The following is a 124728-nucleotide window of genomic DNA, read 5'->3' on the forward strand; positions in this document are numbered from 1 at the left end:
TTTCGCTGAAGGCTGTAATTCCTTCCCTATTCCTGTCTGTCAGCAGCAGACCGAGTGGAAAAAGCTCCTTTTCTCCCTCCCGTACTTGGTTTCCACCCGACCAGAGGTTGTTCCCCCTTAAACGGCAAGAACTCGGCCGTTTGTGTGACTGGGCTTTTAAGCAGAGAAGTAAATGCTCTGGCATAAACAAAATATATCAGCAGAAATTCCTTTTTTTTGTGTCTGTTGCCCATGGCACAGTAGCATGTAACCATGCCCTAAATTGGGATCTTACGAAAACCCTATGAAAGGAAAACTTCAATGACCATGTTAACATGAAATACGCTTTAAGAGACAGCATATGTAGGTGGGACTGGTGTTTAACTGAATTTGTCTGATTTTTGTCATGTGCATATACTTGACTACCGTTGGGCCCCTCTTAAAAGATGCCACAAAGCTGATGGGGGTATGTCCCTATTACTAGGATGTCCCCATCTATAGGATGCAGAGTCTAAGCAGTAAGCATCGTCTGCTTTACTTGCAGCACTACTTTAAAATCCCTTTCAGAAGGAAAAAAATGCAGGTTTCTGCCCTCTTATCGGCTGTATAAACAATGTTGGAATACAGACTCCGTTGTATTCTGCTAAAAACATGCAGCTTGCTGTAATTCTGGGTATATTTAGGCATTCAGGTCTTAATGTGAAAGACTGTCGGGTACTTGGACAGTTAATGAATGGTCGTCTCCAAATATCGGAGTATGAATGTTGAGCAATTAAGAGAGGATTTTTTTTCTTTAACCAGGCTATTTATAACTTTTTGGGCTGTGTTCAGTTTGGACGTTACTAATTTGGGAAACGTGAGAAAAGGAGTTTTTTCTGAAGGACTCAGTAATTATCTTTCATTGGGATCTAGAGTGTTAAAGTTCAAATTCAACAGTTGTAAGACAACTTGGAAATCTTCTTAAAGGAAAAATATCTCAAGCTAAACCAGGAATTGCTAATATTTTTTCAAGAGAAGACCAATTAGAGAAAAAAAATTAGAGGAAAAACTTTTTGGACATTCTTTATCATAAAAGATTCCTTTTATCATAAAGGAAAAAGAAGGGCACAATCCTAAATTAAAAAGAGAATATAATACCCTTTGCAGGATTGTTTGATCTACCCCAGGATTTGGGGCAAGAGTTTGCCTTTAGTTGTTGTTATGTTTTACTGACCTAAAGCTGAAGCACAAAGCCTTAAGCAAACTAATAGAGCATTCACTTGTGCCTAAACTGCTATGTACCCTGAGTCAGTAGAGAGAATATAGATTAATTGAGCAGTGCTTTGTAATGCTATATTGCCCCATCCTGTTTTTTGTTTCCTTTGATTGCCATCAGAAGCATCGGTATTTTCCAGAAGAGGCAGCAAACAAATGGAGACAAAGAGTTAAGACAGTCATGGCTGGGGTGAAATTGATTCTTTTTATTCAAACTTATGAAGAAACTCAAATTATGAGTAATTATGGAAGACACAAATCAATTTGTTTTTGGCTGTTGAACTTTTGTTTAATATTCACATTCAGTTCTGGGTTTCTTCCCCTTCCTCCCCTTGTTTCTTCAGCACTCTGTGGGACACTGTTTCTATGCGTTGGGAATGGCACTGCATGGCTAATCTTAGATTTACCATCCTGGACTGACGTTACGTTTTGCAGTGGAGCATGGGCCGCGTGTTGAAAGAGTTGCTTGCACTTCCCTGAGACAACGTGCATGTAATAAAAATAGAATTTGAGTAATATTTTTATGTTCGTTATAACGCGTGCGTCATCTTCCATAATGTTCCTTTTGTTGTTTATTTTCTGGTGTTTAGAAACAATTCCCGGCATCAAAGTTCATGAAGGATTCTAGATGAGCAATACTGTTCTAAATGAAATTTTCATACCCAAATTCAGGCATTGGCTGTTTGGCTGGATTTAGGGTGTCCTATAACAACCCCACGCAGCGTTACAGTCTTGGGGAAAAGTGGCTGGAAAGCTGCCCGGTGGAAAAGGACCTGGGGGTGTTGGTCAACAGCCAGAGGCATATGAGCCATGAGTGTGCCCAGGTGGCCAAGAAGACCAACAGCATCCTGGCCTGTATCAGGAACAGCGTGGTCAGCAGGACTAGGGCAGTGATTGTCCCCCTGTACTGGGTATTGGTGAGGCTCCACCTCAAGTGCTGTGTCCAGTTTTGGGCCCCTCAGTACAAGAAAGACATTGAGGTGCTGGAGCAGGTCCAGACAATGGCAATGAAGCTGGTGAGGGCTCTGGAGAATAAGTCTTATGAGGAGAGGCTGAGGGAGCTGGGGCTGTTCAGCCTGGAGAAGAGGAGGCTGAGGGGAGACCTTACTGCTCTCTACAACTACCTGAAAGGAGGGTGTAGAGAGGTGGGAGTCAGTCTCTTCCCCAGGTAGCAAGTGATAGGACAAGAGGAAATGGCCTCAAGTTGCACCAGGGAAGGTTTAGGATGGATATTAGGAAAAAATTCTTCACAGAAAGGGTTATCAGGCGTTGGAACAGGCTGCCCATGGAAGCAGTTGAGTCACCATGCCTGGAGGTATTTGAAAGACATGTAGATGTGGTGCTGAGGGACATGGTTTAGTGGTGGCTTTGTCAGTGTTAGGTTGATGGTTGGACTCAATGATCTTAAAGGTCCATCCCAACCTAGATGATTCTTATTCTATGATAAAGAGTTATTATGCACGTGCATTTTAACTCCTATTGGTGTGGTCCATTGAAGACCATGTGGATAGTCAGGTAGTTAAAAGTCACTCGCGTTGAAGGAATTTCAAGTCTTACCCCACACCAAACCAAGATTTTCCCTGTCAACTATGAGTTCAACTTGGAGTTACTCAGTAGCACACTTAATCTGTATTTCAGGGGAACCAGTTGTGCAACTGCAAAGCTGAAAATATAACTGGGAGGGAGAGGGGAAGGAGGAGAATTTTTCTAGGGAAAGCAGAAGAAAATATTTAAGAGTAGGAGAGATCTTACTTCATGGTTTATGACAGCCTATTTGCATGTTTCCCTCAAAAAGTATACAGAAAAATCTGCTTTATTTATACTCGCAGCGCAGGCGCTTGACCAATTTGAACCTAGATACGGAGTAAACAGTTTGCCTGTGTGGAATTGTAACTGTAAACACTGTGTCTTTGCATCTTCTAACTGGTTGTGTATTTGCTAGCCCTTTTTTCCCCTCTCTGTTTTTGTCACGTGCAAAATCACACACTCTGTCTTTATTAAATGTACCCTTTTTTCCCCTCCCAAATTTTAGAGAGATAAAGAAAAGCTGACATGGAAGGATCGTTTTCCAGCCTATTTAACCAATTTTGTTGGCATCATCTTCATGGTAAGCATCACCCGGGAAAACCTGAAATTGATGTTACCGAGTCATTGTATGGAGCAGAAGTGATGGAAATGTGAGTGAAACCATGACAGACTGACATGGTTCACAATGGCTTTTCCCCAGTGAAAAAATTCAAGCATTTTATTGTGTAATAACTTAAAATATTTTCAAGAGCTTGAATTTCTACTTTCCCATCTCTTTCGAGTAAAGAAATAAGTGTACCTCAATAGGATAGGGGAAAAATGTGGGCATGGAAGTGGAAATTACCACCACCATTGATGAGATGAAATGTAAAATGTAGAGAGAGTCCCTTCAGAAAGTAATCAGGGAGTAGAGAATGGCCTCATTTCTCTTCCACACCTTTTTTGAAATAAATGATGTGGCCACTTGCAATCCCGATTGCAAGGATTTTAATCAATCAGTCAAATTTGGGGTTATACCATACAGCAGGAGAATTGCAAACAGAGCACTTAATTCAAGAAAAAGGTAAATTAATGATGAGAACAGCCTTTTTCCATTTGCTGATAAAGCATCAGCACTTAAAACAAATTTTGAAAGAAATAATAATAATTCAAGACATGGAATAGATTGGCAGGTGGATAAAAAAGCTTAAGCCCTTTCCAACAGTAAAATACACTAGACAAGCTCAGTTCATTTTTGGGGGGGATACAAATTCTGTTTTGGGATTGTTTTTTTTAATATTTGTGTTTTCAGAGAATGGAAATGTAGCAAATCTAATCTTCTCAGATGATGAATCGGTACCTTATAAGAATCATGTTTTAAATTCTTTCTCTATTTAAGCAATAAAAAATTGAATAAGATTTTGTGCACCTTTACATTGCCAGGAAATGCGTTGATTTAATCAGGTTTAATTTCAGTTTGGGATTATGACAGCATAGTGACCCTGAGTAGGGTATTTGAAGGCTTCTGTGCAGACTTAAGCTGAAATATTCCTCTATGCTTCAACCCTGGTTTTCTTTTATAACACAGAATCACAGAATTATCAGCAAATATCATGTATATATGCTGTTGCTGTTAGGGCTGAAAGGAAACCCACTAATACTTTTAATATAAGCAAATAGTTTGCATTTAGGTGCCTTTAAAAAAATAGCCTTTTGCATGTGATTGTGGCATCGCTGTATCAATTTTTTCATGTGACGATCACATTACTGGCAAAAGAGGATCTTTTCCCATGGTTCATCAAAGTTATTGGGACACTTAATGCAGAATTGGGTAGAACTGAGCTATGGCCTAGAGATCCCATTTTTGAGGTCATTTCCAAGTCCCCCGCAAAGTATTTACAGTTAAATCTTTCCTAAGAGGCTGCACTTCTCTTACTTGCAGGTTGGGCTGACGTTTGCCATAGTGTTTGGAGTCATCATATACAGGATCTCGACCGCAGCGGCCCTGGCAATCAGTTCAACCCCCTCGGGCCGGTCCAGCGTTCGGGTCACCGTCACTGCCACCGCAGTCATTATCAATTTGGTGGTCATCATCATCCTGGATGAAGTATACGGCTGCATCGCGAGGTGGCTGACTCAGATCGGTAGGTTTAAATCCTCAACCGGTATTTGTTAGGGAGATTTTAAAGGAGAGGACCCAAATGACTGGCTTTCATGATTAACTTCAAAGTGGTGAGCAAACCCAGGAAATTCAAATTCTACAATTCTAACCAGCTATGTACAAATATCAAAGCATACAGGGATTCAGCTTTATTTTTGAAGTTGTTCTTTCAGCAGTGGTGGTAGTAATCACTAATCCAGTTATGGGAGATGAGGATAAGGGATACAGCAGAAATTCTTCTAGCTAATTTGAACTTCACTCCTTCATGCTATTACTATTTTCATTTTCTGCCATTTTTTATTTGGTGAAATACATGTCAAGAAATACAAAAGTATGAGTGCAAAAAAAACATTTTTTCTACAAAGTTTTTGAATCCTTTCCAAAAAGCAGCAGTGACAAAAGGTCCAGAAATCTCTTCAGATACGTTCTTGTCCATCTACAAACGATTGTCACAGAGGTCAGCCAGATGTGGAATGAAAATGGAGTTGCTGTTGTAGCATATCTGAATGGTGGGATCCTCAGGAGATTGACCACTGACCTCAGCTTTAATATGCTTTAATATGTATATATTTTGCTATAAATATATACCGCTTTCTTTAAAAGGTGGCTGATGTTTTCCAAAGTCCACATTTATAAGGTCTTGAAATGTTGCAGGTAGGATAATTCCTTAACGTTTCTTATCCGTGTCACATTGGTTTCAGAGGTGCCCAAAACTGACAAGAATTTTGAAGAGCGGCTGATTTTTAAGGCTTTCCTGCTGAAATTTGTCAACGCCTACACACCCATTTTCTACGTCGCTTTCTTCAAGGGCCGGTGAGTAATGCCAAAGCCTGTCCAGGGTTTCAGCTTGATGCTTATGAGACACTTGTACACGAGGCTAAGACCTTAGTTGGATGATACAGTAAATTTCGTTTAAAAAATCCTCAGTATTGACCCCAAAACTCTGCAGCCTCATGGGATAAAGCAGACACCTGCTGTTTCAAAGTTATTAAAGCCATTTTGTTAAGATACATTCAGATACAATCCCCCATCAGGCTATTTACCATTGTCTATTTGCCACTCTTAACTTTACATCATAGCAAGTATCATGAAAGCACAAGGCTAAAATAAATAATCCCTGTGGCACATTCTGGCTAATGCAACAGAATTTAGGAGTACCTTAGAGGATTTCTGCCGAGATGTGCCTATAATATTGTAGGGAACATGACTGCAGTTTTACTGAGTTGTTTACTCAGTAAACAGGACTTACTCTTTAAAACAAAACCAAACTTAATTATTCCCATTCACTTTTTCAGTGCTAAACATTAGGTGGTCCCACTCAAAGGCATAGAGTTCGACATAAATGACTTTAGCAATCAAATATAAAAATTATAAAATACATACAAAGTTTATAATTCTAACCCTTGTGCCCTAGGTTTGTTGGACGGCCGGGAGACTACGTCTACATTTTCCATTCTTTCCGAATGGAAGAGGTAATTGCATTTTACCCTGTCTGTGCTCCTGTCACGGGGACACACCAAATGTTCTGACCGACGTTTCCTCTGTCCCCCCCTAGTGTGCTCCTGGTGGTTGCCTCATGGAGTTGTGTATCCAACTCAGCATTATCATGTTGGGCAAGCAGCTGATTCAGAACAACTTATTTGAGATTGGCATCCCGTAAGTAGCGACTTTTTATTTTTATTTTTTTTTAAACACGTGTTTTTTACGATGCGTGCAGTTCACTGTGCATCCACTGCCCCTTGACATGAACATGGTTCTTTGGCCACCTGCAAGACTTTTGCAGCATCCAGCAATGCAGATGTTAGACATTCCATTGCTTTCCTACTGCTAGCAAGAGGTGTAATATAATGACATATGATTAATAATTAATATAGATACTATTATTACTCAGGGAATGTAGTGATAGGACGAGGGATAAAATGACTCTTTTATCAGGGAATGTAGTGATAGAACGAGGTATAATGGTTTTAAATTGAAAGAGGGGAGATTAAATTAGATATTAGGAAGAAATTCTTTCCTGTGAGGGTGGTGAGACACTGGAACAGGTTGCCCAGAGAAGCTGTGGCTGCCCCATCCCTGGAGGGGTTCAAGGCCAGGCTGGATGGGGCTTGGAGCAACCTGGTCTAGTGGGAGGTGTCCCTGCCCAGGGCAGGGGGTGTGGAATTGATGATCTTTAAGGTCACTTCCAACCCAAACCATTCTATGATTCTATATGATTCTTGATAATTCAATTATAACCATGTTTCAGAACCTGTATATGCTGATCCCTGATACTTTTAGCGTATTGTGGCTCTTGCAGAGTTTTTATGAAAATAGGTATGGAAATAGCATAGTATAGGTCTGGAAATGGCTTAGTTGATGTAAAGTAACTGAAAAATGGGCACTGTGACCAGAATGGCATGCTAACTGAATCCTTTCCATCTCCCCCAGAAAAATGAAGAAATTTATACGATACATGAAATTAAAGCGTCGGCGTTCTTTAGACCATGAAGAGCACATGAAGAAAAAGCAGCGTTACGAGGTGGACTATAACCTGGAGCCTTTTGCTGGACTTACCCCTGAATATATGGAAATGAGTGAGTGAGGTGGAACGAAGGCATTTTAAACCATAATTATTCTGACTAATTTGGATGAAGAGCTGAGGTTTTTGAAATGTAGATTGGGTGGACAGTAGATATGAGGCATAAATTAATTATTAAATTGTATAGTCTCCGACTGCAGCATGTTTCAGCCACTGGCTGCTTCAGGGACAAATTGTGCTCTCTGCTGTTCATGAGCCCTTACTTTAGCACTATATTTTAGATATTTTCTTTCAAGCCACATAATGTATCACTGTCAAGTTTCAAATGCAAACGATTGAGAGGCATAAACTTGAGATTGTGAGGCTTATGTTATCATCAGTTGCACCCTACATTGGAAATAAATTACTTAATTCAGAATTGATAATTTCCACTGCGTGTTCTCACGCCAGATTGTTTCTGTTTTCTGGAATCTGGACTAAATCTTCTGAGAGGGGTACCTGTAGACCAGCTTGTGCTTGACAGATCACATACAAAATTTTTTTCAAGTAATGTATTAACTTGATTGAGGGACAAGGAAGTTAAGCACTGGATATCACTCTACATTGTTGTGGCTGTAAAACTATATTTCTTTTCCTGCTTTCAGTCTCAGAAAGGCTGAGAACTGCTCAACGTAAGGCTGTTTGCTACAGTATCAGACATTCCTGAAGGATTTCTGTTAAAAAGTAACTTTATTTAGTATTTTAAGGAATGACGAGGCAAAAACAGTGGTAAAGGATAATGAAGTATACTAATACACAAAATTGGCATGCCCAGTAAATGCAGAGGCAAATTAGAATATCTGATGACCTTGATGTTCAGAGTAATTGAAACAGATTGAAATTTAATGGTACAAACTATGAGGTCATGCTGTCAGTTCCTAAAAGCAAGAAAAGATGCAGTTAGTTACTGAGATCAGCATTTGGAAGGAACAGAGGGAGAGACAGATGGGGCTCTAACTGTACCACGATGAGTATGACATCACTGTGATGACCTCATCAAACAAAAGCAAATACAATCCCAGGTTGGATGAAGCAAGTTATTCCCAGAAACGGTGGAGAGTCAGTTATGTCCTTTTCAAAGCCCATAAGTTTCTACACTTCAGAAGGGAAAGCTTCCACTGAAATTAGTGAGGGCTAAAATCCTGGCAAATTTCTGTAGAGCAAACACAGTCGCTGCCGCAATCTCGCTGCTTCTGATCACTCCTGTGCCAGCCTCCCCCACGGCAAAACTATTTTAGGAGCTTCCTCATCCTTCTGGTTACTTTGCCTTGCCTTTTGCAGGAGGGGCAACCAGCCCTTCAGTGCCCGAATGGAGCAGCGATCAGGCAAACCATGTCTGAGGCAGAAAAATGTTGATTTAGTCATCTTAGAACCTGGGGGGACAGCACTGCTGTGGTGATGCACATGTTCGACAAATACTGACCACAGCCATCGAAATGCTTTCTTTTTTCTTTTCAGTCATCCAGTTTGGGTTTGTAACTCTGTTCGTGGCATCCTTCCCACTGGCGCCTTTGTTTGCTTTGTTGAACAACATCATTGAAATCCGTCTCGATGCAAAGAAATTCGTGACTGAGCTGAGGAGACCGGTAGCAGTCAGAGCAAAGGATATAGGTAAGTGCACGTTTGTTTGTGCAGGATATCATTATGCTGAGTTAGTTTCATTAACAGGAAGGTATTTATAGGAAAATTCAAAACATTAGGCTGTGGCTTAACTGTGAACTGTCATAACTTATCGAGCCTTTACTTCTAAAATAGAAAGACCAGCGCTTTAAATTCAGATAAATATTTTATTAAGTAAACAGTATCACTTTTCAAATCAAAACGATCAATACAATAGTGAAATATCTCTCACGGTTCTGCACGTCAACAGTTCTTCCTGGCAATGCAGTTTTCTTGCAGAAGCAAAAATTTCTGCATTTAATAACTTAGGACTGGGCTGGAGAAATACACTTGGGAATGAGAGGAGACTCCAAAGTCTATGGGTAGATGTATCCCTTCGTCCCTACTCAGCATGCACGTCAGAAGGGTGAGGTTTGAGAGCTGCAGTGGATCTAGCTGGAACCAGGCTCTGTGGTCATGTGGTGACAACACAGCAGTCTCCCCTTACCGTGGGGGGCTGACAGCTATGGGGGGATGCCATGAGGAACCTGCTTCTCCCAAATGTTGGTTACTTCACGTAAAAGGGTCATTAAAATAGTTGTTCATATTACAGAGCCAGTCAGCAGGGTCATTCTGGTATTGTGCAAGCAGAGTTCCTCCCTGGGCTCATCCTTGTGGCCCAGGATCATCCTCAAGATGAACACCACATCATGTTTTGCCATGCAAAAGGCAGTAAAGGCAGGAGCCTTTACCATGACACTGCTTTTGGGGTGTTTTGCAGCTGGTTCATTTGGTGCTGCAGGCTAAGGTCAGATGAACACCACACCATGCAAAAGGCAGTAGCCTTTACCATGACACTGCTTTTGGGGTGTTTTGCAGCTGGTTCATTTGGTTCTGCAGGCTAAGGTTGCTGGTGGAGATGTTACGGAGAGCTGTGTTGGGTTTTTTTGTTGTGTTTTGGGGTTTGGGAGTTCATTTTTGAGGGGGTGTTAATTGCAATTTATTGCAGTTCACTCCCATTCTTGTGGGTGAAAGAACCTCACTTCTTTCAGAGACGTCCCAAAGTCAGACACTGTGAGATGGCCACAGACAAATCAGATGAGGTTTTAGGGAGGCATCAGCAGAATCATGAAAGCAGAAGGTCCCACCTGCTAATGACAGTGGGTACCAGTGGCAGCAAACAGGTCTATCTCTGCTTCCACTGATGCTGTAATAGCTGTTCCTGAAGTTCACTGCTGTACTCTGCCCAGGCTTTTGTTAGTTACCAAGCAAAGGATTTGGCCAGGCTGGAGGTCTCTTCCACTTTCAGAGATGTCCCAAAGTCAGAGACTGTGAGATGGCCACAGACAAATCAGATGAGGTTTTAGGGAGGCATCAGCAGAATCATGAAAGCAGAAGGTCCCACCTGCTAATGACAGTGGGTACCAGTGGCAGCAAACAGGTCTATCTCTGCTTCCACTGATGCTGTAATAGTTGTTCCTGAAGTTCACTGCTGTACTCTGCCCAGGCTTTTGTTAGTTACCAAGCAAAGGATTTGGCCAGGCTGGAGGTCTCTTCCAGGGATGTCCCCTGCATAAAGGCCCTACATCGTCCTTCCTTTTCAGACCCAGAGTAGGAGAGTGGCTCACCAGGGCTGTAACCACGCAGTTCTGGTAGCAGCCCTGGATTTTTCCATCAAGACCTCAATTAAGGAGAAATTTCCAAGGTGTCACTAATGACCAGGAGACCATTAGAGAGGCCAGGCCAAGGGTGCACGCTCATGTACTCTAAACCAGCACTTTATGTAGACTTCAGAGAAGCCCTTCCATAGGGAATGGGATCCTGGAGATGGGGAAGGCGCAGACCTGTGGGACTTCATGCATCATCCTCAGACTAAATCCAGAGGAGTTGAACCTAAGTCACTATGGGGTGGGTTGGAATTACATTTAGTATGCACAGAGCCTGTGATGAGGAAACCCTCAGTATCTACATGGTTTCCAGATGCAAATGGAAAAATCCCACCGAGTGGCTCCACTGGAGCTTGGCTTTCTCAAAACTGAGGTAGGATAAACGGCAATAAAAAGGTGTAGAAACAGATTCAGGTCCTTAAAACTGGTAGACCAGTATGTTCTGCACCACATGTGTGGAGGTCCTACCTCCCTATATGCAGCTTTCTCTTTTCTCCTCAAGCATTTGAGAGGTTTGAATGAAATTTCATGGTTTTTTACTTTTCTACGTATGCCAGAATTCTTCTGTCTCACATTTTCCCTCCTCTTCCTCAAAGAAGCTTTTAGCTTAAAACCTCAGAAAAAAAATAGGTGGCTAAATATAGTTTTGGAAGACAGAGTTGGGCTCGCTTTGCTTTGCTTAAAGGTCATTAAATTAATCTCTTACAAGTTGTTCTTTTTTTACTTAAAATATAACTCTACTTCGGCACATTCAGAAGTACTTCTAACACTGTTAACTAAAAATGTAATTTATCTAATTTTAATGACTGAAAAAACATTTACATGTTTGTCTCCTTCCTTAGGAATCTGGTATAATATCCTCAGAGGTATTGGAAAACTTGCTGTCATAATAAATGTAAGTAATTCGGCATGAATAAAACTGTAATTCAATAGGCTGGCTTTTCCATTCTGCTCCATTAGTTTCCTTTCAGCCTTTAAAATCAAATGAAAGTATATGATTTGGAAATTTTTTGAAATATTAGAGAATTGTATGCAGTATTTAATTTAAAGCTGTGATAGTAGTAGCAATAATATAAAATAGTAAGTAGTTGTTGCAGCTTTTTTTCCCAGAATGTTTTCATAATACAGGTTTCCCTTTCAAGCAGACAAGACCACAGCTGCTTACTTTTGCTTTTTGGAAATACTATCACTAAGATGATGTATTTTTTAATTTCAGTGCCCTTTTTAAGGTCAGGTAATCATCTGGCTGAGAATTAGTTCAGCTCATTAGAGCACAGTCTCCCTCCATTGAAAAATCTGGCCTCAAACTTCGTTGCTCTCACTCAAATGGCTCTGAAAATCCCTGAAAATATTTTTTGTTTACTTCAACAGTGAAGTTAGATTTCAGCACACCTTAATATATTCGTTTATGTACTTATCTGGTATTCTCTATGAATAGACAACCAAATTGATTATCTTCATTGCACCCCACCTGGGGAAAGATGAAATAAAAAGCTGAATGACAGCCTGAAAACACACTTGCAATGTAGCAAAACAGGGGCCGTGTGGGGTTTATGGCCATGTATCCATGGGCCCTCTCATTTTTTTCACCATTATCCAGACTGGAAACCCCTTCACTTTGCCCACAGGTGTCTGTTGTGCTGTGGCCAAACCATTCTTTGGGTTATTTGATACGCTGCCCTAATTTGTCTGCACCATTTCTGCTCTTTTCCTTTGGAAATAATTTTTTTTTTCCCCTTTTCTTTGATGCAGTCTCTCTTCATCATTATCCAGTGTTATTTTTCCCTCTTGGATTTATGTGCTACCCCTCTTTATCATAAAATAAGTAAAACATTTTGTACTGTGTTTGTTCCATATGTACATAAGATTTATGCCAGTGAAAATGTTTCATAGTAAATGTTTGTTCCATATGTACCTGAGATGATTTATGCCAGTGAAAATGTTTCATAGTAACAATAAATAAGGAAGGCTAAAGTGATGAAGAACTCAGCCAAATTGGCTGTCTTGCATTTTGGGTGTGATGTTTTTAGAAAACCTTTTTAAATAACCAAATAAAATGCAATTTTTGTGACCATAAAAATAAAACTGGGCTCGGTCTGCTCATCCTTTTATCTTGATGGAGTTACAAGCCACATACAATTAATGGTCTTTTGCAATGCAAATGGCAATTTAAAGAGTCAATTCACTGTCAGAACAGAAAAGTACTTGGAAATCCACCAGTTGGATCTCATAGAACGTACCAGGGACAGGCTGTGACTGGGGCAGGGGGAAGCAGTACCGTGTTTGGCTTTCCTCTGGTGCTGGGAGGGTACAGCTGCTTCATTCCCTGGGGAATTCAAGTTGTTATCCGGGTAGAATCTCAGCAGTGGAACTTCTCCATCTAATATCTTGCAACTTGGAAGAGTAAGCAGTAAAAACTCCCTTGTTGTAGCACTGAATACTCCATTTGTAGGAGGGGCTGCAGTCTACCCCCCTCATTTTCTGAAGTTATGTGAGTTGTTTGGGCAAGACATAACTGGAGGGTATTAACTTAACCACTGCCTGAATATTGCGCTCACTCTTTACTCTTATGGCTTAGGCATTTGTGATCTCATTCACATCCGACTTCATTCCACGCCTCGTGTACCTGTACATGTACAGTGAGAATGGCACCATGCATGGCTTCGTCAACCATACACTATCCTCTTTTAATGTCAGCGATTTTCAAGCAGGAACAGCTCCAAACGACCCCATGGATCTGGGCTACGAGGTTCAGATATGCAGGTACTCTCTTGAGCGATAACTAACTTTGATTATTTTCACAGCTGACTAAGAACGGGACAAATTTTTACATTCCCCCTTGTATTTTCAATATTTTTTTAGCACCTTGGTAGCTTTTTGTATCAGATGGATCCGTTACCTTGAACGTCTTGGCTTAAATATTAAGCAACCACAACACCTGAACCTGAAGTATTGCTTATTCAGGGAAATAGAGATTAGCATTGTTACATCCATTCTTTGTCCGTGCAAAGATTTATATTTTTATGTATTCCCTTTTTCAAGAAAGGAGATAAATAACGATAAACAGCACAATGGTGCTTTAAGGGAACAAAACGATGTTATTGTGATGTCACGTTGTTGTATCATGTGCCACTTGATAGAATGACCGTGACTTCACAGTACACCTCTCTTTTTATGTCCAGTTTCTTTAGCAATTCACAGAGAATCACAGAATATTCACGGTTGGAAGGGACTTTTGAGACAATCGAGTCCAACCACAAAAAAACCCCCTCAAAACAAAACAAAAAACCAAACAAAAAAACCCCCAAAACAACAAAAAAACCCCCCAAACCACACACCCACACCACACCCATCCACAGACAGACAAAACCCAAGAATCTCAGGCACTAGAGCATGCCCTGAAGTGCTACATCTACATGTTTCTTAAAGACCTCCAGGGATGGAGACTCCACCACCTCCCTGGGCAGGCTGTTCCAGTGCCTGACCACCCTCTCAGTAAAGTTATTCTTCCTAATATCTAATCTAAACCTCCCCTCCCACAACTGCCAGATTTATTTGCTTTCTAGCCTCTTTCTTCTTCCCATCCCATCATTTCTTCCATATTCCAGAGTTCTTTAAATCATTTGAAAATATGGAGCCCTAATTCTTTCAAAATATTGACAGGATGCTGTGGTTTAAAATGTAATGTCTTTTTCTTGGTCCCATTTCTGTTGTTGATTAGCTCATAGATTTTCTGTAAAACACAGCTAAGGCAAAATTGTCACCTTCTCTGTATATGGCAAAATTTAGCTGCGAGCTTTTGCATCATGAATGAGGAGAACACCACGAAGCATAACACACTCTATGGATGTAGGATCCATATTTTTGTCTTTAAGATTAGTCTGCAAAATATATGTTGTAATTATTTTTACCAATCTGAAAAGAAAATGCATTATCTGAGCTGTGAAGTTTACTCCATCTTTAGGCATAATTGATATATTTGTACTAATCAGAGGGTATTAAGACTGAATACCATTAATTTTGAGTAAAACTTGAAGGCTGCAGGAGGCTTTCAGCTGTGTCTTGTTTCTGAGAGGTTAAGACAGCATCATGCTCTAATAGTGGTCTTGCTTTAAGATGGTTTGATTCACTGTTTGACTGTTGGGTATTAATTCCTCATGGTGCTCACAATTCTGAATGACAGCACTGATTTACTGAGTCTTCTTTTGCAGATACAAAGATTATCGAGAACCCCCTTGGTCCGAAAACAAGTACGACATTTCAAAGGATTTCTGGGCTGTCCTAGCAGCAAGATTAGCATTTGTGATAGTTTTCCAGGTAGGTTTATACCGCAGGCACTTTTTATATGAGAAAGAAAAAGAGTTATCGTATGTCTTCAGCTACGTAAGGCAAACCACCTTTGGAAATAAGTTATTAGGCCAAAGAAAATACCTCTTTCTCAGCTGTTTCACGGAAAAGCAAAAAAATGTGCCCATCCTCATTCACCCCTCTCCCTCCCACCCACCCATATCCCCAGTTTCTTTTGCAGATACAAAGATTATCGAGAACCCCCTTGGTCCGAAAACAAGTACGACATTTCAAAGGATTTCTGGGCTGTCCTAGCAGCAAGATTAGCATTTGTGATAGTTTTCCAGGTAGGTTTATACCGCAGGCACTTTTTATATGAGAAAGAAAAAGAATTATCATATTTCTTCAGCTACGTAAGGCAAGACACCTTTGGAAATAAGTTATTAGGCCAAAGACCCCAAGAATTCCCTGAACTGGTTTGATGCAGAAACAACTTAATGACCTTAGTGAGCAGTGAAGCACAAGGCTGATACTAATGAGGTCCCACCAGTTTCCCCAGTAGGACCTCAACAAGTTCACTGAAGCAGCACAAATTTCATGCAAACTCATTCCTAGGCCTAGCCAAGAAATGAATTTTCCAGAATTTTCCCAGCTAGAGTTTAACTCGCATCTGAACAAGAAGGCCAAATCTTGTAATTTTTTCCCTAAGTGACATTATTCGATCAAGAAATTTTTTCCCTAAGTGACATTATTCGATCACAACAGTGATGTTGGTTATTGTGACACAAGTGTTTTAAGCCTGCCTTATCTAAACAACTTGGTGCAAAACTTTCATACCTTTTTTTTCTGACAAAATATGTGTCTTTCTGTGAAAGACCTCCCTTTCATTGAATCAAGGTTTTAAAGTCAGAAACATTTCACTGGAACGTATTTTATCAACTCTGATCATTTTTACCTCTTGTCATTTGCTTCTGCCTTTCTGATGTAAAACTCCTAACCCTTTTATATTCAGATATCAATGACAGTATTTCCCCTGGATTTTTAAGTGACTGTGACATAAATCATAGAGATTTTTCTGCCTGCCATTTTTCTCTACTTCCAGCATGAACAAGAAGTTGAGGTGAATTTGGCTTAGTATCAGGCTTGCGACATGCCGTTGAGCCCAACTCAAATATTGTCCTTTCTTCCTAAGTACACCAAAAATAGCCCCTTCCCCTACAGTCATCCTTTCATTTGACCTTGCTGAGATTTTCTCACAATTTCATTTTCAGAACTTGGTCATGTTTATGAGTGACTTTGTTGACTGGATTATCCCAGACATTCCCAAGGACATTAGTCAGCAGATTCATAAAGAGAAAGTTCTCATGGTGGAGGTCTTCATGAGAGAAGAGCAAGGGAAGCTGCAAATGCTAGAAACCTGGAAAGACAACGACAAGAAAAAAGGTGAAAACTGTAACAATCACAGCCCCAGACTCTCCAGGAGCCGCAGTGGGAGCTTGTCCTCCTGCCATTCGTATCCTCTGGATGTATAGAAGAGGAGGGAGTTGGGTATGTCGGGGCATTCCACTGATTCACAAGCCATCGCGTAAAGGGCAGGACTCGATTAATGGGCAACCTGGTGCATGTTGAAGGATGTGCTCCCTGTTCTGCTCCCCTCTTTGTGAGAAAGGCTCTTCTTACAAATATGGAGGACCACATTCTATTTCTGATAACGTTGTTCTTTTTTTCTTTTGCACAAGCAGTAATGCAGGGAATTTTTATATTTCATTGTTAGATGACACTATTGACGTTGGCGTGCATTAATGAATGCAGGTACTTAGTACGTCTTGATAGAGAGATTCTCTGAGGATTTGACCGTAGCCTATTAATTAACTAAATAAATAAAGGTAAATTTTAAGTAATAATAATACTACTAATTTAAAATATTTTTGGAACCCCAGTCTTGAAGGTCCGTGGGGATAACGCATATGCAAAATCAGCTTTAGAGTGTGCCCTGGTATTCCTTTTGGCAGGAGAGAGACCACGTGAAGCCTACCAGGCTGACTTGCTTCCCAGGTCAGGGTTTAGCTCTGCTGGCAGATGTCTGTGTTTGAACCTTCAGGTCTGAAAGAAGCAGAGCTTCTGCTGAGCTTTAGAGTCACACTGGTGTGTGGGGCACTGGTGGCAATCTGCTGTGTACCCGAGACCTTAACCGGGGCACTGCTCTCTTCAGAAACATCAGAAAAGTCAATCTGGAAAAGTGCTCTTTTTTTTTTACCAACGAAAGACTGATGTGGATGAAGCTACCTCGGTGCCCCCAGCTGCCACGGGCTGTGTTTTTGAGCAGTCTCCCAGTGGCTCCTCACTCTGTGGCCGGGCAGCAGCAGCACAATTCTGGAGATCCTCCCAGCAGGTAGAGCATTTGGTTAAATGCCCTGAATTAACGAGCACACGTAGAGCTACAGTGACTCACACTGCCCTGCCTAGTACTCGGGACACTGTTGTTGTTGTTGTTGAGGAAATTCCCTTTTTCCCATTGTTTTAGCACATCCCGTTGGTAGCCAGGTTTTTCTCTGTAGCCCTCCATCCTCTGCAGGAGAAAGGAGTCTGCACCCCTATTTTCACAGCCAGTGGCTCCTGCAGACTTTCTGCTGCTGAATGGCATTTCCCAGAGGCTGTTCCAGAGGAATAAATCCAAACCACGTCCCACTTACTGTCCTCAATGGAAGCTTTGCCTGCACTGGGGCTACAGGACCAGACCTTTGGTTAGTTACAGGACTTTTCTTTTGTCTTAAAATACTCTATCTTTTGTACAAGGAGCTTCCTTAAAGTATAACTCTAAAATCCTTCCTTACGATGCCTAGCTGAACCCCATCAGTACAACTCTTTTTAAGCATAGTACATTTTAGTTTTGCTTTGTCAACTGATAAACTGCACTTCCAAATAATATTGGTGCAATTAACCTCATTTCTTTTATTGCTTTGTCTTGTCCGTGGCACTTGCATTGCAAATATAAAACTGAAAAATAAAATAAAAATGAAAGATTTCTTTAAAGTCTAACTACTGTATGGTTTGTTACAAAACCAAACGTCAAAAGACTGTTTTCGAGAGAAGTTAGTTATTTCTTTTTTCTTTTTCTTTTTTCTTTGCCAAACTAATTTAAAGATTTATGCTAGAACTTAAAAAAAAAATGCCATATTTAGCTTTTGATATATTTATTTGTTTTAAAGTATGTGATAAACTTGATATTTTTCTGTAGTCTGTCCGAAGAAGGTACCAGAAAAGAAATTATGTGGAAGAAAGAAAATGGTATTAACCAAATATTCTTGAAGCTTATTTAAACTATTGATCCAACCAAAGATTTTTATTAATAAAGGGCTTATATTTTGTTAACTCTTGTTTCTGTTGTATTTTGACTTGCAGGAATGTCACTATTTTTAAAATTTATATCTTATGATAGCTTACCACTGTAGGACCAAATCCTGCCTGGTTCATTCCCCCAAGAAGAGTTGTGCCTGGTAGGATCAGGCCCACTGACTGCAATAGGACTGTGAGGGGGAATAAATCAGGCAGGATTCTGTCCCTACAGCTCGGTGAAAAAGCCTTCTTCCTCTCATTCCTTGGTAGCCCAAAAGATCCAGAAGAAAACCAAACGTGAACTACCTGTTCTGAAAAGAAATCTTAGGGGAGCTTCCTTGAAGGGAATTTAATCTGTAAATACTGATCCAAAAGTATTCCCAGCTTAATACTGACATTCCTGTAAATGGTAGAACTGTATCCTGAACACATACTTATCAGAATTTTTCATTATTTGCTGAAATCATGAAATAGTAACAGTTGCTTATACTTTCTTTTGTACAGTAAATTGTTTGAAATGGATTTTTGTATATAAAAACTGTATTACTACTTAGATAACTATAAAACTCTTTCATGGAATCATTTTTTAAGAAAAGCAAATATATACTAAATCTGTTTTAGTTCCTTTTTTTTTTTTTTTTTTTTTTTTTTTTTTTTTTTTTTTTTTTTCTTTCAACACTTATTTGAAATAAACTTAAATATTGCAAGAGTTTCTCCTGTGGGACAGGTTCTGTTCCCATCCCTCCTTGTGCTCCGAGTGTCCAACTGTGAGTACTGCCAGATTTGAGAAATACAGTCATTCGTGTTGAAGTTTGCCTAAAAGAGGATCTGTGATGCCCTTTCCAGTGCTCCTCGTAGAGCAGAGGCCAGAACTGAGATTTGTTTGCAGGTATTGACTTTCTAGACATCTTCCTAACAACCTAGAAGGTAGATCTTGGGTTCTAGCAGCTCTAGATACCCACTCCACGATTAAATGAGCAGCATCTGTCTCCATGAGCACAAAGGGAGGCTTGGTTTCTAGCACAGCTGTAGACCATAGACACTGAATATTAAGTGATGGATCATATCCTGGGAGCTTGAATTTCCTTCTGACTTCAGTCAGGCATTTAGCAGAAGGTAAGGTGTAAGAGCCTTCACTAAGGCATTCGAACCGGGCTCGTAATGAGGAAGAATGCTATTTGGTTTGTTCAATTAAATTGAAAAAATGTATTAGCTATTAAGAAAAAAACGGAATGGTAAAACTAATGGAGTGAAACTCAGGGATTCCTTCGACTGTGTCTTGCTGACCGTAGCTCTGAAGGGGAGTAGCTCAGGCAGCAGAAAGGCTACACTGTGTAGATCGCATTTTTATTGCCTTCTGGGACCTGTCCAAGCCAAGCTGGGCTCAGAACCTGACTTGCCATTTCCAGTTTTAAATGCTGCTCCCATTTAGGTGTTCTGTGAGAAGGCAAAGTGTGAGGCTTCATACCAATTCTCCCTTTCCGGCCAGAAAAAATTCAATGCTCTAACTGATGAAATTTAGTCAGAAGGTGAGAATTCAGTTTCAAGGTGATGGATATGAAAACCAGAAGCAGGTAAATCACAGCCTGGTTGGTAACTGGTTTGGTTTTGTCAGTTCCTAAAGACAAAATAGTAGATATAAGCCTATTAGATATAAGATAATGCCTTCAGAAAGAGCTTGTGGTACTTCCCATGGAAGTTTTTTCTCATATTTGTAATGCAAGTAGAAACAAGTTTTGATTTTGCCAATAGCAAATTTGAGACAGGATTATGCCAATAAGGATTCACTGGAAGAGGGGGAAAAAAACCCCAAGTTAACACAGAGAAGCAGGGATCTGGAAGTGACCAAGAAATAACTGCATACACCTCAGCACATCTCACAGCTGCTGTATGGGCCAAGTTTGACAAAAAATAGCAATACTTGTATTCGTACAAATAGAGCTGGATTCTGTATTGATTTGAGAGTATCTCTATGACGTGCATTCAACCTGGTCTTGGTGTGCTCCTGCCACAAGATTCTAGGTACAAAACCCCATTTCCCAGCCCTGCTTTGATCAAAGATTTTAAAAAAAAACCAAAAGCCAAAACTCAATGTATCAATGTATATAAAGGAAAATTATTATGCTTTTTACTTTACTTAATCCAAGAGCAAATGCAGACAATAATAGGAGAGCTTACACTGCAGTGGCTGCGTGGCCCGTTTTTGAACCATTGCTAAAATACAGTGTTTGATTCTTTCTACCCAAAGTTTGTGGCAGAGACACGACTTCAGTTGGTGGATCTGAGGAGGAGGAAGTTATACCCACCCTATTGTGTCAACAGTATGAGTCTGAATTTTCTGGATTTCCATGTCATTGTGTTTCCAAGATACTGTCTTACAAATATTTTGTAGTCTTAAATAGCTTAAGGGTGAATAAGTCTCAAGTCAAGGCACAGATACATTTCTATTTTTAAACCCTCCGTGCTTTCCCGTCCTGAGCTGTTAATGATCTTTTTGGCTGTTGTGATTTCCAATAAGCAATAATAAAACAATTTACTTGTCATCGTTACCTCAGGAATATGAACTCTTCCGAAGTTTCATAGCTCACTTGAGTCCATTTATATTTTCCTATGAAGTTTTCAGAGTAAACAACTCCTTTTCCTTTTGTCCTTGAAGAATCCGTGTCTTAAAATTTATATGGATTCCATTCAAACTCTGGTTCAATTTTTTTTGCATTTGAGTACTATTTTTTCCATGACCAAACACAATATGCCATTTTTAGTACAGCAGAGAAAAACTAAAGTTCTTTTTTTAACCTCCATCTTTTTTTAGCCCAACAGGCCTTTCTGAAGAAGACTCTAACTATTAATGTGGCTTCTTTTTAATTTTAAGCTCTTCCCTTAATTTTTAATACCCTGCACGCCGCCTGATTCGAGGCCATCTGAAGCCAAAGAAAACATTTCCTTTGACTCCCTTTGGCTGCAGCGCACTTTACATGAGACTAAGCATTGCTTATTGAATGATTGCTTCCACTTAGAATAAAAATTCGTGACACTTACTGTACGGTACTTTTATAACCCAGAGCGTCAACTAAGGCCAAAATACGTTGATGCAGATGAGTTATGTGAGCAGTACAGTTCAGAAAATCAAACCAGTAGGGCTCAGAAAATCAAAGGCATGATGTGAACGTAGTTACAAAAGTTTGAAGGTTTTGAGGTCACAGCTAGCCCGTAGGGCTCAGAAAATCAAAGGTGTGATGTGAACTTAGTTACAAAAGTTTGAAGGTTTTGAGGTCACAGCTTTCATCTCGCTTACTATCACCTGCACGAGAAATTCATGCCAAAATGGGAAATGTATCCGTGCTCATGAGAAAAGGAATATAAACATTTAGCAGAGTGCTTGAGCTGGGCAAGCTTAACAGCCCAACTTCACAGAGAAAGAGTTAAATGCAGGTAGTTAAGCAATCTTAGAGCGGAAGAAAAGGTTATCCCCCATTTTGACTTCTAAATGAAAAAAAGAGTGGCCACCTTCTCTAGTTGAAATATAAGAGAAGGAGGCTAGGGAAAAGGTGCAGATAGGGAAGGGAGGAAGAAGAGGGTTTGGGTTGATGTTCTCAGATCCAAGTTAGCAGGCAGATCAGCCATAGTTGTTATTTTTCTGGAGAGAGATACACTGGCTTCCTAAGGTGGGCCCATCTTGTAGGCAGGTTATCAGGTAGCCTTTGGCCATGTTTTTGTGGCAATGTACAATCTCATCCTGCGGAGCGGTGCAATATTGTTGGTCTTGTGGTCGGGTGAAAGCTGGACGGCTTCAATCCTTTGGAAGGAAATGGATGAAAAGAGAGTAAGGAAGAGAAGACCTCTCCAAGCATCAGTGAGGGCTTTGGTGACTCTGCCTTTTCCACTGACTGCAGGTAATACCATGTTCCTAGGCGATCAAAAATAAACAGTTCCTCTAGGAACACACTTCTTTTTAACATTGATCAGAATGATTTATAAACTTTCACCCAACTTCCAACATTGAAGTCAGGCCCCAGGTGGTAGAAGCCCTTTGGTTCTGCAGCAGATGAGTTTCTCAAGCCCCAGAGGTGACGTGCCAGTAAGTGGCTGAGCCACCGGTGCTGCCTCCCAGACCACAGCATTGTGTCATCATGGCACAGTGCTCACCAGCGTGGAATTCCCCTCTGTCCTGGCAGGAGCATGTAATTATTAGATGAACAGCTCACATTTCTTAACGTATTAATCTTCAAAATACGTCTGTAGGTAAAGAAGGTATGTAACTGCAAGTAATTAACCATCAAATGGGATAGCAATAAATCTCAGCAGGCCAGACTTTACTGCACGACCTCGCAGGTCAGCACGAGACGGGGGTGCATAACGAAATGGCTCCTCAATCTGGTGTATTCTGGGCCACACTCCTGGAGTTATTTAGGTATTTTATTCTGCTCAGAGATTGTTGGGAGTGGGAGGATGTTGGGAGCAGGGAAGGAACAGTGAAAGTCCTGAAAGTAAATTAACATGATTTCAGCTATATCTTCTTCCCGGCATCAAAGAGCAAAAGAAGTCAAATCAGGAGTCAGTTCTGAAATTCTACTAAACCTCTGCACTTTTGTCTTTTTGAATTTTACACCTGAAACCAAATTTCTTTACATCTTTATGATGCTTGTCTTTTAGCTCTGACCAGAGAGAGCTGTAGAGCTAAGCTGGCAATCATCTCTGGGGGCTTCTCGTGGATAAGAAATGACAGTTAATCACTTCCAGGTTCAGGTACTTGGCAAAGATATAACACAGGCTACTTCTGCTTGAAAAAGCCTCACTCCAAAATTGGTGAATAACAGCAAAGCTGCATCTTTATATATTTGAGAGACGGGAGAGGGTGAGCTTGGGTCTGATCTTATGTAGCAAGTCAATATTGGTTGTATCTCTGAACAAGAGCTTCTCAAGAAAAAGAAAAGTGAATTTTTTAAGGGTAGGCAGATCAAAGCTGTGGTGTGTGTAACTTCCTTCCTTCTTAAGCATACAGACTGTAAGGAAAATGTATAAATGCTATAGATTGTATTATATTAATCTGTACTTATCTCAGTGAGTCACGCTCCTTCACAGACTTTCCACCCCTGATGCAAGAAGTTTCCATTATGTTTGTGTATGAAAATGAACTCCAAATTGTACCTTGAATCTGGTTCTGACTACAGCACTGTAGTCAGAGTTAAAATGTTCAAATTAAAATGTTTTGTTAGAGAGCAGAAAATAATACTTCCTCCCCCCTCCCCCTCAACAATCACAGGAGGGGGATGACAAAACCAGATTTGCTTTCTTATTTATTGTATCTAAATCCCTATGAGTAACTAACCCAGTCATATCCTGTGTCACTTAATGGTTGCATAAAACTAGTCACGTTTTAAAAGGAAATGAGGGCTGTGGATAATAACTGTACTGTGTTGGAGCAGACGAGGCACTCCCTCTCTAATCGGATCTGAAAAAAAATTACACCTTCCAACTTCAGTGACGGTGAGATAATGAGTCAGAGGGAAAGCACTGTATTGGCACATTCCTGAAGGGAAGAGCAAAAAGCCACCAGTCTTTCTTCCAGTGGGTAATTCTACTGCCAGCCACAGGTATCTAAGGTAATATTGGTTTTTAGGAAATGTATCCCCCTCCTCTTGATTTGTCATTATCTCCAGTAGGGACTCACACCACCTGAGTTTAACTCAGAAATCAAGCAAGTGTTGCTCATTTATATTTATTAAAGGGAAAATTTAGTAGCTCTGGGAGATATTTAGAGGCCAAGAGGCCATTCTGCAGGGAGAGACACGGCTGGGAAAAAGGTTACCTTTTTTACACCACTTTCATGACAATGACCAGGTTTGAAGCAGAAAAAATTAGAGCTGGAATATTCACACGTACAAAAAAATCCCCGTGCTGCTTTTCCAAAAGCAATGCTGCATAACGGGCAATTCAGTGTTGCTGTACTCAGTAAATAAAGGGGAAAAACCCCCTTTCCTTCGGTGGGAGGATGAGGTCCTGTGATACAGGACTATTCTCATATTCATAAGAAATACTTCCAACTGGTGCAAACTAGTGCAAAATCGATCCATTTTCTGCAAAATTAGTTTTAAGTTATCCTAACATTTTTTATAGCTGCTCAGAATATTGTATTTTCTAATGCAAAGAAGGAGACCAAAGAAAAACACCACCTCTTAATGGGGTAAGTATTTACCTTTTCATGTTTGTATTGGGCTTGGGAACTGGCAATACAGCAGCTCAGGGAAATAAAGAACAAATGTATGTAGTCCTCAGAAATTAATTAGTAGTAACTTTCGAGTCTGGCAATCAGAACTGCTGGACCATTTCCTTGGATGAATAGCAACTTCCAATTTGTATTTTAACTTCATTTGCTTGTTCTCCACCAGCCACAGAGCTAAAATGTTTTGTTAGAGAGCAGAAAATAATACTTCCTCCCCCCTCCCCCTCAACAATCACAGGAGGGGGATGACAAAACCAGATTTGCTTTCTTATTTATTGTATCTAAATCCCTATGAGTAACTAACCCAGTCATATCCTGTGTCACTTAATGGTTGCATAAAACTAGTCACGTTTTAAAAGGAAATGAGGGCTGTGGATAATAACTGTACTGTGTTGGAGCAGACGAGGCACTCCCTCTCTAATCGGATCTGAAAAAAAATTACACCTTCCAACTTCAGTGACGGTGAGATAATGAGTCAGAGGGAAAGCACTGTATTGGCACATTCCTGAAGGGAAGAGCAAAAAGCCACCAGTCTTTCTTCCAGTGGGTAATTCTACTGCCAGCCACAGGTATCTAAGGTAATATTGGTTTTTAGGAAATGTATCCCCCTCCTCTTGATTTGTCATTATCTCCAGTAGGGACTCACACCACCTGAGTTTAACTCAGAAGGTAATATTGTTTTTTAGGAAATGTATCCCTCCCCTTTTGATTTGTCATTATCTCCAGTCACTGTAGGGACTCACACCACCTGAGTTTAACTCAGAAATCAAGCAAGTGTTGCTCATTTATATTTATTAAAGGGAAAATTTAGTAGCTCTGGGAGATATTTAGAGGCCAAGAGGCCATTCTGCAGGGAGAGACACGGCTGGGAAAAAGGTTACCTTTTTTACACCACTTTCATGACAATGACCAGGTTTGAAGCAGAAAAAATTAGAGCTGGAATATTCACACGTACAAAAAAATCCCCGTGCTGCTTTTCCAAAAGCAATGCTGCATAACGGGCAATTCAGTGTTGCTGTACTCAGTAAATAAAGGGGAATGGCTGGGAAAAAGGTTATCTTTTTCACACCACTTTTGTGACAATGACCAGGTCCAAAGTAGAGTCTCTTAAAGCAGAAAAGATTAGAGCTGGAATATTCACAGGCACAAAAAATCCCTGTGCTGCTTTTTCAACTGCAGTCCTGCATAACGGGCAATTAAGTGTTGCTGTACTCAGTAAATAAAGGGGAAAAACCCCCTTTCCTTCGGTGGGAGGATGAGGTCCTGTGATACAGGACTATTCACATATTCATAAGAAATACTTCCAAGTGGTGCAACCTAGTGCAAAATTGATCCATTTTCTGCAAAATTAGTTTTAAGTTATCTTAACATTTTTTTATAGCTGTTCAGAATATTGTATTTTCTAATGCAAAGAAGGAGACCAAAGAAAAACACCACCTCTTAATGGGGTAAGTATTTACCTTTTCATGTTTTTATTGGGCTTGGGAACTGGCAATACAGCAGCTCAGGAAAATAAAGAACAAATGTATGTAGTCCTCAGAAATTAATTAGTAGTAACTTTCGAGTCTGGCAATCAGAACTGCTGGACCATTTCCTTGGATGAATAGCAACTTCCAATTTGTATTTTAACTTCATTTGCTTGTTCTCCACCAGCCACAGAGCCCACCACTGGGCAATGAGGCGCAGTTCCCAGTATGGGTTTGGGAGTCACTGGGTTGGAGTGAGTGTTGGACTCACAAATTGCTGAAGTCCAGTGGCTTCTCACCACCCTAAGGGAGATGTTTTGCCTATAGACCCCCACCAGTATTTCTGTGAGGTGGTGTGGAAGACAGACGTGTGGAAGACAGGCGTGTGGACGTACCTTGGCATAAGATAACATGAGATTTGGCATTTCTGTATTGTATTTTGCCATAGATTTATCCTCAGGAGGAAAATGCTCAGAATAACTGCCTCACATGGCGACTCTGAGGGAACCCTCAGAAAACAGTCACTTCCAATGCTCTACAGGTCAACTAGTCTAGTTCTAGCAGGGACTGAATAGCACAGAAATAGAAAGTGCCCAAAAAGAAATCTAATGATCATTCACTACTATTTGGGGAGGTTTTTTATTTCCTCCCTAGCTTATTTCACAATGACATTCCTGTGCAGACAACCTCGTTTTCCGTTTTTCTCTTTTTCCAAGTGCAAAATTGATGTTGCAGAGCTTGAGTCATAAATAAGGTTTAGAGGAATGAAATGTGCTGGTCTAATATATACACACAGCTTTATTGACATGTGAACTGTTTGTCTGGATGATTTCATACTTACATGGTAGGATGAAAATTCCCTACAAAAATAGGTAAAAAGTCAAGTCAGAGGTTTTTAGCTGGAGAAAATAAACAAGAGTCTACAATTTACCCTTCCCCTAAAGTTAAACTAACTTCTTCTGCCAACAATAACACAACAGAACTATATTAACAGAATTATATCAACACTTCTTCTGTTTCAATACTAAGTTCAAGCATCTGTTAACAACTTATTGCTTGTTGTTGTTGTTACTTGGCCAGATCTTTTATCTGTATACAACCTATTCATGCCGGAGTTCACTTTCTTTTCAATACTTATTTACTTTTCCCACACTCTGCTTCTAATTTTCTCTCTTTCAACACACAACAATTTGACATTTCTTATAGGCCCTTTTGTCACGGACAGTTTTCTCCTTGGATCCTAAGTCTCTTCACAAATAGTTTCTTTACTAGAGCACTTCTTTCTGTGCTAGATGTTATAGCAACAGAGAGGTAATACCTGACAAAAGAAACATGGTCAGATCAATTCATGCACAAAGGAAAATGCAGGAACTGTCTTTTTTTTACCCAAAACATGCATTTTAGGATTTTGCAAACAATGGACGAGAGGCATTGAGTAAGTATATTAAGAAATTTTATGGAAATTAGTTTATTCACCATGGGAGTAAAAAAGCAAGCAAACAAAAAAACTTGTTACTGCCCAATTCAGCTAGCAGGGAGGGAGTTGCATTTTTTTTTTTAAACTGGTGTGCATCAGCATATAGATTTCCCTTATCACAGTGGAATGGCTTGAATTTTGACACCACCTCCACTTTATGAATATCCTCTTTTCCTTTCACTTCCTAAAACCACCAAACTTTGACAATCCTACCTCCCCCTTGACAATCAGCTCAGCCAACCTAATAAACACCAGTAAGCAGCTTGTAAAGAAACAGCATTAGAGCAGCAAGTGCTCCCTGACTTGATTCCAGTTTCTGCCTCTGAAGACACCTGTTGACTGTCTCTTCATCCCACATGGCAACTACACTGTCAAGTCATAATCCTGATCCATTGAGTCTTTCACCTCTCTCTGCCCTGTGGAACCAGACAGGAGATCCTGCAGAACCACATCCTTGGCACCTTACAAACTCGGGAGCAGAGCTTCACCCTCACGCAGCAGAACCGAACTAATAGCAGTGATTTGAGCTTTAAACATATCAAAGGTAAGCAAAGTAAATACAAAGCAGCAGGCATCGTAGCTCATAACAGAAACAAAAAAAAGGAAATTTTCTATATTAACACTGGAAACTCGACCTGTGTGTGTAGCCCTCGCTGTGGGCCTCAGAAAGGAGAGAGATTTCTTTGAACACCTGCGTTACCATCTCTGATTTGAGCGTGCACATACTGGGCTGAAGCAGTGATGTTGCAACCAGCACCTGAAATGGCTAGATTAAAACCAGTCCTGGTGTGCCAACAGCAGGCTGCAAGCACACCCCTTGTTAGAGAAGAGGGGCTGGCAGAAAAGAGAAGGCAAGAGATCAAATAGCTTTCTGTAAATATTAAAGAGTAAGTTGCTCGACAGTGATTGACAGTGAAAACAATCATCAAAGGTGGATTCAGCAATTCCCGTACTTGCTAACGAGCACTAACAGCGAATCAGATTACATCAGAGGGGTTGCAGCACCTGCAGAGACTGTCAGACAGCCCCATGCTTTTTTCAGGTCATAAACCCTCCCAAGCATGCTCTCAGCAGCCCCACGTTTATTCACAAAACGTGATGGTGCAAAGACCCCACGAAGGGCAGCCACGCACTTCACCATTTCACGTCCACAGTCTCTAAATGGGTGTTTATTGCCTGAATGTCCCGGTGACAGACACCTCCCTGAAGCCTCGGCAGAAATTAATCTTTTTTTTTTTTTCTCTTTGCCCTGCCCCTACAGTGAAAACCACGAAGTCAAAAGGCTGAGTTTGAAACACTCCCAGGCTTCGAGCTCCCTCTGCAGTATTTTGCAAGGAACGGGTTTGCCTCGAGAAACCTCTTGAGTGATTGGGTTAGGAACTGGATCATTCACAGCACTTTAATTTCTGGGAAACTTCCCCTGAAATCTGAGCTGGCTAATAAATCACTTCCATTAAGTTTTATTCTGATGTGGGGCGGTTATGATCTGTTGACCTTGGCAAATACTTTCTTTGCTAAAGCCCCGTGAACTGCTTTCAAAGGAAATAACCAGAGGAAAGCGCGTTGCTCGGGTATTTCCATCTGTGAATGTGTCAAAGCAGAGTTAACGGGTCAGATTCAGACATAATAAAAGGGACTACTAAATCACTATGCCAGGCATTAGGAGGAAGTTTAAAAGCATTTAAGTGATGATTTATATCTTAATTAAATGATGGTTTGTATCTTTCACGTTTGTTCCTAATTTAGACTCCCTCAGAATTACACTGATGTATGGAATTACTTTCATGCCTCCTTGTACATCAGTGCTGAATCTGGCCACTAAGTTCTTGTGAAACTATGAAGATCTCAGTTGATGTTGCTTTTAATTGCATGTCAAGGGCTAGAGAATAAAGGTACAAATTACATTGATTTAGATTTCCTTCACATGGACTTGCCTCCGAATTCGGCCGGCTGCCATCGCCGGGCACAAGCTATGCTCCATGTGATTTGCTTCCTCCTGTTTTGTAGAGTCATCCTCCTTGGCAAAAGGATTTTATTTAACTGGATTTTATACTTCTTCTATTGTTACTAGGGCTTACATTTGCTTTCTAAAATAATCCACGTGCTGCAAATCTATTTCTCCTTGGCATCACACTACTCTTGTTATTAATCTTCTTTCCTGCTGTTTAAAGCATATTCAGGGCTGCAGAAAGAAAATGTATCTCTCAAGACAGGCACATCCCATCCCAGCTCGAGTTCTTAGTGACAATTCCTCTCACTATTCACCCTACCCTGAGACTCTGCAACAGGTTAATTCCCTCCAATTTGCAGCATTTAGGGACTACACAAAAATCTTTCTTTTAAACCTTTTTTTTTTTCTCTATTGCATCTGAGAGACTGGGAGTAACGTGTACATTAACTGGTTTTTAAGGTTTGCGTGATAAGATCCCCTGTCATCTTTCCTGGATGAGGAACATAAGGGAGGGGAAAAAAAGGAGGGTGATGGAAGACACAAATTTATTGCCAATTTTGGGATTGTCTGGTTAAAATCAAAGAAAATATTGCCTTGCTGTAGCAAAGGAATGATGTTAAGGGAATGCTTACTTGGAAGAGACGAGGCTACCCAATGTTCACATAATCTGGGAGGAAGAAAATCTTGTATTCAGTATAAAATATGAATTTTTTTGTATCATTGTGCCCACCGTTGTGGATGCACAGATGAGCTTTGTGCCTGTAGCCAGCTCTGCACACTGGCTTTCTTGATCACGTGTAAGGCTAGCTCTGTCTAACAGACTGACACAGGACACTGAAAATCTAGCAGTTCTATCTAAGGAGGGTTTGTGCCTGTGGGAGTTTTAGACATGTTTTGGGAGTAGGAGTTGTTCCTCACATCGGAATGAGAGACTGGAGAAGGAGATGCAGAAAATAGTAGAGCTTAAGCTCGTGTACTCAAGATGGCAATCATTTTGACAAGGACTGCACGTCTATTTGTGTGTTGCAACAATAATAAATTAAAGGCTGGACTGGGAACGGTGTAGTTAGGTGAATCAACAGGCCAGTGTTCAGAAAAGGAAAACCCTGAACTACCTATACGTTCCGTGAAGAAAAACCATTACATATTTTTCTGAGCTTTGAGGACGAAGAAATGATGGCATGAACTTGAACTTTCCCATTTTTGAAAAGTTCACAACCTTTCACCTTGTGTAAGAATTGCCTTCAAAATAACAGGACGTAACATTTGCCCTTTGAAAGGTCAGGAGTTACTTCATGCCACAGTTAATCTTTGTCAGCAACTAAGCCCAGGCTGCAAGCCCCGTGTTTCCAGGGAAAGGCAGGGGGGCTCAGGCCGGGAGGGAGGGAGGGAGGGCAGCGGCCACCTCCTCAGGCAGCTGCCAGGGAGGGCCATGGTATGAACAGGAGCATCTCCCTGGGAGCGGGGCTCTGATGTGGCCTTTCTTGCTCTTTGTCAAGCAAGTCCTTTCATCCTTGTACTTCCTTTTCCCTTTTTGCAAAAAAACAATAATAATAATAAAAAAAATACCAAAACCTAACCCACGTAGGTTCAGGTGCCTCACAAGAAGGTAAATAATTCTGTATTAAACACGGAAATTACAGTTTCCTCAACTTAGGGCTCAGCCAAGGCTGAGGTGGAGGGACTCGGCCCTTCTCCTCCTGCAGCAGGAATCATAGGATGGTTAGATTTGGGAGGGACTTTAAAGATCATCCAGTGCCACCCCCTGCCCTGGGCAGGGACACCTCCCACCAGACCAGGTTGCTCAAAGCCCCATCCAGCCTGGCCTTGAACCCCTCCAGGGATGGGGCAGCCACAGCTTCTCTAGGCAACCTGTTCCAGTGTCTCACCACCCTCACAGCAAAGAACTTCTTTCTGGTATCTGATCTAAGTCTCCCCTCTTTCCATTTAAAACCGTTGCCCCTTCTCCTTGTCACTACACTCCCTGACAAAGAGCCCCTCCCCAGCTCTCCTGCAGGCTCCCTTCGGCTATTGGAAGCCTGCTGTAAGGCCGAGCTCGGCTCCGACACACTTTTTGTATTCGGAATCATTAAACAAATCCGTTCCCCTCCGAGGGGCTTATTGAGCACTGCAGGGGACTTAAAAGCCCGGCGACGGCCGGCCCTGACAGGACCCTCTCAGCAGCCGCCGCCATCTTGGGGGAAGGAGGGGAAGGGGGGAACATGCCGCTGTCACGTGACTTCCGGGCACGGCGGGCGGCGCGCGGGCGGAGGGTCGGGGGACAGCGTCCCGCCATCGCGGCGGCGGCGGGGCCTGGGCCAGGGCCGGGACCGGGACCGGGACCGGGCCGGGTTGGGTCGGGTCGGGTCGGGTCGGGTCTCCCCGCGCCCTCCGGCCTCCCGGGAAGTGAGTCTGTGAAAACAGAAACGCAGTCCGCCCCCGGAAGGCGGGGACGGGACGGGCCACCGCCAGCCTTCCCGCCCCGGGGCCTGGTGGCGGTTTGAGGTGTAGGCCCTGGGCACCATGGATCCCTTCTTGGCGCTGCTGAACTCCATCTCCTCGGCCTTGTCGGGCGCTGATCTCGCTGCCATGAAGTTTCTCTGCCGGAACGACGTTCCGAAAAGGAAGCTGGAGTCTGTGCAGAGCGGTAGGGATCTCTTCGTCATCTTCCTCGAGCAGCGGCTAATTGCAAGCGACGATGTAGCGTTCCTTGAAGAGTTGCTTAAGAACATTAAAAGGGAAGACTTGGTCTTACAGCTAAAGCAGTTCGAAGAGGAAGGGGAAGTCAGCGCTCCTGATGATCAGCCAGATGCACATGACAAACGTAGGTGGATTAATTTTTCAATTTCCTCCCCTCCCTGAGGAACCCCGGTAAATTTCTAGGGTTCTGGGTATGCTGAGAGCAGACACAGAGCACGGCTGCCCTCAGCTGCCTGCTGTAGCAGAGCCCACTGCTAAAGGTGTTTCCGTTGCACTTGAAGCGTGTCGCACCCTAGAAGCATACCAGGAGGGCAGTATAGACTGCAAACAGCTTTCCGGGGTGGAAATTTCTGATTTCTTCACGTTTTTTAATCGAATGGTCACTTGGATATCCTGCTTTGTGCTGGGAATTCTGACAGTGTGCAGTGGTTTTTCAGAACATGGTGTGATTTGCAGTATTTGCGATGCGGCAAGAGTGGTAGCAATTTGCTAAAGAAAAAACCCCACCACCCTAACTTAAAAAATTTCTTGTATTTCTTAGCAAATCTATCGCTAACATCATACATTTCTGGTATTTCAGGTCTTCAGAAGGCAGCTATTGAAGTCATATGTGAGAATGTCGGGAGAGACTGGAAAATGCTGATGCGAAAACTTGAGCTTTCAGAAGTGAAACTGGACAGAATAGTGGCAGCCAATCCATGCAACTTGCGTGAACAGTTGCATCAGTCCCTCAAAGAGTGGCAGAAATGGAAGGGAAGAAACGCGAAGGCAACTGACTTAATAAAAGCTCTTCGGGACTGTAAGATGAATTTGGTGGCAGACAATGTTGAACAGAGACTCTTGGAACTGAACACTGAAACCAGGTGAAATCGATACAAAAACACCTCCCTCTCCCACAGATATGAATGGCAAAATTGAAAGTGCCTTCTACTCCTCTGTGCCTCTACTCCTACCAAAATCAATATAATTGGTTCTGTTACTTATTCGGCCATTCATTTCTGTGCATTAATAGGTTGATTTCTGGTCAGATTAAGATTAACATAAACCCGAATTCCTTTCTGGTAATGCTTTGTAGTTTGATGCTTGGTTTAAGAGATTTTAACTTAGAAGACCTAAACTCATTTTTCTAGAAATTCTCAAGCTTTTGTTCTGCCACCCACCTGAAAACAAGATTTGCTTTGCTGCAAGGACTTTTCAGATGTATCTTCTCTGGAAATACATCCACGGGACATGTCTGAGGAAACTGTAATTTAAAATTTCATGGGCGGGATTTTTTTTTTTTTTAGTGGCTTATTATAACTGTAGCATGAAGCACAGAAGCAGTAGACCTGTTAGCTGTCTACTGAGGGTTTTTTTGAGTAGCATAAGATAATATATTCTGTAATTGGTCAAATACACTTGCTCTCTGTAAAAGGATACTAAGACAACTGTAACCTCAGGCCCTAAGACTGCAGTGTAAGGGAGCTAGTAACTATGGTGGTGGCTTTTTATTGGCAGAGAATGGGCCTAGGTTGAAAATTAACCAGTTGAAATCAAATGTCTGTTTCAAAGTGCCTTCATCATCCTGAAGGAAATGTTTTCTTGAAATTATGTGTCTCAGATGTTTACAGCAGCCTCTTTTTACCGCTGTGAATGTTTTAAGGTTCTTTACTAGGAATCCTTTCATAGCCTTTATCACAGAGCCTGCTCATGTCTGCTGGAAGTTGCAGCTCACCTTGCACATAAGCTGCAGTTATCTGTGCTCTTGGGTAAAAAAATCTGTACTGTAACAAAAACCCAAGAAAACAAATTGGGTTCTTTTTAGTGGAGGGGTGTGAAAAGCTACTGAGAGCAAAAATGTAGTACTGACTTTCTTCTAGTGATACCCAGTGAAGATCAGTTGTCTTTCACCACAGTTTGTTCTCTTCAAAGATCACTCCAGATCACTCCCAGTCCTCTGCAGTTTTTTTAGTTCATTCCTGTTCCTTTACATTTTTTTTGTAAGTGGCTTCAATAGCTCTTCCCAGTCCTCTGCAGTTTTTTCAGTTCATTCCTGTTCCTTTACATTTTTTTTGTAAGTGGCTGTAAGCAACTTGCAGGGAAAAGAAGATTTATGAATAAGACCAGATTCAGTTTTATTTTGGAACGGACTTTAAAAAATGGCCTTCATGCCTAACCTAAGGCTGGAAAAATTGCACAAGCTTCAAGACGTGCAGGGCTGTAGAGGCCTCTGGGGACTCTCCCCCGTGCAAGGGGGAAAAGTTCTCCAAAATCAGTGTTGCTTGAATGAGCAGGACTGTTTGTTACTGCAAACGTCCTTCTAACTACATAAACCCTTCCAACTACTTGAAGAGGAGAGGCTTCTTTTTTGCTCCTGTGCCCTGTGACTTTTAGCTCCTTTCAGGTTGTAATTATGTGGTGCCATTACTGTGAAGGGAGTCAGCATAAAATATACCACTACTCTGCATAAATCTTGGGACATCGATGAATTTTTGAGTTTTTGTTGCAGTTGGTGCTCCTAGTTTAGAAGATAACACTTTTGAATACTTGATTATAGTTAATGGGTGGAAAGGAAAAGCCTTTTTATTAAGGCTTTTTCTTAAATGACTCTCACAAGTGTTTTTCTAATCACAGTATACTAAATATCAGGGATTAGATCCAAGCAAAGGAACAGTGGGTAATACAGAAGTTTCCGTTTCTCAGCCTTTTGGGCAGGTGCAGTTCTCCAAGTACTTGCTCCAATACCCGTCAGTGTGGATTGTGCTCCAGCTAAATGACTGTAAGTGCTTGCTCCAATCCATCCAGTGTGGATTGTGCTCCAGCTAAATGACTGCTCAAATGTTTTGGAGGGTTTTGTTTAATAGATATGCTCTTCATTCTACAGTATTTAAAGAAAATAATCCCTTCAGACTCCTTTCCTTCGTGCCTCTGAGCAATCTTTGTGAGCAGAGGGGGTAGGAGTGAAGTTACCAAGATGAGTTATGTTTGTGGTGAACCAGCTCTGCAACAGTTCCAAGTTCAGTCTGTCCAGTAACATGTTTTTCTTATCCACTGGTAATAAGTCTTCTGGTTCACATAAGAGACTTGTATCTGGAATATGAGAAGTCATACACTGCCTACTGGATATAACCAGGATATTTTAAGAATCTGTAGGAGTTACTTGTTAGTTGTAGCCAAGCGCGCATCAGCTACAAGAATTATTCTGCCTCAGAAGATAAAAGCCTCTTGTTTCTTTAAGAATTCATAGATAGTGGATGTTTTACTGCGTATGAAGGCAATGACCCAGACTGCATCAATCTGTTCAGAACCTCAGGGCCAATTTAAAACTGTTTTTATTAGAGATTACAAAGTTGATTATGTGACAACAAAATTAAGTGGAACAAAATGGAACAAAGGGAACAAAAACTTTTTATTGGGAGAAGGGTTAAGGGAACAGAGTGCAATTTGTAAGGAAATAGGTTGTGATCCAGTTTTATTTTCAAATGAAGTATTTTGGAGTCAAATATACATATTTTTATAAATTGAATTCAAGTTTTATATTGTTAATTTTGTGCACGTTTAATTAAAAATACTTCCTTAAAAACAAAAGACGTGGAACTGGTTTTTAATGCTATGGGATTGCTGTCTATGATGATCTGCCATGGGGAGCAGATAAATGTTAAGGACGGTTTTAAAGCAAGGAGTGGCACTAAATGGGCATTATGTTACCAATGTCCTTCTTGGAACATTAAAAAAAAAAAAAAAAAGGAAAAAAGCTTTGTTATTGAATTTCTCAGAAGTGCTAAAAAGACTGTAGTTTCCCTGGCAGGAACAGCATTTGAAGGCTGTCACTCAGGTAAGTGCAAGAGGAAAAAAATCTCTGCGAGCCCTCAGGATCCTAAAATTGAGTGGCAGCACATCCATGGGATGGAGGCCTTCTGTGAGTAAGTGCCTTACAGTTGTTTTCTCTGCCAGTCACGCTGTGGTGAGGATGTTGTAGTTGGTTTATAATTAATTAAAAACACAGCTTATAGCGTGTTCTACACCTGTTCAGGCTTTTTAAAGATGTGTTCAGAAGTTAAATTGATAGAGGCTGGTTTATAATTAATGAAAAACACAGCTTATAGCGTATTCTACACCTGTTCAGGCTTTTTAGAAGATGTGTTCAGAAGTTAAATTGATAGAGGTTTCAGCGTTGTGTGAAGCATATACTGGCATTGAAGTGTTGGTGCACACTTAAAGCTTTACATGCATAAGACAAGTAACTTAATTACCCATTTAATCAAATTCTCTAGCATACTCTGCAAGAGTACCTGCCTGTGAGGAATTAGTAAAACCTTTTCCTTTTGGTCTCTTGAGAGCTCGTTTCCTTACAGCCTTGAGAAAACAACACCCCAAAACATGCTGAGAATCAGAAGTGTCAGCTCAGTTTACTGAGAGAATTCTCAGTTTTGGAGGATTTTTTTTCCATGTCGCTTCAAGGTCCCTTTCAGTACTTGCAGCCATTTCCTGTGATTTTAGAAGTTATCAATTATATATTGCATATTAAGTTGGGTGGGGTTTTTAAAAACTACATTAGTTTCATTACGCAGTTAAAAGAAATTTTCTAGATTTTTGATTAAAATTCCCAATTATATATTGCATATTAAGTTGGGTGGGGGGGTTTAAAAATTACATTAGTTTCATTACGGAGTTAAGAGAAATTTTCTAGATTTTTGATTAAAATTCCTTTATACAAATCAGTTGCCATGAACATTTCAAATGTAATGCTTTGCTTTCCTTCTTCCTTCATGCCCCAAACACAGCTGTATTTCCTCCAGCCTTTGTTTCAGTCCCTACGCAATTGGCTACTTTATGAAATCTAATTGTTTCATTTAATTGTCTAAGGCAAAAAGCTTAGTAACCCACGCTGTATCTCCGAGCTCTCTCTGGCACTCAGCACGTTCTTAATTCATGCTTTTTGATTATTTTTCAATTTAATTTTATTTCTAATCACTGTTTCTTCCACAATTATGGGGGTTTGTGCTATTCTTTCTGTGTATTCTTTCTGATCTTTCTGATCTTTCATGTATCATGTATGTTCTTAAAATGTGTTCCACTGTGGAAAATGGGGGTTTTTTTAAGTTGTTTTTCCTTTTTGATTTATTACTTCTTTGATCACGTATGTCCTTAAAATGTCTTCCAGCGTGGAAAACAGGGGTTTTTAAGTTGTTTTTCCTTTTTGATTTATTACTTCTTTCTTCTGCCAATGTTTTTATTGCACTGGTAGAATTACAGAAACTAGTTCACAGTTTCAACTGTATCAAAATAGGAATTGTGGGGGTGAGATGAGGGGTAGGGGAAGGATTTTTGAGTAAAGGTTCAAGAACTTTGGAAGGATCTATCTTTGTCTTCGTAAAAAAAGTCCGTCGCTGAGGATTGCTTAACATGAAGAGGGTGTGTGGCAACGGGTTCTGGGAATGGTAGGTTTGGAGAAAACCAAGCACAGCTTTAGGCAGCTGCCAGGAAAGCACAGATTAATGCAGGCTCCTGCCTGGGAATCTGCATGGAATAAACTTCGAGGCACTCGTCATGATTAAAGAGGCATCAGTTTCATCCGCAGAGCTATTTCTGTTCCCGTTTCGATTCTTGAGAGCATTACGCATGCATTTCTTAAAGCAGACTAAAAATAAAATAATGTAGATTTATTCTCGTAAAATTTGATGTAATATATGGTATTAAAATATCTGAAGTTGATAATACTGATTGAGTTTAAATTCAGTTGAAAGCTTTGTCATCATTTTCCGAATATGCCACGTGTACAGTTGGTTTTGTGGATGGTAACGTAGCTTTCCTTTCTTTCAGCTTGGGGTTTAGTGTCTCAAAAACCAGGGTAATTCTGTGTTTCTGGCAGGTCCCAGGATTTAGGACAGCTTTCAAAGTAACCAGCCATTGTAGCTACATTAAAGTTTTTGTATCTATTCTCTAAGATTCTGAAGAGATAGGTATATAAAAAATAACATCTATAAAAGAGGTTTTGAGGATTACATTTCCAATACAATGGGTTTTTGTATCTATTCTCTAAGACACTGAAGAGATATGTATATAAAAAATAACATCTATGAAAGGTTTTGAGGATTACATTTCCAATACAATGTAGTAAGTGCCTTTGCTCAGGAAAACAGCTTCATGTCAACTTTTTATGTCTAATGTTTCAAAAAGCTATCAACCTGGCATTTTGATTCACTTCATAGTGTTCAAGACCAGGTTGTTGTGCTCTGTGAAGCTACACAGAGATAAAATTGGAGCCTTGTCATCAGAGATGTAAAAAACATCCAACTGGGATTTTCTGTGGTTGACGTTTTAATTACAGGTGAGTCTGGTTTTATATTGCTTTTTTTTTTTTACATAAAGCAATAATCTTGCAATTAAAATGTTGACAATTTTGATAACGTTCCTTTCTTTTCCTCGTCTTAATTCTGCTATTTCTATTGATGCCAGCAGGACTATTAACTTCAGAAAATAATTTTCAGAATATAACAAGTGAGAACTTCTTATTGGAGTCTAAATTCTAAAAGGGGTTTTAACAGCTATTCTGCAAGTGTATGTGCTACCTGTGGCAAAGGTTTGTCCAAAGGGATGTCTGAAGACTGCGTTTCTGTACAAAAGTTAAGAGATTTTTGTGTTCAAAGCTGGTACCAGATTTTATGTACAGTGAACATATAAACTCTGAGGTTTGGTTTAAAAATTAAGATACAAAACTTTCCTTGTCATTAATGTCTTGAGGTTTTGAGTATTTACAGGCTTTTCACTTTAGAGTTCTACTCAAAATTAGCTCTTCTTTTTAGCATTCTATTTCAGAATTTGTACTATTTGTTTTTAAAATAACATTTTATTTAAGAAATAGGTTTCCATATGTGTTAAATAAAAAAGAAGTAACTATAGGAATAATTGACCTAAATGCTTAATTTTTTTTCCCCACCAGTGAAAAGTAAATATATGAATAGTTGAGCTAAATGCTTAATTTTTTTTCCCCACCAGTGGTCTCCCTGCGAGGTGCTTCCTGTCGCTTCAAGGCATATTGCCAAATTTTGAAAAAAAAAAAAAAAAAAAAAAGTTGCAGAGAAAATGTGAATTAAAAGGGTGCAGCACCTGGCAGGTCTGGGCCCATGGTCTTTCTGATCCAAATCCTATATTATTTTTTTTTCTTTGTTATGCTCATTGTTAGCAGAATTTAGTCACAGCTTCCCGGCTGTAAAGTCCCGAACGTGGGAAACCCTGGATAGCCTGAATTACCCCCAAAGCCATTATTTCCATGGCAACTGCCACATGGACTGTGTGGCTGCAGCACGCTCCCTTCTGGCCATCCCAGCCAGCTCAATCATGATTGGAAGCTGTTACTAATTGTGAGACTAATACATGGTCTCCGGTCAGTGACCGTGTCAAAAATCCAAGCTCCAAGTGCAGGAAGGTCAAATGAAATTTCTTGACTGAATCTCCTTTTGTTCTCCCAAAAGGGGAGAGAAAGAGTGTGCAGGGCTAGAAATGAAGAAATTTAATTTCAATATTTTTCTACCCACCAGTTTAGCACACGTATCCAGCTCCAGTAAAATTCAAACTTGTGTGCCTAACTGCATGTTTGTGCATGAAGTAGCTAATATATATGCAGATGGATTAAATCTAATTAGAGCTAAAGCCAACAGAGTGTACATTTCTAGCTAAGGGCTACTTGCAGCTCTGTTCTATACCACCCGAGTAAGTCACTCGCTGGGGACCTACTCATACAATTTTCTGTAAAAAGTATTTATTTTACTTCTTACAAAAAAATAGCACTTTGATGCTAAAGAACTTCATATCTCCGTACGGTACGTATGATTGTTTAAATTGAAATGTCAAATTCCACATCTGGTCTGGGAATATTAAGGGATATCAAATGTTATGATATATCTTAGATGACTGTATTTGTAAGGCCCTTCAGTCCATGCAGTGCTTTTTTTTCCTTTTCATTTCCTGGAATTTCACATTTACCAGCACTCCAGCCCTGATTCACTGCACTGTATTCGCGAGACTAAATGTGTGAATGGGAATTTAAACCCCCTAGTTTCATGTTAGATGAATAAAATCAAACAGTAACATGAAGAAGTACCTTAATCTGAGCAAGAGGCACGCACAGACTCTGGATGTTGGATAGTAACTCCGGGGATGGGACCCTCATTCTCCATCCTGCATCCCCAAATAAAATGCTGGGGAAGGAAGGTGTCCAAACCATGTGGGTGCTGAGCCAAGATCCCAAACAGCCCTCGAGCTCCTTGGCAAATGCAACTGATGCCCCTGCTCCCTACAGCCTCCGTGGGTCACTAAATGCAGCTGCAGAATGGCACAGGATACTCCAATCATGATGTACTCCCTAGGAATATCTCCTCCTTTCTCCTCCTGGACATGTGAGTCCTTGTCAGAGTGAGAAATCCTCAGACCTAGGAATTCTGGATTCTCCAGGAATCATTTCTACCGGGTAAGATACTGAGTAAGGACCAGCTCATTTTGCAGCCTGAAAGGCAGAGACAGATTTCACCTGTCTTTACTTCTGTGAAGTAAGGTTCACCAACAGCCTCAGAGCAGACACCATTGCAAAAATGGCTGGAGTACGTAAAACCAATTTTAATATCAATCAATACCTTGGAAAATCCTGAGTTTGCTTTTGCACATAATGTAGTGCCACTGGTTGTGCCTTTCCTCGGTTGGTATTCTTACTGCTTTGTAGAGTAGTAATTATTAGAGATGATACTTGCATTCAGGTTGAATTTTTTAAGGGTGACTTTTAATAATGGGTGACTCAAGTAGGGTTGTGCCACGTCTTCTGCCAGAAGAGGCCTCACCAGGACTGAGCTGTGGGGAGCTCAATTTGTTTTGTGAGGTCTGAGAAGTTCCCGCAGGCTAATTCAGAGGAACTAGAGAAAGAATTATGGAGAAATTAGATCACAGTTTCTCTTACTTAAATGGTACCTGAAGTGCCCCATAGGCTTGCCCCGTTTTCTTCTTTAAAAGGTTACTTTCATCCCTTATCTCCCTCCTGCAAACTCATCCCCCCCACACATCACTGAATGTTGAATAATTATAACACACAAGCCCGAGGGAGGACAAACACTTGCTTTCTTGGTGGTTTGAAGAGGACTTTGACATTTCTTGAATCACCCCTGGTTATTCAGACAGCCTGTTCCTGTGGTTTTTAATGTATTCAAATAGGATATGACAACCTCAGCCAGGGAAAAATGGGCACGGGTGGGATTGCCACAGTACCTGTAAGCAGGTCAGGGAATATCCTGTTTTTGAAACGTTATCATGTCAAATGTTAGAGCAGCAGTGGCTGCTTCCTGTTTTTTCCATGCAGAGAGGAGTAATGAGGAGCTGCTGGCTGAAGAACGCTGCCAGCTTCTTTCCGTCACGCATTCTGGTACTACAAAGGTGGCATTATTAAAGGCAGACAAAAAACCCTTCTAATCACACAACCAAACTGAACCGTAGGAGCTGAAAAACCCTTCCTTACGTGCACTGTTCAACCTTGCTGAGAACTGGTCCACGTACAAAGGCTTTTCTTCAGTATTTTTGCCACAAACTGAGACATGTTGGAGATGCTGTCACTCTGAGCACTTAAAACCAGGAGTCAAGAACATTCCTCGTTGCTCCTACTGGCTATCCTGACCTTTCTGCAGAATGCACAATAAAGAAAACATCATCGATTCGGTATCTAAAACTTTAAATTGCCACTGAAGATTTTGGCTGGTTTAAAATTTGATGATTCTGTTTACACCAAAAACCTGGTTCTGTGGAACTTTTTGTTGTATCACACTGAATTTTCTCTTTTAGCTGAATATCCATGGATATGTAGCAGGTAAATACTTATGCAAGGAACATTGCTGTTTGTACATTGCTTAAATATGTGTCAAAATCAAACTTGTGCCATATTATTTTGGTGAAACTGTATAGTTTATTATGAGAAACAAAAGAAAGTGTTGGATGTGAGAATGACATGCCTCCCAAATCCTGTGTATATACACATATCTGTCTCTATGTGTATACAGCCTGTGTATACATCTGCATACATACACACACCCTTAAGTAAAGTTATTTGATATAATCTGGAAAACAAGACTTTCCTGACAGGGCTATTTCTCAATCCTGCTTCTCGAACTTACGTCTATCACTGCAAAGAAATATATCCCTATGACAATCTCCAGGAGCAGCCTTAGTTTTGCTAAGAACAGCTGTGGTGTATTCTGCTGAATATTGAGTACAAATTCAGGGCCAGCTGCTGCATCTTCAGGAGGCAGAAAAAATGTGATTTTAAGCTGTTGTTTTTACCTCTCAGATTTAAATGCAAGAGTTGGCTTAATTCCTAGTATACGTTAGAGAGGTTATTGGTTACCATAATTTTCAACGTTTTCCTTGAATCTAATATTTTGGGTCAATACAAGAGCTGTGATGCTGTTTTCTTCCTTGTTACTTCTGCAGGCAGCAGCTGTAGCACCAAAGAGGTGATTTAAGAGACACGGTGCAGTTTAGAAAGGATCTACCTGGCCAAGGCGAATGGAAGACTCCTTCCCTCTTCTTCTGCATGCACTTTCATGGTGCCCCTAAATGGTTACGGCAGAAGATAGGTGAGTCCATGTCACTTCAGTCTTTGGCTTCACAGGTAGAAACTACAAAGAATGAGTTAGTGCCAAGTTCCTCGATGGCTTTTGTGGTGAGGGCAACAGTTCACTAGACCGAAACTGCCAAATTAATCTCACCTTGGGTAGACTTAATATTACGCATTCATATATGAAGAAATGTTAATGATTCCTGGAAGTTTTAGGCATCTGCATTTAAAATTGTTTGAGGGACAAAGGGAAGTTAGAAGCTTATTTGGATTTGGGGAGGATCTGAGCTGTATTTGGAGTACTGACTGATTGATTGTATGTAACACGAAAGGAAAAAGTGACCAATATTCCTCCAGCTCTTTGCGCAAAAGCTAAAATCTATTGTAGCAGTTTAACTTACCAGCCTAAGCCAGAACCTGTTCATGAGTCAATATTTCTGTTGACTCTTGTAAATGTGAATTACAATGCAAACAGATGGTACGGTCAAAGGGTCTTTAATATGAACTGTGTTCAGGAGAACAAGGAATTTAGCTTTGAAATAAATCGCTTGCCCTCCTTGTTGTGGCACAGATGAACAATGTCAAGTCTGCTGGTTTTTCAGTTTTATATCTTACACGTGGCTTTTAGCTGTTTCCTGAATGTTTTTTTGTTATTCTCACTTTGTTTAAGGATTACCTTAAGACAACAACAAGGCTTTTTTAGCTTTTGTCCACCTTCCTAGAAATAATGGTTTCTCAACCAAGATCAGGGAGAGGACTACCTTTCATATCCTTTTTTTCTTGTTTGGTTTTTTTTTTCTCTTGCAAGCTACGTGCCATGTAATCTTACTTTCAGCAGCTAGATTGTAAATGGCTTTTTATGTAATAACTGCCAGCAGTAATTAATTGTAATTTGACAAAAGCTCTGTCAAATACCTCCACACAAAGGAACAAGGCATTCAGGCAAAGAGAAAAAGGCAAAAAGAAAACTCAAGTGACTAAGATACTATTTGGCACAACATAAGGACACATCTTTTGTTTGCAGCTAAGATGAGTCAAAAGACTGCATGTGAAGTCCTCAGTGGCAGCTGAGGACACGCTGGATCAGACCCCAGATGAAGGTAAAACACACTCCTGTAAGACGCTTGAACTCTGAGGAGCGACCCACAGGGATGGGTCAAGAAGCACAATCTGCTTCGTACCAAGTCTGGCTCCAGTTTGAGCTGGTGATATGAGCTGTGGTGGTGCTTGTGCTCATAAATGCCCATTTGAGGAGCAGGAGTCCATTTTCATGCCAATATCAAACAGGAGGTTAATATAATTACTTATGGCAGCATTAGCTTCAGTTCCCAACATAAGTACTGCTCCGTAGTAGCTCTCTGAAGCTGCATGTGTCTTGCTCTGCTCTTAACAAGAGGTATCTTTTCTAGGAGCGGATGCAGAAATTGGCCACTTCAGTTGAGCTTCAGTTGTATAATTGAGAAATTATATGCCAGGATATCTTCATAGAATCACAGAATGGTTCGTGTTGGAAGAAACCTGAAAGTTCATCCAATTCCAACACAATTCCATGGGCAGGGACACCTCCCACCAGACCAGGTTGCTCCAAGCCCCATCCAGCCTCATCTTGAACACCTCCAGAGATGGGGCTTCAACAACTTCTCTGGGCAACCTGTTCCAGTGTCTCACCACCCTCACAATCAAGAATTTCTTCCTAATATCTAATTGAAACTTCCCCTCTTTCAGTTTAAAATCATTACCCCTCATCCTGTCTTTCCACTCTGGACCTACTCCTGTGCTGAGGACTCCAGAGCTGGACACAGTAGTCTAGGTGTCTTAGCAGCACTAAAATTACAATTTCAGACAGGAACCCTGAAATTGCCGTTCTTTAAGGGAAATGTGAATCCAGCAGTGGGGATAACCCGTGCAAGCAGGGTGGTGCAGAGGCAGCTACCCATCCTGTTGACATTAGAGGATGCTGCTGGCATCCTGCCTTCTCCATCAGGCACTGCCGGTTCTCCTCCCCGCTGCACCTCTCGCCCAGGTTGTGTGCTGCACGCTCGGGGTTTATGGATTTGCAGGGAATTTTGCTCAAAGTCATGGCATTTCTTTAAAAGCTTAGCATGAGACCACTTGCAGCTCTCTTGGCTTACACACTGACAAGCACGTGCTACCTTTCCCGTTGTGTGTTCGTTGAACATCAGAGTAGTGTAGACTTTATGGCCCAGCTATACCACTGTGGGTAAGGACAGACCAACAGAGAAGCAAGTAGGGGAGGAATTTACTGAAAAAGACCCTATGATTATTTTGCAAAAGAGGAAAAGCTCCCCTTACTATATTTCCATTGTTTTTTTTCTTAATATTTGTTTCAAGTTGACTTGAGCAGTTCCCAAAGGTCTTGGTTTTTTCCTCTGGCAAAAGTAGAGCTGCTTTTTTCTCAAGTATTGTCTGTTTTCCCTGAAGGTTCTCTTCTGACTCTGATTGCTTTTAAATGTCACTCTGCTGCTTAAGGCTACTCGTAGGTGGTCTGAGCTGCATGTTTACTATTAAATGGCTTATACCTATACTTATTTTCCATGTCAGATCCTGACCTAATAACCTTCTTCTCAAAATGCCGAAGGTGAAATTTAGTTTTAGATTACTTGGTTGCCTAGACAGAATCGGAACAGGAAAATAATATTGGGAACTGAATTTCCTTTGATAGCAGTTTAATATACCGTATCTATTGGCAGACAATTTCATCTGAGCCTTAGGATCACTTTGAAACTGGGGGTGGTTTTTTGGTAAAATCCATTGCTGCCATTCCAAGTTTCATAGTTTTCAGAATTTGTATTTGTTGCAGGGTTTTTTTTATGACTTCATTTTGAGGCCGTGTTGGTTTTTATTCACCATCTCAGCCAATTCATTTTAGCAAATTAGTGTTTTTAGTAAATACTGTGAAGACAGCAGGGAGTTCTCAAATAGTAAAACTAAATTTTTAACTCGTGTACATAAACCAATGATTCACTGAAAGCATTACTTGGTTTCATTTGCCTATAAGCTGAAGCTGGTTGCACAGAAAAATCATTTTGCCTTGTTTACATCCGTAACGATTTGAGATTGATACCTTAACAAAATTATTATCTTCACATACACAGGTTAATATTTCAGTGCAGCATGCATCTGAATAATGAAGATAGTGATTGCTGCATACAACTTCATGCAGGCAATGTGCATGTAATGAAAGGTAAGTTATCCCTTGAAATCTAGTCAGTTAAGGATTAAAAATAGGCTTAAGTGCTATATGAGTTCTCTTTATTTTTAAATGCTTTTATTGCTTCACTGTAATATGAAGGTCTAATAATAGAGGATCCTGAGTACATAGAAATCATGGTCTGATTTGCTTAGTGCCTACTGCAAAGGCACTTGAAACAGTAGGAGCCTTTGCATAGCAAAGTGAAAATAAACTTTTTTTCCCTTCAAATGCCAATTTACAGGAACAGAAATGTTACTTCACATGCAAATCCTTTTTACTCTAGTCAGACTATTTATAAAGTGGATTGCATATGTTATGAAAGTAATACAATCTTTTGTATTTTTTTTCTCAAAACATTCTAAAACCTGAAGCTTCAATTTTTAAATGATCTGTATAGAAACCAGCTCCTGTTCTCTCTTGGCATCTTGCGAAATAAACACGTGAAAGGCTCAATATCTACTGAGCTCACTCTGGGATCACCGCATGTATGTACAAGGGGTTTTGGGACAAAAATAACATAATTCTTTCTTCTAGGTAATTGATTTTTCTACATATCCTGATAGGTTGCCGTGGTTCTGAAGCTCTAGGCTCCAGTCTTGCAAATAAAGTAATTTAATTCCAGACCGGTTAAAATTAACAAGACGGAGAAACCTTGGGCTTCTAAATCCAAAGCAACAAAGCCACTAACAGCACTGCTTATTTCTGTGGGCATCCACGTTCATTTTACTTGCTTTCCTACAAACAAGCTGCTCTGTTTCTCGCACGTATCCAGCATCCCAGCCCAGATTCATCTCAGGCTGGTTTAGACATCTAACTGTGGCTCCCACGGCAGGAGTCCGGCTGCCCTAGGCTGCCTCTGGAGTCAATGAGAAGAGACAAGCATCTTGAGCGGGTGATTCATGGACCACACCAAAAGATCTGAATCACTCCCATGGAGTGGCTCCCTCGCTCCACTGATTACAGAGGCAACCAAGGGTAAATGGGTTCATGATGTAGGTGGTCAGCCAGGTGGAATGTATCCAAACCTGTTCTAGTTTAGTCAGGAGCTGCATTATCACAGCTGGCTCTGAATTCTTCACTCCAGACAGTTTCTTTTTCCAATGTTATTCACAACTATGTCACATGCATCTGGCCTTTCCTGAGAGTATTCTTTTAAAAAAAACCCCACATAGCTAAATAGTGTGCAATCCTGTTGCCCTGAATTTATAACTGAATGCACTTTTAGGTAGGTAGGTATCTTTCATTATAGTTCAAAAAAAGCTATTTGAAGTTGTGCTGAAATCGGTACATTCACTTTGTTTGCATTAGATATTAGAGGTACGTTTCATTCAAGATGGAAATAAATGATACTTCGCTTTAGAGATTCTTTTTTGCTCAAGGGGATTTCTGCTGCTGTAAATCCATACAAAAAAGACAACAGCTGCAACAATTCGGAACTGCAAATTGCACAACTGAAGCTGAAACGAAGCTGAAAACCTTTTCAAGTTCAGTTGGTTTGTACTTGAGTGGGCTTATGTGGTTTTGGTTGCAGGAATAGCAGCTAAATTTGAAAAATATTTATGGTATTGACATAGCTATGATTCCCATTAAAATAAATTATGTCGGTTCGTCTGGTCTCCTAAGAGCTTTCTGCATGTCTTCGGTTTCCTGAGTGTTTTGTGGAGACTTTTCTTCCTATCAGATGCAGTACGTCCAACTCAAAGCCCTCTGAAATTTCAGAGCAGCCAATTCTGATTTGATTTACGTCTGCCTAAATCCGACACGGATCCCTGCAGACCCAGATGATATAAATAAAATGGTGATGTAAAGAAGAACTGTGTCAAGGCATGGTTTCTAGAAGTCATGGCTTCTGTTGCCGAAGGGCTGACACATTTACTAGTGCACTTATCTTTATACATGGGCATAACCATTAATTACCTCCGTCCTCTTCTTTATAGGCCACCTTCCAGCCTCTTCCCCTCTTGTTCCTTCTCCCTCAGGCAAAGCGTCTCTTCTGTCTAGCAACCTCTGGAGACGTTTGTTACGGTAACAGAAGAGTCCAGGTCATGTCTATCTACTGACAAAAGAATAATCAGCGCTGTTGGCAAAAATCCTCTTCTTTCATCTATTCATTTTGGTATGAAATGCCCGAAATGTGTTCAAAATGCATTTTGCTGATAAGTCATTAAGTCAGCTATAAAGGACCGGGAGTAAATAAGGTACCGTTGGCTCGATTCGCAAGGGGGAAAAAGAAAAAAAAAAGCGTAGGCAAACTTGGACTATTTTCAGCAGAGGTTTTGTGTGAGCGTAGGGTGGCTTTGAGGCTCACAAAGGAAATTTCAGTCCAAATGAACCATGAAGCACTCTGTGGGCAGAGAAAGCAGCGGATGCAAGCTCACGTCGCCGTGAAGCGGCCAGAGGAACCCTTTGCTCCTTCACCTTCTGGGGAGAAGCTCTTTCTCGCGGGGAGAGGGTCCCAGCAGGTGGTTGTCCTCAGAGCCCCCAGCTCGGCACAGCCTGACACCAACACCTCGCCCTGCAAAACTCGCTGGCAGGAAGAGGTTGCCGTTTTGCTGAGCTTGGATAAACATTAGGATCTAATTTATCATGTGACAGGAAAGGAAAGTCTTTTTTTTTTTTTTTTTTTTTTTTTTTTTCCCCTCCTCCCTGTTTTTAACAGCTTTTGTTTGAATTTCATCATGTGCTTTTGAGCTGCAGAGGGATATTTAACCTGGGTCTCTGAACTGATTACTTTGCTGTCAGCTGATTTAGAGTATGTGATTTAGAGTGTGGCTCTTTCTGGACATGTCTACAAGTGCTACATCTCACTAAACGACACGTCCAGGGTGCCAGACCTCTTGCTGAACTTAAAAAAGGGATATTGTACTTGTTTTTTAGTTAAAAAGACCTGAGCTGCTAGTGCTCGTGGTGTCAGACAGTATATCCCAGGTTACATGCCCAGGAGGAAGAAAAAAAGGAAAGTGTTTTCCTTGTACTACAAAGTTGATGGGAATGCTGAGAAATATTTGGGTATTTTGCAGTAAACACCTGGGAGTTCTCCTGACTTTATTATTTCATGTGTGTTATGTGCAACGCAGAGCATTATGCAAAGACCTGATTATTCAGTCACGTCTCTGGTATTTGAAGCGCTGACCCTCCATTGATCTGCTCTGGGCTAGGGTGGACTGCACCCAGGGAGAGCAATAAGGCTTCAAAATCAGGCCTTTCAGATATTTTCGAGGCGCCTCAGAAATTCTGCTGGATCCACAGTCTGGGCTTTGAGCGTAACATTCACAAAGCGAGGTGCCTAACGAAGGTATTTGCAGTATGGCAATATGTGGGAGGCATATTCCTTAACTAGGATACTCTGGATTCAAGTTCTCTCCTGGACTAAGCTATCCTTTTGGGCATGAATAAATACCCAGCTCTTTATACATGAGGAGACAGTGCCTCCCTTTTTTATAGCAGACATTTATATGCCATGGGAACGCTGTTCCCACCTGAGGCTGAAACCCATTTCTGAAGAAAGTGCCTAACCACTGCCATTTCCATCTCTCCTCTGAAACTTGTGTAGGGAGTGATATGGGATTTGAAGGTGACAAAGATAAAGGTGACAACTCCTTGAGGCTGAGGAGGGTCTGCAGTTGAAGCCTCTGAGATGGGAAGTCGAACCGCAGATGTGAGGAGCTGGGAAAGCTGAATGTGAGAGTGTCTGTGCCTTGTTAACAAACTGGTTGAAGTGAAGATTAATACGTGGAGTTCATTCATATTTATTCTCCATTTCAGAATTGTGTGGAAGGTTCTTTGCTTTCATAATGAAGCATGATTATAGCTGGTACGACTGTTTGTTTTTTATTTTAACCATTTAAGGACAAAACAAAACTTAATTTCAAAAGAAAAACAACCACATTCCAAGTAATCCCAAACAGAGAGAAAAGGTGATGACACCTTTTAGGATCTAGGTGAATACATTCACTTTTATTCTACACAACCTGGCTCAGGATCAGTTAATTTGAGTGGATGTATTGCCGTGTCCAATTTGATAGAGATTATCAACTCTGTGCCTATCACGGTGTTTAACATTTTGCACTTAAATTCACAAATTCCTATGTTAAATGCAAATCAAATCAGGCCAGATGCTTTCTACCAACATTACTAGTTTTCATTTTTTATGTGTGACGAGTTGAAGTGAAATTGTGTTTACTCATGCAGTCTCCATTTGACTTCTACGTTAAATGAAAATCAAATCAGGCCAGGTGCTTTCTACCAACATCATTAGTTTTCATTTTTTATGTGTGATGAGTTGAAGTGAAATTGTGTTTACTCATGCAGCTGTAAATTCCACTTTATTTTTCAGCCTTTTTGTGCTTTTGCTTGAATGTGTTATTTTGAAGATGCCACCTTAACAGCTCCTTAGAGTGAAGTCCACAGAAGTGGTAGAGCAAAAGTAATCAAGATAAAAGGTGAGGATTTTGCCTTTCTTAGCATGCACCCGAATTCTGACCTGGAAGGACTCCCTCGACTTGCAACATTGGGTTGGCACAGCCAGGTCAAATAGTTTCAGCACATTTGAACTCTGACTCCCAAAGGATGAGGACAAAATAATGAGCACTGTCCTATCAGTACAAATATCTTGTGACTCCATTGCCCTCACCATCACAGCTGACACACCTGAGAAACATATTCACAGGGAACAAAAATTCAGAACTCAGCTTAGGAAAGGGCAAGACACAAATTACAAGGTCTGCAGTGAAGATCTCTGCTGCTCTGCTGGAACTGTTCGTTGCTTGTCAACTAGTGGCAGGAAAAAAACCCCGAATCTTCCAAAAACTTACTGTATTTTTTAAAATGCTTTTCAGTTTTTAAATTCTCACTTTACTAGACTGGTGTCAATTTGACTTATTTATATTTTTATATTATCCTGCTGAATATTGCATTGTAAAGGAAGGAAAGAATTATCTGAAATCCTGCATGAGGTAAGGAAATACCAGCTCTCCTCTTCTGTCAATATATTTTCATCCTATGTGTTTGTGATCATGCTTAGAAAACTGGGTTTGTTTTTCACTTGCACATGAAGAGTTTAAGTATTCTTACTTAACTTTTCAAGAAGTGGGTGAAGCTGGCAGGGTATTTTTGTTTTCTTTAAAGAATCAGACAAAATCAGCACCTGTGGTGTATAAGGAATGCAGTCGTCGATGAATTGCATGTAAATTATGGGAAACAATTTTGTTGCTGCACGTAAAGATAGAGTTTGGGGCAATGAAATAGAAGCATTTACCTATAGAAATGTGCTTAGAAATAAAGAGCTGATTACGTTCAAGGTAATCCTCAGGACCTAGTTTTAAGCATTAAGTAACTGCCTTTGTTTGACCCTAGAAATACTTTGCTGTGCTTCCTAAGCATGGCCCAGACTCTGCTGGTAGTTCTATGTTAATGTGAATAATGTGAAAGAAACCCTTAGTGTGGGTTAAACCATCAGTAGCAGGTTGAAGGAGAGGGCCAGGTGAATGATGCCTTCCTTCTTCCCCTCCCATGATCATTTTAAGTAGTTAAAATGAAAGCATAGAAGTTTCTAAATATATCAAAGCTTATGAATAATAGCATTGAGCTATAATGAGACTATTTGACACCACCAGTTAATTCATAACATTGGGAGGTTTCCCCAGGAAGAGCAGAATTGATTTTCGCTGGTTTTTTTTTTTTTTTTGCTACTCTTTCTACATTGGAAAGTCAGATCTCAGTATTTATGCAATTACACTTCAATGTTGTATTACTCAGCATTAAGCCTAAACTATTTGGCAGAACTTGTGATTTGAATGTGCCTCATAATATTTAGCTTTTTCCTTAAAGTTCCAGCTCCCAGAGTCATGTGATTATGTCAGAAACTTCAAGAGGAAAAACAATAATAATCTAGACCTCATGGCTGTAGAGGAAAAGCTTAAAAATGTTATCTGAGTTCACCCTAAAGCTCAAATACCAAAGGGAAAGAGCACAATATAGTACATTTTTAATTGTAAAGATTTTTGTGTTTGGGGGAAGGAAGAGTGACTCATCAACGATCCTTTCTATCCAGTGCTAGGTGTTAATATATTGTATTCACAACTTAAATGTCATGTAACCTAGTCAGAAAGCTGCACAACCTTCAGTGCGGGGACTGCTGCTTTTTGGCATGATCTGCTTCTGCATAACTGGCCCCTAGTGCTTTTCAGAGCTTTCCACTCCGAAAAAGCAAGAATAGGGTCCAAAATGCAAATGCTCAATTCATAGTGGTAACACAAATGAAAGAGAGAAAAGAAATTTTTTATTTTTTTTTTCTGAGCTTTGCCTACAAACTCCAACCTTACCCAGGTGCATGGAAAACGCTTTAGAAAGAGGCTCATCCAGGAACAGAGTAAGAGCAAGTGGAAATCTGTTTGGAAAGAGATTACACAGGGGGTGGGGAAAAAAGGAGTTATTCTGTCAGTGTAGCCAAAGCCAGTTTCCTGTGGAGAATAAAGTAACGCCAGCGAAGTCAGCCCTCATGGGTGCTGTGCTGGGGACGTGGTGGCATTGCTTCCTCACAGGGGGAGGCAGGAGAAGCCTTCATCACCCACATGGAGCCTTCAGACAGCACACACGCCTATGAATGACGGCAGCAGCCAGCTCCTTACACCGCTTCAACGGTTCACTGTGTCCCGCAGACCCACGCAGGCGTTGGCTTGTCTTTACTCACCGCGGAGCCATTAGTTACACCGTTTGACTGGTTAAACCCATCGCCTCACAGCTCTGCAGAGCCATCAGGCCTTACCACCATGCCACTGTAGGCTGCAGGGGCGGAGGTGGAGGGCACCAGCGGTGGGCTGCGGCCAGGGGAGCAGGCCAAGGATGAGAGGGTGGGCTGAGGAGACGAGAGAGGGCTGAGGTGACAGGAGCGGGCTGAGGTGATGGGAGCAGGCTGAGGGATCGGGGCAGGGCCCAGCTCCTGCCCAGCGGGCGATGCCTGTGTGCAGGAGCGGGCAGACCCGCCTGGCAGGGCCCTGCCGTGACACGCAGGCCCCGGGAAGGACTACGATTGCCGGGTCCGCTCTGGCACAGGCAGCGCTGATGACTCCTGTCTTGCCCTGTTGCTCAGCCCTCAGCGAGCACGCCTCCTGCCCCGGGGCTCTGCTTTCGGGCGGACACCCGTGGGCGGCGAGAGTATCGCTTAGCCGGGGTAGAGAACGGGTTCACGCCGGCGCCTCCGCGGGGGAGCGGGTCTCGAACCCGCGGCCCTGAAGGAGCCTCCCCGCGCGGTGCATTCTGGGCCCCGCACTGATTTATGCAGGAGCCGCAGAGGGCGCCGGGAGAAGCGGGAGGCGGCGGCGGTCGGTGCTGGCGCGACGGGTCGGGGGGTCGGCGCGGCGATCGGGGCTCTCCCCAGCGCGCAGGGCCTTTGCCCCCTCCTCGGGCCGCGGCACCGCCGTCGCGGGACGCAGCGGCACCTAACCCGGCCTCAGCCGGCCCATCGCCGGCAACCACGGACGTGGAGGCGGCGGAGGCGGCGGGCGGAGCCGAGCCGGGCCCGGCCCGGAGGGACGCGAGTCCTCCCGCCGCGGGGGAGCCTGCCCCGCCGCTCGGTAGGGAGGGCCCTCACGGCGCTGGGGCCTCCGTGGCCGGGCTCGCTCCTCTGGGGGAACGCTGAGCCCCCGCCGGCTGTGTGCGGGCTGCGGGGCCGCGCTCCCGGCGCCGCTGGGGCCTCCGGCGGGGAGAGAGGGAGGCCCGGCCGGGCGATCCCCGTGAGGGGCGGCGGGGTGAGGGCAAGGGGGTGAGCAGAAAAGCCCCATCTCCTCCGCCAGCATCTTTGTTTGCCGGGGCCTGCCGCGGGGAAGAGGATCGGAGAGACCCGGGCGGGTGAGCTGCCGGTGCCCCCGTCTCTCTTCGGGGCCTTCCTCCCCCGCCTCTGCTTTTCGGGCGCTACCTCCGTTGTCGGCGGGGTTATTTCACCCCTTTCGGCTGGATATCACCGGTTCCCGAGCATCGTCGGTGGGATCCGGCCGAGGCAAGAGCGGGTGGAGGATTAACGCAGAGGAAACAACAGGTCTCTCCCTTCTCCTCGCCTTCCAAAGCGATACCAGCGCCTTGCTCTTGGGATTATAAATGTTTGAACTAAGACCCAGGAAACTGGAAGGGGAGCCTCCCGTTGGAATTAACAGAAGAGGAAAGAAGGGAGGCTTTTCCAAATCCTTTACGAGAAAGCTTGTGCCGTTTTCCCATGCTGTCCACGCTCTCTTTAATAATGCGATTGTGACCTGAGTGGAATTTATGAGCAATGAACTATTGAAGCTTGTTGCACCACTGCATCGGACTACACTTTTTTTTTTTTTTATATTTTGTTTCATTCTCAGCACATGATTCCCCCATCCCAGCTGTTGGAGGACCTATGGGCCAGTAATAGAGGGATGGGAAGCTGAGACAGTTTATTTTCACATTCTTCTCTTCTGGGGACTTGGCTAGTTAGCTGAAGCTGCTGCTGCTTTTTACTGGATCCGCTCTTTTCTCAGCGGGTTTACTTGTTTTCATGTGCACGGGGTGTTTCAATTAAATAGACATTGGACTAGAGCTGAATGGATGCTTTGCAATCCGAAAGGTTTTTTGGGGTAACAAAAAACTACTAAAAACAGAGAAGAACTGGTACTGCAGGAAACCTGGGGCCTGTTTTCCAAGCCTTTTTATTTTATTGAGCAAGGTAAATAATGTAGTGGTGGTGAAAATAGAGGGCTTATGGTACTCATGCATGAAAATGTTACAAATCACTTCAGGCTGTTCACAATCTTTCAAGGGATTGAGAGGTCCCACAGTAAGGCTCAGAATAAGTTTAGTTGTCCTTTAAAATGTTCAGATGTGAGTGAGAAATTTAAGGCTGAGAACATATGGTACCTGAGAGACTGAGAGAACAGTTTTTTCTGATTTGCCTTAGGTTCTTGTAGGTTTGTGATGTTCAGAGAGGCTGCCTGAAGAACTTTAGAAGTCCTAGAGGCTCAGTGAGAATGTGCAGTAATTATATTAGGTTTTTTTCCCCCTATGCTTTTTAAAAAATGTGATGCCTTAGACTCTTGTGACCTGCTAGGGTCTCTTAAAAGTCCTTCCAATTTAATGGTAGTACAGTATTTACATTTGCATTGTTAATTGTATTCATACTCTGCCTTGAATTATTTTTGCTTACCTTTGCTTTTGTTATCCACAGTGACAGCTGCTGCCACTTCATAATGAATTTTCTGCTTTTTATTTTCCTTTGCGTGTGTGTCTCCTGAATTGGACTGTGTGGATTTACCACTAATTTACATGCATCACTTTTACCATAGACACAGCCAGCATAAACTCACAGGACTCTTTTAGATACTATCTTTCTATGTTTCAAACGTTGGAAGAAGCAGATAATGATTCTCAAAATATGCAGTGTAATCACTTACTGGTGTAAGTGTATAATTTTTGGTGGCGTGCTGCATGCCTTATCTTTGTTTTTTTAAAGATCTTAGCAGCAGTTTTCTCTTAACAAAAATATAAATCTATTAAAATGAGATCACAGTTTGAAATGTAGCTGTAAAAATCTGGTTTTGCAAGAAGTCACAAGATTCTCATTATGAAGTGATGCCTTGATGAAATTGATTGTATACCTTTTCTCCTGCAGTCTTAATGAAATAGTGGCAAACACTAAGGTGTTGGCAACCTTTGCTGATGCTATCATTGGGAAAGCTGAGTTGTTATTATGGGTAGTATCCAAAGTTCCTTTGCTTATCCTGTTTAGATTTGTTTGACTTAAATTTACGGTCTTTGTTTTGTCTTATTTTGTTTCAAGATGATGTGTGAGGTGATGCCAACCATCAGTGAGGCAGAGATTCCCTCTGGGGGAAATGGAGGCCATGGTTCAGGTTCCCCGTTACAGTCAGATGCTGATTCCCATTTTGAGCAATTAATGGTGTCCATGTTGGAAGAAAGGGATCGCCTTCTGGAAACACTAAGAGAAACTCAGGAGACGCTAGCGTTGACCCAGGGCAAGCTTCATGAAGTTGGTCATGAGAGAGATTCCTTGCAGAGACAGCTCAATACTGCACTTCCACAGGTATGGATGCTTTGAAAGGATGGTACCTTTCGACAATTTTTGTATTCTTTGTGGGTTTCTGTTGGCTTCTTGCATTATTTACTTTACTGAAGAGTCAGGTAATGTTAGGGGAAGATCAATCTAGCTTAGTACTTTCGTGAAGTATCTGTTGATGTGTGCTTACTATGAGAAAGATACTAAAGCAAGGTGAGCAGGGAACATCAGCCCTTTCCCTCCAGTGTGCTTTCCCAGTGTCTGCCATTTCTTTGGCTTAGGTTGAGCGTGAAGTCTTATCTACATCCTTTTGTTTAATAGAACTTGATGGACTTTCTTCTGTCACTGGTATTTTTTTAATGTTCTTTCTAACCACCTGATTCATTCACGTGCTTAAGAATTGCTTGCAGGCCATTCTGATACTGTTATGGACTTTGGTTTAAAAATTTGAAAAGTTTAAGACTGCTACCTTGTGAGTGCTTACTGAGTTGTCATGGCAGTGTAGAAATCTTGAGTGTGGTGTTTAACTCGTATAGTTCCTTTTGGAGAGTTTGGATTTGTTTTTTGTTTAGGAGTTACTGATTATTGACTTTTGGAGTGTACCAATATACAGCTTGTAGTGCTAAACGTGTTAGGTAGGGCACTAGTGTGTCGTTAGGAAAGGTGACTGGTGTCTACAGAACTCGTTTTTTATCCGTTGTAGTTAAAAAAACTACAACTGAACTTTGAACACTTTGAAAAGCATTTGATTGTAAGGCTGCTTTAAGATGTCATTTAACTGTTGGTAGCCTTAACACTTGGCAAAGCAGAGGCTGCTTTAAGCTGTCATTTAACTGTTGGTAGCCTTAACACTTTCTAGCATGTTTGGTAGTTGTCCCAGCTATGTCATGGTGATGTTATACTTGCATACATTATTCCAAGAATGCTTACTATTTTTACAAATGTTTACATATCCTTAAATATTGTGGTTCCTGTTTATACACTTTAAAACAGTAGTTTTAAACCCTTCTGTTGCCACTGCTCTCGTTGTAACGTAATCACTGTATGACTCTTGGTATGGTAATTGGTACTGGCAATTACTCAGGGATAGAAACTAAAAAATAATACATGTTAATCTAGTTACAACAGCATGAGGGAAATCAGAAAGGGGATATTTTCAACCTTTGCTGCTCCCTGTGTTAAATCATGTGCTGTAGGCAAAAATCATTCTTTGGGTTTTTTTTTGTTGTTGTTGTAATATTTGTGGCTTCTCTTTAGCCGCTATTTCAGGTCTGCTGCATTAATGGATGCCATTAACCAATCATATCATCTGTAAACTGTTAGACTTGAATTTGTGGATAAGTAGAATCACCCAAAGCTCTAAACTATACTGTGCCACTTTTTCCTTTTCAGTTCTCAGCTTTCTTTCCTAAATCTAACAAGCCACTTACATGTAAACATTTCTTTCTAAACATTTCTAAAAGATTAATGAAGTTAAAAAAAATAATTCCCATTTTCAAAAATGTCATAATTTTATGGTTTCGTGTGAAATCTGTAGGAAAACAAGTCTCACGGTTCAGTTGAGAGAGGGATTTTACTGCAATTTTATATAAATATACAGCAGTGTAGATTTTGTAGATTGCTGTTGAAAAATGCTGTTGTCGTGGTGTGAAAACTATGCCTCTTTGGTCCTCAGTGGTGCTTAAGCTCAAATGATTGTGGAAGGTGATGATTGATGATGCTTTCAAAAGTTAAAATTATTTTGTTATTCTTGCTACAGTCAGAAATAACTCCTGTATTTGGCAAGTTTTTGTTTTGGTAAAGATTCAGTTACTTCATAGGTGTAAATTTCTGATGAGGTGAAAAGATGTGGGTTGTTTTCTTTTTTTTTTTTTTTTTTAAATTCTAATAAGTGTTCACTAGGAAAACTTTGTGGTGACTGTAATATTTGAAACTATTCAAACTCTTTTGTTAATTATTTCAAGCTGAGCATTCTTTTGAACTACGGTCTGAAATGACCCGTTGTTTAACTGTGATTTCAAGAACGGGTTGAAACAGGATAACTTTAAATTTACTGGCAACTGTGTTATATTTTTTTTTCAGGAAAGAAGGGATTTAGTGGTGTACTTTTTGTAAAGATATTTTTTATAGTAGTTATTTTCAATTTAGTCAAAAGAGATGGGAAGATCAATTTAACTGGTTGTAGAAATACTAATATAATTGCTTGAACTACTAAATCACTATGTAACCAATGTAGTATTTGTCCCTCAGAGGTGGCATGTGGCTCGTAAAATGTCTTTGTAGCTGATTTTGGAGTACTTTATCTTAAGGAGTACTGAATTGAATTGTTTGTTTGTACACTTTTCCTGTTTCATATATTTAGCTGAATCAGCCAGTTAGACTGTTCTGATGACCGAAGGAAAGTCCTTGTATAAAAGAAAGAATGCCAGATTGACTGCTTTTATACCAAAAATACTTTGTTGTTTTTACTATGAAGATGCACAATTTCTAATGGCATCCCTGTGTTTCATTCCTTACCTTCACTGAATTTCTGTATAAGGAAGAGGCTCACCCTGGTGTGTGTATATAATTACAAGATGGCAAATTGGTGCTTACGTGTTTGAAACATCTTGTAGATTATAAAAGTAAGTGCAATTTATTCTGCAGGGGTGATGTGCATTCTCTGAAGTGTTAGAGAAGTAGACTTTTGTAGTGTGCTGGTCAGTTAGTAATTTAAAGGCATCAGTTCTAGCTCACATAAACCTGAAACAGCTGTTTAGAGTAAGAAGCCTTTTGTTCTGGATGTTTAATTCACAGAGAGAAGAGCTTTCTAACCTTATATACATGTGCTTTATCTGTTACATCTACACAGAGTAAAACTGACAAGTTTTTCTTGTATGGACAGCTGGAAATGAAATACATCAACGTTGTCTTGATAAAATAACTGAATTCTTGGCAATGCTTTTTGTTTTCTGGGAGTTCCCTTCTATTACACATTACCCAAGTCAAACTGTACTCTGACCTTGGAAGATGAACTTGATGAAATCAAATTGCTGTGCAAGAGCTTAAAATTAAATTTATTCTTCCTAGAATTTTTCACGGAAAAAATGAAAATTAACTTTGTACTTTGAGAACTTAGAGAACTGTTATTTCTAATGTAAACACACTCAATTAGGATTTAATTATGGTCAGAAGAATAATTCCTCTCTGTTATTTTCCAAGCCTTTAATGTGCCTTCTAGAGTGTATTTTACAAAATTCTAGGTTAGTGTGTTCTAGGTTCTAAGTTAATCTGTGAAACAAACAGGATGCTACTGTGTTTAAAAGTTAAATTTGGAACTTAAGACAGTTGAGGTCCAAGTGTCTTGCTATGAAGGTGTTGCTGGTCAGGGATCATTTTGCTGGTAGAATTTAATGTAAAAATTTCTAAATGACAACAAGATGGCTGTTTTGGATGGAGAAGAGTAGAGTTGAATTTACAGAGACTCTGGTACGTGTCACAAATAAAAGCACAGTTGATGAATTCATGGCAACTTTTATCAGGATGACAACTTTAATATGTCTTTTAAGAGTTTTATAAGCTGATGTAGAAATACTAAGCTTCTGTGATACAGCAACACTCATTAAGATCCATCTTACTCTTGTACTTCTACTCTTTTGGTCTTAAATTTATCATCTTTTATTTTCATTTCTAGGCAAGGTAAGTAAAATAAAAGTTTTTCCTGTATTTGTGGTGGCCCTGTTCATAATTTCTGTATTTAGCAACATATACATAGGGGCAGATGAGAACTTCCTGTCAGAGGCTGTGTGTGTGTCTGAGTGTAAATAAGAGCACTTTATTGCAATGTGGAGTTAAATGTGGGAAAAAGAAGCTGCCTGTAATTTTGGTTTGGCTTCAGCTTTACTAGGTTGCCCATCATATCTTAAAGTGAGTCCCTGGCAGACCATTTTTAGTTGCTTTCTATCTATAGTAAATATTCTACCATTACTGCACACTTCAAATATAGTGTGTGATCTTTTATATTTGTATTCAGTTAAGTTCAGGTATGTCCCTGTAGAATGGTCTTTCTTAGACAATCTCAGAAATACTCTTTGATGTCTCCCACATAAGAAATATCTGAACACTTGGTTGGAAGACTTGCCCTTGTATTGTTTTATAATGAAGAACTTAAGGATCTAGTTGCCATTTTAAGAATGGTGTCACTTGGATTTCCTCCAAACAAGTTTTCAATAAGACAGGATGTCATAGATGTAGAAATGAGGTTTTTGAATTGTACGTAGTCTGAAGAACACAGTTGCAGAAAGTATATTAAGTAAAGGGCTTGCCAAGCTTTGCAGCAGCTGAGATTTCCGTAGCATTTTAAGTGCAACTCCATTTCCAGTATTCACAGCTCTTCAGCCTTGAGGTGACAGAGCTTATACTTCTTACAACTCTTAAGCCTTGAGGTGACAGAGCTTATACTTCTTACTCTGGCAAGATGTGGTACTGGCGTCTACATAAAAGACATTAATCTCAGCAGAGCACCATGTATCCAGAAATGATAAAGATCCAGAAGGATTTCAGATGTGCAAATGTCTGTCAGAGCAGACATGTCTTCTGGTTCTCATCCCGTTCTGACAGCAAAGATGAACACGACTCTTTCCATGGCATTTTGACAACTATCATTTTAGTTTTGTCTGTGTTAAGTTCCAGGTGCTAAATCTTACTTGGCTCTTGCTGTTAGTAAATTACTGGATAGATTTGTCTTTACACTGGGTTAAGTCAGATGGAGATAGGAGTTAAATGTTCAGAATTCTTCACTGACTATATCAATAAACCTCCACTTGCCTAACACATCTTTCTTTGCAAGGCATAGAAACAGACAACTTTTGTCCAAAACCTTCAGAATATCAAGTTTTCTGAAAGTACACTCTATGATTGGGCAAAAAGAGGAGAAGCTACACTTAAATAATATAATGGTGTATATTGAGGACCAAGTCTCTAGCATTTGTTCTAACTTAGTGTCTCATTTCAATACATTTGGTTGAGTTTGTTTATTGAAACATCCCATCCCTACCCAGCAGACATCTGTTTGCCTATTGTTAGCAGCTTGCTGTTTATACTGTGCTTTTAATTTAAGTTATCTCGATTATAAATAGACCTTTCAGATAGATTAGATTTAGAATGAGTTTTAGGTTTTCTTGGTATTTGAGGATGAACTTCAGTGCTGTTACGATGCCTCATCAATCTCTCTAATAAAAAGATATTATGAAGTCTGAGACTATTGCTTTTCTTTTCCTTAGCTTATTTATAGGAACGATGTTTTTGTGACAACACAGAAATGCTTCTTGATTGTTTTTAATAGTGGATGTAGCCCTGAAAGATGACCTAGTGATTATTTTGACCCACTCTTCTGTTACTGTGTACAAATGTCTGATAATGGGTTTATTCATGTTTGGTGTGCTGTAGTCTAACTTGCAGTGTAACTAACAGGCTGTGTAGAAGCTGGAGGTAAAAGAGTATAATCAAAACAAGCTGTTTTAAAAATATATGGTGTGTTTAGAACCAGGTGAACTTCACATACTTGCTCATCTGTGCTAACTTGCCTGTAGCCTCTGGTACAGCAGGTAGTGTTTATTTTGGTAGTCTGAGAATTCTTTGTCTGCAAGCCCTTCTGTTTTTCTCTGTTTTTAAAGTGTAACAAAAAGCTATATTGGAAAATATTTGTTAGCAACACTTAAAGAATCAGTGTGGCTACATAGTTGCAATTTCCATCTATGTCTTTGGGGAAAAAAAAAAGAAAAAACCTCTTGGATTTTTTTTTTTTTTAGAGATAAATGTGAATTAAAAATGCAATCCCCCCCATCTTCCTTCCAAGTTCTTAATATTTTAACATCCACTGGCCTGTGGCCTTGGTTTCTCCTCTCTGGTATTTATTTAGGAGAGGTGGATGTTGGTTTTACTCACTATAGGATTTGAAGATAGAATTAAGAGTACACGTTTGTTTATGCTTTGATATATGTAGATCTGTTATAGTTGTCAGAGTTGATGTTTTCATAGAACCTGAATTTTTAGAGAGAATGCTTAGCTATCTATTAGTAATTTTGGGTTTTGTTCTTCCTAAGTTAGCACTACATCCTGGAACTCAATTAATATAACTCAGAATAACTTAATATTGCTTTTTTTTTTTTTAGTTTTCCTGCCTTAAAGGAATATCATAGAGGTCTTCAAGTAAGCTACTTTAAGCAATTTAGGCAGCTTAAGTCACTTTAAGTCTGAAGACTGACTGGTATCTGTTGACATATATTAGAAAATACTTATCATAATCTCTTGCGCATATGGATCTCAAGCTACAAATACTGAGAAGGGATAAATTTGCATTGTGTGTGTCAGGTAATCTGGGTGTTCATAACTTTCCACGCATATTTTTTGGTAAGCCTGCCTGTGGATTCTCCAAGCGTAAACAGGGAAATGTGTGGCAACTCTTGCCAGGAAAAATGTTTTCACATTCTCCAGGCTGAAAGAAGAATTATTATTTTGCTGTTGAGTGGAGTGAGTTTTTTATTCAACTTGACTTTTTCATGGTAGTGTTTGGAAATACTGTTTCTGCATTTTGTAAACTCCAGATAATTATGTAGTGAGCTGAATACGCCAAGCTTATTTTTTGGTAAGCCTGCCTGTGGATTCTCCAAGCGTAAACAGGGAAATGTGTGGCAACTCTTGCCAGGAAAAATGTTTTCACATTCTCCAGGCTGAAAGAAGAATTATTATTTTGCTGTTGAGTGGAGTGAGTTTTTTATTCAACTTGACTTTTTCATGGTAGTGTTTGGAAATACTGTTTCTGCATTTTGTAAACTCCAGATAATTATGTAGTGAGCTGAATACATCTGTAGAGGAGATGACTCTCCTAGTTTGTATATTTGGAATTGGAGGACTCCTGTGGTTACAATACTTGTTAAAGTCAATGCTCAATTTTATCCTGATGTATTTTTCCTTTGGGTTATCTGTAAGCTGATGTGAGTAGCTGGTTAACTTGGATTTTGCCTATGACCTTTATCTATTTCAGACTTTACCTTGGGTTTTGTATAACCTCTGATGAAAATCAGCTCCTTTTCTTCTAGTTCGCATGACAAGGCTCTGGAGCCTGTTCCTACAGTGGCCAGAGCTGTAACATTTTTAAGAAGAAAAGCTTTGTTGCTTAATCTTCTCTTCTGCTATTCCACAGTGGAAGCCTTGAACTTTGCTCATGTGTTTATGTTTGTGTCTATGTTTATGTTCCTCAGGATACAGTTTTTGCAGATGGCAGTGAAAATCTTAATGGAGGTGTAATTTTGGTTGCATTTGAAATATACTATGACTTTGGGTACATATGAATAAGAAGCGTAAACATATCTTTTCCTGTAGTTCATCTGTTTTATTGTTATGTTTTCAGAAATATAAATGTTTAGAAAGAATATTTTGTTTTAGAACTTCTATGAAGTGGTCCCAGATTCCTTAATGAAAAGATCTTTACGCTACCAGTATTAGGCATAATCAGATATTGTCAGGACAGATCTTAAACAAGGACCATCACTTGTTTAAATGGCCATGTGGAAAAAAGCTTGAAAAATTTGATACGCTCATCTGTCTGGTTTTGTTGAGGAGAAAAAAGAGCTTCCACTTGGAAAATAAACAAGTGTTTTCTATTTCTTGTGGTAGGAAAATGTGCAGCCTTGATTTTTGTTTTTTATTTTTAATTTTTTTAGGTTTTTTTTCCTCCCTCCTCCCCCTCTGTAGAACACTAGTCTCTATTTGGGTATGCTCTGAGCCATGCTGTGTTGTGCTTTCCTCCTATTGCTAGTACCTGGGGGAGTTTGGTGTCTAGTTCTGTTTCACATCTAGTTGTCTAGAAATATTCTGTAGCATAGTGCTTGCTTTTTTAAATCCTACCTCCCATATAAACACATTTGGTTCAGTTTAAATTACGTGTAGGGAAACATTGTTTTTAAATGCATTTTTTGCCTTTTACAAAGAATTGCAGGGTAGATTATCTGGTAGAAATGAATAAAGAATGTAGACCATGGATTAATAAGCTTTTTACTGTTGAAAGAAGTGAGATTTTTTTCCCTACCTCAAATTTAGAGAACTGTGCACAGTATAAGTATATAATTATATAAGCACAAGTAGCTGAATAATTTATGTAGTTAAAAAAAAACAAAACAAATTAAACAAAGCCACCTTAAGATGTGCAGTTTAAACAAAGGTTTTTTTCCTGTTGACAGAGTTTAGACTGGTTTGATGTATAGGTGAAAGATCTAACTAAGAATGTTCGTGTAAAGAAACTACCTTGCAGTTGGTGAGCTTTATTAATAATTGTCTTCTCGATACTGACAATTTCCTGTAGTGAGAAATGGTGTTTGTTTTGAATTGTTTGAAAAGAAATTTTGGCTGCCCAAATCCTTGGTGTTAAAGCTAAAACTTTCTTTAATGTGGAGAGGTCTCACTCAAAGAAGATTATAAATCCCTGTTATTTAAATGGTGCTGGATTCATGATTATCTCAGTAAATAGTAACCAATTTTTTAAAATCTGTTTTAGTACTATTTCTGAATTCTTAAGCATGATCATGAAAAAAGCCACTGAAAAGGGAGAGAGATATCTGAAAGTGGAATTGCTTGTTTGTTTTATTGTGATGGTGCTGGATTTGTGATTATCTCAGTAAATAGTAACCAATTTTTTAAAATCTGTTTTAGTACTATTTCTGAATTCTTAAGCATGATCATGAAAAAAGCCACTGAAAAGTAATCTGTTTTAGTAGTATTTCTGAATTTTCAAGCATGATCATGAAAAAAGCCACTGAAAAGGGAGAGAGATATCTGAAAGTGGAATTGCTTGTTTGTTTTATTGTGTGCTTCACAGAATGCTTGATATGAATGTTCTCTCACTGTGTAAATCAAAATTGTTTTGAAAAAGCAGGATTCCCTTTTCCTTCGATGTTCTATATGCATCTAAAAGGACTTTTGTCTTCTTCAATGGCACGGTTTAAATTGTAGATTTGTGAGTTGTGGATTCTCAAATGTCTTATGTGAGCCTGTCACAAAAATAACTCAGCAATAGATAGTTTTGCCAATGGAATGTCATAGTCAAAACTCCCCTTTTCTTTGGAGTCCTATCCAAATAATGGGATATTCTGCTGGCTCAAATGGTGCTCTGTAATGTGATGGGGCCTTCTTCAGTGGCACGGTTTAAATTGTGGATTTGGGAGTTGTGGATTCTCAAATGTCTTATGTGAGCCTGTCACAAAAATAACTCAGCAATAGATAGTTTTGCCAATGGAATGTCATAGTCAAAACTCCCCTTTTCTTTGGAGTCCTATCCAAATAATGGGATATTCTGCTGGCTCAAATGGTGCTCTGTAATGTGATGGTTGATGGGTCTCCGTTAAGCTTGGTGAATGAATAATACTGCACTGAAATTCTGTTACTGGCTCTGCTTTTCACTGTAGTTTGGGCTTGAGTAAGAGTTGTGTTGTTACCAATGGGAACCTGAACTCTGTGTAATTGTATATTCTTTAGGGTTCTGTTCTGTATCGTATTTGAAGTCCTGACTGCCATCTCATGCTTGAATCTCTTGCTTCTACAAGAATTTTAAGACATGGGCTGCCTTTTGTGTTTCAGCTTGGAATACCAGAAGTAAAAGGAAAGTTTGACCCAAAGGCCATTTGAAGATTTAAATGGGATTCTGTTGTTCAGAGAGTTACCTGTAGTACTAGAAGTTCTTCAGATAATCTAATTATGGGGGTAAAGGATGATCTGAGAGGCCAAGGTTGGAACGGCAGGGCTTGTATGGAGAGCAGTCTTGGATGTATGGGTGAATCTGGTGGGGGTTTTTACATGTTTATGTGTGTCAGGTAAGCTTCTCACTTCAGAACATCTCTTCAAGGCTCTCTCTATTGCTGGATTGCATTTGGGTGAATGACTAAAAGTTTGGGTTAGATAATTTCAGGGATACCTGAGGATACCACTGTGAATCTTTTTTTTTAATTTTAGTTTTTATTCCTGAGTAATATATTTTTTCATGCAGTATTATCACCTTTTTGCAGTTCATGGAGAAAAGTCTTGAAAGGTCATAACGTTTTTTTAGCTTTGTGTTGAAGAACATGAGGCAGGTGCATCCAGTAATTCATTCCTTTTAGAACATGCAACTTGAGTTTTCAGAATGTCTTTTGAGGGTGTGGTTCAACAACATTATCTTCCAAAAGCTGAGCCTTTGTTTTAAGAAATCTGGAATTGCTTTACTTCATGTAAAGTGGAAATGAAACAAGCTTTTTAGGATTTTAGCTCTTGCTAGAATGTCCATACGGGAAAGAAGCTGTCCTTTTCCCCTCCTGTAATCTTATTTATGCAGAGATTTATATTGGTGTAACTCTGATCCCCTGTAGGAACTGTGGTCTTTAGAGACTGTGTAATGCTCTTCTGTAGTTTGTGCAATGGTTATAAAAGATTAAGTCCTAGGAGAAATGGGCCAAGCGTGTCCCTGCTCTCCACTGAGTGGGAGGCTGCAGGGTTTCCCAGTTGTGTCATCTTTCCCTTGTTTGTAGCCCAGTGTGGAATGGGAGCTTCTTCCTCTCCTCAGACCAGGTTCCCCACCAATCCATCTTTCACTTCAGCATTTGTTACTGGTTACAGAGTATTAACAGACTGTCCTCATCTCTTCCTTCTTTTTTTTTTTTTCCCCTTTGTCTGCCTTTTAGTATTGTTTGCATCCCTGGTTTTGTTCTGTGATGTTAAACGTTGGCTGGGGTCAGGTAGTTATGAAGTTTGCAACTGTTGGTTATGGATATCTTTTGTGGCAGACAAAAAAGTACTTGGAACATTAAAAGAAGCTTAAAATCCCCTTACAAAACAACTCCTTGACACTTAATACATGTTGTTGAGTTAACTTTTTCTGTGTTTAGACACCAGACTTGGCTGTTGTGAGACCTGAGACTATACTCTTTTTGCATGGGCTTTAAAGTTGCCTTTATTTGTAAAAATTGAGCAGCTTTTCCACGGAATGGTCCAGTTGTTTTTATTCCAAATATTGCAGATTTGGATATATTTAGCTTCAGTAAGCCCATTAAATGCACTTAGCATGTAAACTGGGGTTATAGAGTACAAAGAAGTAGAAAAATAAAATGTAAAGAGCCTGTGAGTTGAATTTCCTGCTGAAGGCACGTATCTGTCCTCATTGAGTATTACTTGCTTAAACAAGTTTGAAATTATAAGACTGAAGTGTTCATCGCTTGGCAAAAAAAATTAAATATATATATATACATAATAGGAGAGCACTGAGGGGGAAGTACATGTTGATGCTTGTTTAATGAGGGTGGCTTGGCCAGCCTTATTCAGATATTCCCAAGCACTCCCTTTTAACATAGTGTGAAAAAAGCACTTTACAACTACTGGCCACAGAACTAAACCTGACAACTGGAGGCCAAGATAAATGATTAGAATAGGGCAGGGCAGGGCCTCAGCTGCTGCTTACAGTTTCTGCAAGCACAAGTATCTTGTCGCTGAAATAATCCTGCATGATGGATCTTGTCCTGGGTCTATTTCTAAAAAAAATAGTGGTGTTAGTCATGTGAGGATTAATTTTTTTTTAAAACAGACTAGAATCCAGTATTTAGGATTCGATAATTTTTGATTCATGAAAGTCATAGGAATTTAATGTTAGATGTCAGCTGAACCAGAATTGTTCTGTTTCTTGCGCATGCAGTATGTTTAGAGTTGATACACAGAAAAATACATTTATTTTTTTTTCTTACCCAGGGAAACTGACAGTTCAATGTTGCTTAAAACTCATTTGCTATAGCTTTTGTAGTAGCTACTTAGCTTTCAGAATGGGGGGCTCTCAGGAAAAATAGTGAACTTGTTAAATTTTCTCAGCGTATCTTGCAGTTTTATGGTTTGGAATTTTTGAGGGCCATTGTATGCTGTGAAATCCTGCATGGGATCCCGGGAAATCCTGAGGAACCTCATGTGGAGAGGGAAAACTTCAATGAAATCTCTATGGTGTCATATTAAAGATGGAGACTGGTTTTGTCCCATACCTTGTCAAACTGGTAATGCAAGATTCTTCCTCTTTAATTAAGTACAACTGTATTCTCCTTTTGCCATAGTGGGTATGGGTGTGGGTAGGTTTCTTCACTGACATGGACTCCAAAAATGGAGATGCCTAAAGCTACAACTAAGAAGTCGTGCTGCTACTTACTGTATTAGTAACTAATCAGAATAGACTGGGCTAGGGGTGCAGGAATGTGGTAATTTATATTGTGAAACCCTTAGAACTCACCGATTTGGAGTGTAACTGAGAGACATTTGATTTTCTAACACCCCCCAGGTTTTGTAAAGTTATTTCTGTGTTAAGGTAAACTGTTTGGAATGTTGGTAGTTGGACAGTACAGTATTGGAAAGGATTATTCTGTTATTGAGCAGTCTCAACAGTGACAGTTCTACACGAAGTAGCCAGACATGTCCCAAGTTGAAAAGCTTGTTTTTCAAAGGTGACTAAAGTTTTCCCGATATGTATTTTAGCTGATCTTGTACATTTTCCAAGCTCAACAAGCTTGGTATGGTTTTGCATACTTTTGTGCCGTATCTGCCCTTTCAGGGGATGAACTCATGTACCTCCAAGAACAGCTGAGGTGGAGCATAACCACCACAATGAAAAGATTCTAGCCATGTGATGGGAGAAGATTTTTCTGCTCCCATTGCATATGAATAAATGTTCAATCTCATGGAAGTCTGAAGAATGCTCCTGTATTTCCTATGCTTGCTGCTAGGCAGCTATTACCTTACAGCTGTTGTAATGGTTCTACTTCTGGACTTCCTTACTCAGAAGATTCACAATGCTAACAAAGTAGAGACAACGTTTTAGAAGTATTTTATAAAAACAAGAGAAGAAAATAGCTTAAAACTAGAAACTAGTGTTTCTAGTTAGTGTTCAGTATGTTTGTTTCTTCTTAATCCTCTGTGCGTGCTCTTAAGCTGCAGGGTTCGACCCCCAAGTTGAGTATTTAGAGAAGGCCTTTGGGGAAAAAAATAAGTATTTTGGTATTTGGTTCACTGGATTGATATGTAATCTTTGGTACACATCCGTAGCTTTAAAAGTAGTTTAAAAGTCTATGTTAGGCTGTGGTGAAAATGGGTAGTGTCTGCTCTGGGTTATCTGAAAATGTACCCTGTGTGATAGACTGTATTTTGAACAAGTTTCAGATGCTGGAAGTGATTTACTAAGGTTGATGTAAAGATTAACAAAGTAACTGGAGAAATTATGCATTCTTAAGCTTTCAGCAATTTTAATGAAGGTCAGTTGCCCTACAGGAAGATGCTGCCCAAACTGCACGTTGTTAGACCTAAAGAGGAGTAACTGGCTGAAGTTTTCTGACTTGTTTAAACAACTTCATGTTCTCTTTCCTTAATTTCACAGACCTACAGAGAAGTTGCAGGATGCAGCTGTGGCCCTGTTTTGACACCCAGCACATTACCAGCAAAACAGTCTTGTAGCTATCATTCGTGGCATATATGACTATTGTGTTCACTGTGTTGTATGTAGGTCTAATTAATGGTGGAGCTTGGGAGGTGCTTGGAGATCGGCATGTGTACCTTGCAGTGCAAAGCACGGTATGTAATCAGGGACTGTTGGCTCTTCAGTGATGAACAAAGATACATTTTTGCATGAGGCTTTGCCCCTAGTCTTGTTTACGGAACAGCACTGTTTTGCTGGGTTTAGAGAAAATGAAATGCAAGAGTATGATTTTGTTTGGGTGGTTTGTACAGGTTGTAGTTAATGATTTGAGTGTTGGTGACTCCTGTTGGCCTGTCTGCTACCTGTGCTTTGCTCTGTGTACTTGGGTTTACAGGCTCACTTTCTGAACTCTGTGGGGTGTGTAAAGTCACAATTGGTAAGTGTGGTGAAAGGAAGACCCCTGATCCTTCAGCGAGTGAGAGGCTGGATCCAGCCATGTCTGGGTTCGGGTACTTTTACTCCCCCGCCACCAAATAGGACATGTCCATCAGAAATGTGTTAATTCAGGGAGGGAGAACACAGAGCTAATGTGTTTCTACCTCCCTTTTCCTGTTCCTCCTGCATTCCTCTTGCAAAGCTGTCAAGCACCACCCTTCTTCCTTTATGTTTTCTTGCAGTTCAACACGCGGCGCTTCCTGACAGCTCCTAGCAATGAAGTCTGGATTTAGTGCTCTGTAGTTCAGGCTCAGTGAACACCACACATAAATTTAAGCAACTCACTCAGGATGGTAACTGGGAACCCATTTATTACCATGGAGACTTGGTCTTGCTATAAGCTTTTCCATTTTGCTCTTGGGCACGTATGTTTGGTACCTTCTGGCTGTGAATTGAGAGATCTTTTGCTCATTCCTTGTCACACACCAGGCAGTTGATTCTACTTTGAGCTCCAAAGTGGACTGGAAACAGCAAGTTTCATTCCAGAGCAATAACATTATGCAACTGTAAACACTTTAAAACTTAATTGCCTGTTTAGGATTGAGCAGTGTTAATGTCAAAGCCTAGATAGGTCAATCCCAGAGGTGAGGTTGGAGAATACCGTACTAAAAAAGAGGGACAGAATGATAAAAAGTTACTGGGGTTTAGTATTAGCCACTGGCAGCTGGCCACAATATTCATTTGGGTGTTTTCATGCAGTGTTACAGTTTTTTATAGAGGGGAAAAAAAGGTGGGTTTTGTGTTTGTTTTTTTTTTTAATTGAGGAAAATGCAAACTTCTGAGAATTGACTCAAGGTAGTATTAAATGTTTTAAAATATCTCAGTGCCACTAGTTGGAAAGTGAGAACTTTTTTAATGGTAAAGATGGTGTTTTGGTCTTTGGAGTTACAAACCATCTTACGCCTAAAGAGAAATAGGAAAGGAGGCTGATACATTAATTATATTACAAGCTACAGTGTGTTCTCAGGATGGTGGGTAGTTAGCTGTAGTTGGAAAAACAGCTGCTTCCAGCATGAGAAACCTCTCAGTGCTCTGAAACACAAGAGTTTGACATAACTATATTTTAAGATTACTTTAAGTATTTTCTCACGTTCCCTTTTAAGTTGTTGGGGTTTTTTGAGAACAAAAGATGAACTTACTTCGTAGAACTGATTCTCTTAATGCTTGAAATAAGTTTCATGTTTCCAGGTTAGAAAATCCAGGCTTCTTGATACTCACTGGAGAAGTTAATTTCAGTAGGTGAAAAGCAAAATATTTTCCTTTACCCACACTAAAGCTTATTTTTCTCTTTCCCATTAGCACATGCCAGAGATATGGGAAGGTTGAAAGCGATCTGATTTATTATGCAGAACAGGCAAAGCACAACTTTGTTTCTTCTGGATTTGTTGTTGTTGAAGTGTGTGGAACTGTGTTTTCTTGGAAGGCTGGATTTAATGATTAAAACATGTCAATTCTTTTCAGTTTTAACTCTAAATACCCTTGAACTATTTCATAAATCTGACTGTTAGCTTAAAAAAAAAAAAAACCAAAACAAAACTGGTGTGACATAATAGGTACAAAAATTTGCTTGCTACGAACTTGCAAAGATACTGGGGATATTGGTCCCTGTGTGCTGCGTAAAGCCCTTGGGTTTAAAAATGAAGTGGCTATGAAATACCCTGTTAAGCTTAGATATTTAGCTTTTCTTTGATTGTTTTGTTTAAGACTGTTTATTTGGCCTTTTCATGGTGTTAGTCATGTGAGGATTAATTTTTTTTTAAAACAGACTAGAATCCAGTATTTAGGATTCGATAATTTTTGATTCATGAAAGTCATAGGAATTTAATGTTAGATGTCAGCTGAACCAGAATTGTTCTGTTTCTTGCGCATGCAGTATGTTTAGAGTTGATACACAGAAAAATACATTTATTTTTTTTTCTTACCCAGGGAAACTGACAGTTCAATGTTGCTTAAAACTCATTTGCTATAGCTTTTGTAGTAGCTACTTAGCTTTCAGAATGGGGGGCTCTCAGGAAAAATAGTGAACTTGTTAAATTTTCTCAGCGTATCTTGCAGTTTTATGGTTTGGAATTTTTGAGGGCCATTGTATGCTGTGAAATCCTGCATGGGATCCCGGGAAATCCTGAGGAACCTCATGTGGAGAGGGAAAACTTCAATGAAATCTCTATAGTGTCATATTAAAGATGGAGACTGGTTTTGTCCCATACCTTGTCAAACTGGTAATGCAAGATTCTTCCTCTTTAATTAAGTACAACTGTATTCTCCTTTTGCCATAGTGGGTATGGGTGTGGGTAGGTTTCTTCACTGACATGGACTCCAAAAATGGAGATGCCTAAAGCTACAACTAAGAAGTTGTGCTGCTACTTACTGTATTAGTAACTAATCAGAATAGACTGGGCTAGGGGTGCAGGAATGTGGTAATTTATATTGTGAAACCCTTAGAACTCACCGATTTGGAGTGTAACTGAGAGACATTTGATTTTCTAACACCCCCCAGGTTTTGTAAAGTTATTTCTGTGTTAAGGTAAACTGTTCTGGAATGTTGGTACTTGGATGGTTCAGTATTGGAAAGGATTATTCTGTTATTGAGCAGTCTCAACAGTGACAGTTCTACACGAAGTAGCCAGACATGTCCCAAGTTGAAAAGCTTGTTTTTCAAAGGTGACTAAAGTTTTCCCGATATGTGTTTTACCTGATCTTGTACATTTTCCAAGCTCAACAAGCTTGGTATGGTTTTGCATACTTTCGTGCCGTATCTGCCCTTTCAGGGGATGAACTCATGTACCTCCAAGAACAGCTGAGGTGGAGCATAACCACCACAATGAAAAGATTCTAGCCATGTGATGGGAGAAGATTTTTCTGCTCCCATTGCATATGAATAAATGTTCAATCTCATGGAAGTCTGAAGAATGCTCCTGTATTTCCTATGCTTGCTGCTGGACAGCTGTTACCTTACAGCTGTTGTAATGGTTCTACTTCTGGACTTTCTTACTCAGAAGATTCCCAATGTTCACAAAGTAGAGACAACGTTTTAAAAGTATTTTATAAAAACAAGAGAAGAAAATAGGTTAAAACTAGAAACTAGTGTTTCTAGTTAGTGTTCAGTATGTTTGTTTCTTCTTAATCCTCTGTGCGTGCTCTTAAGCTGCAGGGTTCGACCCCCAAGTTGAGTATTTAGAGAAGGCCTTTGGGGAAAAAAATAAGTATTTTGGTATTTGGTTCACTGGATTGATATGTAATCTTTGGTACACATCCGTAGCTTTAAAAGTAGTTTAAAAGTCTATGTTAGGCTGTGGTGAAAATGGGTAGTGTCTGCTCTGGGTTATCTGAAAATGTACCCTGTGTGATAGACTGTATTTTGAACAAGTTTCAGATGCTGGAAGTGATTTACTAAGGTTGATGTAAAGATTAACAAAGTAACTGGAGAAATTATGCATTCTTAAGCTTTCAGCAATTTTAATGAAGGTCAGTTGCCCTACAGGAAGATGCTGGCCAAACTGCACATTGTTAGACCTAAAGAGGAGTAACTGGCTGAAGTTTTCTGACTTGTTTAAACAACTTCATGTTCTCTTTCCTTAATTTCACAGACCTACAGAGAAGTTGCAGGCTGCAGCTGTGGCCCTGTTTTGACACCCAGCACATTACCAGCAAAACAGTCTTGTAGCTATCATCCGTGGCATATATGACTATTGTGTTCACTGTGTTGTATGTAGGTCTAATTAATGGTGGAGCTTGGGAGGTGCTTGGAGATCGGCATGTGTACCTTGCAGTGCAAAGCACGGTATGTAATCAGGGACTGTTGGCTCTTCAGTGATGAACAAAGATACATTTTTGCATGAGGCTTTGCCCCTAGTCTTGTTTACGGAACAGCACTGTTTTGCTGGGTTTAGAGAAAATGAAATGCAAGAGTATGATTTTGTTTGGGTGGTTTGTACAGGTTGTAGTTAATGATTTGAGTGTTGGTGACTCCTGTTGGCCTGTCTGCTACCTGTGCTTTGCTCTGTGTACTTGGGTTTACAGGCTCACTTTCTGAACTCTGTGGGGTGTGTAAAGTCACAATTGGTAAGTGTGGTGAAAGGAAGACCCCTGATCCTTCAGCGAGTGAGAGGCTGGATCCAGCCATGTCTGGGTTCGGGTACTTTTACTCCCCCGCCACCAAATAGGACACGTCCATCAGAAATGTGTTAATTCAGGGAGGGAGAACATGGAGCTGATGTGTTTCTACCTCCCTTTTCCTGTTCCTCCTGCATTCCTCTTGCAAAGCTGTCAAGCACCACCCTTCTTCCTTTATGTTTTCTTGCAGTTCAACACGCGGCGCTTCCTGACAGCTCCTAGCAATGAAGTCTGGATTTAGTGCTCTGTAGTTCAGGCTCAGTGAACACCACACATAAATTTAAGCAACTCACTCAGGATGGTAACTGGGAACCCATTTATTACCATGGAGACTTGGTCTTGCTATAAGCTTTTCCATTTTGCTCTTGGGCACGTATGTTTGGTACCTTCTGGCTGTGAATTGAGAGATCTTTTGCTCATTCCTTGTCACACACCAGGCAGTTGATTCTACTTTGAGCTCCAAAGTGGACTGGAAACAGCAAGTTTCATTCCAGAGCAATAACATTATGCAACTGTAAACACTTTAAAACTTAATTGCCTGTTTAGGATTGAGCAGTGTTAATGTCAAAGCCTAGATAGGTCAATCCCAGAGGTGAGGTTGGAGAATACCGTACTAAAAAAGAGGGACAGAATGATAAAAAGTTACTGGGGTTTAGTATTAGCCACTGGCAGCTGGCCACAATATTCATTTGGGTGTTTTCATGCAGTGTTACAGTTTTTTATAGAGGGGAAAAAAAGGTGGGTTTTGTTTTTCTTTTTTTTTTAATTGAGGAAAATGCGAACTTCTGAGAATTGACTCAAGGTAGTATTAAATGTTTTAAAATATCTCAGTGCCACTAGTTGGAAAGTGAGAACTTTTTTAATGGTAAAGATGGTGTTTTGGTTTTTGGAGTTATAAACCATTTTACACCTAAAGAGAAATAGGAAAGGAGGTTGATACATTAATTATATTACAAGCTACAGTGTATTCTCAGGATGGTGGGTGGTTAGCTGTAGTTGGAAAAACAGCTGCTTCCAGCATGAGAAACCTCTCAGTGCTCTGAAACACAAGAGTTTGACATAACTATATTTTAAGATTACTTTAAGTATTTTCTCACATTACCTTTTAAGTTGTTGGGGTTTTTGAGAACAAAAGATGAACTTACTTCGTAGAACTGATTCTCTTAATGCTTGAAATAAGTTTCATGTTTCCAGGTTAGAAAATCCAGGCTTCTTGATACTCACTGGAGAAGTTAATTTCAGTAGGTGAAAAGCAAAATATTTTCCTTTACCCACACTAAAGCTTATTTTTCTCTTTCCCATTAGCACATGCCAGAGATATGGGAAGGTTGAAAGCGATCTGATTTATTATGCAGAACAGGCAAAGCACAACTTTGTTTCTTCTGGATTTGTTGTTGTTGAAGTGTGTGGAACTGTGTTTTCTTGGAAGGCTGGATTTAATGATTAAAACATGTCAATTCTTTTCAGTTTTAACTCTAAATACCCTTGAACTATTTCATAAATCTGACTGTTAGCTTAAAAAAAAAAAAAACCAAAACAAAACTGGTGTGACATGGCTTAAAAAAAACCAAAACAAAACTGGTGTGACATAATAGGTACAAAAATTTGCTTGCTACGAACTTGCAAAGATACTGGGGATATTGGTCCCTGTGTGCTGCGTAAAGCCCTTGGGTTTAAAAATGAAGTGGCTATGAAATACCCTGTTAAGCTTAGATATTTAGCTTTTCTTTGATTGTTTTGTTTAAGACTGTTTATTTGGCCTTTTCATGCATGTATCGTTTGGAATAATTGTGGTTTATATGTAGTGTAAATAACATGATGGAAACTTATCTCGGATTCCACTGGTTTCTCGTCCCTGATGGCCTGCACTTTCCCCACTTGTTCTTCTCATCCTCTCTTCAGCTTCTCAGATTTTTTGGGTGAGTTGTTTGATACACAGGCTACAGCACAGAATGTTATCAGTAAAACAAAATAATACTTGGAGATTAAACAGATAAATTCCACTCATGTACTTCTGGTAGAGATGTTCCTAAAGGTGTAACAGTTGCATCTTCGTCCTTGTATTGCCAGAAGATACTACTTTAATATTAATTTAATAATATTTTCTGTGATGAATTTAAAAAGTCTTTCTTTTTTCATATAATTTCATCCTTTAAGTCAGCCTTCTGGTCATGTTGTTGCCTGTAATCCGTCATTCCTTATGCACTCAAGAGTGGTGTTGTGTTTTATTGTGGAAGAAATTTTTCTACTTGAGCAAATTCCAAGCAAACTTTTACAGTTCTTTGTAGAGCATCCCTAATGCAGAGCTGATGTTAATAGACTTTTAGGGATTACCTCTGTTTCTTTCAAGTTTTTTCCCCCGAAGTTAAACACTGTCTTTCCTGTCATGTAGCATTTCTTGGTTTGTGATGTACTATCTGGAGAACCTATAAATTATGCTTGTAATAAACATGAAGGGAACCTGTTCCCTGAGAGCTGTAATGTTCCTGGACTGAGATCTTGCAAGTAACCAAGTGGCCATCACCTTTGACATCAGAAATGGACAGGTTTGACAGCTGGACACTAGTTGGTCTGACTTTTGGAAGGATGTATATATTGTGGCCTGTAAAATACCAAAGGTTGGAGGTCAGTTCTGAAGGTTGATGTAGAAGAAATGCTATTACTTCAAAAAGTCATGGAGTGTGTGGACCAAAAATACCCCCAGAAAATGTATTACCGAACAACAACAAATTTACTTTCTCTGTTTTTGCTTTTTGTTGAGAGTCTTTATTTCTGGCAGCAAGAGTCATATTTGGAATGATTCAGTTGGTTCAGAAAGTTGCTTTCATCAGTAAATATTTCAGCTCAGCATTGAGAATGGGTGTTTGTCAGTATGTTCTAATCAACAGGGGATATTTACCTAATATATTCGGCACTCTCCGACTGATTTCTTGTAAGAGCTCTAAAGTTTTTATTTTGAATCCCATTCTTGTCAGTCCTTAGGGCTGGGTATTTATTATTTTGATGGCAACCAGAACCAGAGCAGAACTTCATTTTCATGTTTCAATCTTCTCCTTAACTACAGAATAAATAATACAGCTTTTTGGATAAGTAGAAAAGTTTCTCAGGATTTTCCTTTAATTCTTTCTGTACATTCATCTGATGCTAAGGAAGAAATTATGAGACAACTCAAACTTTTTTGAGATGATAAAGTTGCAAATAATTTCTCTCTTTTTGAACTGCTTGAGGAAGAAATAAGAAATTATCTACTATTGAAGGTTAAAACTGGAAAGGACATGTCTTTTGGCAGTGTCAACTGAAACTAAGGGCATTCAAGTGTTCTCTGTTAGGCCGCTTATGGGACCTGAAGCAACTATATTTTGTCAAAACAAACAGCAATGGAGGTATTATGCAATGGCAGAAATACGTGTCAGTTTGTTTATGCAGCAGCAATATAAATTCCTGTGCTTATTGTTCTTTTTTGGGTCATCTGACCGTGTGATGGTTCGTGTCATAGTTATGATATATTTGTGCTACAATTTATATTTGCACAGAAGTAAGCAATGGAACAGGACTGTATGTACTACAATCATTTGAAGAGTGAATAAAGTTCTTTTCAGATGTACAGTTATTTTTCAGAAGATGAAGCTTATATATGCCTGAGATAAGAAAATGTATATTAATACTATACAGTGATTTTTACATTGAGAAAGGATGATGAAACAGCATCGTGTAGTCTTTACTGCTTTCTTTATCGTGTTCAAGACTTGTGGTAGAGACTGGAAAAAATATAGAATGTTCCATGTCAGTCCGATGGCCTTTGGGAATTGTGTAATATCAATGCTTGTGAATTTTGATGTTGGGATTTTAAGTTTTTTTTTTTAATGATTTTTTTTTGAAAAGGGGAAAAGAAACCTACAAAGAAAATAAGTTCATATCAAGCTCTCTTGCAAATGCTTTCATAGAATGGTTTAGGTTGGAAGGGGCCTTAAATGCTTTCATAGAATCATAGAATGGTTTAGGTTGGAAGGGACTTTAAAGATCATCTAATTTCAACCCCTATTTTACTAATAGACTTTGACTCTATTAGTACTTCTAGTTGTTTCTGTGGTACTTGAAGAACTCTAACTTTGGAACCATATTCAAGTTTCCCTAAGCTTGTATTGGAGCCAAAGTGATGTCTGCCCTCAATTGCCTGGGAGTCTTGGAGCTCCCATGGGTGGGATGTTGAAGGCACAGGAATAGTTCGGACGCGAAGGACCGTTCTGCAGGGAACGCTCAGAATAGAGGCAATTTTTCCATCAGCTCCTGTGAAGCTTGAAGTAGGTTTTTCCTTTCTTGGTTTACCTTGCGCTCAGGAACCTTTTGTAGTTTTATTTATTTAAAAGTTGCAGTAGCTATATTTATAAGCCAGGTTGTTTTAATAAGTGTATTTCCAGGGATTTTTACTTGGAAATGACCTTGGTTTTGTTTCTTTTTTCTTTGTTTTTTTTCTTTTTTTTGTTTAGGATGCAAATGAAATACTGCAGTGAAATATTTATAAGAACTTAGTTATTAGTATGTTAAAGAAATCAAATTTGGTTTTAGCAATTAGAAAAGGAAAAGAAATTAAGGCTTTTTTGCAGTCATTTGCTGATTAATTAGGGGGACTACAGTGAATCTCTTTTCCAGTGAGCAGGTTTTTATTTAGGAAGAGGGATTAGGGAGATGGATTCTGCATCTGTGATGGTGATATTACTGTCTTTTTCGTAGCAACCTTTAAAAGCCTAATACATTAGTAAATCCAAAGGAGATCACTGTAGGTACATGTTGTGCAACAGTGGTTTTTTGTCTTTTCAGTCACATGTATGTTTTAGAATGAAATTTACCAAATTACTCTTGCAATTTGCAGACAGTGTCTTTTGCCCGTGTCTGCTTATTTTAGCTGATGTTAGAATTTGCAGATGTGCTAGTGTAATTAGTTGGTGTGTCCTTTTTTTGTGGATGTGTTTTCTGTTGCTTTGAATTTTACTGCAAAACAGCTTCATCTTAAAGCTTTTACTTGATATGCAGCTACTGTCTAGTAAACAGTTTATCTTGCAGAGTTTGGGAAATTTAGAGAAGCAGCATTTGTGGGTGCAGTGTGTGTTTCCACATGTTCTTCTTAGTTGGCTTTTCATCTTGTTCATGTTGTCTCGATCATCACCAGTTCAGCTGTACTAATCTACTGTTTATTAGTCATGACTCCTGTTTATTAGAATGTTTTCCTTATTTTAGACAATAGAGGAGACTTATTTATTTACTGGCATTTCAATGTTTTCTTATACAAGTGCTTCTGGAGTGTTCACCGACCATTGGAATGATGGATATGTATTTATTTTTGCATCCTAACTTGTATTGATGACATGGTTTTTTTTTTCCTGTTTTCTCCATAGCTCTCTTCTAAAGCGTGGAATTTCATGCTTATTATTATTAATAGTTTCTAATGTGGTTCAGATTACAACTTAAATTTTGCCAGAGTAAGTAGGTGGATAAGGTTAGGCTCAGTATTTGCTTGTAAACGTGTATAGTTGTGTCTTTTACTCTATCCAGAGTTTGCTCACTGAGTTAAAAGGCAAACTTTCTATCATGTTGAGTGTTTTTAACAGAGTGGAAATAGTTGAGGATGTCGTGGCTCTTTCAGATATTCAGTGCAATTGTGTCTTCCTGACAGAAATGGAAAAATTTAGAAATATATTCTGCAAATTTGGCTTATCAATGTGCAGTAACTGCTGTGAATTATCTCAATTCCTGTTCCCTGGATGACTTTTCACTCTGTGTACTATTTTACTTTGATTCAGTTTTAGTTGGTGAAAGCTTTATTGAATTTGAAGGGGAAGCCTTTTGAGGGTTTTGAGCCCAAGGGGTTGGCTTCTAGAAAATTCTGACTGTAATCCTCCAAGATTTCTAGCAGGACTGTGGGGAAAGGGCTGTTTCAGTTCCATTCTGTGAGATTCGAAAGTAGGTATAAATTAAATCCCTGTGTGTAGCTTAAGTAGATAAATCTCCATAACGATCTGAGTCCTCCAATGGTGAATCTTCAAGATGCTCCATTACTATGAAGGAGTAACCTGTGTATTTTGGTAGATGCCAAGTGATTGTCTCTCACAAATAAATACTGAATTGAAATTTGTTGTGTTTTGCTGGGTTTTGCCTAGCGCTCTTTCTTTTGATGTCACCCTCATTGATCATGTAAATAAAACAAACAACTTCTGGAAACAATAACAAAATCCATTACAAATAGGTTTTCCCCTTTGCTTACCAGGGGTACCCCAGTTCACATAACTGCCTTGAGAGGCAAACAAGTTCTCAGAAGTCCTGGTTAAACATCTTTTACTTTTATGTTTGACAGCGTAACGGTTTTAAGTGTTTGAAGTTAGGCCTGCTTAGCATGACTAATACAGCTGTGTGTTGGCTTTAGACATCTGAAATGAATGCTTCAAGAAATCATGTCAAGTGTTCATATGAATCTACTCTCGCTGTATCCCGATATTTGCTCTGCTTATATTTCTGTCTGGTTTATTTCAGGAATTTGCAGCACTTACAAAAGAGCTAAACGTATGCAGGGAGCAGCTGCTTGAAAGGGAAGAAGAAATCGCTGAACTGAAAGCAGAACGAAATAACACGAGGGTTAGTTCCTTGTCTTCTCCAAGATTGCAGTTCTTAAAGCAGCCAACTACGTTGAGAAAAACAATGAATGCTGAATTTGAAAAGCTAAAAGTGTTTTTTTCCCCCTGATATTTGCACATGGATCCCTCTGTGTGTTGATTAAGAAAGTTTGGAAGGTTCTGTGCAGCGATATTTGCACATTGGATCCCTCTGCAAGCACAAATAGTGATTAAGAAAGTTTGGAAGGTTCTGTGCAGCTCCAAACGCTGCTGTGCAGAATCAGGAAAAGCTTGTAGGACGGCCCTGCTGGCTGTCACTCAGCTTGCTGCTCGTTAAAAGTTTTGTAATCACACAACACCCGAGATCAGCGGAATAAAGCGGCCAAACTGTAGGGATCTGTTCCAGCAGCTCAGCTGCTGCCAGCAAAAGAGTTGCTCTCCCGTTTAGAGCATTTCCTCTGTGTGTCCTTCTGACAAGCGGGAGGTTCCTCAGATTGGTGGTAGAACTGAAAAAACCTGTAGAAACCTCATTTAAAAGCTAAACTCAACAAGAGAGGTAGGAAATGGGTTACCTCTGATAGCTCTTGTAATGGGTGAAATGATAAAAACAGATTCTTACACTTCATGTAACAGTCGTGTGGTCTCAGATTTGAAATTTAGAACTCAGTGCTTTAGGAGGCAAAGTTTTCTGCAGCTGTAAAAACAGGAATAAACGTTGTTCCTTTTTTTTTTGGTTGGTTTTAGCTGTTACTGGAACATTTGGAGTGTCTTGTCTCCAGGCACGAGCGATCTCTCAGAATGACTGTTGTGAAGAGACAAGCTCAGTCTCCAGCAGGAGTTTCTAGTGAAGTAGAAGTTCTCAAAGCACTAAAATCTTTATTTGAGCACCATAAAGCCCTTGACGAAAAGGTAAGGAAATACGGTAGCGAACATCTTCTCATCCTGTGCCCACTTCCTTCTGCGCAGATCATGCAGTTGTTGGTACTAAAGTTGTAGAAGTCAGGTCCTCAGAACTTTTTCCCTGCCCTAAGATAGTGGCTTTGCTAGAACTGCACTAGTAACTGAAGTTACTAGTGCCCTCCTGAAGTGATATGTGCTTCATTAACTGTGCTAATGTGAACTAAGTGTAGTTTAGGAACAATATATTTGTTGTAGGAATGCATACATTTGCTTACCTGCACAATATCAGGGTTTTTCATTGTGTAATATGAGAAATGGCCTAGAGAGAACAGGAGGAGAGGAATCTGCTTACGCTGTGATATTAAAGAAAGCTGAATTCAAGGCACTCCGCCCTTTCGTTGTGCCTGATGTTGGCAACAGGATGTGCAAGTGGTGAAGTTCACTGTGAATTTTGCTGCCAGCTCATCGTTTGCTTAACTTTTGTGACCCACGTGTCACAAAAAGGCTGGCAAATGAGTTTCTGTGGAATTCTGTCTCTTCTTCCTTGTTGTGACCAAGCAAAAAAACACACACTCTGTGCCTTATGACAGGATAAGCAAATTCTGGTTTTTGTAGCGTTATGTCTCATAAATGTCTCATAAATGTCATGGAAATTGTGTCATTTGCTATCTGAAATGTGGTGTCAGCATGGCAATAAGTGAAATTGATTTTTTTTTCTCGTTTGAATGATTTCAAATTATTTGACATTAACTCTTTCAGGTAAGGGAGAGGTTACGAGTAGCACTTGAAAGATGTAGCTTATTGGAAGAAGAACTAGGTACTACACATAAAGAGGTAGGTGTCTTTTTTAAAAATAAATCTTATGTGTACATTGTGGTGTTTTAGTCAATATTTGGACATGGTATTTAGTCAGTTATTTAGTATCCACTTTCACTACTTGTTTTTGATTTTTTTTTTTTTGCCAAATGGGATAACTATAATTTTTAACTTACTTTGAAAAAAATCCACAAACCCCCACCCCCTCTCCCCCAAGCCGACAGAAAACCCCAACAAAACAACAAAAAGAGTTCCTGTGGCTGTAAAATAAGGATTTTTGGGTTGCAGTGGCATAACTTTTGAAGTGCCTGTGCCATATTTTATTAATACATACCTTGCAGTAGAATCAGTAATTGTTTTGCTCCTTTGCTATTGCAGCTGTTCCTTATATTATTAGTGAGAAAGGAATTGACTTGAAACAGATGTATGTAAACTTTTCCTTTCTTTTAGTTAATGATTCTGAAAGAGCAAAATAATCAGAAGAAAACACTTCCAGATGGGATGCTGGATATAAATCATGAACAAGAAAATACCCCAACTACAAATGGGAAGGTAGAGTTACATGCTTTTTTTAAGCTGATTTCTGATTTTTAATCATTAAATATAATAATTTAATTTTAAGCTATAGTGAAAGATTTTGAGTGATGCTTTAAATTACTACAATTTCAATTTTTGCAGTCTATCCAATAAAAAAAATTATCTTGGGGGAGGGTTGTTTACAGGCAAGTAGCAGTTTGTTTTTCAAATTTCTGTGTAATATGCAAATACTTTTTCCTTTTCCCCCTGTGTAATAGCGATCCTCTGATGGTTCTTTATGCCACGATGAAAACCTTGCTAAAGTGATTGAACTCCAAGACATCATAGATAAGCAAAACAAAGAGCAGACACAGATGAAAGAACGTCTTACTGCTTTGTCTAGCAGAGTAACGGAGCTGGAAGAAGATCTTGACACAGCTAGAAAAGACTTAATAAAATCTGAAGAAATGAACACAAAGTTACAGAGAGATGTACGAGAGGTGAGGAATAAACTCTCAAAATTTGGGTAGTCACAAACGCAATTCCTTTATAAATTTCAGTGTCATTGGTGCTCAGTTGGGCCTCTAGGCTTTTGAATGTCTTTGGTTTGATAGGTGACGTGGAGCACGACAGTGAAAAGGTAAATAGCAGATCAGGGGTGTAATATAATAAAGACCAATCTTCTTAAGCATTCACCATTTTTAAAAATAAAATAAAAAAGCTAATTGAACTTGTAAGCCTAAGTGAGACTATTCTTTCTTCTTCATTTTTTTGCAGAAAGAAATGAGTATGTAAGACTCTTTTTTGTTTATGAGGTTTTTTCCCCCCAATTTGATCACTTAATCTTGTTTCTTGCATAGACTATGGCCCAAAAGGAAGACATGGAAGAGAGAATTACGACTCTTGAGAAACGCTACCTCGCTGCACAACGTGAAGCTACATCTGTGCATGACCTCAATGATAAACTTGAAAATGAAATTGCCACTAAAGACTCCATGCATCGACAGGTTGTATTTTGAAATACGATATTAAGTACATTTTGCTCAGCATAAAACTGATGGACATAATTAATGTTCATACTGTACTAAAGCTTTTACTTTTAGGAAGATAAATCTCATCTGTAATGTGCTATTGTTAGGGATTGTTTTTCAGTAACTGGAGGAGTGCATTGTACAGATTCTAACCGTGGGAATGAGGATGAGACAGTTTACAGGAAAGAGGAAATGGTTTTGAGCTTTTTAGTGTACTTGATCTTGGTGCAACTGGGCTGTTCTCCCTATTAACTGGAGATTTACGTTGCTGTATGTGTATCCAAGCATTTTTAAGTTGCTGTATGTGTAACCAAGCATCTTTAGTTTCATGTGTGAGAATTACTCATTCTAAGCCAAAACAGTTTTAAAATTTGTGAAGTTTGTAGCAATTATTATAGCCTATAAGAGAAGTAAACATTGCCTTACTGAGGAGGAAATTTGACACGTGCTTGTCCAACTTAAAACCAGAAATGGTTATTCAGCTATTCATTTTCAAATTAGAGGCAGCCAGGCAACTCTTAGTCAAAAAGAGAAGTCCCTTTTAATGTAATTTTTAAAAGAAATTGCACACACTTTAAAATAAAATTTGTGGTAATATGCATAGTGTTATTTAAAATATGAAGGAATTTTTTCCTTGATGTAACTCAACGCACAGCCTTGACACTGGAAATTCACAACTTCTTCTGAGCTGCTTCCTGTACTGTAACTATGTCTATTTGTGCTGCTTCCTGTACTGTAACTATGTCTATTTGGTGATATAGTTGCGTTCAGAATACACAAAATTTTCTGTAGGAAAAAATTTGTAGAGAAAAAAGTTCTGTCATGTCATGAAGGGGAGGATGCCACAACTTTGGTTATGAGACCACTTTTGGACAGTTTGTTCTCCGTAGGTCTAGTAAAGGCAGCAATCTGTATCCTTACCTTCCTCTTTGAAAATTAATTACCATTTTAACACTTAATATTTGCTGATCATAATCCTGTGTAGAGTGAAGATAAGAATAGGCAATTGCAAGAACGACTGGAACTCGCTGAGCAAAAGCTGCAGCAGACTTTGAGAAAAGCTGAAACTTTGCCCGAGGTGGAAGCTGAGCTGGCACAGAGAGTTGCAGCACTTTCCAAGGTGAGTCAATTGGAGGGTGTCCTCAAGACTCTGTCTTCTCCATTGGTGTCCTGCTACACAAAATCAGTTCTTAAAGTCTTGGGTTTGTTATATTGTGTTTCTGGTTTTCGTCCAGCTGGTTCAGAAACTGTTTCTCCTTGTTTTCTGTTCATCTCTACAAACGCTCTGATTTACTTTGGGTTTTTTTCTTTACATTTCTGCCCTTTGGAACTTGAGCAGGTTTTCTGTTAACTCTGTTACGTTATGGAAATGTCTCTCTGAATTATTACTTTGTTGCTTTTTATTAAAGTTCATTCAACAGTAGGCATAAAAACTTTTAAAACAAGAACTGTTTCTGGAAGGGAACCCCAAATTTCTTCCACTGTTAACTAAATGGAGAGAGAAGTAATGGTACTCATTACTATTAAGATTTTTGGAAGGTTGCGAATGGAATAATGAAGTCTGAAGAATTGTATGTAGTAACAACAACTGAGCCTTTTCGTGTGTGTGTGTGTGTGTGTGTTTTTCTTTTAAAGCCTTAGTTTCATTTCTTTCCCTGTTATCTTTCCTGTCCCTAACTGGCTCTGTGAATTATTACTTTGTTGGTTTTTATTAAAGTTCATTCAATAGTAGGCATAAAGACTTTTAAAGCCAGAACTGTTTCTGGAAGGGAAACCCAAATTTCTTCCACTGTTAACTAAATGAAGAGAAGAGAGAAGTAATGGTACTCATTAATATTAAGATTTTTGGAAGGTTGCAAATGGAATAATGAAGTCTGAAGAATTGTATGTAGTAACAACAACTGAGCCTTTTCGTGTGTGTGTGTGTGTGTGTGTTTTTCTTTTAAAGCCTTAGTTTCATTTCTTCTGTTTTTTCTTTTAAAGCCTTAGTTTCATTTCTTTCCCTGTTATCTTTCCTGTCCCTAACTGGCTCTGTAGTCTGACCTTTTGTCTCCTGGGAGCTCTGCTGCTAAAGATGCTAAAGTATTGGAACTTACCACCAAGCTTAGGAAGGTAGAATTTGTATCTTAGTCCTTGTTTCTGCTTGCTGCTTTCTGCTTTGTCATGATTACTAACAAAAGGTCATATTGTCCAGGCTAGTGAGGAAAAACTGAAAATGCACTTAGTTTTTATTTTATTTTATTATTATTTTTTAATTCTTGGGGATATGAATGAACTGCTGCTGTTGCAAGCTCACTTGCAAATAGTAGTTGATTCATGGTACTTGAGGGTGAGAGGCTTCATCATTTTGTTACCTACCATATGAACTCTCACTAGGTTCTTGTAGTGACAGAAAGGCATCTGTTCTGCATTGTGTATTACCATGAACGGCAGTTGCGCAAAGCATGTTAGATATATTATCATGCTTCAACGTTTCTATGCTTTTAAAACCTTTTTTTTTAAAAAAGCCCCACCAAATTCTAACTTCCTTTTCCAATTGACAGGCTGAGGAAAGACATGGCAATATAGAGGAACGACTGAGACAGATGGAAGCACAGCTAGAAGAAAAAAAAAAAAACTCCACCAAATTCTAATTTTCTTTTCCAATTGACAGGCTGAGGAAAGACATGGCAATATAGAGGAACGACTGAGACAGATGGAAGCACAGCTAGAAGAAAAGAATCAAGAACTACAAAGGGTACCGTATATATTATTGGCAAAGATACAAAGCTGGAAGAAAGAATCTCATTCCCTTCATGGCTGCCTACCATTCAGCAAAGCTGGTTTTATTTCTTATCTTTAAAATAAAGCCAGAGTTTAGGCTGGCTGTTAGTTGGGACATTTGAGGCCACTGTACTATGGCTAACCTTAAATCTCCTAAAAAAGCTGAAAGTCTCCAATGAAAGTTTGGAACCGCCTCATTGCTAGTTATACTTTCTAATGAGGAGACAGATCAAAAACTAGCTGAATTAAATGACTATGGAAAAATTGGTTCCTAGGTTATAAATAATGGAATTGGCTCTGAAATTTGCTTTTTCTTGAAGTGTAAGCTCAAATTTTCAAGCTTCTGATCTTGGAGCAGTTACTGAAGTTTTAAGTATCCCCTGTACTCCCTTAAAGAGCCATGGAGGTACATGCAGTATTCCTTATTCCTTTAGAAAAATATTTCCATTCTTGAAGTTTTAAGTATCCCCTATACTCCCTTAAAGAGCCATGGAGGTACATACAGTATTCCTTATTCCTTTAGAAAAATATTTCTATTAAAGAAAATGCATTTGGATTAAAGAAAGCTTACTGTTTTTACAACCTGGAAATTGTTATAGACGCTGTAAATTTTAAGTTATTTTAGTAGCTTTTCTGTATCTTAGGCTAGACAGAGAGAGAAGATGAATGAAGAGCATAATAAACGTTTGTCAGAAACCGTTGATAAGCTTCTCTCTGAATCCAATGAAAGGCTCCAGCTTCATCTCAAGGAAAGGATGGCTGCTTTGGAAGATAAGGTAACGAGTCACATTCCAGCAGATACATTAATTAGATGTTCAACACTCTGTAGTGATTTGTGTATTTTTCGATATATCTAATTTCAGCAAATAAATACGAAATCCTTTTATTAATAAGTAGTTTTTGTTAAGGCTGTTTTCTAGTGAGGATTTGGAAAATAGGTTCTTAAAATTCTTTTTATTTTTGAGGTTGCCCCTGGGCATTGTTCTACAGTGTTGAGAAGGCATCGTTTAAGAAGCTTTATCCTTTCCTAGTTGACTGGTGTGGGCTGCATAAATAGGCTCAGCCAGTGTAATACAGGAAGGCTAAAGAATTAGGACTAGAAATTTGGCCTTTTTTTCACTTCGGATTCTTTTATTTCCCACTGTTTTTTGTCTGCACGGGTTCCCCTGAGTGGTTGTGGGATTCTTGGCAAGTTGAAACAATCTTGCATTTTCTCCCCAGGTCGATCATTTTGAGGCAGGTTCTGTGTAAACGAGCTGTTCTCTGTGGTGTTGATGCACATCTTGGAGCGTTCCCCTGTATTCTATTAATCTTCTAACTTGTGACATACTTTACTCTTTCTTTCCCTTCTGCTTTTGGATGTAGGTCCTTAGGGACTTTTTCTTCCATGTGTGCCTTGAAGTTAGATTCCCTTATTCCCATTGAACAAAGCAGTGTCTTCTGAAGTAGCATTTTGCTTGATGCCACTTTGAATTGCTTTGTCTTGGAGGAAAAATGCACTTTGTTCCTGTTACTAGAGGGTGAAATGACCATCTAGGGAAATGCTTCAATGAAAGCTGAGTGGGTTTTGTTTTAAAGTCATTGCAATAAAATACTTCAATATATAATGATGTATTTAGACTTTTATTAAATGTTCGCTTTCTCTTGCATGTGTGTCAACTCAGTTCCCATCCCTAAACCAACAGTCAGGTAGCTGACATACTCCTTCCAGAATTCCAGGACCATTTCAAAGATTTAGTTTGTTCTTTTCCCTGCTTTCTGTCCTTCCAGAATTCCAGGACTGTGCTCCCATCAGATCATTACAAAGATTTAGTTTGTTCTTTTCCCTGCTTTTGTGCTCCTGAAGCTGAGGGGAATTGGGTAGTGCACGACAAATCTAGGTCCTACTGATTTTTGTCCTTTGAGCTGATGATGAAGGTGCTTGTCAGCTGGCATCTAAGGCTGCAAACTTTGTCCTGTGGTTTTTTAGTTAACAACACTATTTTCAACATAAAACTCTTCCTAATCCTACAGAAATTCTTCTTATGGGCCGTGTTATGATATCAACAAGGTTGCTTTGACAGTCTTTATAGATTCCACTTTTGAGAAACAGCTGACTGCACTTTTTTTTTAAATACTTGGATACTGGGAGGGGTGTGTATGTGTTTTACGGTTAATCCTTTACCCTTCAAACCCTAACTACCTTTGTGAATAGCAAGGAAGATGTAGTTGTCCTTCACTGTGAGTTACAACTTCTAGAAAAATATTCTGGCTGTGGCTTCCTGCTCATTCTTTTATGATAAGTTGGGAAGAAACATGCACGTAAAATTTTAAGACTTTCTTTTGCTCACTTTTTTCCCCGAATGATTTATTTGTTCACATATGAAACTTTATTACACATTTAAGATGCAAATAATGGTATAACATACCTCAAGGAAATGTGTTTAGCAGAACTTTTTGGCAATGGTGGATAAGGAAAAGGTGACAGTTAAAAGTTTCCTATTAAGAGGAGGAATCTCTGATATTTTTTTTTTCTTGGTGTCACATACTACAGTCAAATACAATAGTTGAAATTCTTTGATTGTTGTGGCTCAAATGTGTTCTAAATTCTCAGATGATTCTTAGTCTGAGTTTCGAAACTGCTTTGAGTAAAGAGATTGTGGTAGTCATAAGTATTTATATTTACTGGAGTTGTTTAAATGTCATGGTATAACTGTAAAGAGGACAGCTCTGATGTTAATGAAGACCCATAATTCACTGAGTGTTGCAGTTCCAGAGGTATAGTACATCCCAGATATTACTGTATTGTAATTTTGTAGGCCAGACAATTGAAAATAAAATGAAAACCTAATGATGACATCAAGTAATGCCTTGGTAACTGCTCACTGAATTACTTTGAATTATTTTAGCAGCCTAATTATTCTTTTTTTTTTACTAGTTTTGTCAAACAGAGCTTTAAAAGGCTGGTATTGGTATTAAATTTTTATGGAACTTATGCTGTTACTAAATCCTTTATTTAGAGGGCTGTACACCTGAAAGGAAAAACCTTCCAACTATAATCAAAGTGAAATGATGTAAGCAGTAAAGTATCTGTACCTTAAGATGCATCTGTATAGTGTTGACTGAAAGTTTTTGATACTCATCTTGTTTATGGTTTAAGAGTTGAAAGCTTTTATAAGTATATTAATTTGTGATACATTTTATTTTAGAATTCACTTATTCGAGAAATTGAAAATTCCAAAAAGCAAATAGAGGAACTTCAGCATGAAAAGGTATAAACCACATTTTTTGAAATATTATATTGGAAAATATTTGCTACATAGCAGGGTCAGATTTGAATTCCCCCATAAAATTTAACATGACCTGGTCTCTTTAAAAGTAGGGGGCTGTTACTGCTCGTTTTATGGTGCTGTGGGACTCAGTTTTATGAGGGTTTTATAGGTAATGTGTAGCTTTTTACCGAAACACTTACCACACTTCTGAATATGTGTAGTGGCTGGATAGATTGGCAATTTGCCAAAGTTTGAAGATTGCATAGAATTTTTGTAAAAAGATACATAGTTTTTTCATGTTGTTCACAATGTATGTATGACCTTGAACAGAAAAAAGAGAAATACTTTTTAATATTGGGTGTTTTCCCATAAGTGTGTCGTTGTTTTTTTGTTTTTTTTAAAAAGCATTCAGTATCTTGAAGTGCTTATTTGACTGACAAAAATAAAGTTTTCAGAACTGGGAGGCAGGGAGAGCAATATTTATGAGACTCAGCCTCTTCTTTGCAATCCCAGCTGCCTGGTGTTCTGCTTGTCCTGGAACTGACAAGTTCCCTTCTTGAATAGTGGTTCCCTTTCAATTCATTGCATCCTTAAGCAGTGGCAATTGATTTTTAATGTCATGCTATCTGTTCTGAAATAATACTTATTGTTGCTTATTAAACCCCAGGTGTACTGCATCTCCCCAAATCATTCCAGTAATTAGTGAGGCCAGACTGTAAAGGCTGTGCTTCTGTAAGGAAATGAAGAATGCATTCAGAATATTTTGCAGAATGTGCTTTGAATTTTTGCAGTTTTCACACAAGGGCACAGATGTTCATCATCAGCCACTTTTTATTAGTCTTTTTGTTGTTTACTCATTCATTGGATTTCTCTCTTGTTAAATGCTTGGTTTCTAGAGCGTGTAAAAATGTCCAAGTTAAAAGCGAATGCGTTTAGAACCTTTTGTGCACAAGGCTTGAAAAATCTTGTTTCTTATTAAATATTATCAATTACAGTAATGTTAATAATATGTGAATTTTATTTAGTAGATATTTTTAAAAAGTATGTTATTATCTATTAATCACGGTGCAGACAGGCAACAGAATTATTCTTGGATGCCCTTTTCTGACGGTGCTGTATTGTGTGTAGCAAAAATAATTTTTACATTTTATGTCATTGAAGGGCATGTTTTAAAATGTTATTTCTGAAAATTGTTATTACCTATTATCACGGTGCAGACAGGCAACAGAATTATTCTTGGATGCCCTTTTCTGACGGTGCTGTATTGTGTGTAGCAAAAATAATTTTTACATTTTATGTCATTGAAGGGCATGTTTTAAAATGTTATTTCTGAAATTCATAGAAATGGGGTAAAAAAACTAAATGGTAATTAGTTATTAAATGTTAATAAGTCAGTATTTAACACTGTTTTGCTTTTTTTTTAAAGCATATTGTTACGTATTTTATGTATTTATTTTTACAGGATCAACTTGTATTAAATGTTGAAGCATTAAGGGCTGAAAATGACCAAGTGAGACTCCGAGCCACATCACTTCATCATAGGTACCAGCACTTGATTCTAGTTTAGTGATATCTCATTTCTTTAAAGTCACTTTGCTAAATTTAATTTTGTCTATTATAACTGAAAATGCTTTATTCATAGCTATAAAACTTTATAGCTGAGCATTCTTTGTAGAGCATATAAAGCACTTTTAATACTGCTTAAAGAAAACGGGCACTGGTGAGACAATAGGAATTACTTGGGTGGGTTTTTTATGGTTTGTTTTCTCCTTCCTTCTCCCTTCCTGAGAATAAAATGTTTCTTTGTGTTCCAGCCGACCGGATTTCAGATACCCTGTGACATCCTCCTCTGTGCCTGACAGTCACACAGACTCCTATGGCACCTCCTCAGTCTTGAGGCGTCCCCAGAAAGGACGTTTGGCAGCTCTCAGAGATGAACCTTCAAAGGTAATAGAACTCTGAAATTTAAAGTAAAAATAGAACTTGGGCAAAAAAAAAATAATAGATGAGGCTAATCACACAAGCAGTTTTTAGAATAGGAGTACATAGCAATAAACTTATATATATATATCCTGTTTTACTAATTCTTGCACAGCTACTAGTCTTTTTAATTGTTAAAAAATAATTGCATGTTTATTATTTTTAAGTCCCATTTGTATTAAGTGTGATAAGCCTGTAAAATACAGTTTGAAACAACCCTACTTTTCATGTCTGTACACTAATTAATTGCCCTTCTGCAAGCAATTTTAAGTCCCTTTCATGACACAAGTTCTCATTACATAAAGATGTTTCTGGATTTGATAGCAAAATTCTACTGCAATTTTGAGTGTATATAGCCAAGATACGTGATATTTTAATTTATTCAATGGGGCTGTCCATTTTTAAATGACACTTAACTGTAAGATGCAAAGTTTCCTACATTATAGCTTTTTTTTTTTTTACATTTCTCTAAACTGCTGTCTTGATGGATGCATTCAGCACGTAAGTGGGCTTTTAAAGAATTGTTTTAAACATCTTGAAAACCAGTAGAGATGTTTTTCCCGTTTGGATTTGGATTTTAATTTGAATTAATTCTCTTAGGTTCAAACTCTGAACGAGCAGGACTGGGAGCGAGCCCAGCAGGCGAGTGTGTTGGCAAACGTGGCACAAGCATTTGAAAGTGATGTTGATGTGTCAGATGTTGAGGATGACAGGGAGACCATATTCAGTTCGGTTGATCTGCTGTCACCGAGCGGTCAGGCTGATGCTCAGACTTTGGCCATGATGCTTCAAGAACAGTTGGATGCAATCAACAAAGAGATCAGGTACGGTCTAGCTGCTGTTAAGGTTTTGCTAAAAGTGAGTTTCTGTGACGCTAGAAATTCTTTTTGTGTGGTTACTTGGAAAATGGTGGTTGCCCATTCAGTTTCCTGGTGTGGGGAGTTGACAGAAGCAACTAATATGCTTATATCTAAGTACTATTTTCTGGTTTTCTTAAGTCTCATTTATGGAAGGGATTGTGTATTACTATTTCAACAGAAACCCCTGCGTGGTGGTAATAGCAGTGCGTTCACCACTTTTTTCAGAATGGATTAGAAGATTTTTCAGTGTGGCTGTTTTGCTGCCACCTCCTAATGCCCAAGGCAGCCATTCTGTTTATATGTTACTTGTTTAAATCATAGAATGGTTTGGGTTGGAAGGGACCTTAAAGACCATCTAGTTCCAACCCCCCTGCCATGGGCAGGGACATTTCCCATCAGACCAGGTTGTTCAAAGCCCCACTGAGCCTGGACTTGAATGTTTCCAGGGAAGGGGTAGCCACAGCTTCTCTGGGCAACCTGTTCCAGTGTCTCACCACCCTCACAGTCAAGAATTTCTTTCTGATGTCTAATCTAAATCTCCTCTCAGTTTAAAACCATTGCCCCTTGTCCTACTGCTACACTCCCCATCTCTCCTATAGGCCGCAACGTCATATTCCTTTGAAACTTTTTTTCAGACTTATACAAGAAGAAAAGGAAAACACAGAGCAGCGTGCAGAGGAGATTGAAAGCAGAGTGGGTAGTGGAAATTTGGATGCTCATGGCCGATTCCGGTCCATGAGCTCCATTCCTGCTCCCTATGCCAGTGGATCTCTTGCTGGTTCCTCCCCGCCGGGCAGTGGCCGCTCCACCCCGCGGCGGATCCCCCATAGTCCAGCTCGGGAAGTGGACAGACTCGGTATCATGACACTGGTAAGTATCTATTAACTTTAATTTTTTTTTTTGGAAGAGTGTTCTTTTTCTCTAGGAAATGGGTTGTTTGATTTTTCCCCTTCCTCTCCTTCTTACTCAGCTGTATTTTTCCTTTCTCTAGGTTTTTCTACTGCTTCCTTTCAACTTCTATAAAAAGTGTAAGATACAGTCATAATGATTTTAGGAAAAACGTTCACAACTCAAGTCTATTAATTGGTCAACATCTCATGCCTAAGTATTCTGTCTGTTGTTATGGTCCTTCTGGCTCCTCTTCCTAGAACAAATAATGTTTTCTTTCAAACCCCTGGTGCAGCATCCTGTTTCTCCCTCTGCTTTAAACTTTATTTTTAGAGTCCACTATTCCACTAAAAAGTGATTTGCATATATTACATTAACCTTGAAGATAGTGGAGGTATCACAGCTGTTTTATGAGTGCTAGTGCCTTGTTTTAGCCTGTTAAGACTGGCAGGTAAAAGAAGTATCTGTTAGACCTCGTAGCTGATGAATTAGTAGCTTGGGTTTAGCAGTTCAGTGAGCAGAAAAAGATGGATCCATTCTTTTGACATTCATATGACTGCTTAGAAAAATTAATCCTTCTAGGAGCTGCTTTATGCATGTAAGCCTACCTGGAAAAACAAGATACAAGTTTTCCACTTTTTGTTCTTCCATAAATGTTAAGCAAACTTAAAAGTTCTCATATCTGGAATAGCTTTCACTGAGGTGCATCTTGGATGAGCAAGCGCTCTCCAGGAAAAGCTCCTTCTCTAAATTAGCCCTAGATACATTCCTTTGTCTCCAGATTTGCATGTGCATTTGGAAATGGTACTTCCTACTTGTACATGCAACACCATATTTAAAATACTTTATTGTCTTGGATTACTGCACCTGTATTGATGCCTACACTATGCCCATCAGTAGCCAAGGAACGTGTCCCATCGCTGTAAGAGCAGGTGGATTGTAAATGACTGACCTGACTCATTGGGGTCTCTTAGCTGGAATACAGAAGTTTTTAAAAACAACTAACTACTTCTGCTGGCTTTTTAAAATGAATGTGTATGTATACCAAAAAGTCTATTTTTTTCAGAAAAAAAGGAATAATTTTGCCTTTCTTGCGTTAAAAAAAAAAAAGTAAATCATTGTACTAGGTATAGCCATATATCCATGGGCAAGCACACTTATTTTACATAAACTAACAAATTTCAAAATGTGGACTGCTTTACATTCAATTTTTTCACAGTAATAAGTAGTTAAGCTAAGTACTTCTTTTACAGAAAACCATAAACAAATTTAAGTAGCTCTTTTCATGAAGACTAGATCAGAAGAACATTTTGCGTTAAAATTTAATGTAACTGAACAAAAGTAAAATAGTTAGGTTCACTTTAAATCACAGGAATTGTGACTCAAAGGCACTTGATCCATTGTTTGCAGTTGCATTTGTCTGACATTTTAGTACCTGGCAACTGATTTGTGAAAACATGAAAGCAAGAAGCTACGCTTCTAGAATTGCAGCACAAGAGCTTTATAGAAACTTCTTGAAAGGTTTATGAAATATCAGACCGAGTTCTCATGGGGTTTTTCCCATGTTATAATAGAAAGTTGCATTAGTTTATGAGCACAGTGTCAACATCAGCTTAATGCCAACTGCAGCAGTGTTAGCTGAAAACCCCTCATGATTTAAATTAATTAAAAAGCATCAACATGATAAATTGTGAAACCTATAGCTCTCTTGAAAAGTTCTTCTGGGCATTTTTTATTTCATATGGTAAATGTTTTAATTTTTATAGATTATCAGATTTAATAGGTGAAAGATCCAGGAAGGTTAAAATGAGTCTGCTGCGCTTTGTCTTAAGAACTTGATGGGGGACTAGATGATCTTTAAATGTCCCTTCCAAGCCTTTGGAAATAATTTGTCCCCAGATATTATGATAATTATTATATAAATTATCTCAGTTAAGCTTTTGTCAGCATCAGTCTGAATAGTTTGATAACTTGTTTATGTAACTCAGGGTGCAGTGGCAGAGGTGGGGAGCACCTTAGAAGTGAGTTACAAAGGAGAAAATAAAACCTGTGGTAGACTCTTGTACAAACATTCCAGCACTTTAAACTTAGTAAAAAGTACAGAACACTCTTGATGTATGGAAAACAACTATTGTTGGCACTCTGGCAGTTATTAAGGTATGGGTGCTTTTTCTGCTGTGTAGGAAGCAGCTGCAGGAATCACTAAGGTGTGAGGAGGGACTAGTGCAGAGAACGTATGAAGCTGCTGTGGTTACCATGGAGGTTGTAGAGTTCAAGGCGAGTCTTTGTCGTATGCCAGGAAATCCTCTCACTTTTTAAAAGCAACACCTTATGCTCCCATGTGCTTTGCTGTTTTTCTTGCCGAAGATAATGCACGTTTTATGTGCTAATTTGCCTGTGGTACCAATACATTGAAATATCTACGGTATTTCTGTAGATAAGCAGCTCTAAGTCTTAATTATTTTTTTTTTCGCTCCTTATCCCCTCTTCAGGGATACATTTAAGTAATCTGTGATTTGAAGAGTACTTCATACTATGTATCCTTCTCTGTGCCATTGCTGTAATTGTTATTTATATTCTCCCTGATGTTTTGTCTGTAGTAGTTGTTTCAGTCTGTGCTACAGTTTACAATAAATATGGCTTCTCCAAATTTCTTTTCTTTGCATGCATCTATCAGCCTAGTGATTTAAGGAAACACCGTAGAAAGGTAAAAAACTTTAGTTTATTTACTGCTGTGCCCCTTCATCTCCTTCCTTGTCCCCTAACTCATCATTGGGTAACAGGAACATAAAAGAAGGCATTTGCAGGGTAGCCTTAAAATAAAGCAAGATTATATGCTCTTTGATATTAAATGTAAAATGGTTTATCATAATATAAGTGTGGGTTTGTTTTGGTTTGTGGGATTTGTTTGGTTTGGCTTTTTTTTGCTGGTATGGGGGACTGTTTGATACCACTACTTTGCAATCTGCATGAAACAATATTTAATTTTAAAGATCTGTTAGTGCACACACAAAAAAAGTCTTAATTTCTGTTATTCAAACTTTGAGATAAGCCATAGCCCCAGGTACGTAGAAACTGACTTCGTAGAATTGATGAGCTTGCTAATGATTGTCTAAAACACATAACAATGAGAATCCAGATGCTGCTTTTTCACACAACTTTTTGGTTTTCTGTCTTAGCACTTGCTTAAACTGAAGTCAGGTGTATTAGTTCCATGGTGCTCAAGACATTACTTTAGTTCTTAGCTCTATGAGTGAATAAAAGATGAGCGCGCTACTTGCTCTTTTCACAAGCTAAGACTGAAGTTTAGTAGTTTGTCACTGAAGGTAACAGAAAATATAAAAAGAAGTCAAAAAATAGGCAAGTGGAGAATGGGAAGGCTAATTGGAATTATTTAGCACTGAAATAACTGATTTTTTTCCTTTCAATATTTTGTGTAGTGTTGGTACTGTGTTCAGACTTTAACATTTCTAACTAACCTCTCAATTTTTCATTCATTTTCCTTTAGTCTCCAGCTTCTAGAGACGAGGTACGAGATGATAAAACCACAATAAAATGTGAGACATCACCACCTTCTTCACCTCGATCTTTGCGTTTGGACAGAGTCCAAAAAGGAGCTTTGCATACAGTGAGCCATGAAGATATCAGGGACATCCGAAAGTAAGTAGCTGTGAATAAGCCACACCTACCAGTAACCTCGTATTTCAGATGATCAGAATAAAACCCTAAAACTGGAAATACAGGATTTTAGTCTAGATATTGAAGTGTTTCTCTAGAGTAAAGAGCATGAACCCATAAATGGGTGATTATGTTACATAGAGAGTAAGAACACAGATTTTGTTAATGATCAGAAATGGCTTTGTGAAGAATTCTTCTGGAACTCAAGGTCTGCATTAAGTTTGCTTTAGAAATGCAAGACATACAATTCCAGTCATCTTTCATAGACTGGAATTTAGCTATACATTCAGAAATAAGTTGCAAAATTACCATCATTTTGATTGACGGATGTTTTTTTCAAAGTGCCTGGGTATCTGGGATGGATTCCATTCAAGTATTTAAAGCTTCCATTATCTGCCTCAGTTTGTCAGGAACTTGTGTTGTCAACTTTGTTTTCTGAATTGCACTTCACACACTTTAATTCTTATTTCTTAATAAAAGTAAGAATTGCCTCGTAGTTCCATGCTATGGCATATAAATATTATATCCCTTCCTTTCTTGCATGATTTAGTCTTTTCCACTGTTTTTTTCTATTTAATGACATGTATTTTAGAGCTATGTTTCTTTTCATGACTCATTAAAAGGTGAAATTAGATGTTGTTAGTGAGTTACTGAGCTTTTAACTTGCACAGAAACCTGAACTTGTCTTTCACTATGTTGCCAGTGAATTTGGTCTACGTGTGCTTCTTTATGACTTCTTTTTTTTTTGGTAAAGCTCAACAGGCTCACAAGATGGGCAAACAAGTAACCCTAGTAGCAGTAATAGTAGCCAAGATTCACTTCATAAAGCCCCCAAAAAGAAGGGGATCAAATCCTCTATTGGCCGCTTGTTTGGCAAGAAAGAAAAGGGACGACCTGGACAAACAAGCAAGGAGTCATTAGGACAAGGTTGGTTTTGTTTTGTTTTTCTTCACGGTAGGAGAGAGAGTGTGTGAAAGACTAAATTTTAGGATGTATATATCAGTTTGTACGTATTTAGGACTGATTATTTTGATGATGTACAGCATTTTGTGGAATATTTTTATACATCATTTTGATGGGTATTAATTCAACTAGAAAATGGAGGGTTAGATGAGCTTGGAGGTTTGGCTTTGTACATTTCTGATCAGTAGTATTTGCAAAGAATTACATACTTTTCTTCAGGAAAGCAGTAGTGATTTTGGAGTTATAACTGGCCAAAACTGAGAAGATAAAAAGATTGGGTTTTGTTTTGTTTTTTTGTAGTTGGCATGGCAGAAGGAGACGGTTCCTCTCAGGATGCATTAGGTCTCAGCAAGCTTGGAGGTCAGGCAGAAAAAAACAGGAAAATGCAGAAAAAGTAAGTTATTGAATATTTTTAATCCTTTGTTGTTAAGGTATTGCTTTGTTTAAAAATGTACTGTTTTCTCTTTTTTTGTATTGTTTTGGTTTTGCTTAATATGGTGCTACTGTGTTCATGAATTTTTTTCATTTCAAGTTTGTCTTGATATTTTCTCTCATGCATTTTAACAGCTGAAATCTTTTTTTTCCTTGCACTATGCCCCTGATTTCCTTTTTATATATTGTGACTATTTCCTTTTTTTAAGGCACCTTTTCAGTGTGTGTCCAAGAAAATTTTTAGTTTAATGTTTACCTTTTGAGAATTGTGTGCTTTTTTGTTCCTAGACTTAGAAGAGATGAAGTAAAGGCTTTAGTTGTAGGTGAAAAATAGCTACTGCTACTAGTACAAATCTTGACTTGATGCTTATATGGTATTACAGGAAATGCTAAAATTTATAGAAGTAGGATCAGGCATTCTTTGCATTTTTCCACCCAAAGCTGAGCCGTGTTTCTTGTGCTTTTGTTGCTTCTGTTCAGCTGTCTTTGCTCTGTGTCAGAAAAGCTGACCAAGATCCAGATACGTTTTGCTTTTTTAATTGCTTTCTGAAGACAGGATAGTGAATGTTGAAAAGAAAGCGTGCTAATTTTCTCTTTGTGAGAGATTTCTTACAGTACCTAAGTTTTATTAACAAATAAGAATAATGCCTGGTGACTGCTAATGAAAGCCAGCAGCGTGTTGGTTTAAAAAGTCAGAATGGAATGTGGTTTTGTTTGTATAACAGAGCACTCAGCTGTTTTTCTTCAGACTGTTACACTGAAGGCAACCGTACGTTATTATGATCTGGTATTTTCCCTTTTCTACAGAGCTTTAAAGTCATACCACATCTTGGTTGAATAAATAATTTTAATCTGGTCATACCGAAATAGGCCTGTTCTTTGAACAATATAGATCTTTCTCAATACCAGCAACAAATTGCATTCTAGGGTAAAGCAATCGATACTGTCTTGCTTTAATAAACGCAAGAAATGCAGTTGCAGATAAATCATGGCTTTTCTTTGTAAACATTCTGCCTTTCAAAAATTTCCTGGTATTGCTTAAAAGTAGGCCTCATGGCTGCGTGTTGTTGATTGCTTAAAATGCAAGCGTCTATATTAGACAAATGAGAACTTTTAGTTTGAAATTGCCTTGCCTAGTAATTAAATATGAGTATGTGCTTATTCACAGGAAGGTGTCTATGATTCAGATATTTCAATGAAAGTGGGTATGAAACAAGACTGGGATGAAGATAGATATCATAATATTTAGTTTTATTACTCTTATTGCTGAGAGCAGCAGCAGGGCACATTGAACTTCCAGAAGAAGCAAATTTTACTATTTTAAAAATTCCAGCAAGATACTTCAATCCAGCTGTTTTCAGAATCCTGACAGGTATTCTGAATGTAGGAAGCAATATTATTGCAGAGTGTCAAAGATCCCTTGCTGCCTTCGCCAGGTGCTCGTTATCAAAAAGAAAAAGCAGTGAAGCTGCTCTGAATTGCTTTTTACTTTGATATTGGAAAAGGGTGGGGTTAAAATAAATACTCAAGGCCGACTGTTTGCTTATAAAATTCTGTATTCAGCAAAAAGAATTCCAGTTACCTGAATGCTTGAAACAATGACGGCTGTTTCTATTTATAGTTGTCTCTAATCCCTATTTGCTTGCTTATCTTTCTGATTTCTGCATGCATGCATACAAACAGGCCAAGGGCAGTATTCAGTCTCTTTACTAACAAAAACCTATTTATAGTTACAGAATTAAATTACAGTATATGTTATTTGTCTGGTTTTGTATGCTTTTGAGTTCAGTTTAATCCTAGATTTATATTTTTCCTTCATTGTTTTATTTTCCTTTTGTTTACCATTTCATGTGGTAGAGCAAAATCAGGGTAAGTTTATATTTATTTTATGAGGTTTGTTGTGAAATTCTGATAAATCTCCTTTGGGTTTTTTAGCAAGATATTAAAAGCTCTAACTTTTTTCAAAAAAGTCTAATTCTGAGAGGAGATGCTAGATTCAAAAGAATTTATGTTGCTGAAATAAATCCAGTGTCAGTTAGTTCAATGTCTTGTCTTAATTTGCATGGTGTGAATTTTTATAATGCAGATATTAAATGGAATTAGTTTTCTAATTTGGGGTTTGAGAGTTGTTTAGCAATAGTGGAAATTTGTGGCAGTTTACTTCCAACGTAGATGTATTTCTGTAAAACCCTCGCTCTTTGTTTACTAAATTTCTTTTTAGTGTTTTGTTCATGCTGTTCATCTTTGTGAGCTGTACTATCGACAGTGTTTGCCACAACTGTATTTGTGCTTTTCTGTGTACAACACAATAAACTTAATACTGTATGAATCAAAAAGGAAGGCAACCCTAAATTTAAGATAACTCTCCTTAAAAAAAAAAGTTATACATGAAAAGTTTATTACATACCTGAAATCAGTATATAATACAGATATTAACTTTCCATTGATGCTCTGCCTGAAATTAATCTTATTTTCATCTCGTGTTTTGGTACTGTTGCCTGTTTTTACACCTTGCAAGTCTGTCATTCCCATCAGTATCACTCTCTTCACCACCTTCCCTGCAGCATTTTTTCTTCTCTTAACTTCTTCCAAATCCGTTGTCTTCAGTTCCGTCCAAGAAATCTGGAATAGAGCATTCCCCTTTGGCTCCAAGTTCTGGATTTATCCATTCCCATGCTGTCTTGATCCAGTGACAAAGTGATGTGGCTCCGGGCTGCTTTATTTTCCTTGTTTGGGTCAGCCTATGCTTGCCAAGAGCCATTCTAAATACAAATACTTTAAATGGTCTTTAAAGGGCCTTGTGCGTTCGCTACTACATCAAGCACCTGCAATTTCGACATCGTTCCTCCTCCCATATGACCACAATTTCTTTGTTCTCCACAGCTGGTGTTAGATGCCTTCTGACTGTGGGTCACAACAAGCGTTCCCCTCCCACAGCAGAACATTTGGCCTCCCATTCCCAGTGATATTCAGCCAACTTTTTATTAAGTCCTTAAACATCTATCCCTTGGGATTGTCACCTAAGAGTTATTCCAGTAGCCAGCTACTCCTTTGACGTTGTTTTTTTCCTTGATGGTGCCAGCTTTATACCATCTGTTAACACTGCCAACACTACTGCAATATTATTTTTTTTTCCTCACAAAATTATGAGGCTGGATTTTTGCACTTCTTAAATGGTATAATTGGATGGCCTGGGAAATTAAACTGGCCTGTCAGTTGTGATCTTTACATAATCTGATCACGTCCTGCTGGAATGCAGTGAGTTTCTTGGTGAGGTTGGGAGGGAGTTGGTGGAAAAGTGAAGTTCCCTGCTGTAGGAAAAAACCACTGATGCATCATTTGCAGATAAAACAGCAACTGCCTTTGAATTCTTCCCGTGAGATGTTTTATGCCTGTGCTCTGGCTTGAGCTTTCAGGGTAGTGATTTCCCACGCAAGTTAGTTTCTCTCTCTCCTTGCATACAAACAGATCCTGCTATTAATTTTCTGCTTCATGGATGTGTTTCCTCGTTGAGTAATTTCTGCGTAAAGTTACCTCATGAACACTTTTCATTGGTTTGTTTCTATTTCCCCATGTTTGCCTCCATCACATAGCCCTTCCCTCCAGCCACACTGTTGTTTTCTGCACACAATTCTACCATGAGTTTAAAGTTTGCATCATAACCTCTCCTTACGCTTTCCATACATGCCTTGTACTGCTCATCTTCAAATTATTTGCTGTTTCGTGATTTACCTGGAGTACCCCAGGAGATTTATAAAACTACCAGAAATTACACTGCAATTCTTTGAATTCCATAGGATACCCCAAGCAGCTGGGGCAGAGACAGGGACAATGTGCTCTCCTGGGGTCATCCTGGTCGAACCTAAGGCTGCTTTGGGCACGTCTGTGCTCTTCCATCACTAGTGAACCTCCTTCACTGCACCCTTATCTTACCACAGCCACCAAAAAGGAAGACAAAGACACTTAATTTGGAAGTTAAACTACTTGGAAAAAACATTGTGTTCCTTTCTGGCAAATACAGTATTAAGCATTTTATTCTGTTCTTCCCAAGCAGTATTCTTTAACATCTTAGTAAATTATTTTTCTCAACAAAGTGAGGCAAAACTGAATGTGTTCAGGGCCAGTGATTTGTGGAATTGTTGTAGTGTGTTCCACGGTAGCAGGATAATAGCTAATCCTAGTTTAGAAATATATGGGGGTTTTTTTGAAGTTTACAAATATGTATTAGCTCTTAGAAATGTATGTATTTTTTTTGAAGTTTACAAATATGTATTAGCTTTTGTCGTCGTCTCTTCTTTGTTAGTAAAATCTAGCTAGTGAGCTGCTAACTGCTGAACAGTGTTTCTGCCTTAACTGTTGGGTCTTAAAATGGGTATATTAGAATGGTTATTTGTAACCAATTATCTGGCAGTTCCCTCCTTCCTCCCTTTTTTTCATTCCTAGGCAGCACATTAAATTAGGATCCGAGTACTGGGTGGTTCTTGTAGAGCAACAGGAATTTACTGACGTGCAGGTGGAGAAATAGTGTTGATAAAACAGTTGCTAGTGTATTTATTACTTCATTGATTATTTTTTATATTTAATTATCTGCCAATATAACACAAGGATCCAAGATATGCTGAATACTGCATATCCATGCTGCAGGGGTAGCAAAGAAAGCTACTGCTCTGTCAGTAAGCACTTTTCAAGATGTCTTGGGTGGTAGTTTTTGAATATCTGTAACTTTTAAATATTTCTCATCTTAGATCTATTCAATGATACATTTCTGAAGGCAGGGAGACTTTATTTGTTTTAAATTGTGAGAAAATGATCAATACATAACGTAGGATCTTCAATGTGTAGTATTGCTGCTTATCTCAGTTCTGCACTTGCAGACATGAATAAAAAGCATAAAACAGTAAAAACTGTCCAATTAGGTGAGGTTGTTTTTTCTAAATTTGTAAGTACAGTGAGTGGAGACTTAAACTTATATGACTAGCTTTCAAAAGCAGCTTAAATACGCTTTTTTCAGACTTTTTTCCATTTTTTTCAGACCAATGTATCCAAGCAACATTGCTTGCTTAATCCTGCAACACCAGTTTTTGTCTTCTGGTTTATCAAACGTTTTTGGCAGCTATTTATAGGGCTCTTGTGGGCTTCCATTGTTTCTGTAAGCTGAATTGTCAATATTAAAGTTCAGTCTCTTCTGTTTCAGCATAACAAAGGAAATGGTGTCATCATGGGGGATGAAAGCTGAGTTTCAGTCCCCAGCCTTTCAGAATGTAATTGCCAAAGCGTGGCGCTCTGAATAGAATGGCTGCCAGAAGCTGGGCCTGAAATTCTGACAGGCTCACTGGTGCAGGCTAAAATTCACCAATTAAAGGGTTACTGCCCCAGTTCCCAGTCTTGACAGCCTGATGGACATACCGTTTGGATGGCAGGGGTGTCTGGTACTCAGACATTTCTGCAGGTCTCAGATCTGCACATTGAGGAAAAATGACCACTTTGGTTCAGCCTAATTTGCTGAACAGAAAATTGCAGCAATTGAGAATCTGACTGACAAATAAGCCCCATATTTCCACTTGATGTTGGCAGAGTTGGTTAGAGTGTCAGTGACAGTTTGAGACACAAATTCCAAAAGGCAAGATCCAGTATCTTTCCTGCTCTGAAATTTCCTACCCAGTTCAGCTTCCCTGTAGTCCTTCCACGTGTTTTCTTAGCAGCTGTATCACATAAGGCTGAGAAAGGAAAAAAGTTAATTGTTGGAAAGAAAACAGTAAATTGAATGCAGTGTTTAAATGTTAACATCTAGTAGTAACTAGTTTCTCTGTTGTTAATAACTATTTCTGTATTTGTAGGCACGAGTTGCTAGAGGAGGCCAGAAGACAAGGTTTGCCTTTTGCTCAGTGGGATGGACCTACTGTGGTGGTGTGGCTGGAGGTAAGTGGTCCCTCAAATAAATTTAAAAAAACCACCTCAATATACATCCTCCTAAAGAATTTAAGATTTTGGAGGCCAGGAATCAAAATAAATTAAAAAAAACCCACCTCAATATACATCCTCTTAAAGAATTTAAGATTTTGGAGGCCAGGAATGTTTTCCAGATCCTGCTAACTTCTTTTTTTTTTTTTGGTGTGTGTTTCAGCTGTGGGTTGGGATGCCAGCCTGGTACGTGGCTGCTTGCCGAGCCAATGTGAAAAGCGGTGCTATCATGTCAGCCTTGTCTGATACAGAAATACAGCGTGAGATTGGGATTAGCAATCCCCTGCACAGGCTGAAGCTGAGGTTGGCCATTCAAGAAATCATGTCGCTGACAAGTCCATCTGCCCCTCCCACCTCAAGGACGGTAAGGAAAGTGATCCAGCATTAAACATCTTTTAGAACGCTTAGAATTTCCAAAAATTCTGCTGCAAACACGTTAACTGAAAGGATTTAAACTTCAGATTAGGATTTCTGGAAACATTATATTGTAGAGGAACACATTATTTAAAAATAGGATGTTTATTCCTTTAATGAAAGTTAAATGAAGGAATAACTACACTTTCTTTCTCAAGAAAACAAAGTTTATATCAGTGTAAGTATATAGTCCAAAATATTTAGAGAACATGTTATTTGCCTCATCTTTTGGTCTCAGAAGAATTTATAATACCCATGAGGTACAGATGTGCATACAGAAATTTGTGAAACGATCGGAGGCTCTAAGAATTGATTTGTGAGGCCATTAACTCCAAATAACGATTCAGACTACATAAGCTAGGAATCCACCTGTCTCTCCATACTGTAGTACATTTAGACACTTAAAAGTCGGTGTGAATTCCCTCCTGAATCTGTCTACCCTGCAATTTAAAGTTATTCCTGAGATTCCTGGGATTACGTGCTAGACTCCAAATGCGTTTTTCAGATTAGAGCAAAGTCAAGTGTTTGCCCATTAATTACATTGGTGTAAGCTATTTATCACATTCAATTTTGTTAATGGCTGTGAAGAAAAGTGATCCATGGGGAATAGGTTTTTATTCCCTGCCATTACTTTCAATAAATATACCTGTGTTTAAGACTTTAGAAACCATTGCTTTTGCCCATACCTGCTCCTTATGTGTACCAATTGCTTATATGTTCTGCAACCTCTCCTCTTTGTTACTGCTTTCCTTTCACTGGATGGGATTGTGGGGTCATGTTAGACCACGGGAAATGTCTGGGTAACACATGAAGAAATGGAAAATCTTACAGCCACACAACAAACGGTTAGTTTATAGTGTTGCCACTTCTGTTCCTTAGAGTGCTTTTCCCACCTTTTGAACATTTGAATCAAGTGCCTTTTGGTCTTTATTTTTCTTTTTTTTTTTTTTTTTTTCAAATTAATGCATTAAAATTCTGGATCATTGCTTCTTCTAATTATTAACCTTATAACCTGCATCTTGATAGTTGGTTTTTTTTTTTCCAGAAGGGGGGAGAAAAATCACCACTGATAAGATTGTAAACAAACCCCTTTCTAATCTGTAAAATGGAGCTCTGATTTGATTATCTAAAAGACAAATTGAATTATTTGTGTGGAAATGTCTTCTCTCCAGAAAACTTAATCAGTAGATGGGTTTTGCGACCTCACATACGAAAATGAGTGCCTTATATATTTCTTTTACATTGCATGATGCTTGCTTTATCTAGATTTTTTTTTGATATGCAGTAGACTTTAGAGGCTTGCAGTGCATCTTTAACTTTGGTCTCCTTACTAAACCTAAATACTAATACATATGTGTTCTTTTGCTTTTCTAACCACGTAACAGGAAGATGAGGAGGGAAGCTGGGCTCAGGTTGGACTCTTTATGTAATATTATAGACTATATGTAAATTGTCACAATAATTAGAGCATGTTTCCTATATAGCAGTTTCTTTTGGTGATTTGGTGTGGCTTGGGGATTGGGAGAGGGTGGAACTACAGGTTTATCTCTGTCAAATACGTACTTGGAATATACATTTTTATATTTAGGTGATGTCAATATCTTAATGTTTTCCGGAATTGCCAAGATTTGGTGGTTCATTGAAAATTGTAAAATATGTTGTTACATGGTACATCACAAAAAAACCTATGCATAAGGATTTTTAATAATACTAAGAGGAAAGAATATTCCTAAGTCTTTGTTATCTTTGTTTCTGAAATATTTATCCTCTATCTTATGAATCATCAAAATGTAGTTAGTCTCTCTTTATAAGCATTGCTGTATTCTATGCATTGAACGTACTATATAAAATTTTACAATAATTTCATGACAAAGCATGGAATGTTTTGGTGAGGGCTGGCTCTCTGGGAAGCCAGAACTCCAGGAGGAATATCTGCTTTGTGCAGAAAGTCCCTGTTCAGCCCAGCACCATCACAGGTGTGCTACAAGAGCCTAGACACTTAAGTAGATTTCTGTGCACTAATTCTGTAATCCTCCTTGATTAATTGTTTTCCCTTAAAGTGGTGACAAATCCTAATTGTATTTTCAGGCACTGATATAGTTGAGTATTTTATACAGGGATATAAACAAAACTCAGGATTTGCCTGTGACCCATATCTTTGGAGGGGATAGTCTCTCCTCGCTTGGCTGCCCTCCAGCTTAAACCTGTTTAAGTCCCATTAACCACCACTGGGATACTCATTTGCAGATTGCCAGTGATAACAACCATAGCTTGCCCTCCCTCTTTCAGGAATAACGTGCTCTTTCACTCTGCTACCTAGTGAGGGCTCGAAGAAATGCATTTCTGTGGGGCCTTGCTCCTTTCTGGAAGAGAAATAAAGCTTTTGACTTTTAATAGCACAGTAAAAATGAATGATTACCCTGGACTTCTGAAAAAAGGAGCTGCTGGGTTTTTTTGCTCAAGGAATGATTAGATGCATAAACTTTTTAGAAGTTTTCTCCAAATAATGCCTGGTGATAGGTCAGAAATGCAGTGAAATACAGAACTCTCTCTCTTTTTTTTTTTTTTTTTTTTACTTTTCTTTTTATAAAGATAATGGCCAACATTTAGAATTGCTTGTTCTTCAGTGGTGGGTTTTTATCAGTTTCTGCAATCATTCAAGTGTAGTAAAAAAAATCCTGCAGTGTTGGGGTTTTTTTTTGATATCATGTATTTATATCTCAAAAATATAATGTCATGTGAAAATAAAGATAATGGCCAACATTTAGAATTGCTTGTCCTTCAGTGGTGGGTTTTTATCAGTTTCTGAAATCATTCAAGCGTAGTAAAAAAAATCCTGCAGTGTTGGGATTTTTTTTATCTTATATCTCAAAAATATAATGTCATGTGAAAAATAAGACAACCCCCCCTCAATTTTCAAGAGAGACAGTATTTTCAACATCTTAGCAAAATGAAATTCCATGGCGCTTGCTGTCAAGACTGTATAGATTAGTCATTTTTTATTTTTATTAGCTTTTGGATATTTTTTTCATACTCTTCAACATGAAACAAATTAAGGCATTTTTACTTGCTGATCTGAATATTTAAACTTGCTTTTCTTCATGAGGATGTCTTCAGAAAACACACGTAGTAGTCAGTATTTTGAACACGGGCTAAGAAATGAGCATTGTTTTACTTTTTCTTTGAAGTACGTTGTCTCAAAAGGCTTTACCCTCTTATTTCTCATTTTAATAAGCTTATTGCTTAATCTTTTACAAACAGACATTAGCGTATGGTGATATGAACCATGAGTGGATTGGCAACGAATGGCTCCCCAGTCTGGGGCTCCCTCAGTATCGCAGCTATTTCATGGAATGTCTTGTTGATGCTCGAATGCTGGATCATTTAACTAAAAAAGACCTGCGTGGGCAACTTAAAATGGTCGACAGCTTTCACAGGTAAACAGATTTGAATTTGGAGACCTAACCTACAGTAAATGTTTTCATTATCTCTAAACAATTTTTTTCCCCATGTTTTTTTTCTCTTTTTCTAAACAGAAACAGTTTTCAGTGTGGAATTATGTGCCTACGAAGACTGAATTATGATCGAAAAGAGCTTGAAAGAAAAAGAGAAGAAAGCCAGAATGAAATTAAGGGTCAGTGCATTGTCTTGACCTCGGTCTGATTCTAACATGTTTTCACTGATCTGCTTCAAAAATTATTTAAAAAAAAAAAAAAAGGCATTAGAGGGAGGAATTAGAGATGTGTTTGGATGTATGCCCTGAACAGTGAACCATGAAACACATCATTAAACCATTCACTTGTGCAGAGACATGCTGCAGATGCAGGCACTTTTGAAGCTGTTACTGCTCTGAAGTTTGATAGAAAGCTAAATGTTTTGGGAGGATGAAGGTTTTGAAAAAGGTTTGGGGTTTTAGTTCCTTCCCCCTGCCCCATTCTGACATAAAAACATGATTTTATTGTTGCTTCTGGCTAATAATTTTTATTACCCAGCACTTCATGAAAAAATATCCAGATGACTTAGGTGATTGTATCTTCCAGATTCATGGCAATCATTAGACAAGAAAGGAGGAAGAAAAAGCAGGGTGGGAATTCACAGTATTTTCCAAGACTTCTCATTGAAGTTTTATCCTGTGCTTAACAGGAGAAGTTTTTTCTGCCATCTTAGACTAAAATTTTAGGGTTAGCTTATACACAGTTTCCTTTCTTGGAAAGGCTCTGTGCCTGCTCTTCTCCTTTCCTTTTAAAGTGTTGATACCCTTCTTGGAAGGCTCTGTGCCTGCTTTTCTCCTTTCCTTTTAAAGTGTTGATACCCTCTGGTGGTGGTTCTACTAATTGTGCTTGAGAACATTCCCAGGAGTTGCAGGTAACTGGCATGAAACAAGCCTGTGTTGAGGCTCATAAGCCTTTTTTCAGCCTCTGAAGTGGTATGGCTGCATCTGTTGCCTATAGGGAATTGCTCCTTGAATCACATAACTCATTAATTCCTCCTGGTAATTGTTTGGGAAGAATGCTGTGGATCATTATAACAGTTTGAATGGCATAGGCATTCCTGTGGAGTGTAAGGAAGTCTACTTTTAAGAACATAGTTGTTGTTTTGGTGTGTGGGCTGAACGTGTAAATGCTGCTTTATAATGTAAGAACATTGTTGTTTTGGTGTTTGGGCTGAACGTGTAAATGCTGCTTTATAATGGTTTTCCTTGAAAAAGTTCTAAGATGAGAGTATATTGATTGTTGAACTGTTACAGTATGTAATGCTTTCTGGCAAACTTCAAATAATTGTACTTTCTCTGCTTTGAATCTCTGATTGTGGAGAAGTGTAGTATTATGCATACACAAGCTGAAGGAAAGTCTGCATTACTAAATTGAACACCTTCAGAACTTAAAGGTAGATAAGATTATAAAACTAAAAAGTAATAAAGAATAGAATATTAAATAATTTGAATGTAAATAATAATATTAAATACAATACTTAATAATCAAGGACCCATCCCTGGAGGGGTTCAAGGCCAGGCTGGATGGGGCTTTGAGCAACCTGCTCTAGTGGGAGGTGTCCCTGCCCAGGGCAGGGGGGTTGGAACTTGATCTTTATTGTGCCTTCCAACTCTAACCATTCTATGATAATAAAGCTTTAAACAACTATAAATAAAGCTTTCTGTTCAAATACAGTAGGAAATGCGTGAGAAGTTGTTACAAGATTTTTTTTTTTTAATAGTATGTTTTTTTCCCAAAAAACTTAATCTGTCTTGGGCGAGGTCCAAGCCCCTAAGTGGCTGTGTAGAATCAAAGATCCTGTCTTTGCCACCTGCACTTCTGAACTTCAGTGCCCGGCTGAACTTCTGATAAACATGACATGAGCATCCAGATCAAGAAAGGGCTGTGGGTTTCTCGTTCAGAAAAGTTGTGTTGTTACAAATCGGGCAACTTTTTTTTCCTCCGTAGATGTCCTCGTCTGGAGCAATGAGAGAATGATCCATTGGGTAGTGTCCATTGGTCTTAAAGAATACGCAAATAACCTTATAGAGAGCGGAGTTCACGGTGCACTTGTGGCCTTAGATGAATCATTTGATTACAATGCATTAGCTCTCTTGTTACAAATACCCACTCAAAACACACAGGTAAGCAATAAGTAGTTACTTTATGATCAATAGGATTTTTCTCCTCTCTATGAAGGTTAAAAATGGAAATTACTGTTGGTTTTTTGCTTGTTTGTTTGTTTTTTTTTCCCTGGGTAGGTGCATGTCTTTCTATTCCCATTGTTTTGGTTTTTTTTTCCCCTGGGTAGGTGCATGTCTTTCTATTCCCAGCTCTAGAAACTTTAGAAATGGAAAATTGTTCTTAATCATTTTATCCTGTAAGAGAAAAATATAGAACTATGCTTTTTTTAGTGCTTTCTAATTCTTAATAACAATTCTGGTTGGTAAATTTGCTTGAACAAAAAATATTGAGTGTTTTCCTCATATCCCATTTTCACAGCATGAGTGTAAAACTCATCATTTTTTGTTGTTGGCTAGTTTTTATTTGGAAGTGATTACGTTTGAGGCAGAAATCATGAACTTTCCTATCACCGCTAAGGGGGAGCTGTTAACTCTTACTTAAGTTTTTAATAAGTTACAACTTAAATCATCGCTTTTCAAGTACTAAGTATGTTTATTAATCTGATAAGAAGGTATTAAGCAATGTGGGTTATATTATGTTTTAAAAATTACTAATAGTTACTAATTGCTATTTTTTAAAATTAATTTCCTTTTCTTTCATACTGTAAACTAGGTTACTAATTGCTATTTTTTTGGAATTAATTTCCTTTTCTTTCATACTGTAAACTTTAGGCTCGTGCTGTTCTGGAGAGGGAATTTAATAACCTTCTTGCTATGGGCACTGACAGAAGACTTGACGAAGTAAGTTACTTGAGCTGTGAACTTTATCCAAATGGTTCAGTGAAAGAATTTAGCGTCAACCTCTTTAAGCAATTGACAGAGTAGGGACAGAAATCTGAACTTGAAATTCCTTGTCTTGAGAGTTTCTGAATGTGGCAGGTTTTGTGTATTTAGGTAACGTGACTTCGAATATGAAAGTATTGAGATGAACTGCAGGGTTGTTTTCTGTAGTTTCTGTGGTTAATACCTAATCTTCCTACAAAGACAAGCTGAGAGAGTTGGGGGTGTTCAGCCTGGAGAAGAGAAGGCTCCAGGGAGACCTTATAACAGCCTTCCAGTAGCTGAAGGGGGCTACAGGAGAGATGGGGAGGGACTCTTGATCAGGGAGTGGAGCCATAGGTTGAGGTGTGATGGTTTTAAATTGAAAGAGGAGAGATTTAGATTAGAGACTAGGAAGAAATTCTTTCCTGTGAGGGTGGTGAGACACTGGAACAGGTTGCCCAGAGAAGCTGTGGCTGCCCCATCCCTGGAGGGGTTCAAGGCCAGGCTGGATGGGGCTTGGAGCAACCTGGTCTGGTGGGAGGTGTCCCTGCCCAGGGCAGGGAGAGGGGACTGGGTGATCTTTAAAGTCCCTTCCAACTCTAACCATTCTATAATTCTGTGATTCTATAATAGCAACACTTTGGGCTGAATCTTTTTTTTCTATCTAAAATGTGGTAAAATCAGTGACCAGCGGGTGCAGATGAACAAGCTGTCATAGAGAAAGGCATAGTATAGCTCATCTAATAAGCAGTATTTCAAATAGTTTGGAGTGTATTTAAACAAGTTTGTACGTTAATATCTGTTAATACCAGTATAGATGAGCACCAGGTACGTTTGCACATGAAACCAACTTTTGTTGGGAGGTCTGTGCCCTTACAGTGTATAAACTTCATTCAAATGTAATGAGTATTAAACTTTAACAAACTGGGGGTGAGACTGTTTTGTGGAGCCTGTGACCCCATAGCGTAAAGGAACAGAGTGTTACACCTTTAACCTTTTAAGTTGTTCTCTGTTGGGACTCTGTGAAGAGTTTAGAGCTGGTGTTACTTCCCTGAGAGACTCTGAACCCTTTGCTGCCTCTTCTTTTGTGCTAATGGGAGTTTGTGGTCACTCGTCTGAGCGGAAGTGGTTTGGGTTAAGACTAAGGTGGCGAAACCCTGATGTGGTTAACCAGGCCAGAAACCAGTCTGTGATATCTCAGAAACATTTGTGCTAGTATGAGGAAGAGGACAGGGGAAGTGTGAAGGTCCTGACGTCAGCTGCGTACACCAGTGTGTTGAAGAAGGAGGCTCCTATGACAGACCTTGATGGGGTTTGTGTTCATCTTTCTCCTAGTGGACTCGTTGCAGCCCTTTTGTGGCACATCCCAACAGCTCTGTTCTTAGGATGCGTCCCTACTAAAGTTTTAATAACATCATTAAAAAGCAGCTTGATATTTTCTGAGGTATTTTTCTTTAAGTGATTTCAAACTGCAAGAGAAGGAGCTTTAAGGGAATTGGATGTTCTCTGTTCCACCAGCACAGGGCAGTTTGTTGATCTTGAAGCTCTCCTCAAATAATGCAGACACTCATCTCCTAATTCTAAAAGGGGATAAATTTTAGGTAAAATGGCATTCATGTGATTGAACTGTTTCTAAAGGTGAAGCTGGCAAACGGAGATGCACAATGTGTTTATTTGCACTGACACAACACCTTCACTGCAAAAGACATTTTTAGGAGTGGGACTTAAGCTGTTGTATTTATTAAGTGCAATATTATATTTCTAAAGCAGAATATTACGTCAAAGATGCAGATGTATTAATGGGGAGCAAGTGCATTTAAGTTCAGTTTACCCAAGTGCTTAAGCAAAAGGCTGCAAGGCAATCTGGTATTTACTACACTTACTCTTTTTTCCCCTCACTGTCACTTCCTGGAATGTGGAGCACGAGAAGGCACAATAGTTGTATCATCATTCCTGTAAGACAGAATTGAAGGTTAAAAGCAATTGTTCAAATTAAGCCTCTCCATGGCAGCATTCCATTTTCTGATCTGCCCCCCTCCTCGCACCCCCTAAGGAGGAGTGATGTGACACTTAAGAATTACTGCAAACCATGAAGCACAAACATTCGAAGTACGAAACGTTTTCCTAAATGTGCTGAGCACAGGAATTTCCATAGTTACTGAGCTGAAGAGCCTACGCTTTAGCAAATGAACACAAATTGTTGCAAAGTCTCTGCTGCTGTTGTACCTGAACCGGTTCTGAAAATTACTCTTTGGGTGGTGAGACATTTCCTTAAGATTGTCAGTAATCCTTTTAATGTCAGCAACAGTCCTCCATTTTCTAAATGGCTAATGATGTTTATCGATGTAACAGGATGACGATAAGAGCTTTAGGAGAGCACCTTCATGGAGAAAGAAGTTTAGACCAAAGGACATAAGAGGTTTAGCTGCTGGATCAGCAGAGACTCTTCCTGCAAATTTCAGAGTTACAACCTCAATGTCTTCACCCTCTATGCAGCCAAAGAAGATGCAGATTGATGGTAATTGATTTTGTATTATTTTAAGCATGATGTGCTTTTTTTGCTTGAGTTCACAGGGGAATTAAGTTCAAATTACCTTTTTGCTGCATAAAAGCATCTGCCTTGTGCATGGTTGTGTGTATATATATTTATATGTAACACTGTGTTTAACCATAGGGTGCTTTATAATTTTAGGAAGCTGTAATAGATTTGGAGTTTCTTTTTACTTCATTGGAATAACAAAACGAGAATTGTAGTTAGAAATGAATTTATGTTAAAGTAGGAACATGAAATTAGATTTTAGTAGAAGACTTTTAATCATGTGATGCATAATTTCTAATTGGCAGCAATCAGACTAATGTAAGTCCTACTACTGAAATGCTGCAAAATGCATTCAAAAATGCAGCAAACTCCCTCAGATAGTTTTGAGACTATTAAAACTTGAGTAAAAGATGCCTTAACTCCCTGCAGCGCTTATTTAATTATTGATCATACTTGAAATCACTGCTTGATTCATTGCTGTATACTTAATGATCTATATGTATACGTGCGCATGTGCACGCACACTCAGAGATATGGATTTAAAAAACCCAAAGAAACCCCCCAAAACCCACCTGGAAGTTGATCACCTGTCACCTGAGGTATCCTGTTTAAAAAAAAATAAAAATATATTCCAGTGAGTCTTTCTGTGACTAGCTGTGTATACGTGCGCATGTGCACGCACACTCAGAGATATGGATTTAAAAAACCCAAAGAAACCCCCCAAAACCCACCTGGAAGTTGATCACCTGTCACCTGAGGTATCCTGTCTCTTTAAAACCAGTCTCTTTACCATGAGAATAAAATTTTACTTGAAATTGTTTTACAAAACACAAGGAAATGTAAAATGTATTTAATTGGAACGGACAGGGTTAGAACTTCAGCATAATCTGTCAATCGTCTCAGGTTCTGAAAACTGTATTTAGGAGTAAAGCTCAAAGAAACAGCCTTTGCCATCTGATGTTGCTCTCTAAAATGTTTCCAATTTTAAATACTGTCACTAGCATCAAATATTTTCCAGAATTCATGTGAAAAATTCTGTAAATTAAAATAAGCGAAGTCTTTACTACGTAAAGCCCCTTTCTTTTTATGATATAAAAAACCAGAAAAATATATAAACTATATAAAATAGAAGATAAATTATAAAATTACCTTTGCCAGTTTCTATGTGCTATTGGCATGCAGGTTTTTTTTGAATTCTTTTTGTTAGCAACTGAAACTGGAAGTGGATAATACATTAAACTGTGAAATAAATTCTGCTTTTCTAACTTGTAACCTTAGTGCTGGGTGAGTACGGTAGCTGTAATCGCATTGCTGTAAGAAAAAAGGGGTTTTTTTGGAAAACTAACATGCATGCTGTGTTCTGCATGTCTTCCCATGCTTCTTGAAATAGGCAGTGTATCAGGAACACAAAGATTGGATTCTGCTACAGTAAGGACCTACTCCTGTTAAAGCCTTCTCCTGGTGAGTAAAGTTGAGAGGTATAATAGTAAAGCAGCTATTTCTGAAATAAAACATCAGGTATTTCCTGCAGTGAAGACGATGAGTGTTTAAATATTTAAATATATTGAAGATTGTATTTTTTTGAGTTTTTTTTATTTTATTTAAACAGCCTCCAAAAGGACCTGTGCTAAATAGCTATTTACAAAGTGTTGAAATCAAAGGTTGGATAACACATCTAGTGGGGAGGAGGGAAGGGAACTAAATTAGGCATGTAGAGGAAAGAAAATAATTTAGTGTGTGATGCTGCAGTTCAGGTTATGGATCTTTCAGAGCTTTTGCTTGGTCAAAGTTTCCCCACTCCAGTATACTTCAATATTGAATTGTGACAGGGGTAATTGTGTAATTTTCCAGTTCTTGGATGCTTCATGCCACTGTGATTGCTTAGGCTGTCTGTTTGGATTGAGCTACCTGCAGCCTAAGCTGTGAGCAGCGCTGACAATAAAAGGCAGCTTAATAACACAGGGTGTTTAACACAAAATGCATGTATTCTGGTTTATAGAAGATTTGTAGTCCTGTCTTACTCCAGGATTTGGATGATTTTTCTTCAGCAGCCTCTGCTGTATTTTCTCCTGGAACAGTATTTCTCTGACTTTGCAAACAAGGCTGGAAACTAAATTTTTTTACTATATTGGAATTAAAAAAAAAAATAAAAAATAATATTCCAGTGAGTCTTTCTGTGACTAGCTGGTATCTTCCATGGGCTCTAAATTGCCTGGTTTTTCTGCTTACAGCTTCTTTCCTTTCTTCTCACCAGTAAGATCCCTACAAACTCGTGTATTGCCTGCCTTTTCTTCAATTTCGGAAGCTTTTTGCATATACAAGTTTGTTCCTAATGAGTTCTTATGTATGAAACATTGAGAAGGGGAAACTCTTGCACATAGCAACTCAGATCATGTCAGTTTATGATCCCAGGGGCTCTCTTACAATTATTTTTTTTTTGTAGTTTCAAGATACTGACTTTTAAGCCTTCCTCACCCCCAGGTTCTCCCCAGTTTCAGGATTTTCTGTAGTCAGATGACCTAGGATAATAATCTAGGAAGCTGAAATATTTGACCTTTACTTTGCAACTAAAGATTACAGAAGGCAATAAAATTGTGTACATTGTGGCATGGCAATAATTAAATGCATGACTCCTACTGTACTGAGCTCTTAAATGAACAAACTTAAATGACAAAATGAAATGTTTTTAAAAAAACCTGCTAATGGATTTTTTAATTTTTTTTTTCTTTCTGTGTGTTTTCTGTTTGTTTTCTTCTTGTTTTTACAGTTTACCCACACTATTTCTACCGGTGATTATGCAGCATTTTCAACATTTGGAACCCTTAACCTGTTAATACTTGTTAAATGGACACTTTGAGATATTTTATTACAGAGTTTTTAATTAGCAAATAAATTCATGAGTACTATAGAGAAAATATTTTAGAATCTAAATGTTTCTTATATTTATGTGACTTCTCATTTATATAGTTACTTACTTTTTTCTGTTTCTATTCAGTCTACAAATCAAATCATTGCTGATTTTTTTATTCTAATTTTAGTCTTTCCAACTGAATGTACTGTAATGCTTGTATGTATATGTCCCTATAAGTAATATAGGGTTTTTGTAAATTATGCAGTTACTGTAATTATCATTGTTTTTTATTAATGAAACTGAAGGTGAAAAGGATTTTAATACCTTTGTAAAAGTATCACGACACCAAGCAGTATATATTTTGTCTTTTGGAAACGTTAGCTTAGATCTGAAAACAAGTCCAGCTTTTTTTCAGGTAAGCAGATGTTGTTGTAGGAGGTATGGTACATCCTTGTTCTTCTTTTCAGAGCTGTACCCTTCCACAAAGAGGATTTGTCAAGTAGTGGGAATTTGCCTTTATTTAAACTATAACTTGTTTTAAAAGCTGGGAAGAACTCTTTAACACTATGGAACACGTTTTAGAAGTGATTGACTCGGTCATAACACTCTGCTGTATTTGTATTAGTGCATCTTCTCAGTGACTGAAAACAAGCCATAAACCAAGAACTCTTTTTATTTTTTTTTCCTTAACTGAGGAGGATAAACTTCACAATAATTCCTGGTCGTAATCCACAGGCCACAGAGGTTTTTTTGTTTGTTTTTTTTTAATCCTAGATCTTTTTGATTGAAAACACTTGTTGAAAGATGCTGGTGAAACTAGTTTTAACGGACCAAGCGTGAAGCACTGCAGGCTCGTGTCAAAGCAGTAGTGAAAGATGAAGGTACAATGGGCTGAAAACTAAAGCAGTGCAACTTCTAATAAAGGCCTTACTTTTCTTATGTAAGTCATCTTTTGTGTTTTGTAAACTTGTTCTAAAGAGTTGTCTGGACTTTCATTTTGATGGTTGTAGCCATTTTGGACTGTATGAGTAGAAAATGTATCCAACACTTGTAAATGGCATATTAAAAAGCCAGCAAGAATCTGTTCAGATGGTGCATTATTTATTATGCAACAATATATATAGCATGTCTTTTTTTCTTATTTTGTTTTCCACTTTTAACTTGCTTGTAAAACTGAAATTCGTTGTTACTGTTCTGTTTTTCTAATAATCTTTTGTGTATTTTCAGATTATGTAACAATATGTACAGTCTACTTTTGAACTATTTTTATCACAGTATTATTTATTGCTTTCTTTCAATAAAGTACTGATGCATTTTTCCACTGCCAATAAAACACTATTGAAAAGCTAAAGCTCTTAATTGTATGCAGGCAGATACTTTTGCGGTGAGTGGATATTGTCAATAAAGTATCTTAATGATTGTTTGCTGCCCTGTAGATATTGTTTCAAATGACAATTTTTCTCCAGTAGAAAAATGTTCTGTTGGATGTGACGTTTTCTTTGGAGTTGTCCAAGTTCACATGTGTTAATCAGTTTTTGGAAAAAAAAAATAAATCAAAAACAGTTTTCCAAAGAAAACTGCTTTATTGCCTACTTATACTAGTAGTTAGAGCTATGATTTACTTTTAAAAATAGTAAGGAAAACTATCACACAACTTCAGTGTATTCTGGTCCATGTGATGAAGATTGAAATGCTGTTCTGTACAGCAGCAACACTTGCTTTGTTAACAAAATGAGATTATGACCATAATAATATTGGGGAGAAACATAGGACTCAAGGGAGCCAATACAAAATTGGGTCACAATAGGGCTGTTTATGTCAATTTTAATATATTGTAAACCATTTCTTGTGTAGAAGAGAAGACAGAAGGATAATGTTACAGAATAACCGAAGCAGTAGTGAAGCCTATTTCATCATGTCCTCTAGATCAACAGCAGGATGTGGAATGCATGGAATGGAGAAATATTGTGATTGATGCTTTAAACATTGTTCAATAATGCATCTCTGTTTGTCTGAGCTTGTCTATATGAGTTGCTGTCCGATCATTTGCAGTCTCTTTTATATTTCCAGAGAATCTATCTTTCTAGAAAAAAAAAGGTAAAAATGGAACTGCAGAACGAGATCCTGACTCACTGTTCAGCTAAACTTCACTGTTTTTGACTTTTCCGGTCACTGATGTGATAGTAGGTGTTCAAAGTCATGTATTGTTGCTTCTCAAAGGTGAAACCAACGCGGAATAGACTTGTAAAATGTGAAAAGAAAATACGTTTATTATTTTAAGGCTGTAAACCTTAACTGTTATGGAACAATGGAATTGACATGAGAGCTAGAATAAATAAGTGAAATAGAAAAAGCTTTCACGAACTGGCAAAACTGTGTGGTGACTTCCTTCTGCTTATTTATATGGGAAAGGTATCTCAGAGAAACTCAGAAAAACACTTCTTGCTCAATTTTAATAAACCCTCCCAGAAAGACAAACACACAAATGCATGTTTAAAAGGCAGGGATATGTTACAGTAATCTTGAAATAAAGCTTTGTTAAATACAGCTTTTTGTAAATTGCCAAATGTCCTTAAAGGCTTATTTGGAGAGAGTGCTATAAAAATTAAAGTATGTGTTTTATCTGCAATAAGGGCAGGGTAGAATTATCTGTGAGAACTTTAAACTTGCAGTCTCTGCATGTTTAGAGGGCAGGGAATCTCAAAACAGATGTCATCATGTACTTGATCTTTCTCTTTTCAAGCTGATGTAAGATTAAAAGATGAGGAGTTGCTTTTGGATTTTCTTACGGACAGTGGTGATTTGTCGTGCCAACACTCAGCAGTGCACCTGTGAAGTAATTCAAAGCAGAATTTATGATCTTTTTGTTGAAACTAAAGAGTTACTTTGCCTTTAAAAGGAAACTGTTTTTTTTTTTAACTTCTTGATAATTCTGTTTTGGGGGTTGTAGTTTTGGTGCACTGCTTAAACTCAAGTTATCCTAAATGTTATTAATTTTATTTTTTATTAATAGTAACTTCTGCAAAAGAAAAAAGGGGAGGGGGGGATTATCTAATTTAGGTGGCAGCATCTTGTGGTTTTATATGGCATGTAGGAATGGATGGATGAAAAGTGGTATATAAATGTTGTTAGTATTCCCACCTGTGAAGGGAGGGACAGAGGGAGACTCTCCAAAAGGGCACAGAAACAGAACCAGCAGTAATGCCAAAAGGATCAAGGGTCTCTCAGCCCACTTTCTCTCTAGCAGACGTCTTTTTAAGAGTAAGTTTAGCCCAATTTTTAAATTATGATCTATTCAGATTACAAGGTAAATTACCCTATGCTTAATACAGGAAAAAAATAATAATTAAGCCTTTTTATACTGTGAGCTGACTGGGAATTAGAAAGTGAAAACTTGTGAAAACTGCTCATCTGGATTTTTTTTAGTCTTACCTTTTATTACAGTTTGAGTTTGTATACTTATTTGTAATGTTTTGGGGTTTTTTTTGCTAGAAATTACATTCCTTGGGAGTCTGTTTATATAAACAGCCTGTTTCTTTGCTATAAACGAATAGGGGGCCAACAACTAACTCCTGAAGCGTTCAGGCTTTAAAAACCTGTTTTTTCCTTTTGGCATCTGTTGGATTTAGATACTTTGTGCTGGGCCAAACGTGACCCTTTTTCCACTGCTAAAAAGATGATGGAAACCCATTTCCAAACTGGTGACGGTGCCAAAGTGAGTATTAAGGTTTAAGAAAAAGGAAAGAGAAGGATGTTGGGAGTTATATTTTGTGCTGTAGCCCTCTTTCAAGCCCTGACGGTGCATTTTTTTGGAAAGGTAGCCCTGCTTTTTCATCTAATTGAGATTTTAAGAGATTGGGGGACGCTATAGATTGAGAAAGATGTATATATTTTTCTCCCTGTGCTGTCTCCCCCACACACACTCCCCTGTGGTGGCTGGGCCGGGCGGGCCGCGGCGCCTCCCTCTTCCCACCTGGAGCCGCCCCGCCGTGCGGGAAGAGGAAGTGGGAGCTCGGGAGAAGCGGAAATTGCAGCAGCAGCAGCCGCCAGCCCGGGAAGCACCGGCGGGGAGCCAGGGCAGCGGCGGCCGCAGGAGGAGGAGGAGGCGGCAGAGTAAGCGGGGATGGGGGCGCGGGGCCTTCCCCGGCTCGTCGTGCCCGCCGGCGGAGCGGGGTCACACCCCCCCCCGCCTTCGCCGGAGACATCGGGTGGCTTTGTGGGGCCGGGGCGGCGGCCGGGGAGGAGGAGGAGGAGGAGGGAGGCTGTGGAGGGCCCGGCCGGGCGTTCCCCGGGTTTGGGCCCGGGGGGGAGCGGCCTCTCGTCGCAGGCCCGGGCGGGGCGGTGAAGGGCTTCTCCCCGCCGAGCTCCCTCCCTCAGGGGGCCGGGAGGGCGCTCCCCGCCGGGCAGCCGGGTCTCTGCTGGGGATAGGCCGAGCCAGGCTTACGTGACTGTCTCTCTTTTTATTTTATTTTTTTAAACTCTCTATAGCTTCCCGTAGCTCAAAGGTAACTTAAGGAAAAGCGTCTGCTGTCGGACTCTGAGGGGGCTTGGTGAAGGCAGGGGTGGCGATGAGGGGAAAAATGGGGAGATTGTGGCCTGTGGAGGAGGCCTGAGGTTATTTATCACCAGACTCAGCGAGAGGGATCTCCCTGCAAAATCTTTTTACTCCGGTGCCCTGGTGCTGCCAAGGACACGGCAAGTTGCTGGGAAGGCCAGTGGGTCCCCAGATGGTAGCCAGGCCAGGAGGAGTCCCCACTGCCCCCATGGAGACTTGGGGTGGGCCTAGAGCTGCTCCTTGGTTCCCTTCTCTGGGGAGATTGGCCTGTGGAGGAGGCCTGAGGTTATTTATCACCAGACTCAGCGAGAGGGATCTCCCTGCAAAATCTTTTTACTCCGGTGCCCTGGTGCTGCCAAGGACACGGCAAGTTGCTGGGAAGGCCAGTGGGTCCCCAGATGGTAGCCAGGCCAGGAGGAGTCCCCACTGCCCCCATGGAGACTTGGGGTGGGCCTAGAGCTGCTCCTTGGTTCCCTTCCCCTGCAGTGCTGTGTCCGGGCTTAAAGCCTCCTCATCTCCCTTTGTTCCTTCCAGGAGCTGGTCCTAGGCCCTGGAGAAGGGGGGAGTTCCTGAGGGCACCGGGTAGGATGCAGTGATTGCTGATTAGTCATAACAGCAGCAAAGAGCAGAGCTGGCCGGGTAAATTCAAAGCATATATATAGCCGTGGTTTGTGTTTTGAACCGTAGTGTTTTTCTTTTTCCTTTAGAAATTGACCATGTGAGTCAGTGACTCATAAATAGATCATATTTCTCCACATTCTGCTTTGGAAGAGATGCTGGGATAGCAAGCTGCTGCGGAAACCAGGCTGATTCCTGTAGCTCCCCTCCAGGAATCGGAGGTCTTGCCTGAGATCCCTCCTTACTAGGCTGCTTCGGACCCTTTTGTCACTCACTTTGCAGAATGCAGGCTTGAGGTCTGGAAAAATGCTGGCATTTATGTGCATAATTTAGGAAGAAACGTGGTGGATTCTGGATTTTGTAAGGGTGTGCGTGTGAAATCCTTCCTTCCTTACTGTTCGTGAGAGTTTGAGGAGGAAGCAGAGTAATCTAGAGTTAGGATCTAGCTGTGGTTTTTTTAAATGCCCAAGCACAGCTGAGTGCACAAAGCAAAACAAAATGGTCAAGTGAATGCTCGAACCAAGGACTTGGGGAAAAAAGTTAGGTTTTGCATGAAATATATAGAGCAGCCATGTGCATATGTACCTGCACTTTAGCGCTTGTCACCTGAATTCCATTTTGGAATGACTTGCCCAGCAAGCAACTTGCTTGCCGAGCCTGGAGGCAGGGATACAAGCCCATCCCTCTTAGGAGTGACAGAGGTTTGTGTTTGGTTACAGAGTTAGACCTTGGACTCCACGTTGTGTTTCCTTACTGAGCTGTTTCGGTTCCGCTTTCCAACAATATGTACTCTCACAAGCTTTCCAGATATGAAGTAATTTACTAAATGCAAGTTCCTTAATTGCGGTAGGAATTTGGAGCTGGGAGACCTGAAGAAGCAGAAAGGGAGAGGTACTACTACTTTGTAAGGGTGTCATCTGCTCTGCTCTTACACCTTCCTTTCAGGCCACTCTGTCATTTGCCACTTTGGGGTTTGACAATCAGTTTTTCAGCGGCTCTTGTTCTCGTTACCAGTCCTGAAATTTCTGAAATGCTCCATAAAACTGGCTCGTCAGCTCATTCTGTCAGGCTGCAGAGCAAGCAGTGGTTTTTTTCCTCTGTGCACTTTACCTTTAGTTTATTAGTTACTCGTTTAAAAAGGGCTTGTGCGAATTAAATAGTCCATGATCATCATACTTATAATCTATTCCTAATTAACAAAAACAAAGGTAAGTGGACAGAATGATGGTGTTAAAGAACTGAACTCTAGTGCAGTAACAAAGAAGAAAATAAATCCTTCCTCGGGCTTGTGTACCTTAAAAATCTGGGAGAACAGAAAGCTTTTTTTTGTTGTTTTTGTTTTGCTTTTAAGAATGAATTTGTTTTGATTTACCTAGAATAAAGTGTATAAAATACAGCCACTAACACCAGGCAGGTCAGGTATTCTGCTCACTAGTCACGTTCCAAAGTGTTAATTAAAAGTGTCCAACTTGATACTCTACAGGGGATAAGGTTTCCAGAAAATGAGATGGCCCAAATCATTAGCTGCTCAAAAGTGTTGAATGTTGTTTCTAGATGTTATTGCTCGCCTTTTTATGAGTTTGGCTTCCTGCTGTCAGAACTCCAGCACTTGCCCTCTGATTCTCCTGAAAGTCAGACAAGGCACTTGAGTTTGTGCACGTATTTCACAAGGGATTATCCGAGAAGCAGGTGGACTAATGTCTGGATTGCATGCAAATTCTAACAGTTGTTTGGATTTCTTTCATAATACTGAAACTCCTTACACAACAGAGGAAATGTGTAGGTTATGCTGCCTAATCATCATGCTCATCATTAGTAATGGCTGGGAAAAAAACAAGTATTCCTATGCCTTAAAAATACGCATGGGTTCTAGAATTCGTGACAATCTTTGTAAGTAGACATTGTTTTGGAGACCTGTTTGAAGAGAAGTCTTTCAGTGCAATGAATGAAAAAAAGACACGTATTAATTTGTGCGAGGAAAGCCTGCCTTGTTCTCTTTGAAATCATGTCAGTGATTGCTCCTCACCTTTTTGGAGTGCCAGTAGGAAAACCAAAAAAGGTTTTCAAACCGGCTTGAGAAGACAGCCTAAGAGCCAGCAATCGAATCTGCTTTCGCTGCAAATACAGCTCCTGTTTCTGTGGTTAAATAACATACTTCATTGGTAATTTTGGATTGGGTCTCCATCAGTTTACAGATGATATAACAAAAGTTGAGGTAACTAGAGCGTGACAGTACTTCTTCTGATGGTGTTGCAGATGTGGAAGGCTACTGTAGGCCACGCCATTTGCGTCAATCAGGATAACGGAGCCGACGACTGGGAGACGGATCCTGATTTTGTGGTATGGCTTTTGAATTTTGTTGATTCAGCAGAATTGTGTTCTGTAACACGGTCAAGAGTCATTCTTCGGGGCCGGGGGCTGTGTCTCAGCAGCATAAACTGATGGGAGCATATTCCTGGAGGGGTGGAGAATGAGGGTCCTGTGCCTGGGAGTGATTAACTGTCAGACGACCTTGTCTTGGCTGGGTACTGCAGGGAAGTCTGTTTGGAAGAGATTTGTGTCCAGAAGCATCAGCTTCTTGGGGTTGAGTGTGTCCTCCGTGCGTTTCAGCAGTGGACAAAGCACAGGGCTCTTCCCAGCAGAAGAGAAGTGAA

At 39.3% G+C, this 124728-nt stretch overlaps 3 protein-coding genes across 11 annotated transcripts in view; all 3 read left to right on the plus strand.

Annotated features, from left to right (window-relative positions):
• Positions 1-18965, plus strand: part of ANO1 (anoctamin 1, calcium activated chloride channel) — a 98570-nt gene extending 79605 nt beyond the window's left edge. The window contains exons 16-27 of the mRNA XM_014948899.1: positions 1355-1402; positions 3266-3340; positions 4682-4883; positions 5602-5713; positions 6315-6372; positions 6456-6556; positions 7331-7476; positions 8919-9071; positions 11569-11621; positions 13305-13489; positions 14938-15043; positions 16285-18965. Of these exons, the coding sequence (XP_014804385.1) occupies positions 1355-1402; positions 3266-3340; positions 4682-4883; positions 5602-5713; positions 6315-6372; positions 6456-6556; positions 7331-7476; positions 8919-9071; positions 11569-11621; positions 13305-13489; positions 14938-15043; positions 16285-16545 (1500 nt within the window). The 3' untranslated portion in view covers positions 16546-18965. The remainder of the gene's footprint in view (positions 1-1354; positions 1403-3265; positions 3341-4681; positions 4884-5601; positions 5714-6314; positions 6373-6455; positions 6557-7330; positions 7477-8918; positions 9072-11568; positions 11622-13304; positions 13490-14937; positions 15044-16284) is intronic.
• A 12849-nt stretch (positions 18966-31814) lies between these two features.
• On the plus strand, positions 31815-34084 carry FADD (Fas associated via death domain). The gene is made up of 2 exons (XM_014948897.1): positions 31815-32290; positions 32747-34084. Exons 1-2 carry the CDS (start codon positions 31990-31992, stop codon positions 33031-33033), a joined length of 588 nt encoding a protein of 195 aa, XP_014804383.1. The 5' UTR covers positions 31815-31989; the 3' UTR covers positions 33034-34084.
• Positions 34085-53265: 19181 nt separating this feature from the next.
• PPFIA1 (protein tyrosine phosphatase, receptor type, f polypeptide (PTPRF), interacting protein (liprin), alpha 1) lies at positions 53266-119274 on the plus strand. 9 transcript variants are annotated; one of them, XM_014948861.1, is made up of 32 exons: positions 53266-54636; positions 55747-56010; positions 80561-80662; positions 81385-81549; positions 82300-82374; positions 82807-82908; positions 83151-83372; positions 83733-83879; positions 84889-85023; positions 86557-86640; positions 87311-87442; positions 89855-89917; positions 91380-91459; positions 91732-91864; positions 92396-92398; positions 92498-92721; positions 93393-93627; positions 96323-96352; positions 97154-97305; positions 98078-98250; positions 98587-98680; positions 104556-104637; positions 104843-105043; positions 105876-105938; positions 106479-106505; positions 108355-108530; positions 108630-108727; positions 110535-110710; positions 111422-111490; positions 113864-114029; positions 115441-115511; positions 116818-119274. In XM_014948861.1, the coding sequence occupies exons 2-31, from the start codon at positions 55747-55749 to the stop codon at positions 115497-115499; spliced, it is 3732 nt and encodes a 1243-aa protein (XP_014804347.1). In that variant the 5' UTR covers positions 53266-54636; the 3' UTR covers positions 115500-115511; positions 116818-119274. The 9 variants fall into 9 exon arrangements, with proteins under 9 accessions (XP_014804347.1, XP_014804353.1, XP_014804349.1 ...); XM_014948867.1 differs by lacking the exon at positions 115441-115511; XM_014948863.1 differs by lacking the exon at positions 106479-106505.
• Positions 119275-124728: the final 5454 nt, after the last annotated feature.

Source organism: Calidris pugnax, unplaced genomic scaffold, assembly GCF_001431845.1.
Source record: "Calidris pugnax isolate Ruff unplaced genomic scaffold, ASM143184v1 scaffold107, whole genome shotgun sequence".
Classification (NCBI taxonomy): domain Eukaryota; kingdom Metazoa; phylum Chordata; class Aves; order Charadriiformes; family Scolopacidae; genus Calidris; species Calidris pugnax.

Coding starts and splice junctions, on each gene's coding strand:
- PPFIA1 (XM_014948861.1), top strand. CDS start 55,747: ATGATGTGTGAGGTGATGCCAACCATCAGTGAGGCAGAGATTCCCTCT. Junction 80,663..81,384: donor CAGAACGAAATAACACGAGG/GTTAGTTCCTTG, acceptor GGTTGGTTTTAG/CTGTTACTGGAACATTTGGA. Junction 105,044..105,875: donor CCCCTCCCACCTCAAGGACG/GTAAGGAAAGTG, acceptor GGGTCATGTTAG/ACCACGGGAAATGTCTGGGT.
- FADD (XM_014948897.1), top strand. CDS start 31,990: ATGGATCCCTTCTTGGCGCTGCTGAACTCCATCTCCTCGGCCTTGTCG. Junction 32,291..32,746: donor GCCAGATGCACATGACAAAC/GTAGGTGGATTA, acceptor CTGGTATTTCAG/GTCTTCAGAAGGCAGCTATT.